The sequence below is a fragment of the Myotis daubentonii genome, chromosome 1 (genome assembly GCF_963259705.1).
Source record: "Myotis daubentonii chromosome 1, mMyoDau2.1, whole genome shotgun sequence".
In the NCBI taxonomy this organism is placed as follows: Eukaryota; Metazoa; Chordata; class Mammalia; order Chiroptera; family Vespertilionidae; genus Myotis; species Myotis daubentonii.
In genome coordinates, this window is record NC_081840.1 from 147541474 (window position 1) to 147664361 (window position 122888).

At 43.0% G+C, this 122888-nt stretch overlaps 1 protein-coding gene and 1 long non-coding RNA gene across 12 annotated transcripts; one reads left to right on the plus strand and one right to left on the minus strand.

Annotated features, from left to right (window-relative positions):
* Positions 1–8811: 8811 nt before the first annotated feature.
* Positions 8812–28084, minus strand: LOC132214574 (uncharacterized). The gene is made up of 3 exons (XR_009448318.1): positions 27972–28084; positions 13535–13708; positions 8812–9122 (listed from the first exon to the last, which is right to left on the minus strand). It is a non-coding gene; the product is annotated as an uncharacterized LOC132214574 (long non-coding RNA).
* A 152-nt stretch (positions 28085–28236) lies between these two features.
* SGMS2 (sphingomyelin synthase 2) lies at positions 28237–121675 on the plus strand. 11 transcript variants are annotated; one of them, XM_059661904.1, is made up of 8 exons: positions 28237–28373; positions 59689–59799; positions 61893–61995; positions 104141–104828; positions 108922–109039; positions 114394–114547; positions 115671–115837; positions 117367–121675. In XM_059661904.1, exons 4-8 carry the CDS (start codon positions 104374–104376, stop codon positions 117568–117570), a joined length of 1098 nt encoding a protein of 365 aa, XP_059517887.1. In that variant the 5' UTR covers positions 28237–28373; positions 59689–59799; positions 61893–61995; positions 104141–104373; the 3' UTR covers positions 117571–121675. The 11 variants fall into 11 exon arrangements, with proteins under 11 accessions (XP_059517887.1, XP_059517856.1, XP_059517894.1 ...); XM_059661894.1 differs by lacking the exon at positions 28237–28373 and adding an exon at positions 28554–28760 and having other exon boundaries at positions 61893–62029; XM_059661887.1 differs by lacking the exon at positions 28237–28373 and adding an exon at positions 28554–28760.
* The last annotated feature ends 1213 nt before the right edge of the window (positions 121676–122888 follow it).

A 122888-nucleotide genomic window follows, 5' to 3' on the forward strand; every position in this document is an offset into this window, starting at 1 on the left:
AACAAATTATTACCTGGGCCACCCAGAAGCAATGGAACACAGAGGGAACCCAGATTAGATAGACTTCGCCTGTCTGCCACATTTAGGTTATACCGTGATGCTGAGTGAGGCTCCCTTCCTCTAAGCAGGTTTTTTTATTTGAATTCTTGTAGTCAGGTTAGGAGGAAGGGTCAACGATTCTTTTATATCTTTTGTTTCTTAATAACCAGCTTGAAATCAATATAGCAAATGGCATATTTTGGGGTGGAAAAACTTTGGTCCTCTTCATAGCCTTGTTTTAACTTTTGGCTAAGTCAGCAGTCACTTATATGACTATGACCAGTGAATACTCACTGTTCAACCCAAGTTGCATGTTAGGAATATTTCCTCTTCATATAACATTTTGTTTTTCTTGGAATTGGAACTGCCTTCACTTAGCTTCCCATGTGCCTACCACTAATTTTTTTCTACATGTTCCAGTAGATCTCTGGACCTTTACCAATAATTTTTCCCAACCACTTGAAGACAGCAGCTGTCTTCTGTTCCCGGTGGGAGAGGTTGGTTGCCCCCTGGAGAGGCCTGGTGTCTGGCTCTCTCAGCACTATTCTCCTTTGTCAGATCCCCTTGTGTTAATCAGGGTGGGATAACTGGGCTGTAGACAGATTCCCAAATGTATAAAAAAAGCACATTGTCGATGTTTATTTCTTGCTTACTGCTATGGATTGAATTGTGTGTCCCTCTACATTCAAATGTCGAAGCTCTAATCTCAATGTGACTATATTAGGAGATAGGGCTTTAGAAGGTAATTAAGATTAAATAAGGTCATAAGGGTGGGCCCTAATATAATATAACAGGATTGGTGGTTTTATAAGAAGAGGGAGAGGAGAGAGAGAGAGAGAGAGAGAGAGAGAGAGAGAGAGAGAGAGAGGTCTCCACCATGCAAGGACACACAGAACAACAGCTGTCTGCAAGTCAGGAGAGGGCTCTCATCTGACAGGGTACCTGTCAGCACCTGGGTCATACACTTCCCTGCCGCCCATTGTGAGAAATAGATGTCTGGTATTTTGTCTGTGGTATTTTGTTAGAGCAGCCTGAGCAGACTAAGACAGGACTTTTTTTTTATTAATATCTGTCAGTCATTATTTTTATTCATTCAACCAATATTTATTGGGTATTCCCTATGTGCCATGAAATAGTTTAGGTTCTAGGGATATATTAGTATCAAATCTCTCTCCTTCATGATACTCATTCTGTGAGAGGAGACAGAGATTAACAATTGACCTTATAAAAGAGTCATAATATAATGGAAGATGATGGAAGGAAGGAAGGAAGGAAGGAAGGAAGGAAGGAAGGAAGGAAGAAAGAAAGAAAGAAAGAAAGAAAGAAAGAAAGAAAGAAAGGAAGGAAGGAAGGAAGGAAGGAAGGAAGGAAGGAAGGAAGGAAGGAAGGAAGGAAGGAAGAGGAAGAGGAAGAGGAAGAGGAAGAAAGAATAGAGTGCTGGAGATGGAAGAGCAATTGTGATTTTAAGTAGGGCGGTCAGCCCAACCTCACAGAGATGCTGAAACTTGGGCAAAGGTTTGAGGTAGGTGAGGTCAGGAAGGCATCTAAGATATCTGTAGGAAGAGCACTCCAGGAAAAAGGTCCTGAGGTGGGAGTGTACCTGGCATGGTCAAGAGACAGCAGGGAGGCCAGGGCAGCTGGAACAGAATGAGCAAGGAGGCATGTAGAAATAAGGTGGTGCCTTTGGCTTCTACTTGAAGTGAAACGTGGAGTCATTAGATAACTTGGAGTTTCAATTTAAAGGGATCCTTTTGCTGTTACATAGTGAATAGATACTATAATGCATGGGTAAAACAAGGGAGACCAGGTGGGACCCTAGAACAGAAATTTCAATCTTAACATGTGAAAAATTGAATTTTTAAATTCTCTCTCTTTCACCTATTCTTCCCCAAAGACTTCCTTCCTTCAATAATTAGCTCTACCCAGAAACTTAGGCCAGCCATCTATGAGTTTCCTTCTTCTCTATCATCTGCTTCTCCCTAAAACCACTAACAAATCCCGACCCTAATCTGTGAGCTCCTTTCCATCTCCAAGCAATCATTTCTGATCAACAACAAAAGGTAGCAGCCAAGTCAAATAAGCTTCTGGTATTTGTGACAATTATTAGGGTCTCCTACACTAGAGCCACCAAAACTACAGGCACGTGTCTTCTGGCAACTGGGGAAGTGTCCCTCACTCACTTAGATAGAGATCCTCTTTCTTTGAATCCCCCAAGTCAATACCCCCCATCTATTCTCCAAAAAGAAAAAGAAAATCCATTAGTTATTCAAATTTCTTCTATTTTATAAAAAGAAAAAAATGCTGAGATGATCTTTTAAAATAATTCATCGTGGGAGAAACCACCAGAGCAATACGGAAATCAGAAGAAACAGCAATAAGATTTTCCATTTGGGGAAGGGAGAAAAACACAACCATGAGAGCATTCCTTTGCTTTTTTCTTTCTGCCACCCAAGCTCTATTTGTACTTGACAAAGCCAAACCAAACTTTTTGGCCTTGTTTGGAACTGCAAGGATTTTTCCATTCTTTTTCCCCCCAAACCACAGCAGTCCTCTTCTATTATAGCTGGTTTTCTTAAACTGTTCACTGTAATCCCATTGGATTTCTCCCCCCTTATTCTCTAAAGAATGTAAGTTGAGTACATATTTCAGTGCCAAAGGGAAATTTTCCTTGCATTTTTTTTTAAATCACTGATTACTACTCTGAAGTTGGAACACTCCCAGATAAAAAATGATTCAGACATCTTTTCATTTGGCGGGAGCTATGCACCCATCCTTCTGTCGTCTGTCCTGTGGAAGAGTTCGTAGGAGGCAGTCTGAAGGCAGCCTGACAAATTGCCTTATTAAATGGTGATTTCAATTTGCTTTACTTTATTGACTGTTTTACTTGCTTCCTTAACATTTCCGCAAGTTTTGCTCATGCAAGGGAAGAACGTTACAGTGATTAAGAGTGTAGCAGTTCTAAAGCCTGCTGCTTAGGTTGAAATCCCAGTCTGGCTACTTCTTAGCTGTGTGAGCATGAGCTGGTCGCTTAACCTTTATTTCTCAGTTTCCCCATTCTATTGATATAAGATTGAGATATGCCCGGCACATTCTAAGTGCAATGTAAGTGCTAGCTACATCTAAGGGCTAGGCATACAATTGTTGCCGGGTATCAAGACTGACACCATCCTGCCCTGTAGAGCCTTCTAGCTGCAGGACTGAAGCAAATCGCTCAACATAAGCCTTGGTTATTTGTAATCAAATGTCTGTCTCACAGGATCTTTGCGGGAATCACATGAGCTATGACAAGAAAATTACTTAAACTGGGTGTGGTGAATATTAAACACTCACTGTGAGCTAATGTCCAGAAAGACAGGAAGGTAAGGAAACAGCATAAGGGGTGTACCATTTCCACCGGAGAAGTTTAGGGTGCTGTAGGAGCGCCCACTAGGCTATCTAAATTGAGTCATGATAAATAAGGAGCTAGCCAGAAAAAGAAGAAGGGGGAGAGAATTCCCAGAAGAGGAAACCGAAGAGCTTCACTGGTTTAAACAAACTAGAAGTTTAACGTAGTTAAGAATGGGATCTAGCCGAAACCGGTTTGGCTCAGTGGATAGAGCGTCGGCCTGTGGACTGAAAGGTCCCAGGTTCGATTCCGGTCAAGGGCATGTACCTGGGTTGCGGGCACATCCCCAGTAGGAGATGTGCAGGAGGCGGCTGATCGATGTTTCTCTCCCATCGATGTTTCTAACTCTCTATCTCTCTCTCCCTTCCTCTCTGTAAAAAATCAATAAAATATATTTAAAAAAAAAAAAAAAAAGAATGGGATCTGGGAATGGCAAAATTGAAAAACGGAGTGGTAGGCAGACCTTTCCAGCTCTGGTTGCTCAGTGCTGTGCTTGATTGTGAGAAATGGGAGAAACGGGAAACGGTGCGATGGACTCAAGCAGGGGATGAGAAAACCAGAATGGCATTTTAGAAAGGGCCCGGTGGCTGCAGAACTTGAACCGGAAGGGAGGGGCCAAGGCTGGATGCAGGACTCCGAGGCCAGTTCCAGGTTCTAAACGAGGGCTGGAAGGCGGTGACGGAGAGAGTCATGACACTGCCATGGAGAGACCTGGCGGCCTACCTCAGTTCTGCTGCTTTGGTGAGGACTTCACGTATTCACGTTGGAGTCTCCTTTCTTCCCATTCAGATGCCAATGTGACCATTTCGTTGGCTCACCTCCTCTCACCTCCAGCAGCAAGGGGTGTTACCTGTCCTCCCGAAACTTCCCCAAACATCCTGCCACGTGGCTGGGGGAGAGTTCACCATTGTTTGCTGGTTGGAGGGCTTAATGTCTCCCACAGAGAACACAATTCTTAATCAAATATTGCTTGAGGCCTGTACCCTTTGTTTCACATGCTGCCACCTGGAGCTGCCCCCAGATATGCTTGTAATCCAGTGCCTCTGAGATGATAAGGATGACAGTTTCCAACCAGAAGTTAATGTTTACTTCACTGGGTGAGCGGACATGAGTACTTCTTCGTAAAAGAAAACAATGAGTGACAAGCCTCCTTACCACCTGGCCTTACTTGACCCAAGTATTCCTTGGAAAAGGACTTGGCTGTTGGTCAGCGGGGAGGGTGTCCATAAACGCTTTCATGGAGCCCAACCCACCCTCATCACCTAATTACCATCAGAGTTCAGTGTGACTCATAATCCAATATTGAGGTTGTGGGCTGTGATAAAATAAATGAGCAATAAATGTCTTATTCAAATAAAAAAAGAAATGCCATTTCATTGGCCTCTGTTTCTTTCCTAAGCCCTTATGGTATTTGGGGTGGAAGGAGTTTTATGGATTTTTCTATTGCCATTTTTGCTCAATAGAAGCCCTGATCAGAATAGCCTCAAACAAAAATGTAAGTAAACAAAGTGAATTTTGACAACATTTTCCACATTTCACTACTCTTTGTGTTCCCAGTCTTCAGCGCCTTCACCTGATAGTCTCTTGAACACAGGAAAATGAATAAGCTAATTCACAATAGTACTTCAGTGCGTGTGTTTTAGGGTAAGGTAAGGTGGACCTAGTCCCAGGGAAGCAAATATGATCTCAGATTCAGAGGGTCTGAGGGACTTGCTGAAAAACATGAATTTAGGATCATGAAATTAACAGGAAGAAATGCAAGCCAGAACCGGTTCAGTTGAGATCAATGTCCAATCTGAAAGCCATTAACTTCCTTCCGTCTGCCCCTCCTCCACCCTGTTCAACTTTACCATTTATCTTCAAAAACCTTCCAACATCCTGGCTTCAGATCTTTAATGCCACTACTGTAGCAAGCTTCAACCCTATGCAAAAATCCCTTTGCCAAAATTGAATTAAATCATATCACTTAAAACTGGGCCAATTCCAAAATAATCCTATCTAATAAAAGAGAAACATGGTAATTGGCATATAACCACTACCCTTCCCATTGGCTAATCAGGGAAATAAGCAAATTAACTGCCAGCCAAGATGGCGGCCGGCAGACAGGCAGCTTGAAACTAACATGAGGCTTGCTTGCTTCAGTGACGGAGGACTCCAACGTTGCCTGCCTGCCGCTGCAGGCCTCTGAGCTGCAACTCTAAGCAACTATGTAACAAATATAGAAGCTAAACCAAACCCCAGAAACCGGCTTTAGTCCCAGGCTTCAGCCAGCAGGATCACAACATTGTAAACAAAGGCCAGAAACCTACTTTCATCAGCGGAGGCCTAAGAGCTGGAGCCAAGCCTCAGAGCTAAAGCTGGCCCAGAATAAAAAAAAAAAAAAAAGGAGCAGTTGGGAGCTTCAGTCACCCGCCAGCCTGAAAACAGCCCTCAGCCCCTCACCCAGACTGGCCAGGCACCCCAGTGGGGACCCCCACCCTGAAGGGTGTGTGACCAGCTGCAAACAGCCATCATCCCCTCACCCAGGCTGGCCAGGCACTAGAGTGGGGACCCCCACCCTGATCCAGGACACCTTTCAGGGCAAACCAGCCGGCCCCCACCCATGCACCAGGCCTCTACCCTATATAGTAAAAGGGTAATATACCTCCCGGCACCGGGATCAGCGTGACAGGGGGCAGCGCCCCAACCCCCTGATCGCCCTGCGGCTCTGTGTGTGACAGGGTGCGGTGCCCCAACCCCCCAACCCCCACGGTCCCTGATCTGTGTGAGATGGGGTAGAGCCATAATCTCCCCATCGGCCCTGCCCTGAGTGTGTGAGTGGCGGTGCCCCAACCCCCTGATCGGCTGTGCTCTGTGGGTGATAGAGGGCAGCGCCCCCAACCCCCTGATGGGCCCTGCTCCGTGCGTGACAGAGTACAGAGCCCCAACCCCCCTGATGGGTCCTGCTCTGTGAGTGACAGGGGGCAGTGCCCCAACCCCCTGATTGGCCCTGCCCTGAGTGTGACAGGGGACGGTGCCTCAGCCCCCCAATCAGCCCTACCCTGAGCGTGACTGAGGGTGGCATCACAACCTCCTGATCACCCTGCTCTGTGCATGACAGGGGGCGGCACCCCAACTCCTCAATCGGCCCTGCTCTGAGCCCGACCAGGGGCTGCCCCTAGGGATTGGGCCTGCCCTCTGCCACCCAGGAGCAGGCCTAAGCCAGCAGGTCATTATCTCCCGAGGGGTCCCAGACTGCGAGAGGGCACAGGCCGGGCTGTGGGGACCCCCCCTTCCCCCCGAGTGCACAAATTTTTGTGCACTGGGCCTCTAGTCCTATCTAATAAAAGAGAAACATGGTAATTAGCGTACGACCGCTACCCTGCCCATTGGCTAATCAGGGCGATATGCAAATTAATTGCCAGCCAAGATGGCAGCCGGCAGCCAGGCAGTTTGAAACTAACATGAGGCTTGCTTGCTTCAGTGATGGAGGAACCCAACGTTCCCCGCCTGCCTTGCCGGCCTCTGAGCCTGCAGTTTGAAACATTGTAACAAATATAGAAGCTAAACAAAACCCCAGAAACCTGCTTTCAGCGAGCCAGGATCTTAGAGCTGGAGTTATACATTGTTTCGATTATAGAACCGAAACAAACCAGATACCTGCTTTCAGCAGCAGAGGCCTAAGAGCTGGAGCCTCAGAGCTAAAGCTGGCCCAGAATAAAATAAAAGAAAAAGAAAAAAAGGACAGGTTGGGAGCTTCCGTCACCCGCCAGCCTGAAAACAGCCCTCAGCCCCTCACCCAGACTGGCCAGGCACCTCAGTAGGGACCCCCACCCTGAAGGGTGTGTGACCAGCTGCAAACAGCCATCATCCCCTCACCCAGGCTGGCCAGGCACCCAAGTGGGGACCCCCACCCTGATCCAGGACACCCTTCAGGGCAAACCAGCCGGCCCCCACCCATGCACCAGGCCTCTATTCTATATAGTAAAAGGGTAATATGCCTCCCAGCACCGGAATCAGCGGAGCCGAGAGGCCTCCTGGCACTGGGATCAGCGTGACAGGAGGCAGTGCCCAAACCCCCTGATTGCCCTGCAGCTCTGTGTGTGACAGGGGGTGGGGCCACAACCTCCCTATCGGCCCTGCTCTGTTCGTGACAGGGGAAGGCGCCCCAACCCCCTGATCAGCCCTGCTCTGTGCCTGATAGGGGGGAACTCCCCAACCCCCTGATTGCCCTGTGGCTCTGTGTGTGACACACTGCGGTGCCCCAACCCCCTGATTGGCCCTGCTCTGTGTGTGACAGGGTGCGGCGCCCCAACCCCCCCCCCCCCCCCACGGGCCCTGCTCTGTGTGTGATGGGGTAGAGCCATAACCTCCCCATCGGCCCTGCCCTGAGTGTGAGAGTGGCGGTGCCCCAACTCCATGAATGGCCCTGCTCTGTGGGTGATAGAGGGCAACGCCCCACCCGCCCCAGACGGGCCCTGCTCTGTGTGTGACAGGGTAGAGCCATAACCTCCCCATCGGCCCTGCCCTGAGTGTGACAGGGTGCAGCGCCCCAACTCCCTGATCCGCCCTACTCTATGAGTGACAGGGGGAGCTCCCCAACCCCCTGATCAACCCTGCTCTGTGCGTGACAGGGTACGCAGCCCCAACCCCCATGATGGGCCCTGCTCTGTGAGTGACAGGGGGCAGCGCCCCAACCCCCTGATTGGCCCTGCTCTGTGCATGACAAGGGGTGGTGCCACAACCTCCCTATGGACCCTGCCTTGAGTGTGACAGGGGGCGATGCCCAAACCCTCCAATCAGCCCTACCCTGAGCGTGACTGAGGGTGGCATCGCAACCTCCCAATCAGCCCTGCTCTGTGCATGACAGGGGCGGCGCCCCAACTCCCCAATCGGCCCTGCTCTGAGTCTGACCAGGGGCTGCACCTAGGGATTGGGCCTGCCCTCTGCCACCCGGGAGCAGGCCTAAGCCAGCAGGTCGTTATCTCCCGAGGGGTCCCAGACTGCGAGAGGGCACAGGTGGGGCTGAGGGACCCCCCTTCCCCCCGAGTGCACAAATTTTTGTGCACCGGGCCTCTAGTAAACTCATAAGTCTCTGTCTTGGAAAACAATACAAGTACCCAAATCTCAAACCTACACTTCAAGTTCACAGAGACTTCAGTCTCTACCACTTTTCTCAATTTCAGCCATTTCTAGTTTTAGGGCCTCTCTAATCTAACCTGAATTCCATTCTCTCATTTATTGAGTAAATCTAAATTTACTAGGTTTCTACTTTATGCTATTGTTCTAGACCAGTCCTTCTCTTCCTTGGAAGTATATACAGGAATCATTCAGAGACCTTTATTTTTTATTATTGTTTAAATAATTTTTAATAATTTTATTATTTGTTAATGTTTTATTGATTTTTTGAGTGATAGAGAAAAGAAGAGGGAGAGAGAGAGAAACATGAATCAGCTGCCTCCTACACGTCCCCTACTGGAGCCCACAACCCTGGCATGTGCCCTGACTGGAAAGCAAATGGTGGTGGGTATGTGGAATGATGCTCAAAGAACTGAGCCACACTGGCCAGGGCCAGGGGCCTTTAAAAAATACTGTGCCTGGTACCCACACAGAGATTCCAATTTAATTGGTTTACAGTGCATTTTAGGCATCAGGAATTTCAGAAGCTCTCCAGGTGATTCTAATCCACAGATAAGGTTAAGGATGAATGCTCCAGACACTGGAGATACAGAAGTGAACAAGATATAGAAATGAACAAAAGCTCATATTAGAACGAATGCAAATCCTATCCCTCGTCTTATTACCAGCTCTCTCAATTCTCTTGTCAGACAATCCTTCTACTATATTTGCTCTTCCAGGTCTTGCTTCTAGGTCAGTGGTTCTCAACCTTGGCTGCCCATTAGAATCACCTGGGAATCTTTTTAAAATCCTGATTTCTGGGCCTCATCCTCCAGAAATTCTGTTTCTTTGTGATGGGGTGAGGCCACAACATTAGTAATGAAGAAACAGAATTTCCGGAGGATGAGGCCCAGAAATCAGGATTTTAAAAAGATTCCCAGGTGATTCTAATGTGCAGCCAAGGTGGAGAACCACTGTTCTAGATGAAACCATCTAACCACTGTCTCTACTCAAGCACCCAGAGGTCCTAGCACAGCTGTATTAGATAGAACTCTGCTGATTGGTTTCATTATAAATTTATGAGCTTCATTCTCAGCTTGGCTCTCATCATTGGCACAGTGTTACTTATCTTTTGCCAGCTTCCTTTCTCATTTCTGATATCAGATATTCCTGATAGCAGAGTTTTTCCCTCTCTTAATACTCTCTATCAAGATCCTGCCTCTCTCACTCTTAGCTGATAACTCAACCTCTAAGTTAACAAAGAAAATAGTAGTCACAGTAGTGAACAACCTTAGCACTCCTTCTTTCCACCTTATCATTAAATATCTATTCTCTCCCTTATATCTTTCATTTCTCTTTATGGTGAGATCCTCTTCTACTCTCTATAAATGTGCTCAAGCATCTGCCTACTAAACCTGCTTAGAATTGTCTATTTTCTGTCTCCTTTCTTTCACTGACATGTATCTTAAAACAGCAGTTCTCAACCTGTGGGTCGCGACCCTTTGGGAGTCGAACGACCCTTTCACTGGGGTCGCCTAAGACCATCGGAAAACACATATATAATTACATATTGTTTTTGTGATTAATCACTATGCTTTAATTATGTTAAATTTGTAACAATGAAATTGGGGGTCACCACAACATGAGGAACTGTATTAAAGGGTTGCAGCATTAGGAATGTTGAGAACCACTGTTTTAAAATAATTCTCTACACTTGCAGCCTCCACCTCCATTTCTCCACATAGTCCTTCTGAATTTCGATTTAACTTCCATTGCTATCACTCTACAGCTGTGCTTTCCAAATTTTCTATGCTGTGGCAACGAGAGAAAATTCTTATATTTATTTGGCAGCCTGTGGACAGCAATCAAGGTCATTCTAACCCAGCCATGGGAAACTACAAAAAAAAAAAAAAAAAAAACTAAAAAAAAAAAAAAAAGAAAGAAAAAAGACCATACCCTTTTATGTAATGACTAGAGGCCCGGTGCACAAAAATTTGTGCACTGGGGGGGGGGGGGGGCGGTCCCTCAGCCCAGCTTGCCCCCTATCACATACTGGGAGCCCTAGGGGATGTCCTACTACCTGCTCCCTGCTCCCCTTGGGGAGTGGGCCTAAGCCACAGTCTGGCCTCCCTTTGTGGGAGTCAACCAGGCTGATCAGGGAAGGCCGCAGCCCCATCACCGCACTGTTGCAGCCACTGCCAGTCAGGGCAGCCACCAAGATGTTTTCATCAACACGGACGCCAGTCCCTTTACCATGAAAAAATCCATCCATCCATCCTTCCATCTTCCTTCCTTCCTTCCTTCCTTCCTTCCTTCCTTCCTTCCTTCCTTCCTTCCTTCCTTCCTTCCTTCCTTCCTTCTTCCTTCCTTCTCCTCACCTGAGGATATGTTTCCATTGATTTTTAGAGAATGTGGAGGGGAAAGGGAAAGACAGAGAGAAACATCAAAGTGAGAGGAACACTCTGATTGCCTGCCTCCTGCATGAGCCCTGACCTGGGCCCGGGCCAGGGAGGAACCTGCAACCTAGGTACATGCCCTTGGTCAGAATTGAACCCAGAATCTGTGTTGGGCAGGCCGAGGTATTACCCACTGAGCCAAACCAGCTAGGGCAGGATATGACATTTCTTAACCCTCCAACAGCAGACCTTCCTTTTTTTCTCCAGGAGTGTGGTAAAAAACCCTAGATCACCTATTTGGACTCTCATTACCGAACTTACTAAGAATATTACCAGTGACCACAGGGAGCTTAGCCAATCAGCAGTCAGAAAAGGTGTTTCCTCTGTAGTTCACACCAATTGCCAGTATGGCCCCTGCCGGGCCTAAAGCCTCTGGAGAGTTATTAGCCCTGGGCCGGGTCACCCCCAGCTCCCCGCCGCTGCCACCATCAACGATCGCTGGCTGGCTCCTCCTTGGCCCAAGCTTAAAGCCTCAGGCTGAGGTGTTAGGCCTAGGCCGCCATCAATGATCGCTGGCTCAATGATCGCTGGCTGGCTCCTCCCTGGCCCAGGCCTAATGCCTCAGGCTGAGGTGTTAGGCCTGGACCTGGGCACCACCAGCTCCCCGCCCCCACTGATCGCTGGCTGGCTCCGCCCCGTTCCCCGCCAAAGCCGCCATAAACTATTGCTGGCTGGCTCCGCCCCAGTCCAAGCCTAAAGCCTCTGGCTGAGGTGTTAGGCCTGGGCCGGACCCTCCCTATGCTCCCCGCCATCAACAATCGCTGGCTGGCTCCTCCCTGGCCCAAGCCTAAAGCCTCTGGCCAAGGCTTTAGGCCTGGACTGGGGCACCCCCAGCTCCCCGCCCCCACCGATCCCTGGCTGGCTCCGCCCCAGTCCAAGCCTAAAGCCTCTGGCTGAGGCATTAGGCCTGGGTCGGACCCCCGTGCTCCCCACCATCAACGATCTCTGGCTGGCTCCTCCCTGACCCAGGCCTAACGCCTCAGGCTGAGGGTTTAGGCCTGGGCCGGGGCACCCCCAGCTCCCTGCAGCCGCCGCCATCAACAATCGCTGGCTGGCTCCTCCCCAGCCCAAGCCTAAAGCCTCTGGCCAAGGCTTTAGGCCTGGACTGGGGCACCCCCAGCAACCCGCCGCCACTGATTGCTGGCTGGCTCCGCCCCGGTTCCCCGCTGCAACTGCCATCAAGGATCCCTGGCTGGCTGGACCGGCCCAAGCCTAAAGCCTCTGGCGGAGGCTTTAGGCTTGGACCCGAGCACCCCCAGCTTCCTGCCGCTGCTGCCATCAAGCATAGCTGGCTGGCTCCGCCTGGTTCCCCTCCGCTGCCGCCATCAATGATTGCTGGATGGCTCAGCCCAGGCCCCAGCCTAAAGCCTCAGTCTGAGGCTTGGGGCTGACATATGCAAATTAGCCGCCATCTTGGCTGTCTACTAATTTGCATATCTCGCTGATTAGCCAATGAAAAGGGTAGCGGTCGTACGTCAATTACCATGTTTCTGTTTTATTAGATAGGATGTTTACTTTGAATTTATATTAATTCACACAAACACTCCATCCATGCTTTTGTTCCGGCCCTCCGGTCCAGTTTAAGAACCCATTGTGGCCCTCCAGTCAGAAAGTTTGCCCACCCCTGCTCCCTCCTGACATGTCAGGAACTTAAGGGGCTTATTCTTCAGCTCACCTGCAATCACTCATGGCTCACCAGGTGGGAAGCTCTGCTCCACCAAAACTGCTCTGGCTAAGGACACCAGAGACCTCAATGACAAATGCAGTGTTTACTTCTCTGTCCTCATCCGTTCTATAGCAGAGTTTATTGATCATGGGGCGTCTTTATTTAAAATAATCACAGTTTGTTCGAGGTAATGTGCCATTTGGCAGCCAGGAAGTAGGTGGAGTAAGAAAAGCAGGCTACTTTCCTTTCACTGTCTGCTTTATGAAGGCCCAATTGTTTAAGGAAACTCTGCCATCAATTGGCAATGCTTGGGATCCATGGTGAGATGAGGTGGCCAGAGAAGGTCATTTGCTACATGCAAAGGGCCCCAGAGTCTTAACTGACTAAGCAGCTGGTAAATTGTAATTCTCAAGGATCGTTTTGTGTATTTATCCCCTACAATGTTTTCATTAATTAATTCTAAATAAGATCCTAGGCTTGGATCATCTGATTTTTCTGAGGAGAGGCCATTTAGAGAGTGTTTGCATTACAAACCTTAGGGTGGTTTTTGTCCTGTGTGTGGTTTAACTTGGGACTTGTCCAGGGCAAACCTCATATCTGCTTCCCTTCCCTTCATGTTGACTTCTCTTTTTCTCATAGTGGGCACTTACTAAAAGGTGAGGTTTGGCCTGACAAAAAGAGCATTTTTTCCCACCAAAATAAGAGGGAATGAATGTTAACAACATGGCTACATTTAAGCTGTGTAGTAGTTTGGAGGGGGTTTGAGAGAGTGACTAGTTAAGCTAAATTTTGAGGTCACTGGTCTCTTCAATTTGTCTTTTTATCATTATTTCCAACCGAGCTGAAGATGCTGGAGTTCACTGCCTTAGAAATACCTTTCCATAAACCCACCTGTAATGGACTCCCAACACTCCGGGGATGGGATGGTTGTTCTCCATTTGCCATTCTAGGCCCATTCTGACCCTACTCAGCCCTGTTCTGTAGGACACTGAATCGTTACCTCCGCTATCATCTGGGCTTCCTTCCCCATCAGCTTTGAGTTAGGGTCAGTCGTCAGCAGGAAACCTGAGGGCAGGAGGAGAGAGGCCAGAATCATTGTTCTTCTCACTCTCGCCCCTCGTGCTGCATTCCTCCACCTGAGGCCAGGGCTCCTTTCTGGCAGCCTCTTTTCCACAGTGCTAGCTCCCATCTGGCCCTGGAAACATCTTTCTTTTTTCCCTTTCCCCTTTAGGCCTAGAGGTAGAAATGAGTTCCCAGTACCCCTGGGTGTTTCACCATTCGTGTGTGTGTGTGTGTCTCTGTGTGTGTCTGTGTGTGTGTCTGTGTGTGTGTGTGTTTGTGTGTGTTATTTGATAGTTATCCCATCATTGCATGCTATTCACCATTCTTGTTGTATCTTTGTACTAGCCCAGGGGTGGGCAAACTTTTTGACTCGAGGGCCACAATGGGTTCTTAAACTGGATCGGAGGGCCGGAACAAAAGCATGGATGGAGTGTTTGTGTGAACTAATATAAATTCAAAGTAAACATCATTACATAAAAGGGTACGGTCTTTTTTTCAATAGTTTTATTCATTTCAAACGGGCCGGATCCGGCCCACGGGCTGTAGTTTGCCCACGGCTGGTCTAGACTCTTTATAAATAGTCCCTTCATTAAATTCTTTTTAGTTAAACTCTGAGGGAGCATCCTTCTAGTTGTAGATGGCATGCTGTCCAATTCATGAATCGCTTAAGAAAACCAATTAGATCTTAAAAACAACAACAAAACACACACACACACACACACACACACACACACCCTGGGTTTGCCATCTTTTTCTTGCTACAACCCTATCTATATGAGTAAATGAATAGCCATATGCTTATGGTCCAGCATTTTGGTAAAAAGAATGACTATTATTATTCTACTAGTGGCCCATTGCATGAAGATTCACACAATAGGCCTTCCTTCCCCTGGCTGCTGGCACCGGTTTTCCTCTGGCACCCAGGACCCAGGCCTTTGGTCTGGCCACAGCAGTGAGGCTTGGCTTCTCCGCTCCAGCTACTCCCAGCCCCTCCTTTTTTTCCCCCAGCTCCTTGAGTGGAGCCCAGGCCCCCAACCCCTCCTGAGGGGACTCCAGGGCTGGTGGAAAGCTTGGCTTCCTCTGTTGCCGGGAACAACCCAAGCCTCCTGCTTGCTCCAGCTCCATGGCTGCTGCCATCTTCAGTCATCTTCAGTCTTCGCTCCGTGCCTGCATATGCAAATTGACCGCCATCTTTGTTGAGTTAATTTGCATAGTCGCTCTGATGGGCTGGTGGGTGTAGCAAAGTGGTGGAGTGATGGTTAATTTGCATGTTTCTATTTTATTAGTGTAGATTTTTCCTCTTAACTTGTTCCATTTATTTAGTGATCTACAACTTACATTATCTAGGTGTTTCAAAGGGTGTTATCCTAGGGATGAAGGGGCAGTGGGAAGAAGCCAGCCTGTTGACACTGATAGACACAATTAATGTGGCTTCTAAGCAGATTGGAATATTGTCCATTAGTTGGACTGAAAACCTTTGTAAATAAATGTAAAATAAGTACATTATGTTTTAAGTTAATTCTAGGCAAAATATGATCACATTATAAGAGTGTAATTATAATGCCTTTATTATATTTTTAGACTGTACTAACAATATTTTGAAGTCAGAGCTATAAGCTACATCTTTGTCTCCCTTATAAAATTCAGCACAAAATAGGTAGCACTTGAGAAAGTTTAAGGGATAGATGGACTCAATATGGGTGAAAAGGACAATTAATCAAATTCATTTAGCACCACGTTGATCAGTGGAGAAACTTAGAATGTATACAATAAACATAAGATAAATTCTTTCCTTCAACTGTAATTAGAAGAAAAGTAAATATAACAAATGAAACCATACCAGAGGAAGAGATGGTTAAAAGGACAAGATTAATCCTATATAATAAAAACCTAATATGCTAAGTGTCCTGTTGTCCAGTCGTCCATTTAACCAATCAAAGTGTAATATGCTAATGATATGCTAAGGCCACTCAACCACTCACTATGACAGACACTGATCACCAGGGGGCAGACAGTCAACTGGTCAACCAGTCGCTAAGATATGCACTGACCACCAAGGGGCAGATGCTCTGACCAGTAAGTTAGCTTGCTGCTGGGGTCGGGGCGATTGGGACTGAATGAGATGGGCCAGACATCCCAGGAGCCCTCCTGTAGCCTTTCCCCAGCTGACTAACATCCTGCATCCCTCCCCAGCCCCGATTGTGGGTGGGAGGTATTCAGCTAAAGACCATCCTATATAATAAAGAGGTAATATGCAAATTGACCATCACTACCTCACACAAGATGGCCGCCCCCATGTTGTCAAAGATGGCCGCCTCCATGTGGTCACAAGATGGCCACCACAGATGGCCAGCAGGGGTGGGCAGTTAGGTGTGACCAGGCCAGCAGGGGAGGGCAGTTGTGGGCGACCAGGCCTGCAAGGGAGGGAGGGCAGTTGGGGGGAACCAGGCCTGCAAGGGAGGGCAGCTGGGGGCAATTGGACTGGCAGGGGAGCAGTTAGGTGTCGATCAGGCTGGCAGGGGAGTGGTTAGGGGGTGATCAGGCTGGCAGGCAGAAGCGGTTAGTGGCAATCAGGAAGGCAGGCAGGCGAGCAATTGGGAGCCAGCAGTCCCAGGCCTAAACTGGCAGTCGGACATCCCCCAAGAGGTCAAAGATTGGAGAGGGTGCAGGCTGGTCTGAGGGACAATCCCCCCCAGTGCACAAATTCCATGCACTGGGCCTTTAGTCCTATATAATAAAAGGCTAGTATGCAAATTGACCAAACGGCAGAACGACCGGTCGCTATGACGTGCACTGACCACCAGGGAGCAGACACTCAATGCAGGAGCTGCCCCCTGGTGGTCAGTGCACTCCCACAGGGAGAGCACTGGTCAGCCAGAAGCCCGGTTCATGACTGGCGAGTGCAGCAGCAGTGGTAGGAGCCTCTCCCATCTCTGCAGCAGCACTAAGGATGTCTGATTGCCAACATAGACACCCCTGAGTGCACAAATTTTGTGCACCTGGCCTCTAGTCTATATATATAAAAGCCTAAGCAGCCATTACAACCAGTCACTTGATGCGCACTGACCACCAAGGGGCAGGTGCTCAACACAGAAGCTGCCCCCTGGTGGTCAGTGCACTCCCACAGCCAATGTTCCAAGGCTGGCCAATTTCCCACGGTCCTTCCCCCTGAACTCGGTGAGACAGCCCCAATCAGACCCAACCACCGGCCAGGCCGAGGGACCCCACCCATGCATGAATTCATGCATTAGGCCTCTAGTTTATTATAACTGGATAAAAAAGGTCAAGGGCAAGAGAATGAAGAATGTCAGGTTGGGTGAGTGCATGTTGGGGGGTGATATCAAGAAGTTATGTAGAAGACAATGAATTTTAAAAGCACAAAAGAAAATAGAAAATGGTTTAAAAAATTATTATAGGCAAACACTTTCTGCTGAATCTTAATACATTTGATATTAAATACTGAATGCAGACTAAGGAGTCATTTAAATTTAACTTAAGAGGAAGTTGTAAAAATATTAATGAGTTAATGATATATGAAAGTGCTCTGGATTCTTTTCAGTAACAACATTAGTATAAAAGCAAGGAGTGATTTATGTTGAATTGGTAGATTGGCTATATAATGGCCACTGGTAGATTGGCTATATAATGGCCACACCAAAGATGAGAAGGGTTAAAGAAACTGAGAAGTCAAAGGTTTTTGTCTATTATTACTTATCTCCCATGTCTCTTCATCCCTGACTATATTTAACTACCAGGAAGCTGTAGAGATGATTGCTGTAATATTTATTACATGTTTGATGCTGTTAACTGGATACTTTCATATAGAAAGCACAACACTGTACAATTATTACCTTCATTTCATTATAAAAACAGCGTGGATCACCAGGCAGACTTTGTACCTTTCTTGTTAGATGTTTTAGTTTGAACTAATGGCTAAAAAGTCAGGGCTGCATAAAGTGAGCATGTCTGCTACAATATCATCCTTCTTCACATTTTAAATGAGAAAAAATAGCCTGTTTTAATTTTCAATTCAAGCCCCATCCTTTTAAGAAGGGCCAGTTTGAGTAAGGTGATATAATCACCTACAGTGCCCTAATACATTGTGTGATGGAGGATGTGTGTGTGTGCACATTGGAATTGGAATGAACCAGAGGAAACAATTAGAGAGGAGGCCAATGAAGAAAGTGAGTACAGCCTGGGACACTAGCAGACTGAACAGATATGTCTTACGGGGAGTCACTTTCCTGGTGTAGACACCAGTCTGTGAACTCTGGCCTCTAGTTTGTTTGGTGGGCTTAACATTCAACTGCGCTAGAATGGCAAGATGACTGGCCTAGAGACCAACTCACAAGTATTACAGTCACAGAACACTTGAAACATCAGGGCATAACTCTTAAGCTCACTAGTGAATTCTATTTCTCTAGACTAAATTCCACATGAGACCAGTGACTATCAAAGAAGAAGGGAGGTTGGGAGTGAGAAGGATCCTTAGTCTCTCTGGGGAAGCTGTTTTAAGTTACCTAAGTTGCCTCTATCCTGCCTTGAAATTCTGATAGCCCCTTCCAAGATGTCATGGTCCTTGATTGAAAATTATGGCTAATACTGTATTTCTTTAGGAAGGCTGTAATTTGCTTAACTATATTTATATTTTTTAAAGTAGAGAATCATTGGCTTTTCCAAAATTTTCTCAACATAAGAATAATCTCAGTCATTTAAGTTGTATCTGGAGTTCCTCCCCTAGATTCATGTGAGCCTCACATGATGATGATTCTTACGAAACTGGCAAGTTTGGGCAATGCTGCTCCAGGCTACTCTGTATAGAAATTATATCAGTGTTGTCATGTAGGCCTCCTTTTTGCTGCTGATGAATTTTCCAAGTTGCTTGTTCCCACTGCTCTCCAGGGAACTCTCAGGACTGTATCTGCCATTTCTCATATGGACCCAACACAACCCTTTATGGTGGAAGTGAGGGTCATACAGTAAAAATAATGTCACCTAGCCAGTCAAGCATATACACCGAACCCCAGAGGTTAAAGCAGCCCTTGCTTCTGGTTCAATTATATTTCAACCCACCAGATTCCCCCGAGTGATGGATATTTGGTACTGCTCTCTCCAGCCCAGTCAGTTTACCCCCTTTCCAACTCCACTCCACCACAGCTGAGTACTATCCTATCAGGCCGTGATTTCCTCTCTTGATCAGTAGAGGTTAGTATTTTTTGGATCCTGAGGAAGGAAAGGGGGAGGAGCAGAAATCCTCATAGTTGTTTGGCTCTGAGTGGAACAGCTAATAAAAAATGAGACCATTTCCTCTAAGATTAACCTCCTCTTGACACATCTCCTGAACTTTATTACACTAAAAATGTATGTCTCCACTCCAGCCTTACACAAGACCACTTTCTATTACCCAGCTTTAGCAAAGGGTCAGGTTGTCAGATCCAGAAATGGTAAGGGGTCGGGTTAGGAAGAACCCGCCCCCGCTCCCACCACCACCACCACTCACATGCCTATTCCATCTCTATACATTTATTTCCATAATATTCTGTGATTTATTTTCCCTGATTTCCCTGACTCTACCTATTGCTCCCTAACCCTTCTCATGTATCCTCTAAAATCTCTACTTTATGATCACAAACTCTCCAATATGTTCAGTCATTTCTTGGAATATCCTCCCCATCCCCACCCCTTTTTTTGGTCTTAATTGAAATCTGGGAACATATTTTCTCTGCGGCCTCTTGAGGGTGTCTACTTATCTTCTCACACCCTGCACCTTGGAAGTAAAAGGTAAAATCTGTGTCCCTTTGATTTCTAGACTTCTGAACTGAGGTGATGCCTGGCTTTAGGGAAACGGCCCACTCCTTCGAGGCCTTCACGTCGTCTATACCATTGTCTTCCTCTCCTCATCCCAACGTATTATAGTTTGACACCTGATTTACAGTCTTCTCTCCCTCTGGTCTGGCCATCATTCTGGCAACTTCAGAATCCCTGAGAATTGCTCTTTTAATGTGCTGAACTCTGAAGTGATGTCTTTCTATTCTCTTCCTTCCTCCCACTTCACTCATCCACTCACAGCCACACTCCAAGACCCTGCCATTGGCCCAGACTGTTCAGACACATAGTTTACCACCCAATCTCTTATGCTTCCAAACTCTCCCACCTAGTATACCTCAGTCTCTAGGCCATTGGTCTTTTTACTCTTCTTTGATCCATTGGCTCCATTCTCTCTTTTCTTCTCTCTCTGACCATCTTTTATTCCCAAGTCCATTGCTTTATTGACGCTATTCCAGAGTTACTCCCTCCTTTGCCTAAGTATCCCATCCACCACCTTCATTCCCTGTGCCATGCCCAAGTGGCTGAGTGCTGCTGGAGAAAGACACTCTAGGTACCACTGTGGTCCTGAAGTCAATTAAGACTTCAATGCCATCTGTCAGATTTATGAAGTTTCTTTAGTCAGTTCATGTTCTTAATCTTCAGGTGGTGACTTCAAACAGCTTCCATTCTTTCTAAAAACTCCCACCTTTATTCTCAGTGGATAATATCCCCTTGTGGTCAGCAAAATGGGCCCCCAAAGACATCCACACCCTAATCCCTGGAACCTGTGAATACGTTACATTACAAAAGGACTTTGCAGATGAAATTAAGATTATGAACCTTAATATAGAAAGAGCGGTTCGGATTACCCAGGTGGGCCCAATTTAGTCACATGAGTGTTTGAAAACAGACACGTTTCTCCAGCTGAGGCAGATATGAGGCAGAGGAAGTCAGACAGATTTCATATGAGAAGGATTCAACACACTGTTGCTGGCTCTGGGACAGATGCCTCTCTGCTAAGGGTGGCCCACAGCTGATAGCCAGCAGGGAAATAGAGGCCTTGGATCTGCCACTGGAGGGAAGTAGATTCTGCAGAACCTGAATGAGTTTGGAAGTTTGCTAGAACCTGCTGATAAGAGCCTCACTAGGCTACACCCTGATGTCAGCCTTGTGAAACCCAAAACTAAGAAGTCTGTAGGGCTTCTGACCTGCAGAACTGTGAGGTAATGCATTTGTGTTGTTTTCAATTAGTACGTTTTTGATCATTTGTTATAGCAGCAATAGGAAAGTAACGCACTTGTAACTCACAGGCAAATGGAAGCGTCAGAAGGAATGATTCAACATTACGCCAGCAGTCTATAAACATAACTGCCTCACTGCCATGCTTCTCTTGTTCTCGTCTTCCCTCTTGTTTTTTTGGAGGAGCTGTTCCTTCTCCTCTCTCTGGCCATTTTTTCCCCCCATCTGTGTTCTGGGTACCATCTCCTCCTGACTTCTCCTGAACCATGACTATTCTTTATCCTCCCCATTGTCTCTCTCTTCATCTTCTTTAGTGATTCCTTCCCATCAGCGTTCAATCAGTTGTAGAACAATTTTATCACTACAGTACCCTGTGCCCATTAGCACTCACTCCTATTTCCCACCAACCCAAATTGTATTTTGTGAACTTATTCTGGTATTACTTTAGCACCCCTTATAGGTCTGCACTTCCAGAAGCCAATTCACTGGCCCCCTGCTGAGCTCTCCCATGGCCCATTCCATCAGGATTCTGCTCCACCATAGCATAGCCAAACACCCTCTGGTTAAGGTCAATGAAGGCCTCCGTGTCACCAAATCCAATGGACTTTTTCAGTCATTATTTTACTTGCTCTCTCAGGAGGATTTGATAGAAATGGCCATTCCATTTTTCTAACTCCCTTTTCTTGGTTTCCTTGACACTACGTTCTCCTGATTTTCTTCCTCTCTCTCTAGTTATGTATTTTCATATCTTCAGCATTCTTCTTTACCAAACCTATGATGTTGGGCTCTCTCTTGGACCTCTCCTCTTCTCTCTCTGTAGCCTTCTCATTTTTTTATGGCTTCCTTGTCACCTACATATTGATTATTCTCAAATGTATAACACTAGTTCATGCCTCTTTTCTGAGTTCCAGGCTAATACCATCAGCTGTCCACTTGGCATCTCCATTTATTCATCACATGTGTCAAACACATCATGTTTAAAACTCATCATCTTCCTCCACAAACCTATTTCTATCTTGGCATTCCCTGTATTGCTTGGTAAAAGGCACCACCATCCACCCAAGTGCTCAAGTAAGAAACAAGAAAAGTAGGAATTATTGTGGCTTTATCCCCATATCCAATTGATCTTCAAATGCTGTCCATTATACTTGAAATCCATCCACTCTGCTTCTTACATTCCCATCACCACTCTCCTAACCTAGGCCACTGCCATCTTGGACTGCTGCAAAGCTACCTGTTACTCTCCCCGCACCCTCCCATCTTGCTCTAGTCCAGAAGTATGGGCAATAATAATAATAAAATGTGTCATATAGTGCCTTTTGTTTACTTTCCTGAATACCCCCAACACTTTTTATTTAATTAGAACATCTGTATACATAGTATAGTAGTACTAACTATGAAAAAGATTGTCCAAGAGTTTTCATTAATAAAATGTAAAAATATTATACTAAACTGCTCCCAAGTTAATAATTGGGCTACCAGATTTCAGATTATGTTCAATTACACACAGATGCACAAGCACATACTTTTTTTGGCACACCATAATAATAATAATATAGCCACTGATATAATAATGGTGAGGAAAGAGCACATGCTATTCTGTTAATTTTTTAAAAAAATTAGAAGCCCTGGATGGGTAGCTCAGTTGGTTAGAGTGTCATCCCAATATACCAAGGTTGTAGGTTCAATCCCCAGTCAGGGCATGCATAAGAAGCAACCAATGCATGCACAAATAAGTGAAACAACAAATCAATGTCTCTCTGTTTCTATCTCTCCCCTCCCCCATAAATAAATCAATAAAAGAATTTTAAAAATCAGAATAAGAATCATATGTATGATATTGAAATTGTGTTAACCAGTAGAAATCTAAAGAATGCAGATCAGACAACAAAATGTTAACAGTGGTTCCCCCCTCCTTATTTTCCAATTGCTCTACAACATGGTACTATTACCTTATCTTTTTAATAAATAGTAAAAGTTTTTTAAACTGAAAAAGTAATATTATTATTACATCAGTGTAGGTGATACAATTTAGGGAATGATGGTCAAAAGTATGAACTCTGGGACCAGAAAGTCCTGATTATATGCCCTGACGATGCCACTTACTTGAGTGTGATCTCAGGAAATTGGCAATCTCTTATCTTTGGTTATCTCATGTGTAGAGGAGGGCATTATGAGTACCTACCTCAGAAGGTCACTGAAAGGATTAAATGAGATAATATAGTGGAAATCAATTGGCATAGTCCCTGGCATACACTAAGTACTCACTAAATGGTATATCTTGGCTCATCGGATGGGCCTGGCACAGGGTGAATATCTGAAGCCCAAACCCACAAGGTGAGCAGCCTTAATCTCTAGTTGTTCTGGGTTTTGTCTCTCCAACTAGACAGTAAGCGCACCTATGGCATGTACTCATAGTTTTGCTACCTTCTAAGTTCCATTATAGCTTGGGTGGTTGTTTTTAATTACTGTGCAGGCTCATTGAAAAATAGTCACGAAATATAGGTTTCCCCCTCACACTCTGGCCTTCTATATTTCATGCCAAGATGTACTATATAGTTTGGGTATGTATTTTTCAGAGGGGAGTGGTGTTTGTGTCACAAAAATGGTATGTGTGAGTGTGTGTGTGTGTGTTTTCTTTCTGCTTATATTTTTCATTTAACAAAGACAGTTTTCTAAGTCAGAGTTTATGGAACTATTTTATTCTTTTCTTTAAATTGCCTACAGAGAGTCCTATAACATGGAGTTACTTCACCATTGGTTTGTTCTTTAAGGCTTGATCATGTGTTTATTTCACTCAGTAATTACATGCCAGGCATCATGCTGAACCCTGGGAAAGTTATAAATAATGCTGCAATAAAATCCTTATGCAAAATTTTTTAAAAAGTAAAACTTTCCCATTGCTGAGACATATGTTTAGAATATGTACATAGCGATTCTTAGATAAACAATGTGGGCACAATATTTGTTAGTTGAGTGAACGACTTAGGTACATCCAGAATAGGAGTTATTATAAAAGGAGATAGAGACCATATATATATATATATAATATATATTTACATATATATATATAATATATATTTACATATGTATACTTATTATATATGTATACATATATATATTTCCTACCTTAGTATGTTTTATTAAACTAAATGAATATCCATAAAACTTGATTTACAGTATGCAATAATTTGGGGGGAAAAATGACAAGAACACACCTGATAGTCCTTTCTCTCCCTTAGAGCATTCAGCATTATTATTATTTTTGGAAGGTGACTAATCAGGGACTTAGTAAACTCTGATGCATTTTAAGGACAAAAAGGTGCAGTTAAAAGGAAAGGAAAGAAATTAACTCTCTCTGTGCAATGGAAAAGTCACTATTTTTCAAAATAGAAATTAAGATGAATAAATTACTTTCTCATGTGTTGATAATGAGTAAAATGGAAAAACTTCACACAACACAATCACAATTATAGTCTTGCTAGTGACCCGCTACACAGATTCGTGCACATTGAAAGGAAATTAATTAGAAGGTGGCTGGCGGGTAGGGACTGGACGAGATGGCTGGACATGCCTGGAGCCCACCTCCCGCAGTCCCTCCCTGGTGTCTGTGGAGTAAGCATGGTCCCTCTCGCAGGTGAGGTCCCTTGGCCTGGCCTGCGGGGATCAGGCCGAAACCGACTCTCCAACATCCCCTGAAGGGTCCTGGAGTGAGAGAGGGCACTCTGAAAAGTTGCTGTCCTACAGGGTGTGGAACGCAAACACAAGTGTGCAGTAAACCAGGTTCGGGGCTGACAGTGCCCCAGCAACAACATAACCCATGGCCAAAGGTGGAATCACGGGGCCCTGCGAGGAATCAGGCTCCCTCCTCTCTGGTTTCAGGGTGCATCACCTGAGACCCACTGCTGCCAAGTCACTAAAGCTCGGCAGCTCTTGCATTAAGCATCTGCCCCCTGGTGGTCAGTGTGCATCATAGAGACCGGTCGAATGATCTGACACTTAGCATAGTAGCCTTTTATATATATAGGCTAGAGGCCTGGTGCACAAAAATTTGTGCACTCGGGGGGGGGGAAGGGGGGGCCCCTCAGCCCAGCCTGTGCCCTCTCGCAGTCTGGGACCCCTCGGGAGATAATGACCTGCTGGCTTAGGCCTGCTCCCAGGTGGCAGAGGGCAGGCCCAATCCCTAGGTGCAGCCGCTGGTAGGGCTCAAAGCAGGGCCGATTGGGGAGTTGGGGCACCGCCCCTTGTCATGCACAGAGCAGGGCGGATCGGGAGGTTTCGATGCCACCCCTAGTCACGCTCAGGGTAGGGCCGATTGGGGGGGTGGGGCACCGCCCCCTGTCACACTCAAGGCAGGGTCGATGGGGAGGTTGCGGCGCCACTCCGTCATGCACAGAGCAGGGCCAATCAGGGGGTTGGGGCACTGCCCCCTGTCATGCACAGAGCAGGGCAGATCAGGGGGTTGAGGAGCTCCCCCCAGTCACGCACAGAGCAGGGCAGATCAGGGGGTTGAGGAGCTCCCCTCTGTCATACACAGAGCAGGACCGATCAGGGGGTTGGGGTACCGCCACTGTCACACTCAGGGCAGGGCTGATGGGGAAGTTATGGCTCTACCCCATCACACACAGAGCAGGGCCCGTGGGGGGGGTGGTGCCGCGCCCTGTCACACACAGAGCAGGGCCGATCAGGGGGTTGGGGCGCCTTCCCCTGTCACGAACAGAGCAGTGCCGATAGGGAGGTTGTGGCCCCACCCCCTGTCACACACAGAGCTGCAGGGCGATCAGGGGGTTGGGGCACTGCCCCCTGTCACGCTGATCCCAGTGCCAGGAGGCCTTGCGGCTCCACTGATCCCGGTGCTGGGAGGCATATTACCCTTTTACTATATAGGGTAGAGGCCTGGTGCACGGGTGGGGGCCGGCTGGTTTGCCCTGAAGGGTGTCCTGGATCAGGGTGGGGGTCCCCACTGGGGTGCCTGGCCAGCCGGGTGAGGGGATGATGGCTGTTTACAGCTGGTCACACACCCTTCAGGGTGGGGGTCCCCACTGGGGTGCCTGGCCAGTCTGGGTGAGGGGCTGAGGGCTGTTTTCATGCTGGTGGGTGACTGAAGCTCCCAACCTATCCTTTTTCTCTTTTTTTTAATTCTGGGCCAGCTTTAGCTCTGAGGCTTGGCTCCAGCTGTGAGGCCTCGGCTGCCGAAAGCAGGTATCTGGTTTGTTTGGGTTCTATAATTGTAACACTGTTGCGGTCCTGCTCACTCCTGCTCTGAGATCCCGGCTGGCTGAAAGCAGGGATCTGTGTTTGTTCTATAATTGAAACAATGTTGCGGTCCTGCTGGCTGAAGCCCGGCTGGCTGAAAGCAGGTTTCTGGGGTTTTGTTTAGCTTCTATATTTGTAACAATGTTTCTTAACACATTGTTTGCGGGTAGTTTTTATCACGCGCTAACAGGTGGCGCAGGCCATTTTTGCTAATTTTTTGCGCAAATGGCAATGTTCAGTAAAATTACGATAACTTTAGTTTACGTATTTATACGTTACCCGCATTCTACCGCTAGTCTATAAAAAACATATTAGAACGTATAAATACGTAAAACGTGTAAACACGTTTCCCACATACAATGTGTTAAACTGCAAGCTCAGAGGCTGGCAGCGGCAGGCGGGGAACGTCACTGGCTTCCTCCATCACTGAAGCAAGCAAGCCTCCTGTTTGCTTCAAGCTGCCTGGCTGCCGGCCGCCATCTTGGTTGGCAGTTAATTTGCATATCGCCCTGATTAGCCAATGGGAAGTGTAGCGGAGGTATGGCTAATTACCATGTTTATTATTAGATAGGATATTTATTGGAGGATATTTAAGTGGTATAATAAAATGACCTAATTATTTATTTTACAATATGTAAACTGAGGCCCAAAAGTAACCACAAAATCAAAACTACCCCCAAAGCCTTCCAAACAAACAGTGACCTTCCTATGAGAGCTGCAGGATTTATAGAATGCAATAATGCAGACAGGACGGCAGGTTTGGCTTTGACCTTTTTTTAAACTCCATCCATGTACTTAGGCCCAAAGCCCACAACATCATTTTTAAAGATCTGTAGAAAATCTTATTCAGACATATTTCCATAATGTCCAAATTTTGGGCCAGAAAGTAGGAAGTATGTGGGATGTTCACCCACAATTTTCTGTGGCTGCACATTCGAATCTAGTTCCTCGGTGGTATAGACAGGACACCCAAGCTTCTGGTTACATCTATGATTGTCTGTAAGAATTGTTGGTTCAAATTTCCATTTATTTTGACTGCCTCCTAGCAAACCAATCTATTTGCTATTGCCTTCTGGGCAAAATGCCTGGGCTTTGTAAAATTAAAAACAAACTCCTATTGAAAAGAAAAAATAGACCCAAGGAAAATACATATCAGTTGTTGGTGTTCTTCACTGAGTGCATTTTCCACAGCAATGATGTGGAACCTCTGGTTAATTTCAGGAGCATTTTCATTTGGGGGAGACTGCTCTAGTAACAGCTCACAGTTGTCTGTTTCAGGACTGCCCCGAATGTTTTTATTCTGCTACCATTGTGTTCAATTGCCATGGACAAATGATTGCCCCCATTACTTCTGCACGAGGCATCCAGGGATGCCTCGGGATTGTTTTTGTGGATGCTACGGAATCACCCATAAGCCAGTGTAAATCCTAAACATAATTACCCTGTCCCCAGGTAGACATGAACTGAAGACATTTCTGTCAATTAAATTCAATAAAGATTTGGCCAAAATGCCCTCTGATTCGTCGTAGTTAGAATTTCTGAGGCTGCCTTTACTTTGAAAACTGCCCAGCAGGTGTATGAAGAGCAACAACCAAGAAACGTAGAGCCTTAAGAAGGCAACACGCCTTTTTAAAAAACATAATTGCTGAGCTCATCAAAGAAACCACACAGGATGGCCTTGTGCCCCCAAAGCTGCGGGGGGGGGGGGGGGGGGGAGGTGGGGAAGTGCAGTGTCCCGTTGAGCAAAGAAAGACTCTTTCACTGTTTGTTTTGGTTACGGTTTCTTATCCTTAACGAGAAGTGAATCAATTAGCAGGACAAATGACAGGGCGGTTAGTCACGGAAGGGAAAGTATTATTAGCTTCATTAACTCGGAGCACCCTTCCAGCTCGCACCTAGAGTTGCCACCGGACGAACTGATGACTAATCCTGCCAGGCAACGCTGCGAGGTCTGGACACTCACCTCTGAGACTCAGGCCCGGGCAACACCCTTTGAATGACCGCCGGTGCCCCCGAGCCCACTCGCCTCCACGTCAGGAAGCAGCTCCTGCATGAGGCGAGGTGCGGGGGTGGGGGATCCCTTCCCAGCCGCACCCTTCAAAGTTACCGGGAGTGGCACCTAAACAAACAACTTTCCCGGGTGGATCTCAGCGGCTGGTCGCGGAGGTCCGCGCGGGGCGCTCAGCCTCTGCGCGCAGAGCCAATGGGCTCCTCCAGCCAAGCCCCTCCTCCCTGCACCTTTCCCGGCTGGGAGAGGGGCGGGTCGGCCTGGGTTCCCTTCTTAAGAAGTCGCACCGGTTTGTCGAGCTGTGATCGGCGCGTCCAGCCGCCTCTGCCGGAGCGGGCACTGCCGCCCGCGGCCGCGGTGAGTCACTGTTGGGGAACGAGGGGGCGGGCGCGGGTGTGAGAGAATGAATGATGTCAGGAGCGCGCAAGGCGGCGGGCGGGGAGAGCGGGCCGCGGCCGCGGTAAACAGCCAGCGCCGCGCCGGGCCCAGCGGGGCGGGGATTCCCCGCCCTCCGCGCACGGAGCCGCCCGAGCCCCGCCGCCGCTGCAGCGCTGCCGGGAGCGGCCTGGGGGCGGCGGCCGTGGGAGGGACCCGGAGAGCAGCTTCCCTCGCGGGACCGCGGCGCGAGAGGGCGAGACGCGGAGCAAACTTTCTAGCGGCTTCGGCTTGTGGGTGGCTGCGGCCGCGGGGTCCGTCCGCCAGCAGATCCTCCGCGGGGCGCCGGAGCCTGTGGCCGGGGAGCAGGTAAGGAGCGCCCGGAGGGGCCGGGGAGGAGGGTGGGGTGGGGAGCCCCGCGCCCTGCGAAGCGCGAGGAGTGGGGAGGCGGACGAACCACAGAGACGTGGTTCCAGTCCGGCCCCCACGCGCGCCACCCCAGGGCATCCTTTCTTGATTTTGCCGGATTGAGGATGGACGCGGGGCTGGTTTCTTTGCTTTGAGCATCAGCTCATTCATTTGCAACCATTTCGGGTAACTCGGTCCTGGCGTTGGAAGGACGCTTAGACCATAGGTGGCCCAGAGACACTCCGGAGAGGTCAAGGCTGAATTCAGGTGGCGAAGGAGGAGGGACTGACTCTTTTTCCTTTTGGGAGGCACTTGCTGATGATACGTGGACAGTAATGACCCGGCTCTGGGCAGCCCACGCTGAAACCTTTCAACGCTTGGCCGTCCCCTTAAGGAAAGACTTGGTTTCTCAGCGCAAATAGGTGGGAGGGAACTGTCTGTCTTTCTGAGAGATGGATAATTGTTACTAACCCGCGGCTACGTCTTGAAATAACTGGTGTCAAGTCCTGTAATCTTTTATTGGTCAATCTTCGTCATTCTTCTATTTTATCTTGCCTGCTCCGATATGACCTTAAAACCATTTTGACAGGCATTTTAAATTGGCCAAGAGATCTGTTTAGTGTCTCTTAGGCTGAATCTCATAGGTTAGGTGTGCATTTTGAATTTAAACTTAACTTTTCAAATCCTTGGTTCACCCCTCCTCCCATCTGTTAATCGTGGGTTCTCAGTTACTTGAACACTCTGATCTAGTAAAATGGGACTGTATATAAGGACTTCAGAGGACTGGAGGACGATAGTGCAAAGGAGCTATAATGTCTGGCACAAAGGAGACCTCAGCAAATTACTGTTTATGTATAAATAAGAGGATGTTCCAGGGGGCTCAGGTAATAACCAGTTAATTTCCACAAAACTTTCTACTTATAAAGCTGTGCCAGAGGTTCTCAACCTGTGGGTCGCGACCCCTTTGGCGGTGGAAGGACCCTTTCACAGGGGTCTCCTAAGACCATCCTGCATATCAGATATTTACATTACGATTCATAACAGTAGCAACATTATAGTTATGAAGTAGCAACGAAAATAATTTGATGGTTGGGTCACAACATGAGAAACTGTATTTAAAGGGCCAGAAGGTTGAGAACCACTGTCTGAAGTTTTGTATGTGCAATCCTTTGGCAGGTTTGTAGGAGCAAGAAGTGATGTCTACATTCTGAGTGTGTATACCAGGATGGGAAACACTTCAATGTAAACACCTGAAAGGTGTTAAGGGAACTGCCATTTAGTGTTTAAACAAGGTCAGAGCAGTGGCTGGAAGTGAACACCTGGCATTTGGAGGAAAGCTGCATGTGTGGAAAACGCTCAGACTTTATCCTTCACCTTTAAAAAAGTATAAGCTGTACAGACTTTCCTTTTTACAGCCCTTCCCTTGGTTTGATGATAGCCTTGCTTCCCAATAGTCTTCTGGTTTTTTTCATGAGTTAATGTTTAATTTGATTTCCTTCGTTTCGTTTTTAAGTGAAGCTGGTTGACGTAGGAACCTGGAAGGAAACACTTGGGCACCTTTGCATTGCTGTCTCTTGGTCTTTGTTTCTCTTCTTGCAGAATCTCATAAAAGCCCTAGGAAGTATTTGGAAGAAGCTTAAGCACTTGCTCAGGTTATTGAAAACACTTGTTGTTCTGATAGCTACAACTTTTAGGGTCAAAGGTCACAGGTGCCCCTGTAGAGGGATCTTGAGCAGTGGCATCCAGAAACCTGACATTAACTAGGTGGTAACTTATTGGCTGAATTACTTTGAATGAGTTACTCAAACTCTCTGGGATTCTTGGGGGACTTTGAAAAAATGGTATAGGGAAAAATGGAAATAATCTTATATCCATTAACATAGACAATGGAATACAAGTAAGAACTTTTTCTTTTTAAAGAAGTGATACTTTGAAGTGAGATGTTTTCCCTGTGTGTGTGTGTGTGTGTGTGTGTGTGTGTGTGTGTTTTAAAGAACAATTACTAGGAATTCTAGACAGTTTCAAACTAAAGATAGTCTACCTATCCTTTTTAAAAAATATGTTTTTATTTATTTTGGAGAGGGATAAAGAGATAGAAACATCAGTGATGAGAGAGAATCATTGATAAGTTGCCTCCTGTACTCCCCACATTGGGGATCGAACCCACAAGGAGGGCATGTGCCCTGACCAGGATCAAACTGTGACCTCCTGGTTCATAGGTTGACACTCAATCACTGAGCCACACCGGCTGGTCAAGTCTACCTATCTTTATCCAATTCTCATATGGGGGAATTGAAGTCTCTGTTCCGAACTGCCACTATCAGACATTTAGTCAATTCATCCAGTTGGTGAACATTTAGTGAGCAGCTACCATTCCAGTCACTGTGCTAGGTACTATGGATGCTCAGCGCACTTACTGTCCTTGGGGGTTACAGTCTCCTAGAGAGAACCCTTAGGCTTTGCTTATGGGAAGGAAAAGAAAGTGTCAAGAAGGAGGAGAGGGGTGGAGTTGGGAGGAAACTAGAAGTGATTACCTCATCTTAGGCTTTCCCCCACTTGATAATGAAAGTTCTAGTGGCATTCTAATGGGTCTTGAAGTGGGGCTCTTAAATTATGGGGCTGAACAATGTAACTATGCCTTGCTTTACCTAGTTTATTATAAGCAAGTTTAGCCTTCAGTTATATAATTTTAAATGTTCTAGGGCAAACTTGTTTAAATGAATTCTGAAGGGTAAATTCAATTCAACCAAGATTTATTTATTGTGAGCAAAGCACTATGGTAGATTTTTGAAAGTGAAAGGGCGAGACCTCAACCTAGAGGCCCTGATGCCCAGCGCTCCCCGCGGGTCGGTCCGGGCGTTCCCCGCAGTGGGCTCCCGCCAGCCGGTCCCCGCCCGTCTCCGGCACTGGCGCTGGGTTGGCTGCCCCCGGTCTAGTTTCCTGCCCGGGAAGGCCGAGGGCTGCGGAGAGGGGGCAGGCCCGGGACTCTGGGGGAGCAGGGGCGGCCCGAGCCCCCTCCAACAGGGGAACGGCGCCCCGGGCTCCTGGGTGCTGGGGAGCGGCCCTTGGGGAAAGACGCCTATCGAGGGGCGAGGACTGCGCCCTCCATCTTGCCCTGGGTCCTCCATTTGTGGGCAGAGCCATGTGCTCGGAGAGGCTCCTTCCAGGAGGCCCAGGCCTCTGCTGGCCACGCCCAGGATTTCTCTGGACTAACCAATGATAATCAAGGGAAGGGCACGCCATCACTATGACCACATCCTGTGTAATGAGACACCGAATAGCGCCTGGCCACAGTCCCCTCCCCTGCCCTCACTCCACCCCCCTATAAAACCCCCGTCCCATCAGGCCTCGCTCTTGCCACTGGGCTTACGGTTGCATCGGTGAGTGTGGTCGGGGAGCCGAACTAGTTAGAAATGAAGGACTCTTTGCTTTTGCATCGGACTGGCTGGCTCCCTGGTGGGGTCTTGGGAATCTTGAAATCTGGGCATAACAAAAGAATAATCTCTCTATGTGAATATTCCAATTCATTAGTATTTCCCCATATTATAAGTAGTATGATACTTACAGAAGTTTAAAATTACAAGTTAAACAAATTAGCTACCACCCAGGAAACCACTTACCACTATAACCTCAAATTCTTTTTTTACCCAATGAGCATATAACACAAAGAGCTAGCATGTATTTAGCTTACTATTAGCCAGCCAATGTGCCAGTTGCTCTATACACCAGAATCTCCTGTAATCCTCACTCTAGCCCTATGAGGTAGATACTATGATTTTCTCCTTTTTATTGAAGAGAAAACTGATTTAGAGAAATTAAGTAACTTTACTGAAGTTACACAACTAGAAAGTTATTCTCTACAAAACTGGGTTCATACTACTTTATAACTTACTTTTTCCCCCCCACCCAAATATGGACATCTTTATATTACCAAAATACTCCTACAACATCATTTATAGTTTTCTATTATATATCTAAATCTCAACAGTTCTTTTGTTTCCAGTTTTCACTAAGTCATTTTTTAAAATTTTAGTTAATTTTTAGAGAGAGAAAGGGAGGGAGGGAGGGAAGGAAGGAGAGAGAAAGGTGGGGGCAGAGACAGAGAGGGAGAGAAACATCGATTTGTTGTCCCACTTATTTAGGCAGTCATTGGCTCATTCTTGTGTGCCTTGACTGGGATCCACCTGCATCTAACCAAGTGAGCTACCTGGCCAGGGCAGTTTTCACTATATTTAGCAACTCTGTATTCGATATCTTCCTACCTATATCTCTGGGCACATCCATGATTATTTTAGTCATTTTGCATTTCAAAAAGTGATTTATAATGTTTAATTTAGCTGCCCTTTTAAAAACCATATTCAGAATTAGAAAGCTTTCTCCTTTTTAAAATTTGAGAGTTTTGCTTTCTCTGTCCCTTTAGTGTTTCTCATAAGATGTCAGCAATAGGATCAGCATTCTCTGTGGAGCTGCACAATAGGTCAGTAGCTCATTACACAAGGGGTTTATCTGATGGAAACGGAGCACACAGGCTTTCTGGAAGGACTGTTTGGGTTTCTGTTATTGTTATTAGCCCCATGGAGCAGCGCTCACCGTGCCAAGCAGCTCTCTAACATAAAGACTACTTCTTCCGTTTGCTTCCTTCGGTACCCAGTAAGGGAGACAGGTTACGTTTTTCAGATATTGCGTTTAGCAGATTTATCGCCAGGTTTAAAATGAAGTCCATGAATTTTAAGTAGGTCACCTTTTTTCTTTAAAAAGAAAAAACTTTACACATTTGTCGGTTGATCTCTTGAAAGGTAGACCATTAGTAAGACATTTGGGGTTGATTTAATGAAACCATTAGCTAATTTTCATTTTGTTCTGTGGCTAGAGCGTCCTGGGTTCAATTCCGGTCCAATCAGTGTGTTGCTCTCACATTGCTGTTTCTCTCTGTCTTTCCCTCTCTCTTCCACTCTCTCAAAAAAATCAATGGAAAAATGTCCTCGGGTGAGGATTAAAAGATAATAATAAAATAAATATTCTCAAGTTTTACTCTAATATCATGCCCTCTTTGCTACTCCGAGCCAAAAATTTTAATGGTGCTTTGGGTTTATTTTTCCATTTTCAGTGCTAGTTACTTTATCCTGATGGTTTTGATAAAGGATGCTGGAATATGAGTGGTGTCCAGTTCAGCCTCTTCATACAGAAACCATGATCAGTTCAATTTATTAATTTCTAACAATGACTTGTAATTGGAAGTAGAATTTAGAGAAATAGTTAATAGAATTATATGTACATAGGATAATCCCTTGTTTGCTGAGTGGTTTTTCCCTACTGTCAAACACCAATTCAATTACTTGCTTACAATTCAAAATTCAGCCTTACAGTTTTGTGTCTTAGTTTGATAGTTGCTTAAAAACTTTCAAGCCAACTTGTGCACATTCTTAGATTTTTTTTGAAAAAGAAGCAGCAGCATTAACTGGATTGAGGCCCTTGTATTTGCATCTTTTTAAAAAAATATATATTTTTATTAATTTCAAAGAGGAAGGGAGAGGGAGAGAGAGATAGAAGCATCAGTGATGAGAGAGAATCATCGATGGGCTGCCTCCTATACACCCCCCTATTGGGGGATTGAGTCCACAACTCGGCATGTGCCCTGACTGGAATCTAACCATGACTTCCTGGTTCATAGGTTGGTTAATGCTCAACCACTGAGCCACGCCAACCGAGCGTTTGTGCATCTTTTCTTTCATTATACCCCTTTGTATTGTTTTAAAAATTTAAATAAAATCACATAGTAAAATTGTTAAATGGGAGGGGAATGAAAGGTAATAAATTCAAGGCCCAAGAGGCAGAAAAGACAGCCAACTACTAAAAGTCACGTTGGGTGAAACTACAGAAGAGCCCTTCATGTATGTGCCACTTCTCGGCCTGGTAGGCCTGGGCTGAGGATGGGTAGTGATACATTTCAGCTCTGGAAAGGGAGATGCCTAGATGTCAGGGCCAACCTCAGGCAACATTGAACAGGAGCTGAAATACCGACCTTAAGCATCCTCAACTCTAAGTTTGCCCAGCATACTTGCCCACCCCCAGAAAGTGCTCCGTGATGATCTGAATAAAGGCAAATTACTGTTCAATTGAAGCTGTGGAACTGGAGGTATCATATTTATGGAAAATTGAGGAATAAGCATCCATCCCTGCACTTTAATTCACCTCTTCGAATTAAGATGATTAGCAATGCAAAATACATGATAAGAAATAAACTTTTCAAAAGCTCTTCTACAAATTGGGAGGGACTGAAGGGAGGCGTGGCCCAGAGGTGGGAAAAGAACTGCAGAGAGGAAGATGGGGCGAAGCCAGATGCACATTCCTCGAGGGGTGCGTGTCCTCTCAAGGCCTGGGAACTGGCTCCTCCTGTTGGAAGCGGAGCCATGTGGTATGATGCTCGAGGGCCTGGCAGGGGTGTCGGCTGTCTCTCGGCTGCTCTGCCCATGACAATCCTGGGAAGCCACCTCTTGACATGCACCCCGCCTACGTGGGTTAAGGATACTTCTCCTTATCTGGGAACTGTTTTCATTAGGTAGTCTGATCTACACCTGGATACGCTGTGAAGGAATGAGCTGTTTTATTTAAGGGTAGGGAAGAGGATCATAGAGTAAGTGGTTTTGGGTCATGGACTGCTTAACTCATGGGGGTGCCATGGAGGGGGGATACCTTTAGATAGCACCCCATCTCCAAAGAGTTGTGGAGACCTTTCAGAAAAAGACTGGCAGCAGTAGTTGGAAGTGAAGGTAAGCCTTTGAAACAGTGGCCACAGAGAGAGGCCAAGCACTCAAGTTGGTTCTCCAAGCTTCCTCAAACACAGAGCTGGAGGCAGGGAAGTAAAATGGCGAGGGTTAAATAATGGTGTAGGGCCCCTGAGATAGGAGCGAGTGGAGAGCCAGTGAAATGCTGTCTTCATCTTCAGACAGGCCTGCAAGACAGAAATTGTGTTATCTCCACTGTGGAGGTAGCAACCTGTAGAAAGGTTAGTGTACTCAAGGCTGCAGAGCCGGTAGGAGGTGGAGCAGGGATTTGAAGCCAGAGCCAGCGGATTCTAATGCCCAAGATCCTTCATGGCTTTCGGTAAGGTCTCCACTGGTTTCTGAGGTGTGGCCAGTTTGTTGGGATATATTTTTTGCACGGGATTGTATGTCTGCCACCCCATTTCCTGGAATGTTTCTCTGGTCTGTGCTGCCTAAAGATCATTAAGTAATGCCACAAAGATGAATGCCTGTCTGCTTCCTTAGGCCAGCATGGACCTGAGTCCTAACACCACCACTACTTACCGCTAGGTGACTGGGGGCAACTTTCCCAGATGAATCTCCATTTCCTGGCTGTAAAATGGAAATAAAATAGTATTTACTTCATAAGATGAATGTATGAGTGATATGACTTTCTATGGCTAAAACATTGAGAATAATGCCTAATTCGTATTAATATGGAGTTGCTTAGCTATTGTTATTTTATTTTTTGCACAATAAGCTGCACCTCTAACTTTGAAAACAAAGGGCTCAATCTTATTACCTAAAGAAATCAGATTATTACAGTATTTCTCATTAAAGTGGCTTCCATATTTTAGGATTAGAGTATCTATTTGTCACATCTTGCCTTGTACTGGTAAGGTCCGGATCCTACTCCACGCTCCCCTCCTCCTTTCCTTCCGGGTTAAAAAGAAAATATTGAAGTTGATTGTACACTGCCATTGAATTCAAGAACTTTTATAAGAAGTTTATGACATCACTGTGAATGCTGAAAAGCTTTCAGAGCTGCAATCACAATATGCCGGGCCTCTCAGCGGATGCTTGTTAGTGTAGCACAAATGCTACTATCCTTGCAGAGCTCAGCCTTCTGAGGAGTATTGTACCATGAACACCACTGTCCCAGAAAATGCCGGGGCCATTAAGAATCACAGACCCTACTGTCCTCCCCAATGCTCTGCGTCTTTCTTTAGGAGGCCCTGAGACAGTGTATGTAACACAGCTGCAGCTGCTACTGTTTTCTGAGATTTGCATTTGTTCAGCGGGTTGCTTAATCATCCAGTTATTGCTTCCCGAACTTTAATACCAACAAAGGGCATTGTTTATGTTAAATTATATCTATATATCTATATATCTATATATCTATATATCTATATATCTATATATCTATATATCTATATATCTATATATCTATATATAGATATATAGATATATATATATCTGTGTGTATGTGTGTGTGTGTGTGTGTGTGTATTAGCCCCATGGAGCAGTGCGTATATGCTCTATGATACATTAGTTAGTGCTGAGAAATACATTCCCTTGGAATATAGCTTGATTGGCAAGTTTTGAGCAGCAAACAGAAACATTTAAAAGTTTACTTTGAACAAATACTTACAGAGCTTACTATATGTGAGGATTTGTTTTGAGCACTTAGAGCTCTTAGTTGTTTACTCCTCCTAAATCACTGTGCAGCAGATATTATGCCCATTTTAGGGTCCCTACTTGAAACGGAGGTTAAATCACTTGCCTGTGGTCACACAGAAGAATTAGGTTCTGAAGCAGACTGTTTGGTTTCAGAGTTACTAACCACTACACTGCTGACCGTGGAATCTAGTGTGTATCTCACAGTTTGGGCCCTTTCAAGGTGTAGCTTTATCAAAGGAAAAGTCACACCTGTTCAAACTCCTTATGATTGTCGAACTCCTTATGATTTACTGTGTGGAGGATTACAACGAGGTCATAGATTTTTCGCTCTTGTTATTGAAAGATATCAACGCTATATTTTCAATATGGTATGACCAAACATTTCTGTCTAAAAGCTTCTGAGTGTGCTGTCAGGCCTGGTGGTGGTCTGGGAAGGGGGCGATGTATTCTCCCCTTCCCCTGTTCGGCACACTCAGCTCAGTGAGAAGAGCTGCAGATCACACCGACTATTCTAGCAGTATTTAATTTTGTTTTTAGCTTCAGGGCTTTCACCTATTATCAATTAAAGTAGTTAAATATCCTTATTTGAGGAGAGTAGCTTGTACAGGTGAAGTTATTTGGCTGTTTTCTCATTACGATTGAAGACAAGACAGAATAATGGTCCCCCAGAGATGGTCACATCTTAATCTCCAGAACATGGCAAGGGGGAAGTAGATGGGCCAATGGAATTAGGTTGCTAATCAGATGATGCTACGAATTGGAGACTTCCCTGGGTTTTCTGGGTGGACCCAGTGAAATCACGAGGATCCTTGGAAGTGGAAAAAGGAAGCAGAAGAGTCAGAACCAGAGAGTTGGCATCATTAGAAAAACTCAAACAGCCATTGCTGGCTTTGTAGATGGAAGGGGCCACGCGCCAAGGATTACACACAGTCTCTAGAGCAGTGATGGCGAACCTTTTGAGCTCGGCATGTCAGCATTTTGAAAAACCCTAACTTAACTCTGGCGCCGTGTCACATATAGGAATTTTTTGATATTTGCAACCATAGTAAAACAAAGACTTATATTTTTGATATTTATTTTATATATTTAAATGCCATTTAACAAAGAAAAATCAACCAAAAAAATGAGTTCGCGTGTCACCTCTGACACACGTGTCATAGGTTCGCCATCACTGGTCTAGGTTTTGATTTGTTCCTTAAGCCAGGCCTGGGAAAGGGCTGCCTAATCTCATGATGTAGTTTCTAGTCCCTTACCTCTCTCGTCTAGGAAGTTCTCAAGACATGGCTTTGTAGGTGTAATGCCCTTCATGACTGACTCATTTGCTTGCATTTTATCCTCCTCAAGCAATTATTGGTTAATAACTTATTTTTCCCTGTCAATATTCCATAGCAGAATGAAGGTGTCTTGGCTATGTACATGATCAAGCAAGTCACTTCCTTCACCAGTAATCTCCCAGCAATCTTGATAAATTAATATATTCATGTTTTCTGTTGCATCCTTGTTAGTACAATCAGATATCCAGAGCTTATCTCTCCTGGGTGAACTGATAAAATAGTTTCTGAGCTTACAAAGACCCGACCCTGGACAGCTGCTGGCCTGCCCCCAGGGTGTAACCATCCTCTAAGAACCCATAGCAGTGGATTTCATACCAAGAAAATGTCCTTGGCCCCTGGGCAAGCCACTGTTCTCACAAACTTCTCAAGATAGTGCCTTGGATTTCACAAATGGATTGACTTTTTAAAATACCTGCACTGCACAGATGGCTAAAACAGGGTCCAGGCCATCCTTAATCCTTTCTGAAACTGATTAATGTATCCATCACAGTTTTTTGAGCACTTGCTTTATGCTAGGCATTATTTTTGATTCTAGGGATTCAGTCAAGGTTTCTTCCTTAATGGAGATTGAGTTTATGTGTTGAGAGAGAGAAGAGTGTTGAAAAGGGAGGTTGAGCAGATGTTAAGTGAGTAAAACCAGTAAACACAAGATAAGTGCAGATTTGGGCTTCTTCAAAGGAAATGGTGAAAACAGTAGAGAGTGGGAAACCTGTGATAGCGTCCTCAGGAAAGGTTTGTTGGAAGAGGTCAGACTTGCATTAAGATGAGAAGGATAAGTAGACCCAGTAGAGGGAAGAGCATGCGTATCTGCCTGGGGAGGGAAAGCGCTTGGTCACACAGGGAGAGGGAGGGAGGCCAGTCTGGCGGCAGGGTCTGGGCAGGAAAGGGGTGAGAGAGGAGGTGGTGAGGCAGGCAGGACCAAGTTGGGGAGGGCTTGCAGACCTCGTAAGGAGTGTGAGTCTCATTCCAGATGGAATGAGCGGGCATTTGTGAAGTGATCCAAGAAGGAGAGGGACATGATCTGAGTTACATTTGTAACATCTAGTTTAGCTGCTGCTGGGGGGAGTAGGAAGGGCTAAGAGTAAGGAGACCAGTTATGAAGTTCTCGGCAGCATTCTACACGAGAAGTGGTGTGGCCTGATGTAGAGGGGTGGTATTGGAAGTGGGGAGCAGTGGATGGATTTGAGAGATTTGGAGATAGAATCAAATAGACTTACGGAGATAGGTTTGGATGGGTGACACGAGAGAATAGGAGAAATCAAGCAGAACTCCTTGTGTTTTGGTGGGTGACGGGGTTGTAGGGAATAGAGTCCTGTTTTGGCCAGTGGTTAGTTGAGTTGCCTGTTAGTCATCTTAATGGGGGTGGATGTCCAATGGCCAGTGGTGATTGAGAGACCTACATTCAGGGACAAGATCAGGGCCAGAGTTGTGCCAGCCTAGAAGTGGTATATAAGGTTATGGGAAATCTAGAATCACCTAGGGAGATTTTGTAGGCAGAGCAGAGAGATAGAGATCAGGCCCCGGAGGAATAACAGAGTTATAGATGAAGTCGGAGACCATGGAGTAACCAGTGAGTAGGAGGGAGACCAAAAGAGCCGTGTTACAGACGCCAACATTATCACGTGTTTAAAGCAAGGTGGAGTAATCGTTTCTGTTGTAAGATCTTGAGGAGTTGAGTAAGATGAGAACACAGTGTCCGTTGGGTTTTGCAATGTGGAGAATTTCTCTAAATGGTGATCTTGTCAGGCCATACTTAGAGGAGTGATTTAAAGCACAGACGAAGGGACCTCCAGCATCCCCTGTGGGGAACTTTCCTCACTCCCTTCTCCACTTCACCTGTGTGGGGAGGTGTCCCCTCTTTGTTCCAGAGTCCTTAGGCCTTTCTCTGTCACTAGAGTCTATACTATAATATGATTTTTCTGTTGAAATTATGTTCCTTCTAGAATTTTTTTTGGTATTTCCTAGCGTGATGCAGACATGTTTCTGAATTAATGAGGTGAGTACTCTCAAATACTACTTTTTGGCTTGTATTAGTTACACCTGTGTTGTATCAGGCAGAGGCCAATGAAGAGCCGGTTTTCCTGATTCCCAGTCTGCTCCCTCTGCCTTCTGTAGCTGAGGATGTCTTTGGCCCAGGATCGTGCCCCTCCCTCCTCCTTTCACCCCTCCTCCCGCCTTCACCTCACCAGTTGTCAGTGCTTGACTTGGAAGGTTTGCTTAGCTCAGTGGTCAGCAAACTCATTAGTCAACAGAGCCAAATAGCAACAGTACAACGACTGAAATTTCGTTTGAGAGCCAAATTTTTTAAACTTAAACTATATAGGTAGGTATATCCCTATTAACTTAATTAGGGTACTCCTAAGGCTTAGGAAGAGCCACACTCAAGGGTCCAAAGAGCCGCATGTGGCTCGAGAGCCACAGTTTGCCGACCACAGGCTTAGCTCTATTCCTCTCAGACCCCGTATCTTCTCGGAGTCACATGTGAAAACTTATGAAAATCACTTTCGTGCTTTAGAAACCTCATCTCTTCCCACCCCTGTGTTTTTTTTGGTGAAGTCACTGCAGTTACTTCATACATTTCACCATTTTCAAAACTGGATTTGCTCCATTGCATACTTAAATGTCTTAAAGGCCTGGTAGCAACTGCCCTTAGCAACCTCAGAAGGGTTCTTTTTATCAAGTTCTCCTTTTCTGCCCCCCATTCGTAGGTGTTTTCCCAGCAAGGCTGTGTGGACGTGTTTTTTTCTTCTACACGAATATCGCTTTGTTTTCCACTTCGTTATCCTCCTGTTGCGACACCCCAATTATACCAGTTGCTGTGGAGCTATTAAGTGTATTGCTAACAATGGAGCTTATTCCTTTAGGTGGAAGAATAGAAGCAAGAGGAGGACTTTAATTTTGTTTTTGTGCAAATGTTTCCTAGTAGCAAAAATAACTAAGTGATACTAGAGACCGTGGTGCAGAAATGTATATATGGGATCGACTGATGTTTTTAGAAAGGATTGCTTTTCTTAATTAAAGAAAATATTTACTTAAGCTTCTGGTCCTATTAGAGATTAATTTCATATTTTAATCATGGACTGTCTTTTAATATCCTTTGTTTAATAGGATGTTGCCTCATCGGGACAAAATGTTTTGTAGATTTCATCTTTTAAAATTTATTTCTTAAAACCTTTTTAAAAAAGCTTTACTGCCCTGGCTGGTGTGGTTCAGTTGGTTGAGCATCATCAGGTGCACCTAAATTGCCAGTTTGATTCTTGGTCAGGGCACATGCTCAGGTTGCAAGCTGGATTCCCATCGATGTTTCTCTCTCTCCCTCTCCCCCTTCCTCTCTTTCTCCCCCTACCCCCTCTCTCTAAAATGAATAAAAAAATAAGATCTAACTTACATTTTTTTTAAAAAGCCACATTTAATAGAGTACTGAGGGAATGAAGTATTTTTTTGTTTTAATCCACATAACTTTTATATCTAGACAAGGATATTAGCGAATTATATACTTATATGCATACATATACACACGTATGTGTATATATTTGTGTATATATTTTTTCCAACTAAGCATAGTTTAGAACTTGCCAAATATCTTGATGCTGTAGAACAGTGGTTCTCAACCTTCCTATTGCCACCACCCTTTAATACAGTTCCTCATGTTGTGGTGACCCCCAACCATAAAATTTTTTTCGCTGCTACTTCATAACTGTAATTTTGCTACTGTTATGAATCGTAATGTAAATATCTGATATGCAGGCTGTATTTAGGCGACCCCTGTGAAAGGGTCGTTCGGCCCCCAAAGGGGTCGCGACCCACAGGTTGAGAACCGCTGCTGTAGAAAGACACATAGTTGTTGTAGGCAAGTCAGAAGAATTGTCATCTTCCCATCTCCTCATGTTACATTTTCACTAAGATGTGTTTCACTGTAATGATGCCTGACCCGGCTCCTCCTAAGTGGGCAGAAGCTATTTCCAGGGCGGCAAAAAGGTTTGCTATTTGACTTGAAATACCTCGCCCTGTCTCTAGTTTGATTTCCCTCTGCCCAGTGTACTTGCTCAGCTCTCATTCACATTCATTTTCCCCCTGCCTGTGGATGGTGTACAACCTAGACCAGTGATGGCGAACCTTTTGAGCTCGGCATGTCAGCATTTTGAAAAACCCTAACTTAACTCTGGTGCTGTGTCACATATAGACATTTTTTGATATTTGCAACCATAGTAAAACAAAGACTTATATTTTTGATATTTATTTTATATATTTAAATGCCATTTAACAAAGAAAAATCAACCAAAAAAATGAGTTCGCGTGTCAGAGGTTCATCATCACTGACCTAGACTGTTCCATGGCCTCTTCTCTTGATTAGCAGCTCAATTTTTGACCCACCTGAAAGGAGGAACAGCAGCCACTGGAATTAAGAAAGGAAAGGTCTTTCAAACTCTTGGACTTCTTGAGTAAAAAAATGTCATTTTGATATTCAATCTTACATGTAAAAAATATTCTTTCCCCATCCCATCCCCCTTAATATCAAGGTTATTATTGTAAAAACTCTAAAAATCCTACTAAAATTTTTATTGTTGACCATAGATTTTGGAGAAAATTCTGACAGGTTATGCTCTGGGACCAGGGGACCTTGAAGTGGTTTTAAATGAAAGTAAGAGTTAATGAATTGCCGGGATTGGAGACCATCTCTTGGGGTTAATCTCTAGAAAAGGGTCCCGGCCCACCCTTTGGTATATCAAGAGAATAAAAGTTGGTAAGAGGAAGGGCTTGGCAAGAACCAGCGAGCACCTGTTCTGTGCCAGGCTGGGTGTATTCGTGTACACAAACAGACACAGCCCTCCCCTTCGTGGAGCCCACGGCCCCGGGTGGGGCACCACCAGTGAAAAAAGGAAACAGGCCTATAACCACAGCTTGAGAAAGTGGATCAGATCTGAGAGAGCAAAAGATGGGGGAGACCTATGTGAGACAGTGGTCAGGAAAGGACCTCTTTGAGGAAGGAACATTAAACTTGAGAAGAGAAGGGTGAGAAGATGTAGTTGGAATCCAAGCAAAAAATCCATGCTGTTGGTCGTGGATCAGGTGAGACTAGGTTAGGTCATTTGTTCCGGGTAATTTAGCCAATTAGTAGCAAATATCAAGTGCACTCTGTCAGTGTTTCTCCACATTTTGTTTTCATTGTTGTCTTTGTAGACAGGTTTTCCTATCCCCTCCGGCTCTGTCCCTGCCCCCCCTAAATTATAATGTCTTTTGGAAGATCACAAACCATTTTTTTTTTTCACCCTTAGAGCACCAATTTTCCTCATGGAGAATGCACACTCTACCACTTATTGTCTGTGGGGCTTGTTTGGGGGACAATCAGAAATAGACTTTTGTTGTGTTTAATGTAGTGTCCTTGGATCTTCAACTGGATTTTAAGTTCCTTGAGATGGAGACCATCTCTAGTAGGGACGGCAGTAGTAATAGATGATGCCACTTACATGGCACTTTTTTTTTTTTTTTAAATCAGCCATGAGGTTGGGAGGGGTAGAATAAAAGTAAAGCATGAAAAATCCTTAAATAGTGTAGTTAGTCTAATTTTATATTTAAATATATTTTTATTGATTTCAAAGAGAAAGGGAGAGGGGGAGAGAGATAGAAACATCAATGATGAGAATCATTGATCTGCTGCCTTCTGCACGCCCCTACTGGACAGGTGGCGATCCATCAGTGTCTTTAATCCAGTTTGGTGCCATTTCCAGGACACTCCGGAAAGGACCAGATTCAGGAAGGTGGTGATTGTCAGGGGGAGGAGTTCAAGGTGTATTGGATGTCGAAAAGTTGCAAACTTAGGAAGATTAATTTGGCAGACTCATTCCATACATTTCTGAAGTGCAGTGACAATTGTGACAAGGGATAAAAAGGAAAAACCTGACTCATAATGGTTTCTTTATTTCGGAAGCGGCATAACATTTATTTGCAAAAATAACTTTGTAGGCACCAAGAAGAAAAGTAAACTAAAGATACAGAGTACTAGTAACTTTTTGGAGAAGGAAATTAGGGGAATGATAATGGTTCTTTATCACTGAGATTCTTCTGTCATTAAGGTGGAGATTATACACGTCTAAAAGACATGGGTTTGTTAAGGATAATTCATGTTATATATTTTATGTTGGGAGGAATGCAGGAATATATTTGAAGGAAGCTATATTCTGGACCTTTTTCTCTGTATCTCTCTCTCTGTGTTAATATGTGTGTGAGAGAGAATTTAGATGAAGCTAGTTCTAGTTATTTGGCAAACAGTGATGGAAACTGGGGTAAAGAGTACTTATCTTGCCCTGACCAGTTTGGCTCAGTGGATAGAACATCGGCCTGTGAACTTAAGGGTCCCTGGTTCGATTCCAGTCAAGGGCATGTACCTTGGTTGCAGGCACATCCCCAGTGGGGGGTGTGCAGGAGGCAGCTGATTGATGCTTCTAACTCTCTATCCCTCACCCTTCCTCTCTGTAAAAAATCAATAAATTATATTTTTTTAAAAAGAGTACTTATCTTAATGAACTGTCTTTTAATTTTCAGTTGTGCAGTCAATGAATTTTAGAGGTAGGCCCAGTCTGTCAAACAGACCTAATAAATTTTACAGTGATTGCTTCCTTTTATTGTTTCTCCATCGACCATTAGTCATATACCCAGTGGTGTAATGTAAACTACCTTTCCCCCTTCTTTTAATCTTTCTTTTTTTGTTGTATTGTTTTCCTTCTTAACAAATCAATTGCCTTTAGTAGGCAAGCATGGAGCAGAAAAATTATAAAACAGCAGCCAGAAGGGTAAAATTTATAAAAGTCCTTTCTAAATGGTTTAATAGAAAAGACAAAATAAAGGTAATATATGATGTCAGTCCCTAAATTTCATTTCTGTTCCTTTTTTTTTTTTTAAAGAGGGAGGGAAGAAGTGGGGGAGAGAGAGATGGACTCCCACACTCGCCCCCACTAGACCAGGAATCGAACCCACAGCCTTTTGGTCCATGGGGCAATGTTCCAGCCAACTGAGCCACGCTGGCCAGAGCTCATTTGTGCTCATTTTTTACCCCATTTGCACAAGCAGTTGAGCCCCTGCCCTACTCTGCCATCATCAGTAAGGAAATGAGGCTGGTTTTTGTTTGTTTGTTTGTTTTTAATGATGTACTTGAAACATTTCTAAAACGCTATTTGTAAAACTTAGGGTTGCTTACATACTTTTTTATAGAAGTAATTAACTGTGTATTTTTGAATTCTAAGACTCCTTTGACATCTTCTGACAAAACTGAAAAAGAAGGAAAGATTGACAAAATGCTTTTTTAAAAATACATATTTTTATTGATTGCAGAGGGGGGAGAGAGAGAAACATCAATGATGGGAGAGAATCGTTGATCGGCTGCCTCCTGCAAGGCCCCTACTGGGGATCAAGCCCACAACCGAGGCATGTGCCCTTGACCGGAATCGAACCTGGGACCCCTCAGTCCACAGGCCAGTGCTCTATTCACTGAGCCACACAAGCTGGGGCGACAAAATGCTTTTTTAAAAAATATATTTTTATTGATTTCAGAGAGAAAGGGAGAGGGGGGAGAGAGAGAGAAACATCAATGATGAGAGAATCGCTGATCTGCTGCATTCTGCATGCCCCTACTGGGATCAAGTCCACAACCTGGGCATGTGCCCTGACCTGGAATCAAACTGTGACCTCCTGGTTCATAGGTCAATGCTCAACCACTGAGCCACACTGGCCAGGTGACAAAATGCTTTTTTTGAATCACTTGTCCTCAAAAAATATTTTTATTTATTTAAATCAGATTAGATTATATTCTAAAGAGAATTTGGGTTGACTCTTTAAACATAACCAGAATTTAATAACTAAAGCTCTCTGATGAGCCGGCTTCATTATTAACTATTTGTTTATAAGCGATGAGTATTACTAGCAGTTTCTAAATATTGTTTCTGGAAATGGAAGTTGTGGAAGTAGTGTAGTGTCAGCGGTGAATCGCCATGGACGCACTTGTCAGTGAGATGCAGAATAAGCTGAGGGTGTGACTACAAGGGAAAACGAGGTGGAGCTCTGAGATCTAGTCCTTGGTCCGCATCCTTTCTAAGGCTGCGTTCACAGGAAAACGCTCAAACACCTTATACCCTTTGGGTTGGGGCTGAAGAGTAAGATTACTGTGCAGTGGAGAGCTACTTTACAGAAGGTGTTTGGGTGACCAGCCAGTTTCCCCGTGTAGTTATGAACTACAGATAGAATCCGCAGGAGCCCTCAGAAGGCTGTTTGAAATTGAGATGTTTTCATTTAACATCACATGGAACTTTGCAAATGGCAGAAAAATATCTTTTGGGACCCGGCCATTATTTCTGTAGTCAGATTTCTGTCTTATTGGCAGATACATTTCATGTTAGCTTCATCTTCTTAGCTGATAGCAAGGCTGTTGGTTCCTTGAGGCACAGGCTTGGGAACCTGTCACTTAGGGAGCTCCATGAAAGGGAGCCTTTGGCCGTGAGAATACTCTGAAGGGATGTTGTAAAGATGTCATCTTGGAAGCAAAGCAGATCTTACGTGTATTTTCATCAGCGTACAGTTTTGCAGATGGCACATAATAGATTGGTGCTAAGCCCCTCCCTATATGTGCTTGTGCTGCATGCTGAATAAAGCCTTTAATGTCAGCAGGCATAGGATGTGCCCTGCCATCTGGTATACAAAGCATTGCCTTCATGTCTGCTGGGATGAATATGTACATAGAACATGAAAATCTGTGGGGGCAACGATGGAATTACAGATCTGAACATGTCACAGCACAAATAGGAGTGTTGCCTTGACCACAGATGTTGTTTCATCAGCATTAAGCAGTGTTTAGAATGTTCTCTACATTTAGAAGCCTTAAGTGCTTTTGAATTATAAGGCGAATTTAGATCAGTGGTTGTGCTTGAGCAAATTGTCATTTGTGTGTGTGTGTGTGTGTGTTTTAATCCTCACCTATAGAGTGAGGCTATTTTTATTTTTCCATTGATTTTTAGAGAGAGTGGAAGGGGGGAGGAGGGAGAGAGAGAGAGAGAAACATTAATGTGAGAGAGACATTGATTGGTTGCCTCCCACATGCGCCGGTAAGGGTTTGGATCGAACCTGAAATCCTCTAGTGCACAGGCCAATGCTCTAACCACTTACCACGCTGGCCAAGGCCATTGTCATTTGTTCTTAAAGGACATAACTGAACGCTGTTTTGCCATTAATGTTTGAGTGTTGCTTTACAGCTTAAATCACAATACTTGGAGTATTTCTCATATTTATTTTTGAAAAAATGATTGCAATCTTAAATATGAATGTGTTTCTCGGTAATTATGAGAAGTACTTTTTTGTACATTAAGAGGCCTTATTTTTTGGATCAGTATTAGGTTTATAGAAAATTGAGCAGAAAGTACAGACAGTGTTTTTATGCCATTGGCTGTCTCATTTTTCGTTTCCACCAGCAGTGAATTTCCACCAGAGTTCCTGTTGTTCTGTAGCCTCACCAGCATTTGGTGGTGTCAGTTTTCCAGATTTTGGCCATTGTAATAGGTGGACTGATTTCTCATTGTTCTTTTAATTTGCGTTTCCCTGTGACATATGATGTCGAGCCTGTTTTCGTAAGCTTATCTGCCATCTGTCTATCTTTGGTGAGCTTCTCAACATTATGTCTGATAATAGCTGTAGGTTATTTTGTAGATTTTTTTTTTTTATCAAGTTGAGGCAATCCCCACCTTTTTTCTAGTTTACCAATAGTTTTTATCATGAGTGGATGCTGAATTTTATCAAATGCTTTTTCTGCATCTGTTGATATCATCATGTGAGTTTTCTCCCTTAGACTATTGAAGTGATAGATTATAAAAATGGGGTTTTAAGTGTTGAATCATCCTTGCATATCTGGTATAAATCTCACTTAGTCATGGTGTATAATTATTTTCATACACCTTTGGATTCAGTTTGTTAATATTTTGTTGCGAATTTTTGTATCTGTTCATGAGAGATATTGGTCTGTAGTTTTCTTGTAATTTTTTTTTTTTTCTGGTTTAGTATTAGGGTAAGGCTGGCCTCACTGAGTGAATTAGGAAGTAGTCTCCCAGTTTCTATCTTTTGAAAGATGTTGTAGAGAACTGGTATCATTTCTTCCTTAAATGTTTGGGAGCATTCACCAGTGAACCCACCTGAGCCTGGTGCTTTCTGTTTTGGAAGCTTATTAATTATTGATTCAATTTCTTTAATAGCTATAGGCCTATTCAGATGGTTTGTTTCTTGTGTGAGTTTTGACAGATTGTGTCTTTGAAGGAATTGGTCTATTTCATCTATATTTTCAGTTTTGTGGGCATAGAGATGTTCATAGCATTCCTTTATTAGCCTTTTATCATCCATGGGATCTGTAGTGATGTCCTCCCTTTTATTTCTGATATTAGTAGTTTGTGTGTTCTTTCTTTTTTCCTTAGTTAGCTTGCCTATTGATTTCATTGATCTTTTCAAAGAACCAGCATTTGTTTTCATTGATTTTTCTCTGTTGGTTTCCTGTTTTCAATTTCAGTGATTTGTGCTCTAATTTTGTATCGTTATTTTTCTTCTACTTCCTTTGCATTTAATTTGCTTTTATTTTTTTAGTTTTCTAAGGTATATACTTAGATTATTGATTTTAGATTTTCTTTTTTAATATACGCATTCACTGCTATAAATTGCCCTCAAGCACTGCTTTTTCTACATCCATAAATTTTTGATAAGTTGCATTTTCATTTTTTATTTAGTTCAAATTGTTTTTAAATTTCTCTTGAGATTTCTTCAGTGACCAGTGTATTACTTAGGAGTGTGTAATCTCCAGGTATTTTGGACTTTTCCAGCTATCTGATTTCTAGTTTAACTGTGGTCTCAGAGGAGACACTGCATGATTTCCATTCTTTTAACTTTATTAAGGTGTGTTTTATGGCTCCAAATGTGGTCTATCATAGTGAAATTTCTTGTGAGCTTGAGAAGAATATGTATTCTGCTGTTTTTGGATGAAGTAGTTTGTAGATGTCAATTCAGTCCAGTTGATTGATTGTGTTGGTGAGTTCTCCTGTGTCCCTACTGACTTTCCGCTCGCTGGGTCTGTTAAAGTGACTGTTTAGCCCTGGCTGGGGAGCTCATTTGGTTAGTGTGGTCCTGATATGCGAAAGTTGTGGGGTTGATCTCAGGTCAGGGCACATACAAGAATCAGCCAATGAATGCTTACATAAGTGGAGCAGCAAATCGATGTCTCTCTCTCTCCTTCTCTCAACTCCCCCCCCCCAAAAAAAGTCAATAAAATAAAAAAAAACAAAGTACCATAAAAAGTGAAACATGAGTGTGTATATCCTCACTGGAGAGAGTGCACATGCTTGCCTTTCCTTTATACATTTGTGTCTGTCTGTTCAGAAGTGTGATGGGAAACTGGGATTATTTGCTATCTGTAAACCCTTCTACAAGGATGAATCAGAATTCTACCTTTAGACACTTGCAGTGCTTCTCAACCTTCCTAATGCCACGACCCTTTAATACAGTTCCTCATGTTGTGGTGACCCCCAACCATAAAATTATTTTTGTTGCTACTTCATAACTCTAATTTTGCTACTGTTATGAATCATAATGTAAATATCTGATATGCAGGATGTATTTTCATTGTTCGCAACCCACAGGTTGAGAACCGGTGCGTTGGGGGAAGACCTCAAGGGTTCTTTTTCCATTTACTGCTCAAGCTCACCCTTCTCTTAAAGGTGCCGTACTCTGAGATCATGGTATGTTAGCTATCCAAGGCCTGTGGGTTGTACTCTGAAAGCAAGAGAGTAGTATCGTTATTAATAATGGCATTCATAATGTTTACTCCTTAAACTGTTCCTTCCCGTATCCTGAGGTACAGCCTCTGACCACACATGGCTTAAAAGCGCAGAATGAAAGCATGTGGCTGCCTGTTCATTGGTCACTATCATCATCCATTTTGTGGATGGTCCATTAGACCCTGAAAGATGCCTTGGGCTCCACCAGCAGCAGAGCTCTGGTTTGAATCTTGCCGCTCACCTCTGACCCCTGTCCCTGAAATGTGCCCATCATTTCAGGCCTTTGGGCGCTTTGCTTCATCTCTCTTTGTTTCGCTCAAGGTTCAGTTGCACAAACTTCTAGTGTGCCCCTCATTTCCCTTCTTTCTTCTTCCTCTTTTCAGTTGTTCTTGGTACTTTAATGTTCCTTTATTTGGACACCAAATAGCTCTTTGGAGTCCTGAAAGTTAACTTTCTTCATTCTCATTTTGTTCTCTAAACATGATCCTTCCTCCAAGGCTTAAAAGAAGACCTCGCCGAAACCGGTTTGGCTCAGTGGATAGAGCGTCGGCCTGCGGACTGAAAGGTCCCGGGTTCGATTCCGGTCAAGGGCATGTACCTGGGTTGCGGGCACTTCCCCAGTGAGGGATGTGCAGGAGGCAGCTGATCGATGTTTCTCTCTCATCGATGTTTCTAACTCTCTATCTCTCTCCCTTCCTCTCTGTAAAAAATTAATAAAATATATTTAAAAAAAAAAAAAGAAGACCTCAATTAAAAGATGCTGCTTTGTGATAGAGAGAGTTATGCAGATAAGCCAGTATGTAATTTGTTTGAGGTTGCATAGAAGGAATGTTGGAAACCTGTTTGGTGAGGGTGTCTGATGTGGGTAATAACGGATAAGGTAAACCAAATAAAGTTTTTATAGTTAAGTACAGATTATTCCTTTTCTAAAACAAGCTTCTCATAAAATGGAAGCAAACTGCTGATAACTAGTGAGGAGGCTCGAGTAAACAGCCTCTTAGAAATCTTAAGACAACGAAAGATTAGGAGAGAGAAAAAAAAATTGAGGAAATAGATGACGGAACCAAGAGACCTGAATGGCTGGGAATCTACAGGAGACTTCTAAGCAAGAGCTGAAGAGTTAGCATAAGTTTAGCTCTAGCTCAATTACTCAGGTATAAGCTGGTCTGCTCATTCTGTTAACCTACTCTGGTGTGTACACTACAGGGTCCTTAAAGTTTTCTAATACTTATGTATATCCTGGGGAGTTACTCTGTTTCTCCCCAAATATCCCCTCTCCCTCACTGGAGGTGAACTCTCTCGGGAAGCCCTATTTCTAATAATCCCCACCTCCCAAATTTGTCTCTATCTTAATTCATATTTATTCATGTCTAGTTTCATTTTTATTTTCAAAGAGAGACTTTTATTTGAGCAAGAGTAATCATCATAGTAAACATGTACATTTTAATTTTATGAACTATATAATTATGCTACCGGTGCCACATCACCACACATGGCATCTTGCTGAAAAGAAAACTTTTAAGCTTTCAGGACAGAGTATTTTTATTTGCTCGCCCCACACATAGCGACCAAAATGAAAAAAATGAGGCTTACTATTTTTATCCTTAGTACATAATGATATTAAATAGACTGTGTACTTATTGCAATAAACTTTTTAAAGAGACTGTTAATATGGTAGTTGATACTTAACAATTTGTGTTGGGAGTTCTTAACTCATCTTTTCTCTTTTACTTGTTCGTGATAATAACAACTCATGGTCATTTCAGAAAATTTTAAACCTGGATAAGCAAAAGGAAAACTTAAGTCATCTATGTATCTATCACCTGTTAACATTTTCATTTTGCATTATCTTTCCAGCATGTTTATGCTTACACATACAACTTAAAAAAAAAACCCCACACAGAATAGCCCCTGGCTGGTGTGGCTCAGTGGTTGAGGTCGACCTATGAATCAGGAGGTCACAGTTCGATTCCTGGTCAGGGCATATGCCGGGGTTGTGGGCTCAATCCCCAGTGTGGGGTGTGCAGGAGGCAGCTGATCAATGATTCTCATCACTGATGTTTCTATCTCTCTCTCTCTTTCCCTCTCCCTTTCTCTCTGAAATTAATAAAAATATGTTTAAAGAAATTAAAAAAAAACAGAATAAATAGGATCATACATATATTGTTTTGTACATCTGACTATATCATATTCCATTGTCTCCATCCACCACCATTTATTTAAGCAGTCCCCTGTTGTGTAGGACACTTCGTCATTTCCAGTTTTTCACTGTTATTAACAGTGTCAGAGACTCAGAGCTTAACGTTTGTTCACATTCTTAGTGTACTTATAAGATATTAGAAATGTATTTTACAATAGTCCTGGAGAGCAGCTTGATGATTTGGGGGGAGCGCCGATTTACTATGCAACACATAGTAGCTCGCTTTTTTGATTTGCGTTTCTTTGTTCAACAATAAGAGTAAACACTTTTGCACTTTCAGTGTAAAGGTATAAAGGGGTTATTTCCTTTTGTGGCAGAAGGTCTGAAAGCATTTCAGTAAGTTAAATAATTACTTAAGTTTCACTGTACATGACCTTCATGTCACTCTAAGGAGTTTTAGGAGTCCAGGCGTAACAATAACAACTTTGTGTCAAGGAAGAAAGAATTAGATCGGCAGTTGTTTCTTCATGGGAGACCCAACAGAAAAACTATCGAAAGCAGAGGTTGCCAGATACAGGGCATTTTAATCTGTTGTTCAACCTTACTCTCTGGACTTAAAAAAAAAAAATCTTATTTCTGGGATGTTTTGAATGCAACCTGTATTAGGCAGAGGAAAGTACAGAGTGAACTTTCAAGATATTTTAAATTTAAGTCTATAATTAGAAAACACTGTTTGCGTTCTCATGATACTATTTTATCCTGAAATCATCCATCTGAATTAGTGGGTCATTCCTCCCGCTCCGTTCCTCCCTCCTCCTCCCTCAGACCTGCTTCTGAAAACCTTCAAGGCATCGCGTGGGCTTTGTAGTATTCATGTCCTTTGTAAGATCACTTCAGTGACATCCTCTTCCTTGCAAGGAGCTCACCTGGGACTTCTCAGGAGCACAGCCGGCTGGCTTGTAAAGAGGAAGCTAGTGCACAGGCAGCTGCGTGCCAGGAAGACAGCAGAGGAACTGACAGGTGTGGTCGCTTCCCTCATGGAATTTGCAGTCTGACCGAAGAGAGACAGGTTAAGCTTTACCAATACTTGATTAAATAATTGCAAGGAGCAAACTGCGATGGTGGAGAAAACATGTGGGACCACGTGGAGCTGATGAAGGGGCGCTAATCCAGTCTGAGAGAGAATCGAAAGTCTAGGTCAGTGATGGCGAACCTTTTGAGCTCGGCGTGTCAGCATTTTGAAAAACCCTAACTTAACTCTGGTGCCGTGTCACATATAGAAATTTTTTGATATTTGCAACCATAGTAAAACAAAGACTTATATTTTTGTTATTTATTTTATATATTTAAATGCCATTTAACAAAGAAAAATCAACCAAAAAAAAATGAGTTCGCGTGTCACCTCTGACACGCGTGTCATAGGTTCACCATCACTGGTCTAGGAGGTGGTGTTTGCCCAGGGTGCATAGGGTTCATCTTACGTGCACCTCCCACTCTCCTTCCTTGCGGAATGCTGAGGCCTGTGAACTGCAAGTGGAGATTCCTCTTTCTTCTTTCTTCAGTGGCTTTAGCGATACCCCACAAGTATTAAAATGAAAATACGTTACTACAGTTGATTAACAACTTTAAGATGAACACTATTTCATCTGAAGAAAAATTATTTAAAACATTAGCCATAAGTGCAGCATACTTTGGCCAATGGGATGAAAAAGGTGGCCACATCGCTGGGGCATCAGCTCATCCGGAGCCGTGTGGACTAGCCACGGAAGCTCAGCTGCATCGTGTCTTCCATGTGCGGTACGGGAACATCCGAAGGAACGAAGGTCCCTTTTTAGCTACGATTTGTTCTCTAATAACTAGTCTTTTAAAAAAATATTACCTGTCTTCCAGCTTACCATAGGATGTGCCTTAACCACAAGAGTTTTCGTAATTGGAAGCCCCCCCTGTAACTGTTAGGTAGAACCTGAGGTAACTGTGACAAATGGGAATCTTTTTCTGAGCTGTTTTATCCCCTGAGATGATTATGGCTGTTCCTTCACCAGACAGTGACTCCCAAGTCCTTTAGACTTAAAACACAGCCTTGTGGGGGAAATCGCTTTTCAACGCATCAGGTTCACTTGGTGTGTGGCCGTACTTTTGTCACTTCCTGACGTTAGAGAACTTGTCCCACCAATTTTGGAACTGCCGCTCCTCAGCCTATTGGAAGCGGGGCTGGGGAGATGGGCATAAGGGGTGGTTTCTGGAGCAGCTGTTTCCCTGTCATTAGAGGTGCTTATGTGAGCCCATTGCCGTGGTTCTTCCCAAAGAGACTCTAGAAACTTAGGCTTTGGAATTTACTGAGGGGCACAATGAACTACTAGCGTGTAATGTCTTATGGGAGTCTCCCTGGTCTTGCTGTTGCTCACTGTCTCTTGTGTACAGACCTGAAGGGACCATTTTAGAGCTATATGAAGAAAAGCTTGTTTTCCCTGCTTCCAACACACACAGGGGTAGACATGCACACTCTTTCTCAGAGTCTGGAACAAGGGGTTGAGAGCCAGAGTCATTTCGTAAGACTTAACTAGTACTAGTACATTCGATTACCCCTAGTCGGGTCTCTGTTTTAGCCAGCTAACACATGGATAGTGCACACTGTATGCCAGGTGTTGTTTCTAAGCTTTTTATAAGCACTAACTCCTTCAGGGCTCTCAAAGACCCTCTGAGGTTAGTGCTGTTGTTTTCCCTTCTGACAGATGAGGAAACTGAGGCGCAGGGTATTGTGCCGGGAGTCCCACAGGAGCTGAGTGTGATGCTGGGTTTCAGAATCCTTGCTCCCAGCCCCTGAGCTTTGCTGCCTCGGAGGGATTCCCTCCCAGGAGCCGGTGGGACAGCCTCCAGTCACAGAAATGCCAGCCCTCTTCCAGCTCGTCTGTGGTCAAGGACCCCTGGCCTCTGTTTCTGGCTCTCTGACTCTGCATTGTTCTTCTCACGGTCACATTTCATACGTTATATACTTTATTCTTTTCTGAAGTTATGCATGGTACATATACGTAAAATTAATATAAATCATGAGTGTCTGTGGCACTGTAAAAAATGGGTCCTTTTTAAACATGACACAACATTAGAATGTATACCAAAAGAATCTTTGGACTAGTAAGCACAAATTTGCATTCTACCACACACCCCCTTTTTTCTTTGAAAACATTTTTTCAATATATGTTTATTGATTTCAGAGAGGAAGGGAGAGGGAGAGAGAGATAGAAGCATCAATGATGAGAGAGAATCAATCAGCCGCCTCCTGCACGCCCCGTACTGGGGATCGAGCCCACAACCTGGCATGTGCCCTGAGTGGGACTCGAACCAGCGACCTCTTTGTTCATGGGACAACCTTCAACCATTGAGCCACAGCAGCCAGGCAAGGGCACACATTTTGAATATGACTGGATGAAAGTCACATTTAGCCATGTAAGTGAATAAAATCTGTGAGCTGACAACATTATTAGTGTAATTAAGACCATGTCATAAATAATTATAATCATCCACAGACTTAAGTTGTGGCCCAAGAGCTGCTGTCTGCTTGTTCATTCGGCTTGTGCTTCCTACCTAAGGAACAAAACGTTGCTCTTTTATGAGCTACTTTGACTTCAGCTTCTCCCCGTTTGACGCGCTGGGCTTGTTTCTATATATGGCCGCGTGTGTAGGTATCCGAAAAGCCTTGGCCCTTGGGGATGTGTCTCCTCGAGAAATCTCTTTGTTAGTCCAGTTCTTACTTGAGCAGGCATTTCTCTAAAGCTTGATTTTCAAGCTTTCCTTCTCCTGGCACACATTACTAGCATTCTGTGGCACACCAAAAATATTGTGTTTTTTTGCTGATCTGACAAAAAAAGATATATTTTTGACTCATTCATACCAGACAGCTATTGTCTTTTTCTTTCTTTCTTTCTTTTTTTTTTGCTTTTTATACCACTTTATTCCAACCTGAGCACCTCAATATAAAACAAAACACTGGTGAACTGTGCTGTTGTCATTTTTTAATGTGACAATCAAAAGGAAAAGAGATCAGTGCCCCTGACTAAATAGTCAGGTATTGCATGTTTTGAAAATTTGTGTGGCACACCATTTGAAAATCACTGCTCTGAACTAATTTATTTTATTTATTTAATTTTTATTGATTAAGTTATTACATATGTGTCCTTATCCCCACGTTACCCCATATCCCCCCCCCCCCACTCATGCCCTCTGAACTAATTTAACTCAACTTCCTAAATAGGTAATTAAATCGATTCTTATGATAGAGCAGCTCAAGTTGGCAGGTACAAAGCAAAACCCAGTGAGATCTTTGGTGGATGTTAACACTCCCGCAGTCACTGGAGTCAGGGACAGATGCCTTTTGGGGTGCCTGGAGGCTGCATTTGTAAGCACCTTCAATATTAAGGGCCACATGACCCCTTTGGTTCGTTTAATAGTGGTTCTCAACCTTCTGGCCCTTTAAATACAGTTCCTCATGTTGTGACCCAACCATAAAATTATTTTCGTTGCTACTTCATAACTGTAATGTTGCTACTGTTATGAATCGTAACGTAAATATCTGATATGCAGGATGGTCTTAGGCGACCCCTGTGAAAGGGTCGTTCGACCGCCAAAGGGTTGAGAACCGCTGGTTTACTAACCTGACTGAATATACATTATTTTTCCCTAATAGAATCTCAGTGCTGTAGAAATGTCTCAATTATGGGGACCTCTGAAGGGTTTAAAGTAGGAGAGTAGAATTTTAGAAAGACTGATGTGGAAATTCGGGGGTGGGGTAAGGAAGAGATTGCTGTAATCCAGGGGAAACATGACAGTGGCTGGGAGCAGGGTCAGGTGAGTGTGGATGGGAGTGAAGTCGAGAGAGAGGGGAGTCAATAGCTGGAGTAACGTTCCACGTGAAACGAGAAAAACACCGTCCAAGGGCGGGTGGGCCTTCCAGAGTGTTAGACACGTCCCACTGAGAGTGTTGTACAGGGTGTGAAATATGAAACTAAGCTGCTTACCTCTCTGGTGGGCCTTACTGGAACATGGCATTTTTGATCCGTAGACGTGTATTTCATCTCCACACTGCATTTCAGGTACACTTCTGGTCTTTTATTTTTATAACAGTTTTATTGAGATATAATCACATACCATAAAACCCGCCCTTTTAAAGAGGATAATTCGGTGGTTTTACAGAGCTGTGTAACCATCCCCACCACTAGTTTTAGAACATATGCACCCCCCCAAAAAAGAAAGCCATTCGCTTTCACTCCGTTTCCCGCTACCCCCAGTCCCTGGCAACCACTAATCTACTTTCTGTCTGTGGATTTACCTATTCTGCACCTTTCACTTAAATGTGGTCTTTTGAAACTGGCTTCTTTCATTTAGCATAATGTTGTCAGGGTTCACCTACACTGAAGCATGTATCGCCGCTTCATTCCTTTTTATTGCCAAATAGTTTTCATTTATAAGATGCACCACGTTTTGTTTACCGACTCATCAGTTGGTGCACATTTGGATTGTTTCCACTCCTTGGCTATTAGGAATTACGCTGCAGTGAACATTTTCGTACAGGTTTCATGTGGACGACTGTTTTCGTTTTCCATGGGTATATTCCTAAGAGTGACACATTCATTCTTGAGTCTCTGCCAGCAGTTGAATATTTTTGGTGAAAGTGATATCTCAATAGAAAATCAGTTTCTGGTTGCAGATAGGTAGCTATCCTGGGACTGTAAAACATGGATTTTAACAAAATTTGTAAGGTGGTTAAAAGATACATAGATCAACTGTCAGGTTGTGTGTGCGTGTGTGTGTGTGTGTGTGTGTGTGTGTGTGTGTGTGTGTTGATCTCAGGCTGTGCTCTTAGGATATTCATACTGTGCTTCTAGGAACTGTAGACCTGGACTTTGGCAGCATATGTTTACTTCCATCCACAAGCCAGACTTTAGTTACTTAAAATCCATTAAAAGAGGAGAGGGAGCAATGAATACACAAGAGCACGTAGGATTTTTAGGACAGTGAAACTGCTCTGTATGATGCCATAATGATAGGTACCTGTCATTATAAATTTGCCAAACCTTGTAGAAAGTACACACCAAGAGTGAGCCCTAATGTACAGTAAACTATGTGATACGGGTAATAATGCTGTGTCCATGTAGGTTCTTCAGTCATAACAAATATGCCGCTCTGGGGGGGATGTTGATAATGGAGGGGGCTATGCATGTGTGGGGGTAGGGGAACTATGAGAAATCTCTGTGCTTTCTGCTCAGTGTTGCTATGAATCTGAAATGGCTCTGAAAAATAAAGTCTATTCTAAAAATCCACTAAACCAGCGGTTCTCAACCTGTGGGTCGCGAACAATGAAAATACATCCTGCATATCAGATATTTACATTACGATTCATAACAGTAGCAAAATTACAGTTATGAAGTAGCAACGAAAATAATTTTATGGTTGGGGCTCACCACAACATGAGGAACTGTATTAAAGGGTCGCGGCATGAGGAAGGTTGAGAACCGCTGCCACAGCAGCTGTATGTATTTCAAAGGGAACCTTCCACCATTTGGTTTGAAGGCGACAGATTGTATACAGGTAGTCTCCTGTTTGCCCTGTATGCAGCCGGTCCCTCTGCCTCTGTGCAAAGCCCTGGGTGGCCTGGCCTCTGCCCTGAGCCTTTCTTTACTCCTTGATCATATGGCCTTTCTATTCTTTTGCACCTACCTGGCTCATTCTTGCTCAGGGCCTTTGAACCAGCTCCTCCTTAGCCTGGAGTGCTGTTCTTCCATGGACACCCCCCCCCCCAATTATCCTCTTAACATTCCCTCAGAGAGACCCCTTGACTGGTTGCTCTAAATCAGCCACATCAGCCCTGGTCTTATTTGACTGACTTCTCTAGGTGACATTTACCACAGTCTTCTTGTTTATCTGCTGGTTTGTTCCATGTGAGAAGGTGAGCCTGTGAGGGAAGGGAATGCTGCCTCTCACGCTGCACCTCCAAACAGGGTCTGTCGTGTAGTAAGGAGATGTCCATGGGATGAACGGCCAAGTTGCTTTTCTCCTTCTGAGATGCTGGTACCTGTTAGCGCCAGTGTCTTCTTGGGGACAGGGTCAGATAGCTCTTGCTTTCACTGCCACCCCCAGGAAACCAACAAAACATAACAATAAAGCATCATCGTTATTTAACCTCTCACTTTTTCCACCTTGTAGAGCTACCCTCCTCTGCCCCACACCACTCTTCGCAGAAAGGATCTGCTGCGAGACAGAGTGTAAACTGCTGTGAGGACCAGGGTGGGATTCGCTTGGCACCATCTGCAAACAGTAGGTTTGGGGCTTCCTGGCACTATATCATACATATAATTTGCATCAGTGGAAGGTTGGCTGCCTCCCAATTGTCCTGCAACTTCCCTGCTAGCTTCTGTTTTCCAGTGAAGACATTTCTTTCATAAATGCCTTAGCAATGAGAATGTCTATTTTATTCTCAGGAGAGGCTTAGATTTCAAGCTTCCTTGAGTGCTTGAAATCGGGTACATGGCTGCTTCCTTTATCATTGGATTGTTGTCCTAAATGCCAGCAAGAGAAATAGAGGTAACACCAAAATGTTCTGACCTCTTCCCATTACTGCCAAGAGGTTCTTTTATACCTACCTGGCTCATTCTTGCTCAGGGCCTTTGAACCAGCTCCTCCTTAGCCTGGAGTGCTGTTCTTCCATGGATTACCACCGCCCCCCCCCCCTTATTATCCTCTTAAGTAACATTCCCTCAGAGAGACCCCTTGACTCAGTAACTGCCTCAGCTGTGCATTAAGAAAAGTTAGTCATGCTTGGCCATGTGGTTCAGTGGTTAAGCATCAACCTATGAACCAGGGAGGTCATGGTTCGATTCCTGGTCAGGGCATATGCCCCAGTTTCAGGCTTGATTCCCAGTAACAGGTATGCAGGAGGCAGCCGATCAATGATTGTCATCATTGATGTTTCTTTCTCTCTCCCTCTCCCTTCCTCTCTGAAGTCAGTAAAAATTTATTTTTTTAAAAAAAGTTTGTGGTATTAAAGATTTTCAAAGAAGCATCAATCAGCTCTGCACTTATTCAGCAACTTTACTGCAATTATTACTAGCAAAATCGTTCTGCTTTATAGTTATTTAAACCAAGGTTAAAATGGAGTGGTAATTACATTCATTCCATGTCCATTAAGGCGGAAGGAGGGTTCCTCTTTTGTGATTGACATTTGCAAGTCAATTCACTGTCTATATCAATTTGGATTTAATTTCAATGATAATTTTATTCTTGAAAATAAAAATATCAGTTGCATTTTTAATGAAAAATATTTTCTCTCTTCTACATATATAAGCCCCTTATGATTGGGGCTCATTTGAGTCTTACGATAGCCATTCTTTTTCATCATTACTAATTAGTGTGGTGTTTGCCTAAAAAGACCAGTCCTAAGATGGACTCCAGGGCATTATAATCCCAAGTTAATGAAAAAAATTTTTATGAACATTTAAGAGTTACTGTTCAGCACAACATTCTATAGGCTTATTTGTCTTTGGTAAAATTCAAAATAAATCTAGGAATGTTGCTGGGTTTCAAATCCCTATATCTGGCAGATACTGGGAATGACAACCATTTCTAAATGTTTGACCCCAATGATGTCTCTCCCTTTGTCTGGTGGTGTCTGTCCCATTGCAGCTGGGCAAAGAAAAGAATTCATTTATCCTACAGACACGTACTGAACGATTTCTGGGCACTTTTTAGTGTTGAGAACAAGGCAGTGAACAAAGCAAACTCCCTGCTTTCATGGAGCTTAGAGAAGCTTCTGAATGTCCTAAGCAAACACATGAGAGAAGGGAGGTGCAGAGAACTTGACTCACTCCCAGGTGTCTTGGGGAACCCCCTTCAAAATGGCAGCCAGACCCAAGATGAAAACATTATTAGAACCTGGTTTGGAAAACAAGATAAATGCAACCTTATGCTCTAGATCAGCGGTTCTCAACCTGTGAGTCGCGACCCCTTTGGGGGTCGAATGACCCTTTCACAGGGGTCGCCTAAGACCATCGGAAAACACATATATAATTACATATTGTTTTTGTGATGAATCACTATGCTTTAATTATGTTCAATTTGTAACCATGAAAACACATCCTGCATATCAGATATTTACATTACGATTCATAACAGTAGCAAAATTACAGTTATGAAGTAGCAACGGAAATAATTTTATAGTTGGGGGTCACCACAACATGAGGAACTGTATTAAAGGGTCGCGGCATTAGGAAGGTTGAGAACCACTGCTCTAGATTAATCATTGCAAAAATATAGAAGCCTATTAAAACAACAAATAAATAGATGCCAGGTTGGGCTTAGGAAAGAAAGAGGAATTACTTTTCAAGTATACTATTTCAAGACATTTTTTTCAGGTTTCCAGATTCTGCCCAAATTCTGTCTCTACCATCCCCTCCCAGCTTCCATTGCCAGTGTCTAATGCATCCTGCCTGTTTCTCCATGCACAGACAAGCAAATGTGACTATGAATTCATCTTGGCTCCCTTCATAAAGTAAAAGATAACAAACTATACCTCTCTGCAATATATGTCTTCTAGTGTCTGTAGGAGCATTCATCACGTTAGTACTAAGAGAGCTTCCTCATTCTTTAATTTTGTTTTTCTCCACAGTTACAGAGTAGTCCTTTGTATGGATGTACCACAATTTAAATAGTGACCTATTGATAGGCATTTGGGTTGTGGCCAATCCTTTGCTCTTAAACAATGCTGCAGTAAATAACTTTGCACATAGGTTATTCGGCATGTATGCAATGATATCTGTGTAAAATTTCAGAGTAGAATCACAAGTCATAAGGTTTGTGTATACTTTTGATAGATATTATCAAATTGCCTCCCAGCGGGGGTTTTTCTTCTTCTCAGCACTGCTAGGAATGTGTGAGAGGAGCGGTCCAGGGTCTGGATCTTTGCCAGTCTGGTAGGTTAAATGGTGTCTCAGGAGTTTCCATATAGGAATATTATTTGTTAGAGTTTCCAGTGGTGCTTCTTTTTTTAAAGAAGAAAATGCATAGAATTTGGCTGTTTTTATTGTACAAGTGGACTACTAAAGGCCATCTTAAATCTTCTATTATGTAATTTAAAATAATGCTTGTTCATGTTAAAAATGCTCCATTTTAAGTTCTGAAAACACAGGGTAAAAATGCTTCTCAGGCTCATGATGTACCTAGGTGACCTGCTGGAGAAAGTCCTTTTCTCCTGTAGTTTGGTCCTATATGATATAGAGAATTGAAATAGGACAAAATGAAGTATCACAGTGGGCCTGAGATAGCTGTCCTTAGTTAGACAGGCCTGCTTGTAAGGTTGGCCCTTGGCTAGCCTCTGGGAATTTAGATTTGAGTAGGGTTTCCACCATAATGTCTCTGGGTCTGAACTGCTTTTGCAGACAGTAATATTTATGTTGAATATCTGCTTGCCTTCCGGGAGGAATTGGGGTAAATGCCTGGCAGGTGCCTATGTGGCCAGCCCAGTAAAAACCCCAGGCACTGAGTCACTAATGAGCATCCCTGGCAGATAGCATTTCACAGGTGTTGTCACAGCTGTTGGGGAATTGAGTTTGACCTGTGAGATTCCGCTGAAAAGGCCCTTGGAAGTTCACTGCTGGTCTGCCCCGGACTTTGCTCCATGCGCCTTTTTTCTTTGCTGATGTTGCTTTGTGTCCTTGTGCTATAACAAATAGCCGTGAATACAACCAAATGCTGGTCCTCTGAGTCTTCCCAGTGAATCACTGAACTGAAAGTGGTCTTGGGAACCCTGACACAGTTAGTGTTGCAAAGACTTTAATATTCTGTCTGCAGTGTTAGTGGTGAGTGACACAAAAAATTTAAGCATGCAGTTAACTGACCTTTGGCATTATATCTTGACTTGCAGTCTGTGTTCTGTTGTAAAATGTGTAATCCCTCAGGTTTCTGAGCAGTGATTTAGCATTTTCATCTACAAATGGAGGCAACAAGAAGGCTGTTGGGTATTGAACAGTTTTATGTTTAGTGCCCAATCCACAACTGGTCCTTTGATCCTCCCAATGTTCATATTCAGGCTTAAAAGTTTCTTGCTTTAATTTTCTATAATTTGATGATTGGGTAAATACATTTACTCAAATTCCTTTGGATTTATAGCCACAGGATTTTAGTTAGGCAGTCTGATTTCTAATCCTGCTCTCATTCTAAAACTTACCTACAAATAAATAACCCTAGAGACTTCACTCAGGACAGCAGATCTTTATGTATAAATTAGTGACCCGGTGCATGGATTCATGCACATTGAAAGGAAATTAATTAGAAGAAATACTTTAATATCGCTATTCGCCCTTTCTCTATAATAGAAGTGTCAGCCAAGTTCACGATCAACAATGACAGATTGAAACACACACTTGCGATTGGCACCAGTGAGAGCGTTGTATGTATCACACATGTGAAAGTCAACTTAGCCTTTTATATAGAGAATAAACTTGCTTAATTAGACCAGCTTTCTGATTTAGCTAAACTTTTTCCAGCCCAGTGAAGCACCCCAACTTCTCTTTCAGGTAATTGTCAGCAACACAGTAGTAAATATCAACATGAAGCAGGTTATTATTGTAGATCACTCAGGGAGAACAAAGTGTGAAATATTTAACTGCAGCATTATTTGACTGTATTCTGCACAGTGAGAAAAGCTGAAGTCATTTTCAAGGACCACCATTTCTTCTTTTCAGTCAGGTCAGTTTCTTTTTTAATCTCCATTTTCCGGCTAATGAAAAGAAAATAGGATTCCACCAAGTCTCCTATCTACCTACTCCAGCACTTCTGTGAGGGTCAAATGAGATGAGGCAGGGAAAAATGCTTCACAGACATTTGGTTACAGTGTGAAATGTTTGCACCTGGCTATAAAGCAGGTCATGTTCCTGGGCTGAAGGAACTGTAAGGAGGCTAGTCGCTAGGGAGAGGAAGCCAGATGTTGCTACGTGATGTTATTACCCAGACAGACACTTAGCATATTAGCCTTTTATATGTATAAATTATATATATAGATAGGACATAGGCCCAAAGATTTTGAAACAGTTTTATTTTGTATCATTGTGTATTAATACCTCATTTAAATTTTTAAATGCTCAAATGGAAAACTGACAAACGTGTTAAACATAAAGATTTATTCATTTAAGCTGCTTTCCCTAAAGAAATTAGATGGCATCTAAAGAGAAGTGTTTCTATTTAGGCTGTTTAAAATGCTCATTGTGATCCAGAACACTGGTTCTTCATGCTCTCAGGTTTTTCTTTGTGTTACTACTATTTCCCCAACTAGACTTCCATCTCTGCGAAGGCAAGGGCAAGGTCTGTCTGGTTCACCTGGCCATAGCAGACGTTCAGATATCTAAATGAAGGTTAAATAAGGTTTCAAAAGATGAGACAGAATTCCTGGTAATTCAGCTCTCAGAGTACACGAATGCAGGAAACTGTGCTGGCTACCACAGAGGAGGCGTTACTTCTGTGTAATTGTCAGAAAGCTTTAATAGAGCAGGGGAGCAAATGTTCTCTTGTTACTGACACTTGCATTATGCAGGTAGCCAGCAACAGATTCATGAACCTAATAACTAAGCTTTCTGCTGGCAGTTTCATTCCCCAAGGCTAAACTCTATTTTGAAAATCTGAAAAGCAAAGTTTTCTATCCCCAGTTACCTGCACAAGCCCAAACATTTCACAAGATTGAATGAAGCAGATGCACTTATCAGCCATGAACCCCAAATTGGGAGAACCATCTTTAGACACGGTGAAAGACTTTAAAATATTTTGGAGAACAATTGATCCCATATTACTTGCCAATTCTAATGGTAACCAATAATAAGCCAGTTCTAAAAATCAGAATACCCCTTTCTTAAAGCTATTATAGAATTTGGTGTATTTCAGGATTTTTATTTATTTTTTGATTTCAGAGAGGAAGGGAGAGGGAGAAAGAGATAGAAACATCAATGATGAAAGAGAATCATTGATTGGCTGCTTCCTGCACGCCCCCTACTGGGGATCAAGCCCGAAACCCAGTCATATGCCCTTGACCAGAATCGAACCTGCAACCCTCAGTTCCCAGGCAGGTGCTCTATTCACTGAGCCACGCCGGCTAAGGCTGGATTTCAGGATTTTTATAGACATGGAAATATTTCCCCCACCCCCCATGACATGCCTTTCAAAAAGAAAACATTTTGAAGACAGTAAAGCTTTAACATATTAGTTGAAGATGAAAATCTTTGCTAGGTAAACTTATATACATACCCTTTTTGTAGCTGTCACGGACAAAGTAAAATTATATAATCTATTAGAGCAGGGGTCCTCAAACTACGGCCCGCGGGCCACATGCAAATACAAATATTGTATTTGTTCCCGTTTTGTATTTTACTTCAAAATAAGATATGTGCAGTGTGCATAGGAATTTGTTCATAGTTTTTTGTTAAACTATAGTCCGGCCCTCCAACAGTCTGAGGGACAGTGAACTGGCCCCCTGTTTAAAAAGTTTGAGGACGCCTGTATTAGAGCATTAGCCTAAACAACAAAGGGTCACGGGTTCGTTTCCTGGTCAAGGGCATGCATTTGGATTGCCAGTTCACTCCCCACCCCCAGTCATGGCATGTATGGGAAGCAACTAATCTATGTGTCTCTCTCAAATTGATGTTTCTCCCTCTTTCTCCCTCCCTCCCTCCCTCTCTCCCTTTCTCCCTCTCTCCCTCTCCCCCTCTCCCTTCCTTCCTCCCTCCCTCCTTTCTTCTTTTCCACTCTCTCCGAAAGAGCAATGGAAAAAAATCCTTAGGTGAGGATTAACGACAACAAAATAAATAAAAAATAATTTTTATTTTTTTCAATTACAGTTGACATATAATATTTTATTAGTTTCAGGTGTACAACATAGTGATTAAACATTTACATAACTTACAAATTGATCACCCTGGTAAATCTAGTACCCGTCTGACACTAAACATTGTTATTAAATATCATTGAATGTTTTCCCTATGTTGTACATAACATCCCCATGACTATTTTGTAACTACCAATTTGTACCTCATAATCCCTTCCCCTTTTCACCCATCCTCCCAACACCATGCTATCCGGCAACCATCAGTTTGTTCTCTGTATCTCTGAGCCTGTTTCAGTTTTGTTCATTCGTTTATTTTGTTCCTTAGATTCCACAAATAAGTAAATTCATATGTTATGTCTTTGACTTATTTCACTTAGGTCCATTCATGTTGTTGCAGATGACAAGATTTCATTCTTTTTTAAGGCTAAGTCATATTCCATTGTATATATGTACCAGTTCTTCTTTACCCATTCATCTATTGATGGATACTTAGGTTGCTTCCATATCTTAGCTACCTATATATATAAAATAGAGGAATATGCAAATTAGCCAGGACACCGTAATGCCATGACCAAATAGCAGGGACCTGATGCTGCATGACGCCTGGCCTGGGTAAGGGACCTCAGGCCACACTCCCCTCCCGGCAGGGCTTGATGGGGGACCTCAGGTCGCACTCCCTGTCCCGGCACCAGGCTGGGGGACCTTAGGCCATGCCCCCTGCCCTGGCGCTGGGCCAGGGGACCTCAGGCCGCACCCCCTGCCCGATGGGGCTTGACAGGGGCCCTCAGGCTGCACCCCCTGCCCAGTGGGGCTTGACAGGGACCTCAGGCCACGCCCCTTGCCCCAGTGTCTGGCTGGGAGACCTCAGGCCATGCCTCCACCCCAGCGCCGGGCCAGGGGGCCTCAGGCCGTGCTTTTTCTAGTCTGGGAAGACTTGTTCTGTCCTTTGATTCTAAATGATAGCTTTTCTGGGTAGAGTAATCTTGATTGTAGGTCCTTGCTTTTCATCACTTTGAGTATTTCTTGCCAGTCCTTTCTCACCTGCAAAGTTTCTGTTGATAAATCAGCTGACAGTCTTATGGGAGCTTTCTAGTAGGTAACTAACTGCTTTTCTCTTGCTGTTTTTAAGATCCTATCTTTTTCTTTAACTTTTGGCTTTTTAATTATGATGTGGGGCTCTTGATGTGTGCCTCTATGGATTCCTCTCAGTTTGGATTCTCTGTTCTTCCTGGACTTGCATGCCTATTTCCTCTACCAGCTTTGGTAATTTTCCATCATTATTTTTTTCAGGTTGTTTTTCAATTTCTTGCTCTATGTCTTCTCCTTCCTGCAACTCCATGATGCACATGTTGGTTCACTTATAGTTGTCCCTGAGGCTCCTTAAGCTATCCTTATTTTTTTGGATTTTTTTCTTTCTGTTGTTCATATTGGATGTATTCTGCTTCCTTTTCTTCCAAACTGCTGATTTGATCCTCTGTTTCAGCTGTTCTACTATTGATTCCCTGTCATGTGTTCTTCATTTCAATTATTATATTCTTCATTTCTGGTTGGTTCTTTTTTATGTTTCCTAATGAACCAAGACTGGTCATTGATATGGAAAAGCCACTGGAAAAACTTTGTGTAGGCCCACAACTTGGATGGGGCTGGGATCTCAGGGAATCAGCATGGTGGGGTGAACAGTATTAGTCGGGTCGATAGAGACTCAGATATGTTGCCTGCTAACTCAGTGGGGAGAGGACTGAGCAAAGGAACAAGGGCCTGTGCCAGCACTTCTGTCTGGGAGAAAGCTGCCCCGCCGGCCTTTGCCCTGATGCCGGACAATTCAGCTCCTTTTCGTATGTCCCTGGAGCCTTTCAAGCTGCTGCCCCAGCGCTGGAGCTCAGAGGGAGTGAGTCTCTCAGCGAGTTAGTCCGTGCACGGGCCCTTTAAGAGGAACACCTGGGACTCCATCAGCCCTTTGTCTCACTAAACCTTTGTCCGCAAACTGCGGCTCGTGAGCCACATGTGGCTCTTTGGCCCCTTGAGTGTGGCTCTTCCTAAGCCTTAGGAGTACCCTAATTAAGTTAATAACAATGTACCTACCTATATAGTTTAAGTTTAAAAATTTTGGCTCTCAAAAGAAATTTCAATCGTTGTACTGTTGATATTTGGCTCTGTTGACTAATGAGTTTGCCAACCACTGCACTAAACCACAATCTCCACTGGGGACTTCTCTTCCTGGCACTGAAACCCTGGGCTGAAGAGCCTGGTATGGGTCTGGGACTCCTTGCTCCTTTGAGAAGGATCTCTGCAGCCCCCCTCCCGATTTTTAACCACCACACGCTGGTGTGAGACTAGCCTGTTCCATGTCGCCGCCCATCCTACCAGTGCCCCTCCTACAAGTCTCAATGCTGCTGCTTCTATATATTTTTAGTTACAGAACTTCTATAACAGAACTTCAGGCGACTCTCTGATGGTTGTTCCGTAGTTTAGTTATAATTTTGATGTGGTCATGGGAAGAGGTGAGTACGGCATTGACCTACTCCACCATCTTGACTGGAAGTGTCCATCTATTAGACTTTTAATAGTATTTAATACAGGCATACTGGAACCCTTGTGTTAGGATGGATAGTGTTTGGTGAGGGGAAGAAAAACGTGTTCTAAATTACTTTGTATCCTTCAGTCTGTAAGTATTACATAAATTTGGGATATAGTACTTTCCCACCAAGATAAGGTATCATTTAGGCAGACCCTTAGTTCTTACTTTTTTGTCTTTAGCAGACATGGGTGAGAAGGAGGACAAAGAGAAAACTCCAGTATCTGCTATGTGTGTATGTGCTCGCTTTTGTTTAAACCACTTTTCCTTCTTTGAATATTTAATGCATAGAAATGACTAAGAAAAATAGTGGAGCCCCAAAATGTTAGGGGAGCAGCAGTAACTGGTGGAGAATTTATATGGAATGCGAGCCATTTTTTTTTTTTATTATTCTAGAGTGTTTTATTTTAGATTTTTTGGCTTCTAGAGTGACTTAGGTGTGCATGCTAACTTAAGTTTTAAAATAAAAGTTGGTAAATGACCTTTGACCAACTGCAATATGTTTATATATATTATGGTATTTGATTGTGAAACCCCTCCATTCTGAAGCTACTTAGATGTGGTCATCAATTACTTCTTGTTATTCCCCACCCTCAAATAAAAAAGAGAAAGAGAGAGACATGTTGAGTGTTTCCTTATTAGGGCTCAGTATCTGAAAGAGGAGCCGCACACAAATGAGAGAAAAATGATACGAGATAATTTTGAAATATTGGGGGGCCAGGCGGGCAAGTCCAGAAGGACTTCCACCGATGCTCAGGCCGCTCCAGTCTTTTATTGAGCTTGGAGTAGCCTTAGGTAAGGAGATTTCAGTGACACACAGATCAGCAGACAATTTCCAGGAGTAGACAGAGTATCTGATTAGCTCATCAGTAGACAATTTCCAGGAATAGGCAGAGTATCTGATCAACAATAATCAACAAGGATCTACACAAGTATCTAAGGAATTAAGTGAACTAAGGTGGGGATGATGCTTCAACTACCATTACCTAAATTAACTGGGTGGTTCCTAGATTCACTGGGTGGTGCACAGTCCTGACCTTTGCTAGGACTTCAAAGGTTACTAGCTTTTGGGGGGTCTCTGTCTAAACTCAGCTAGTGAAGACAATGAATGGACTCCGGCAGAGACAGGTATAACAGTTTTTCTGGCCTGAATGTGGCCTGCCACATGAGTCAGCCCTCTAGTTGCCTGAAAACATTTTTTCTTGACTTGAGGTCAAAAGTAGTGACTCAGTGCTGTTTGAGAATGTAGTATATTAACCCTTTGTGGTCGTTTGTCTACTCTCAGTCACCACAGCAAGGAACTGTATGAATCTTAACTCTATTCATTCATGTATCAGTTCATAATTTCTCTGAAAGCTCTTAAGTGTCTAAGCGACCTAGTCACGAACCAAAACATTGCCCCGACAAATCGGAGATATCGAAACTCAATATAAACAAACGCGGTCGTTCCACACTCGCCATGCAAAACACCATGGCGAGTCAGTCGCCTTTTGAGAGTGAAGAAATTGACAAGCTTCGGAGATACGTCGCAGAATTTCAAATAAAGCTTTACAAATTATGTTTAAATTAGGCATTCTCGCTTGTTAAGATATTTCAAAATAATATTCCAAAATGGCAAAAAGAAAGTTACCGAAAGAAGTGTACTGCGAATCTGAAAGTAACGATGAAGAGTTTTATTTTGGCAGGAAGACCATCGGCCTCAGATAAAGATGAAAGGCTTAATGGGAAACTGCATATATTGCAGCACTGTGAAGGTGTGAAAAGTAAAGATTGCTCTGTATGTTCGAACAGAAAGATTAGGGGCGGAAGACGCCAAACTAATTATTTTTGTGATACATGTAGTCTTTCGAAAACCAGGACTGCATATTGGAGACTGCTTTCAAAGATACCACACAATGGAGAAATATAAAATATAATTTTTACATAAAAACATGTTATTGAAACACATTATTGTCTAAACATACATCTAATGTTCAAAAAAGAATTAATAAATCTTGTCTATCCTTCATAATCTTGCATGTTATGTATCACTGCTCTTTCAATGGAAATTAATTCCGACCAGTACGACACCCATGTCCAAATTTAATACGACCGCAAAGGGTTAACTGAATTTATGAGAGAGAACCAAATTTTATAGGGATGGCAGGTTACTTCTATGACACCACATAATTTTAGTTCTCTTCATATGTAAGAGTCAAGTAATGATCTTTTGTCTTAAAGCTTTTCTTCAGAATTCAGTCAGTACAACAATATAGCATATATTTCAGCTATAGTGCCTTTTGAATTTCCCTGTCTTGAAAAGAAAGGAAGGAGTCTCTCTTAACAGTGAGTGATATGGGAAGCAACAGTGTCAAGGTTAAGCATGAAGTCAACAGTCAAGGGCTGGGAGCAGGTCATGCTTAATAAGTATCTGCTTTAGGTCTGACTGTACCTGTGCCTTATTCACCTTCCTCCTGCCAAACACAAACAGGTTTCTAGGCAACAGGATTGATTCAGACACTAAACATCTCATTACAGTGAAATGTACACCTGCAGCATTTCCAGGAAATGCCCCTCTTATAAGTCAATGGAAAGTGGGATCAACATCCTCTCAGCCACTGAAGGCATCAGATGAGCCAGAACTGGTAACCATGTGTTAGAAGGTGGGGCTGGCTAATGTTTGGAAGGAAGGGCGAACTGGGACTATATAACCTGCGTGGTAGCTGTGGGGAGGAAGGTTGGAGGGAGGGGGCAGGCTGGAATCTCTCCCCAGAAGGACTCATGGGGAAGAGAAATTCATCGCTCTTAGTAGGAAAAAAATTAGTACATTTCTAATTGTAAAGTAGACCAGAATCTTGGAAAATCAATCATAGCATAGTAGCTAAGAACGTGAACTCTGGACTTGAATTTCTAAGTTTCACTTCCTCATAACTCAAATGGTGGTGATAAGGGTACCTACCCCATAAAGGGGTTGTGCGTATTAACATGTTAGTATTAACATATCGGTATTTAGGACGACCAGTCTCTTATCAGAAGTGCTGGGGCAGTGGCCTCATATCCTCTTCCCTCTAGATAACTCCCTAAGTGGTGGGGGCAGAACTGTGAGGGAATGAAGGAAAACCCAAAGATAGGTAAGAACTTTTAAATGATTTGTCTATTCTTTTATGACTTTGAGAACTGTAATTTAGAAATTATCATTATAGCATCATTTAAGAAACCTCTCCAAAGGTTTTCATCATTGTGTACTACAGTTAATTTCAAAATGATTAAAAGCCCTGGTCAGTGGTAAAAACTAAGTACCTGATACCATCTTATTCAGTAACTACTGAGATTTCTTTATTGCCAAAATAATAGCCTCATGACCTAGGTTAACTTTTGGATCTCTGTAAAATTAAGAAAAAAACTTGAACTGTAAAATTTTCTGACATTCCTTGAAGCCACAATACATAGTGCTTCACTGAATTTGGCATTGAAGGTAGAATCCGTGCTTTATATGCAGTCTTATACTTTGAATAACTTTCTATGAGTTTAGAATGTCACTTTAGGAGAAATGCTTTCAAGTTTGGTTTGTTTTATAGAGAACCTAGAATTTTCTATTAATTTAGATTCTCAGTTTTTCATTGGAAATCTTTATTGTACTTGATGAAAAGCTGTATTAATCATTAGTCATAATGAACAGACAACTTCTGTTCACAAATGGAAGAAACCATAAATAATGCTTCAGAGTTCTAACATATGACCAGCTGCTTTTCAGGAGTTATTTAGCTCAGGAGTGTGTGTCATGTCTGGGATTAAACCTGGAATAGCCTGTTACACAGAAAAAATAAATAAATTTAAATGTAGGCTTGCTGATCCATTACCAGAGACATCTAGTCTTGTTCAATAGTGTAAATTGTCTGCCTTGAAACATTAACGCTAGCAGAACAGATGAACTCTAAATCAAGACACAAAATTTCAGATCATTTGGGAAATTTTTTTCAATGTTAAATATTTCAGGAAAGACCTTTTTAAACACCAAGTATTTTAAATATAGCTTATGTTTAAACTAATCTGTATCATATTATTATCTAATTTTGAATCTGCATTATATAATGGTCAATTGGTATAATAAAACATAATACTTTATTCTTTTATAGCCTTTGGTATTGGCCTCTGAGCTCACCCAGTAACTTTCCATCAGTTACCTTGCATCTAATTAGCTATCTCTTATTCTAGGAGATATGACCTTTCACCTTCCACCTTATTAAATTTTTTTTTTTTTTTTAGTTTTAATCTTTCTCTCTCTATCTCTTTCTTTCTCTCTTTGTTTTAAGCCTGAGATCAGGAGCTATTCATTATAATGTTATTTAATTGACTCAGTCCTGGTGGAAAGGAGGTTCTGAATCAGATTCCATGTAATAGTCTACTCCATTCAGATGCCTAACTAGTGAATGGAACCTAATGGATGATTCTCCCATGAATTTATTTCCCTTTTCATGTGACCTATTCCACAAAGTCATTTCTGACCATGAGAAATAAAGGTATAAGATAAACCATGTTTTCTTATTATAATATGCAAATGAACAATCATTTAACATAGTCCCTTATTTGAGAATTGTGAGAAAGGCGGAAGAAACTGAGGTCAAAGGAGATTGTTTTACTTTTTTCCCCCTTTTTAAAAAAATTAAATTTATTGGGGTGACAGTGGTTAATAAGATTATATAGGTTTCACGTGTGCGATTCTATGATAGATGTATGGTGATGGAAGAAGGTTTGACTTTGGGTAGTGGCTCACAATACAATGTACAGATTGCTTTAATTTACATCAAGTGATAAAGTCAGGGTTAGAGCCTGTGTCTTAATAAACCCATATGGAGCTGTTACCCATCAATTATCTACATCAGGCTAAATTAAAATACCCCAAATTTTTAAATCTTTGAGGGAATCGATTTCTCACATCCTAGGACCAATCACATGGTAGTATTTCGAGCACTAAGAGGAAATACCTAGAACTTCTGATGGTTCTTGTACACTCATCAATAAGCTACCTCACCCTAATTCTTTTATTTCTGTGAGAAATGGGATTTTTATTTGCTTTCTTTAACTGTCTTTGGTGAGATCACTAACATATCTTTGCTTTCTTTCTATAGAATTATATGCATGTACAGGGTGGGGCACATGTAGGTTTACAGTTGTTCATATGGAAAATAACACAATAATTAATAAATAAGAATAAACTCTGTGTTTCCTGGACTCACAACTGTAAACCTACTTGGCCCTACCCTGTATATATTTGAATATGGCAAAATGTATTAGAAAACCGAAACCTGAGGTTGCTAAATGACCCACCCAGGGTTAGTCATGGCTTCTCTGTGGCCAAATATAGATAAGGATGGTGGCCTGTTAACTTCCGCTCCAGGGCCTTGCATTGACATCATTTGTTTTTAAACTTTTTGGCCATGGAACCCAGATTTCAACTGAGATTTTGGGTAAAAATAGAAAGCAAAGTAGAGCTCTTCTAGTTGAAGCAAGATGGGGCCTGGAGACATGTCCACGTGGTTGGTTTTCACTGTAATGGATTTCTTATCACAACACAGGGAAAGACAAACCCCTCAGGTCAAACATACCCTGGTCTTGTTCTTGTTCTATTTCTCTTGAGCATTCCTCCCGCCACCCCACCCCCCCATCTGAAAGTGAACATAAATGGAAAAGCTGGGGGAGGTGAGTTGACACAGACGGGGAGTCACAGCTATAAAGGAAATGCCAACAGATATATGCAAGAAAATGAAACTAGACCACCAACTTACACCATATACAAAAATAAACTCAAAATGGATAAAGGACTTAAATGTACGACAGGATACCATAAAAATTCTAGAAGAATCCAAAGGCAAGAAAATTTCAGACATATGCCGAAGCAATTTCTTCACTGATGCAGCTCCTAGGGCACTTGAAACTAAAGAAAAAATGAACAAATGGGACTACATCAAAATAAAAAGCTTCTGCACAGCAAAAGAAACCATCAACAAAACAACGAGAAAACCCACTGTGTGGGAAAACATATTTGCCAATGACATATCTGATAAGGGCCTAATCTCCAAAATTTATAGGGAACTCATACAACTTAACAAAAGGAAGATAAACAATCCAATCAAAAAATGGGCAAAGGACCTAAATAGACACCTTTCAAAAGAGGACATTCAGAAAGCCAAGAGACATATGAAAACATGCTCAAAGTCACTAATCATCCGAGAGATGCAAATCAAAACAGCAATGAGGTACCATCTCACACCTGTCAGACTGGCTATCATCAACAAATCAACAAACGACAAGTGCTGGAGAGGTTGTGGAGAAAAAGGAACACTTGTGCACTGCTGGTGGGAATGCAGACTGGTGCAGCCACTATGGAAGACAGTATGGAGTTTCCTTAAAAAACTGAAAATGGAACTCCCATTTGACCCTGTGATCCCACTTCTAGGAATATATCCCAAGAAACCAGAAACACCAATCAGAAAGGATATATGCACCCCTATGTTCATAGCAGCACAATTCACCATAGCTAAGATCTGGAAACAGCCTAAGTGCCCATCAGTAGATGAATGGATTAGAAAACTGTGGTACATCTACACGATGGAATACTATGCTGCTGTAAAAAGGAAGGAACTCTTACCATTTGCAACTTCATGTATGGAACTGGAGAGCATTATGCTAAGTGAAATAAGCCAGTCAATAAAGGAAAAATACCACATGATCTCACTCATTCATGGACAATAGAGACCATTATAAACTTTTGAACAATAATAGATACAGAGGCAGAGCTGCCTCAAACAGATTGTCAAACTGCAGCGGGAAGGCCGGGGAGGGTTGGGGGGCAGGAGGTAGTGGGGTAAGAGATCAACTAAAGGACTTGTATGCATGCATATAAGCATAACCAATGGACATAAGACACTGGGTGATAGGGGAGGCTAGGGGACTGTCTAGGGCGGGGGGATAAAATGGATACATATGTAATACCCTTTGTAATACTTTAAGCAATAAAAAAAAAAAAAAAAAAAAAAAAAAAAAAGCCCGATTTGCGAGGAGAACCAAGATGGCGGCATAGGTTAACGCCGGAGTTTGCTGCTTTGAACAACTACTTCAAAAGTGAAACTAAAACACGGAACGGACATCACCCAGAACCACAGGAACGCTGGCTGAGTGGAAGTCCTACAACTAGGAGGAAAGAGAAACGCATACCGACACTCAGAGGAGGCGCACTGCTGAAGTCAAATTCTGAGGTGCGGAGTGCGCGGAGCGGGCTGGCGGCGGAGGGCGCGGTTGTTGTTTTCAATCGGGAGGGAGTCGCAGACTCTGAGCTCCAGATACAGGCGAGTCTTTAGGGACCCAGGCTCAAACGGGAGAAGCGGACTGTCTGGCTTCGGTCAGAGCGAGTGCAGCTTTCTCTCCGAGCCTTGCAGCGGGTGCTGGGACTCAGAGAGGCAGAGCCCCTGGGGACAGGACTGAGAGCTGCCATAACTGCTCTCTTCGGCCCACCCTGTTGATCCTGTGCGACCCGCCCCACCCAAGCCCTGCACAGAGGCATTTGCCGGATAGCCTCAGGCAAAGGCTAGATTAGCACCTCCCTAGAGGACAGAAGTTCTCTCACTGCTGACACAGCTGATTCTCATAGCCACCTGGCCTGGAGGTCAAACCCTCCCTGGAATTAGCTACAACAATCAAGATTTATCTATAAGACTGCGAACAAAGACCACTAGGGGGTGCACCAAAGAAGCATAACAAAATGCGGAGACAAAGAAACAGGACAAAATTGTCAATGGAAGAAATAGAGTTCAGAACCACACTTTTAAGGTCTCTCAAGAACTGTTTAGAAGCTGCCGATAGACTTAATGAGATCTACACGAAAACTAATAAGACCCTCGATCTTATATTGGGGAACCAACTAGAAATTAAGCACACACGGTCTGAAATAATGAATATTAAACAGACGCCCGACAGCAGACCAGAGGAGCGCAAGAATCAAGTCAATGATTTGAATTGCGAGGAAGCAAAAAACATCCAACGGGAAAAGCAAAATGAAAAAAGAATCCAAAAATGCGAGGATAGTGTAAGGAGCCTCTGGGACAGCTTCAAGCCTACCAACATCAGAATTATAGGGGTGCCAGAAGATGAGAGAGAGCAAGATATTGAAAACCTATTTGAAGAAATAATGACAGAAAACTTCCCCCACCTGGTGAAAGAAATGGACTTACAGGTCCAAGAAGCGTGGAGAACCCCAAACAAAAGGAATCCAAAGAGGACCACACCAAGACACATCATAATTAAAATGCCAAGAGCAAAAGATAAAGAGAGAATCTTAAAAACAGCAAGAGAAAGAAACTCAGTTACCTACAAGGGAATACCCATACGACTGTCAGCGGATTTCTCAACAGAAACTTTGCAGGCCAGAAGGGAGTGGCAAGAAATATTCAAAGTGATGAATACCAAGAAACTACAACCAAGATTACTTTATCCAGCAAAGCTATCATTCAGAATTGAAGGTCAGATAAAGAGCTTCACAGATAAGGAAAAGCTAAAGGAGTTCATCACCACCAAACCAGGATTATATGAAATGCTGAAAGGTATCCTTTAAGAAGAGGAAGAGGAAGAAAAAGGTAAAGATACAAATTATGAACAACAAATATGCATCTATCAACAAGTGAATCTAAGAATCAAGTGAATAAATAATCTGATGAACAGAATGAACTGTTGATTATAATAGAATCAGGGACATAGAAAGGGAATGGACTGACTATTCTTGGGGGGGAAAGGGGTGTGGGAGATGTGGGAAGAGACTGGACAAAAATCGTGCACCTATGGATGAGGACAGTGGGTGGGGAGTGAGGGCGGAGGGTGGGGCGGGAACTGGGAGGAGGGGAGTTATGGGGGGAAAAAAAAAAGGAACAAATGTAATAATCTGAACAATAAAGATTTAATTAAAAAAAAAAGAATCAAAAAAAAAAAAAAAAAAAAAAAAGGAAATGCCAGGTGTTCCCAGGTGGCTCAGAATGTTTTTACTGTGTGTCCGGAGGAAGCGGCAGGGGCACTCTGGCTGTGCGAATCTACTGGTCCCCAAGGTTGGTTCTTTTTAAAAAATTTATCTTTCTTGTTGAAAGTATTACAGATGTCCGCTTTGGGTTTTGTTGTTGTTGTTTTTCCCCATTTACCCCCTCTTCCCTGCAGCCGCCCCTCCCAAGCCTTCGCCACACTGTTGTCTGTGTCCATGGGCTATACATATAAGTTCCCTGGTAGTCACCCCTACCTTCTCTCTGAGATTCATCAACCTGTTCATGGTTCTATGTCTCTGGATCTATTTTGTTCATCAGTTTATTTTGTTCAGTAGATTCCGTATATGAGTGAGATCATATGATACTTACCTTTCTCTGACTGGCTTATTTCACTGAGTGTAATACTCTCCAGGTCCATCCATGCTGTTGCAAATAGTAAGAATTCCTTCTTTTTTACTGCTGTGTAGTATTCCATTGTGTAATGTACCACAGTTTTTTTAATCCACTCATCTGCTGATGGGCACTTAGACTGTTTCCAAATCTTAGCTATTGTAAATTGTGCTATTGTGAACATAGGGGTGCATATATTCTTTCTGTTTGGTGTTTCAGGTTTCTTGGGATATATTCCTAGAAGTGGGATTACTGGGTCACATGGGAGTTCCATTTTTTATTTTTTGAGGAAACTCCATACTGTTTTCCACAGTGGCTGCACCAGTCTGCATTCCCACCCTTTTTTCCACATCCGCACCAACACTTGTCTTTTGTTGAATTTTTGATGATAGCCATTCTGACAGGTGCAAGATGATACCTCATTGTCATTTTAATTTACATCCCTTGAGTGATTAGTAACTTAGAGCATTTTTTTCATATATCTCTCAATCTTCTGTATATCCACTTTGGAGAAGTGTCTATTTAGGTCTTTTGCCCATTTTTAAATTGGATTGTTTGTCTTTCTTTTGTTAAATTGTATGAGTACCTTATATATTTTTGGAAATTAACCCCTTATCGGATGTATCATTGGCCAATATATTCTCCCATGCAGTGGGCTCTCTTTTCACTTTGTTGATGGTTTCTTTTGCTCTGCATAAGCTTGTTATTTTGATGTAGTCCCATTTGTTTATTTTCTCTTTAGTTTCCTCTGCCCTAGGAGATGTATCAGTAAACATATTGCTATGAGAGATGTCTGAGATGGTTTCTTCTAAGATGTTTATGGTTTCACAACTTATATTTAGGTCTTTTTACCCATTTTGAGTTTATTCTTGTGTATGATGTAGATTTATGGTCTAGTTTAATTTTTTTGCATGTACCTGTCCAGTTTTCCCAACAGCATTTATTGACAAGACTGCCTTGACTCCATTGTATGCTCTTGTCTTTGTCAATATTAATTGAACATAATGGCTTGTGTTAATTTCTGGGGTCTCTGTTCTCTCCCATTGATCTATATGCTTGTTCTTGTGCCAGTACCAGGCTGTTTTGATACAGTTGCTTTGTAGTATAACTTGTTACCTGGTATGGTGATCCCTCCAACTTTGTTCTTCTTTCTCAAGATTGCCGCAGCTATTAGGTATCTTTTTGGTTCCATATAAATTTTTGGAGTGTTTGTTCTAGATCTGTGAAATATGACATTAGGATTACATTGAATGTATAGATTGCTTTGGAGAGTATGGACATTTTAATGATGTTGATTCTACCAATCTGTGGACACATTAGTTTCTTCCACTTGTTTATATCTTTCTTTATCTCTTTGAAGAAATAGAGAGAAAGAGAAGTACACAGGCATAAAGAGTAAGAATGCCAACAAATAAGTACCTATAAATAATAACCTTAAGTGTAAATGGATTAAATACTCCAATTAAAAGGCATAGAGTAGTTGAATTAATAAGAAAACATGACCCATATATATGATGTCTACAAGAAACTTACCTTAGAACAAACGACTCACACAGAATGAAAATGAAGGGATGAAAAAAATTTTCCAGGCATATGGAAATGAAAAAAAAAAAAAAAAAGCTGGGGTAGCAATACTCATATCTGACAAAATAGACTTCACAGTGAAGGCCATAACAAGAGACAATGAAATTTACTTCATAATACTAAAGGGATCGATACAATAAGAGGCTAATAACTCTGGTAAACATATATGCACTTAATACAGGAGCATCCAAAATATGTATAAAAAAAAAACTTCTGTAGGACTTTAAAGGAGAGATGAACAGTAATGCAATCATAGTAGGGGACTTCACCACCCACTAACATCACTGGATAGATCTTCTAGACAAAAAACCAACAAAGAAACAGAAATCCTAAATGACACACTAGATGAGATGGATTAATTGACATTTACAGAACATTTCATCCCAAAGATACAGAGTATACATTCTTCTCAAGTGCATATGGGATATTTTCAAAGATAGACCACATGTTAGGATACAAATTAAGTTTCTGAAAGTTCAAGAAGGTTGAAATTATATCAGGCATCTTCTCGAATCACACTGGCATGAAATTAGAAATCAACTATAATAAAAACACTTAAGAACATTCAAATATATGGAAGATAAATAGCATGTTATTAAACAATGAATGGGTTACCAAAGAGATCAAGAAAGAAAGAAAAAAATTTCCTGGAAACAAAAGAAAATGAACACACAACAACTCAAAATCTGTGGGACACAGTGGAAGTACTCCTGAGAGCAAAGTTCATAGCACTACTGGCCTACTTCAAAAGATAAGAAAAATTAATAATAAACTATTTAACCCTACAATTTAAAGAATTAGATAGAGAACAAGAAAAGCCCAGGGTAAGTAGAAGTAGGGAGATAAAGATCAGAGCAGAAATAAATGGTATAGAGACTTAAAAAAATATGTAAAAGATAAACAAAATTGATGAACCTTTAGCCAGAATCATTAAGAAACAAAGAGTGAGGACCCAAATAAACAAAATCAGAAACAAGAGGTGAAGTAACACTGACCCCACAGAAATACAAGGGATTGTAAAAAATAAAATAAAAATACTATGAACGATTACATTTCAACAAGCTGGGCAATCTGGATGAAATGGACATATTCCTAGAAAAATAGTCTTCCAAAACTCAATCAGGAAGGATCAGAAAACTTGAATACTACTGATGAAACTGAAACAGTAATTTAAAAAAAACACCAACAACTCCAGCAAAAAAAAGCCTCTGGTCCAGATGGCATCATAGGGGAGTTTTACCAAATATGAAAAGAACTAACACTTATCCTCCTCAAACTATTCCAGAAAATCCAAAAGGAAGGAACACTTCCAAGCTCTTTCTACAAGACTAGCTTAGCCTAATTCCAAAACCAGATAAAGGCACTACAGAGAAAGGCAATTACAGGCCAATATTCCTGATGAACATAGATGCTAAAATCCTCAACAAAACCTTAGCAAATTGCATCCAGCAATACATTAAAAGCTCATACACCATGGGCAAGTGGGCTTTATTCCAGGCATGCAAGGCTGGTACAATATTCACAAATCAATAAATGTGATGCAATATAAACAAATTGGAAGACAAAAATCACATTGAGCGTATCAGTTGACGCAGAAAAAGCATCTGACAAAATCCAACATCCTTTTTTGATGAAAACTCTCAGCAAACTGGGAGGGGTCATACCTCAACATAATAAAGGCCATAGATGACAAGCCTACAGTCAGCATCATACTCAGTGGGCACAAACTAAAACCATTTCCCTTAAGCACAGGAACAAGACAGAGATGTCCGCTTTTACCACTATTATTCAATATAGTACTGGAAGTACTAGCTTCAGTGATCAGATAAGAAAAAAATAAAAGGCATCCAAATTGGAAAGGAGGAGGTAAAACGCCTTTCAATATCATGTCATCATTATTCACAGATGACATGCTGTTGTACATAGAAAACCTAAAAGACTCCACCAAAACACTACTAAATTGAATAAATGAATTTGGCAACATAGCAGGATACAAGATTAACACCCAGAATGTATGGCATTTTTATACACCAATAATGAACTCTCAGAAAGAGACTAAAAAAATAATCCCATTTACCATTGCAACAAAAAAATTAAGATACTTAGGAATAAACTTAACCAAGGAGGTAAAAGACCTGCACTCAGAAAACTACAGGAGGTTGGTTCTTCTGACTTAGGAGGGCTGCCCTACTCCTTTTCCTTGTGTTTACTGTAAGAATTTGCCCTGAAACTGTGTGCTTATTTGTAGATGCTTTCCCTAAAAAGTGGTAGAAGGACATTCAGAGTCAAAAATGACCAGAGTACTGACTGCTGGCCCTACTACTTAGTAGCTGGTGATCGTGGGCAATTCACTCAACCTCTCTAATGTGGGTAACAATGATCTCTACCTCATAGAGTTGTGGTGAAGATTAAATAAGATAAAAAGTATTTAGAATAGTGTTTGGGCAATAATAAATGCTGTGTCAGTGTTAACTATAGCTCTTATTTGTAAGTTTAGACCATATAAATATAAGTCATTAATGGGATACAAAGTCAACATTTTTTAAACGCTTAAGTATTCTAATGTAGTATTTAAAGTGTATGTGTTTGTAAGTACTTTTTCAAACAAAAGCTTTCTTAGAGTAATTACAAAGCCAGAAAGATAATAATCAATTAGCTTCACAATATAAATTAGACTTCTTAGGCCCCAGAGAAATTTTTACTTTTACCTGGTTATTATTTATGACCTTATGTTATAGATAAGGCAAGTTACACAAAGTAGTCCACCAACATTTTCTAAAAAATTATATGGTAGTTGATCTTCAAATATAGGTGTCTGATTGTACTTGAGTGAAGATCTCCAGAGAGAAAGTCTATTAAGCTAGTCAGTTATCTGTTGAAAAACAGTAACATCCTCGATGGGTACATTTTTATGTTTAGGAGTTGGTGCCACTTTCAGAATAAGGTGAAGCGGTTTTCTGTTCCCGTAACAACAGGATTCCAGAGCCTGCTTTAGAGTTCCGGTTAGCTCTGTTGTTCCCGTCTGTATCACACCCACATATTATCCAAATATCTCATGCAAATTCGAAAGGCTTTATGATTCCTAAATGTAATGTTTACGTAATTCGGTGGATTTGCTTACTCTTGACAACCTCTGAACTGATGTCTGATTTGCGCTTATAGAACACCATCTGTAAGGGGTGTGTATAATTATTGTGCATGAATATAAAGCACGGCAAACATGAAGCACCCCAGAGGGGAAGGTTCGTTTCTAAGAAGCTGGAAGTTATAAATGGGCATTTGTATTTAAAGGGGACTTGAGGAGAGGGGATGGTGGGTTTTGTAACCTCCCTGGGCAGTGAGTGCTGTACAGTTCGTTTCATGGCCCAGGAGCTGTAGCAGGGACGGTTTCTTGGGTAAAGTAGCATCTAAGCTGAGACCTGAAGCAAGAGGGTAGGGCTGAAAAGAGGTTAGGCTGCTAAAAAGTTATATGTAAAGACCTAATAAAAGGAAACAGAAATTAAGTAAATATGGCTGGACGCACAAAACTGAGCCTGAAAGGCAGGCAGAGGCCAGACCATGAAGGTCCTTGTAAGTAATGCCAGGAGGACACACCACCACGAAGCGGTCTGGAGAAAAAATGGTGTTTGTTACTGTGACATTTTAGGTTAATTTTGTCTGGATGTAACAGTGGCATTAAGGTGGGGTATTTTTGTGTGTTTTTTTTTTAAAGAGAGCCTTTATCTTAAAGAGGCATGCTGAAATATTTCCAGATGAAATATGATCTCTGGGATTGCTTCAAAAGGAAATCCAGGGTAGAAGAGAAATTAAAAAGATTTTCTATGATAATTGTACCTGAAGAGGTTGTTCACTGCCCTATTCTCTCTACTTTCAAGATAATATGTTTGAAGTTTTCTATTATAAGTTTTTTTAAGTCAAAATAAGCAATGAATTTTTGACCATGGGGAGATATTTAAGGGCTTTAAGTAAGTCAGTAAAGCAGGAAATGGACCGGGAACAAACCCGGAGAGGGAAGGAGGAAGGGCTGGTTAAATACCTAAGCAGTCCGTCCTTTCCCCACAGGTTGTGGGGTTTCAGTTTCTCTTGTGCAGGAATGAATGCTCATGGCTTTGTCTTCTTAGTAGACTGTTTGCTATTATCCATTTTCTCTTTGTACCCTAGCAGTGCAACATACTAGCAGTGCCTGATATTCCTAGGACTACGTGGGCTTTCTTTTTGTTGAATAAATAATGTTAATGTGTCTTCTTTGGTGGATGGATTTGATTTGTTGTGGCTATTGATATGTGTTCGGGTGAATTCCTGTCCTCTGCGGGTATGAGGTGTTTGTGAACTGAACAAGCTCAAGGGAGCAAGAAGTCATAGATGGACGGTTAAAATGGGCAGGACCTGGGGTGATTGTCCGGGGAGCAGACACGGGAGAGTGAAGCTGGGATGATAGCTGGGATTTTATTTACCCTGCGCAGCTGGGTGGATGGTGGGACAGTTTGCAGAGATAAGGAGCCAAAGAGGAGGCACTCACCTGGTGGAGGGAAGGGACGGTTGCAGTTGGGGATGTGCGTTGTAAGCATCTGCTTTCTCTGTAATTAGGGCCTTGAGTCCTTCTCAAGCATAAACTCATGGAGGACGGGGCGAGTGCGAGTTTGACATGCTTGCGATGGAATTTACTCTTTTCCTTTAAAGATACACCTCCCCCCACCCCCCCCCCATCAACCCATAGTCCTTGACATTCTTAAGATGTGCCCCTAAAGTGCAGATACATGTTAATCAGAATATGACTTTTGATCTTGTTCAGTACAAGCTTTGGGCCCCAATCTACTAATACAGATATTTTAGAAGCAAAAACAAGCGCCCCCCCCCCCCCCCAAAAAAAACACAGAAAATAACCTCTCATTTTCTAGGCTGTTACTTTGTTTTAGTTTTTTAAACTATGGGTTTGTTTTTTTAATAACATGTTTATGTTTACAAACCCATTTCAAGTGATTATTTATAATCAAATACTTTTATTTGTGTAGGGCCATCAATGAAAATTAGATTGAGTGGAAATAAGATTAAGTATGGAATTACATCTTTTAGCTTCCTGGTACTAATTGGACATTGAGTTTCAAGTGTTTCCCGACTCCCTCCTGACAGTGCTTTTAATCATCCTGTGCTGTTGTTCTGAGTCTGCTTCACTCCATAGAAAAAGCTCCGACTGTAGGTGGCTCCCAAGGACAGACCAGTGCTAACCTGAATAGATAACTACTTCACTGCTTTTCTGTTCACTACTGAGTTTTGGAGCTTGGCGTTTTTTAAAGGCTCTTTAAAAAATAAAGGCTACTCTTAGTTGTTGTTTTTTTTTTAATTGTTTAAAGTATTACATATATCTTCTTTTTCCCCAATTGACTCCTCCCCGGCCATTCCCACCCCCCAGGACAAGCCCCCACCGCCCCAGTGTCTGTGTCCATTGGTTATGCTAATATGCATGCATACAAGTCCTTCGGTTGATCTCTTAACCGCCCCCCCCCCCCCAACACACACACACACACACACACACACCCTTCCCTGCCTTCCCTCTGAGGTTGGATGGTCTGTTCGGTGTTTCTTTGTCTCTGGATCTATTTTGGCTCATCAGTTTATGTTGATCATTATATTCCACAAATCAGTGAGATCATGTGATATTTATCTTTCTCCAACTGGCTCATTTCGTTTAGCATAATGCTCTCCAGGTCCATCTATGCTGTTGCAAATGGTAAAAGTTTCTTCTTTTATATACCTCAACATAATAAAAGCCTTATATGACAAACTGCAGCCAACATCATACTCAATGGGCAAAAGCTAAAGGAATGCCCACTCTCACCACTCCTGCTCGACATAGTGCTGGAAGTGCTAGCCACAGCGATCAGACAAGAAGAAATGAAAGGCATCCAAATTGGAAAAGAAGAAGTAAAACTGCCATTATTCGCAGATGACATGATACTGTACATAGAAAACCCTAAAGACGCCATCAAAAAACTACTAGACTTAATAAATGAATACTCTTTGTTTTAAAAATTTTTTTTTCCAAACTGTAAATTGCCCCAAGTTTTATTTGCAGTCCATACAAAAGGGAAAAAAAATTAAGTTTTTCTAACACCACCTACTTGGGGAGATAGGGGAGTGGGACTGTGCGGCTCAGCATCAGCTAAAATATCAGGAGCCGGTAGGAATTTGGCTATACACCAACTGACTATCGCAGCAGGAACTCAGTCTCAACACAGTCTGAGGGACAGGCAGTGCCCCCTGGACTGTTGGCACAGCGTGGAGTATAGGAAATGGTTAAGCTAACCCTTTCCTGGCCTCCCTCATATCTAAAAAGAAAAAGGCGCCGCGACCTCAGCTGCAGGTTGATTCCCCATCCAGACAACCTTAAATATCGCGCACAAAAATAAAAGGGAGCTAGGAAAAAATAAAAACATAAAAGAAACTCCCATCCTGGGGAGATGGGAGGCAGGGGAACCGCAGATCTAGAGCCAGTAGCAAGATTTGCTGCTGAGGCGAAGGTACAAAGTAGGTTACTACCAAACACTCAAACTGTCATTATTCGCAGATGACATGATACTGTACATAGAAAACCCTAAGACTCCATCAAAAACTACTAGACTTAATAAATGAATACTCTTTGTTTTAAAATTTTTAAAAAAATATATATTTTAATTGATTTTTTACAGAGAGGAAGGGAGAGGGATAGAGAGTTAGGAACATCGATGAGAGAGAAACATCGATCAGCTGCCTCCTGCACACTCCCCACTGGGGATGTGCCCGCAACTAAGGTACATGCCCTTGACCGGAATTGAACCTGGGACCCTTGAGTCTGCAGGCCGATGCTCTATCCACTGAGCCAAACCGGTTAGGGCTTAGTTTTAAATTTTTATTCTCATCCCTGGCCAGGTGGCTAAGTTGGTTGGAGCATTGTCCTGTGCACCAAAAGGTTTGTTCAAATCCTGGTCAGGACACAGGCCTCAGTTGCAGGTTCGGTCCCCATTTGGGGCGTGTACAGGAGGCTACTGATCCATGTTTCTCTGTCACATTAATGTTTCTGTTTCCCTTTCTCTCTCTAAAAATAAAAAAAAAAATTTTTTTTCATCTATATACCCTAGATTTATAAACTTCCTAAATGATACATAACCAGGCTTTTCTCCCCCATTTTATATTCATTATTTGAGTTTTCTTTTTACTTTTACTTCTACCTGGTGTATGGTTTTACGAAACTTCAAATATTTTTTCAGGTACTTCTCTAAAAGTTGTTACAAAAGTTGTTTTCATTGCGCATAGTTTTTTTTTGTTTTTAAGTGACTTCTGGTTGGAAAATGGCAAAGTTACTTAGTCGAAAATCCCTTGAGGATAGGAGCCAGCCTTTGTTTCTGTTCCCTTCCTTGCTTAGCACTCAAGCACACTCTGCCCAGGACGGAAGCCTGAAAAGGTTTCTTCCACGTGGCTGTGCATGCATCTGCCTTCCCACCCAGGCTTTCCCGGGGTAGCACAGTAGCTATATACTTGCCCTCAAGGACTGCTTACATTGAGTTTAGTCGTTTCATTAACCTCGGTGTGGTTTTTTAAAGTTTTCTATATTGCTAGCTTCTATCCCACCTATCCTAATATATAAAAGCCCAGGGTTGTAACGACCAATCATGACTGGAGGCTGAGCAACCCGGAAGTCCTTCAATCAGCACTGGGTTGCTGTGGTGACCCAGCACTGACTGCCCCGCTGCAGCCTGGTGACCCAGCACTGACTGCCCAGTGGGCTGAGACCCAGAGAGAGGCAGGGTCTGATCCTCAGCCTCAGTGGCAGCTGTTGATCAGTACTTGCCTCTCTCTTTCTCTCCCTCTTTCTTTCTGAGCTTCGCCACAGCTGGGCCTTTCTTTCTCTCCTGGCCTCAGTGGGAGCTGCTGTTCAGCCCCACCTCTTTGACCAGGCCCAGAGATAGGCCCGGAGATGCTGACTGACATAGGAACCGACCAATCAGAACCAAATATGGGTGCTGTGGGGAGCCAGTGGCTGCCTAGGAGGTGGAGCTTTTGATGCTGGCATAGAAACCGACCAGTCAGAACCAAATTGGCCAGCAGGGGAGGGCAGTTGGGGGCAAGATCAGGCCTGCAGGGGAGGGCATTTGGGGGACGAGATCAGGCTGGCAGGAGAGGGCAATTGGGGGCAACCAGGCTGAGAGGGGAGGGCAGTTGGGGGCAACCAGGCCAGCAGGGGAGGGCAGTTAGGGGTGATCAGGCTAGCAGGCAGAGGCAATTTGGGCAATCAGGCAGGCAGGCAGGTGAGCAGTTAGGAGCTAGAGGTTCCAGATTGCAGTTGGACATCCCCCAAGGGGTCCCCAATTGGAGAGGGTGCAGGCTGGGCTGAGGGAACCCCCCCACCCGTGCACAAATTTCGTGCACCGGGCCTCTAGTTTAAGATAAAATGATAAAATTTCTGCATTGAAAGTGAAATTGAATCCTGACACCTCATTAGATATTTGATAGCTGCAGCTTTTCTCTCCTTAAGTAATGTCTTTGTTTTTATTCTTCCTGTCTTCATAATATTGCATCTTTAACCTTTTCTTAAAAGCCTCATGTGGGTTAAACATCCCTTAGAAGACAGCACTGGGGTGAACAATGAAATAAAAGTCCATTATGACCAATATAATTAGAATGTTATACACAGACATACATTATTTTGATCTATTAGAAATGGAAAAGAACTGAAGACAAAAATCTATAATTGAGTAAGTATGGGAGCATTTTCATTGGAATCCCTTTTTAGTTTTAGAAAGCTATATTTATACAGGTTTAGAAGCTGTTTACTGTACTTGGGTCTCAGCAGGTTGGAACACAGATGTTCTCGATAGTCCTTTGACTTGATGGTACTTTGATTTTCCCCAGGATAATGAGTATTCCTTTAAAATGTTTATATTGAATGTTACCTCATAAAGCTAGTTTGAAGAGCCCTCCTGTTTTTTGTTGCCCCACCCGGCTTTATTTTTCTTCATGGCACTTAATCTTTTCATTATTATTGCTCCTGTTATATGCTAACAGAATGTACGCATGAGGGAAGTGACTTTTTAAAAACAGTTGTACCCTTACAACAGTGACCAGTACAGAATAGGCACTTACTAAATATTGTTGAGTGAATAATTGTCTGACTTTTTAGGCAGTTAAAATCAAAGTGTGCTGCTATTCCAACATTGTGTGATATTATTTTATTGTACAAATAAAGCATATTTATAATGTGACAAACAAAAAAAATGAGCAATGAAAACAACTTTTGTAACAACTTTTAGAGAAGTGCCTGAAAAAATATTTGAAGTTTAGTAAAACCATACACCAGGTAGAAGTAAAAGTAAAGAAGGAAACTCAAGTCCCATCATGATGGACAGTATGGTTTTGGTCTTAATAGGTCCAGAATCATTTATCTGTAGTTTCAAAATCTAAACTCTAAGGACAAAAGGCTCCTCCTCCCTTGCTTCCCTCCCTCCCTCCTCCCCCCCCCCCAACCCCTCCCTTCCCTCCTTACTTCTATCTTCCCTTCCTTCTCTCCTTCCTTTGATAACCTTTGGTGTCAACACCCTTCTTGAACTGACCAAAATTTCTTTATAGTCTTTATTCATCCAACTTAGTGTGAATATATCCGTATGTCTCATTCAGATATATTAATGTTTGATTATCTGGTGTTTCCCAAATCCAGTATGAGCTATGTGACCCACTATATCTAATATATGGTATATGTACCTACAATCTTTCTGAAATCCAAAGTTCTGAATTTTTAAATGCATCTTTCCCAAAAAATTCTGATTAGTGAATTTGGAAAACAATCTTTTCATGCTTATGCAGTATCTTTAAGATACATTCCTAGAAGTGATCCAAAGTAGGCAACAGATAGCTTTTGAAATTAGGGGGAACAATGCTAGTTTTTAAGTTTATTTATTTTTTTATTGATTTCAGAGAGGAATGGAGAGGGAGAGAGAGATAGAAACATCAATGATGAGAGAGAATCATTGATTGCCTCATGCATACTAGCGATTGAGCTCGCAACTAGGGCATGTGCCCTTGACCTGAATCGAACCTGGGTCCCTTCAGCCCACAGGCTGACTCTCTATTCACTGAGCCAAACCAGCTAGGGCAACAATACTAATTTTTTTAAAAAGATACGAAATTAGAATTTTGGAATACTTGGGATTGTAATTCAGTAATATTCTAATGGATTTTTGTAAACTGGATTCAGTTATATTTCCAGTCGTTCTTTAAATTTGTTAAAATGATTTCTATAAATAGGGTACATACTCTTGGACGCTGTACTTGATTTAACTAATCATTTGGTAATTTTAGCTTATATCCAAAGTTTTGTTATCACAGAGAGTAGAGGAAACTGTTAGCTGATAATGAATGAGTACAATAAGGCAAGAATCCACCAAGTATCAGGAAAAATGTTTTTAAAAATGCTCAAATGCACAAGCTTATTAAAACACCCTTGGTGCACAAAGATGACCAATATTTATAAAAGCCAGCTTAGGGATTTGTGTTTCTGACTGAATCCTCTTTTCCATCAAATCCAGTTCAGCCTGACTCTCTATTTGGCAGCTGATTTTCTTCAGGAGAACACCACCAAATAAGTGACTGGTTTTGGTTTGTGACGTACTGAGTGGCATCCATTATATGAAAATGATTCACTATAAAGCAGTGCTCACTCCTTTCTTGCTCATGAACCCTGCAGAAAAGACATCATTCTTTTGCACAATTAAGTCTCTTCTTGAAAGTTGGCACTAAATAAAGACTTAATTGAATACATGTACTTCAGATTAGGGCTGATACATCCAAATAGTTATTAGTTTATCAGGCTTCCTCAAGCAGCAGCAACAATGCAGACTTTCCCAAAAACACAACAATCAAAACATACATTTTTTTTTATTGTAGTTAATTGAGGCTGAGTTGAAAACATGAAATAGAGATTTCAGTTAATAAATACATCTGTGGAAGCACAGTAACAACTACACCTGGTTTCTGATACTTTTAGCTATAAATTCCACATTTATATGAATATTTCAAAAATAGGGACCATACACAAATGTAGGAAGGAAAAAAATCTCACCCTCCTACCACTTCGACAGCCATTCTTAATATTTTTGTGTACTTGTCCTGACTTTTCTGTACGTGCATTTTTTTACACACTTCAACTTGTACAAAACACAATACCTTTTTAAAACCAAAGCACATTCTCCCCGCGAACTTCGTCAGTACTTGTATAGTTAAGGTAGCCATTAGTATTTTCCTGATTATAAGAATGTTTAATGTGGAAAATTAGCAAATGCAATTGAGAATAAATAAAAAATAAAACCTCCCATAAATTCATCAAGTAGTGTTAATATTTGGTATATTTTTTCAAATTCTTTTCTATATATGTAATATACATCTTTGCATCACTGAAATTATCACTGCAGTTTCCTTGTCATTAAATCTTAAGCATACTTTTTAGAAACTATTTTAAAATGCTTTTATAAGCATATGCAAGAATGAATACTTTTATCACAGAAAATTTGGAGAAAATAGGAAAGTACAAAAGAAAATAAAAATAACTGCTAAACCCTACTACCAGCATTAACATCTGATATTCTTTTGGTATTTTATTAACTTGGTCTTTTTTTTTTTAGTGCATATTTTTACATTTTTATGAAAAAAAGAATACAGGGCTATTTTTAAAACAATAAATTTAGTGTGTTGTATGGATACTTTAGTCTCCTACTTGGATTTAGATTGTTTCACTGAGTACATTTTTCGGTAATTTTTTTTTTCTGTATTTAAGACATGTTCCAAAATTCTCAGCCATAAAGTTACTATGTCAAGAGACATTAGCTTAAAAAAAAAAAAAACCCACAAAAATAAAAACCTCAGCATATGTTTAAAGAGAGAGAGAGACATATCTTCAAAAGAATTATACCAATTTATGATCCCACCAGCAATTCATTTCAGTTTTCAGGCTGTTTTCCGATTATAGCTTAAATGGCCTTTAATGGGCTTTGTGTCAAGGTCACCTTCCAGTATTCCTAGTCATGGGTTATTATGGGTAGAAGCTTGTGTGTTAATTTGTCAGTGTGACATTCTGGAGGAAGTTTTTGTTATAAATATTGGGAGATACTTAGTCATAGGCGCTTTGTGGCCTAGGATTGTCAGCAGAGGATTAGGGGAAATCAACCCCAAACAGAAAGCAAGGAAATGAGTTCTGGCTCTGAGACTGGGCCCTGGCAACGTTATCCCCTTCTTCTGCCTTCTTGCCCACACATCCCCCGCTCACTGCACGGATATCTCAGCAGACGTCATTCTCTCTGCCGCCGTCTCTTTCCAGGTTCTCGCAGTGGTGTGTGAGGGTGGCTTCCAGGTTAGGTTCCTGAAGTCACTGACCTTTACTGCAACGAGTGTGAGAATGAAAAGCTGACTTAATGTGCCAAGAAAGGTGAGAGCCAAGGCCCCAAGGGAAAGTCTTGAATAAATAAATAGTCATAGTTGTAATATATTTTTGTATATTGTTTGTGTAAAATTTACTTATATTCATGTTTTAATTATGTCTATTTGGTTATTTATGTATGATAACTAACAGTTTCTGCTAAATAGACTGACTCTTGTGACATGCAAACTTAATTTCAATTGTAGTTGTGTTTACAATTGCTAAGGTAGAAACAGCAGTGTAGGTTGTCCCAGATTTTCAAGACTGTGTTGCTGCGCCTACCTCTAACTCCTACCCCAGTTTGGTTTTTCGTCCAAATATTCAGGGCTGTCCTGCTTTTTTTGTTTTCTTTTTCTTTTTTCTTTTTTTTAATTGACTTTAGAGAAAGAGGAAGGGAGAGGGATAGAGAGAGAAAGAAACAGCAATGAAAGATCGGCTGCCTCCTGCATTCCCCCTACTGGGGATGAGGCCCGTAATCCGGCGTGTGCCCAGACCAGGAGTTGAACCTGCCCAGACCAGGACTCTTGGTGCATGAGTGGGTGCTCAGCCACGGAGCCACACCGGCAGGGCAGGGCTGTCCTGGTCTTGATGACAGAGACTGATGCTCGGTTCCATTGCCTCTGCGCTTCCCAGGCTGAAAGCTGGCCTTTTACACCGCGTCTTACTTTGGGCCCCTGAGAGCCAACAATCATGCCTATTTTTACTTTTCTATATTTTCTTTCTCTTTCAAGGCTTCACTGTAAAAACTCCTACTTGTTCTTCTCCTTTCTTTTCTAAACTCTTTATCTTCTTTTTCTAATTATCTCCTGGAGGGATGGCTTGCGTATACTGGAACTAAATTTCTCATTGTATGGTGTTCCTAAAAGAAATACAAAACAGTAACTGTATCCTGTTCTAGATTTTTTTTGCTTAAGGGCAATGGGCAGTTGGCTAAGAATCACTACATAATCAATGGTATGCAAACATTTTCCACAATCTTTATACCAACAGCTGCCTATACTTTGGAGTAGAGTGTTCAAGTTCCAGGCAGGGGAAGTTGAAAAGAGTAGGCAACGAAAGACATTTATTTAATTAATAGAGGCCTGGTACACCGGTGGGGTCCCTCAGCCTGGCCTGCCCAGATAGGGCCCAAACCGGCCCTCCGACATCCCCAGAAGAGTCCTGGATTGTGAGAGGGTGCAGGCCAGGCTGAGGGACCTCATCTCGAGGGACGCCACTGATGTATGATCAGGGACGGGGAGGGACCACGGGAGAGCTCCAGGGTGTGTCGGCCCATCTTGCCAAGTCCTAATCAGGCAGACCCCAGCAGCAAGCTAACCTACTGGTCACAGCATCTGCTCCCTGGTGCTCAGTGTGCATCATAGCGACTGGTCGAACAGTTGGACACTTAGCATATTAGACTTTTGTTATATAGGATTAGAAACTTTGCTTTGCAACTTGTGAACCAGCACAGTTGGACATAGGAAAAAGTCTTGAGTGAGCTGTTCTTCCTGTTTTAAGAGACAAATGCATGAAAACACCTTGACACAGCCAAAGGTTCCTGGATCATTTGTTCTTGGTAAAGACATCAAGACTGACTTCTACAAAATGTCTGTTAGCAGATATTGCTAAAGTGGCATCCTGTTAGACTCAGGAGTTTAACCTTTTAAGGTATTTTGCTGCTTTCCCAAGGGTATTGTTCCTCGTGTTGGATTGTGTTGCGGAGCTGGGGTCCCCATTCATAGACCCAAACTTAGGAAACACAACTCACCATTATTGAGTTATTTGCAGAAACCAAAGCCCAGGTTGGAAGCATTGGTCAAATAAGTGCTTTTGAGAGAAATAATTTATTTAAATACAACATGGCAGTTTAAATTCCGGGAGAAACTAGAGGCAAATACACTCAAATATTCTGGAGTTGCTTTTTGTAGTCTCATCAGAGGCCTGGTGCACGGATCCATGCACTGGTGGGAGGCGTGGCCTGCGGGGATCGGCCGTGTAGGAGCGCCACTCATCCCGGTCAGCTGAATGGCTGTGGACCTGCCCTCTGAGTGGCTGCTGAATGAGGAAATTAGTCTGAGCTGATATTTCAGGGTAATGTCTTGGGTAAAGATGTGTTCTGTGTCCTAGAGGAACCTGGCTGAGTGCTTTGCACCGCAAAGCCAATGGGTATATGTCCTTGATGTGTGATGCCAGGTTGGTGACACCATCAGGGATGTCCAGGGCAGCTGTGCTCCAGGATCCTCATCCATCAGGACAGCCTCCCTGGGGGTCCACAGTCACGTCCCCTCTCGCCATCCGCCTGTGCCAGCTCCCCGCACTCTTTCTAGAACACACCTTAGAGGGCCTGGTGGGGTCAGGCCAGAGTCTAGATTGTCTCGGGTATTTGATAGGTGCAGAGACTCAGCCTCACCCTGGGCCTGCTAGCGGCTGCTCCTGCTGCGGGAGCAGCTGCTCATCCCCGTCAGCCATGACTACCAGGGGGCAGCTCCTGCATTGAGCATCTGCCTCCTGGTGGTCAGTGTGCGTCATAGCGAGGGTCAACCAGTCTTTCTGGTCGTTCTGTTTGATCGCTGGGCTTTTATGTATATAGATACCATTTGAGAGCAATGGCTCATTCTGCGAGTCATGCGAAAGCAACTCTAGGAAATACACAGTCCTGTGTTTTTGATGGAAGCTGAAAATAGCCTATACCGTCTGTGAGTAGAATACATTCTCTGTTACTTTATTTGTAGAACATTTTTGTGGTTGGCGTACGTGAATGAGAAATGTAGGCTTTTACAGAGCTTTCTGGGTCTACCGTGGTCCCTTTCCTTTCGTGTTTTTTCTTGTCCTGGAGACCCAGGTGGACTGAAACAGGACTTGCAGAATCACAGGGCCATCTAGCCTTCCTTTGCCCCCTACTCGCCTCTGCCCTCTACCAGGGCCTGTGGAAGCACGCCAAAACGGCCACAAGCAGATGGGGCTAACCTGCCTAAGGTGTACATTCTAGAACCTTCCTTCTCCTTAATTTTTCAGTGTTAATTCTGGGGATCAGGAAGTGCTCCCCTAAATCTCTTAGGCTGCATTAAGATACTTCTTGCATTTGTGTTGTTGGCACAGAGCACTAAGCAGAAATATGATAACCAATAACCCGTTGATGTCTAATTCTAGACTTTAAAACACTACAAGGAAATTGTGTACTTGTGTCATTTGTACACAGCCCTGGGACTGAGTAAGTGTCCTGTTCTGAGACAGCTGCTCTCTGTCGTAACCATGACATGTACTGCCCACAGGCACCTGGTTAAATGTTTCTCCTAAAGTCTCTGCTTTTGCCTCCACACTAGAGCAGGATTATTTAACTCCTTGCTCTGGATTCTTGCTTAAAGATAATTTCACTTCAGTCTCACTCTAATGCACTAGTAAACAGCAAGCAATGTTTCAAGATGCTGTTTTAAAATATCCATTTAAATAGCCCCTTTATATTATTCAATGCAAACTTTTTTTTGAAATCATATAAAATATACACACAGTTTGGTCACCCTGTGGTAGACAGAGAAACCAATAGGTATATTTCTAAGTAATCTGAAAGGCTTGGAATAAGGGAGCTTTGTCTGTAAATGTAGATAATTATAAAATTATTTTTAAGGAACTATTTTTTTCTTTCTTTTTTCTTAGCATGTTTTTCCTGTAATAAGATACTGTGCTTCCAAACTTGAGGAAACTTTTGTTGTTGTTGACAAGGAAATACACTATTGACTCTGATAGTGATCTGTTTATTTACTTAGGATGAGATCTCTAACACCATTTGGAAAAAGTGTAGTTAGGGGAGTATGATGTTAAACTGTTAGATACAGCTTCTGCTTCTGTCTTTCTTAGACCAGCCACTGCTCTTAGGAGAAAATATAAGCTCCAATATCAGACTTGAATCTCTTCTAAAAATAGTAAATGGAATGTTTTTTATGGTTATCAGAAACTTCTCACTTTAATAGGTAATCTGCATAGACACCTATCCCAGAGAATAAGTATTCAAACCTACAGGAACTAGTTTCTCGGTATATAAGTCTTTGGGGCATAGAAGGAAGGAGAGGAATGTAGAAGCAGGTAGTTATCACTGTTGCTCAGTGGGACTGTCAGATTTAGCCTTTCTGATAAAGCCTCCAGGGTGTTTATGCTATACAAGTGCTGGCTGCCTTTGTTTGACCATGAAACATGGAACTGTGGTCAGGCCAGTTGTGTGGAATGATTCTAGTGACACCTACCCTGCTGGTTATTCAATGTACAAATGTCTGTTTAAATTATAGAGGATGTCTTTTGCTCATCTGCTAAAGTAGGTAAGCATTTAAACTCAAAGATAAGCCTTCAACCCAGCTTATTCTCTGAGGCCACGGGTACATTAGAAATGGTGGGACATAGAGAATTCCAGCCTAGTTCTTTTTACTCAACACTGAAAGGAAGAGACCACTGGCATTCCCCCCACTCCCACCCTCCAGGCATTCTCTAAGGTCTCCTAGACAGACCAGGAATGGGGCTGGGGAAAGGGGCAGAGGCAAGCAAAGGCCAGCTTTTGGGAAAAGAGCGTGATGTGTCCCCACTATATCCTTAACTCTGAGAACTTCTGATTTACAGTGTATCCCAAAGGACATTGGAAGGATTATTTAAATATTCCCTAACCTTTGACCTCCTTTTACAGCCCTCTTCTGTCTTCAGGGCCCCAGTGAGTCTGCCTGTCTGCCTACCTTACCTACCTAATCCATCCACTCTGCAATTCTAATCTATTTATCCTGTCTTCCCTACTCCCTCATTTATTTATTCATTTGCTTATTCTTAAATTGTCTTCCCGTGTGACTCCACCGCTCTGTAAGGTCCCTGCCCCCGCACTGCAGGCCTTCCTTTCCCTCAGGCCCATGGCCGCAGTGTTGTCTCCCCGAAAATACGACGTGGTCCGATCTGATTGTGGGAATTCTCCAGCCACCAATAAAAAGCAACAGCTGGAAAATAGAAGCCACATTTTAAAACACCCTATGGAACATTTTCCAAGTCAAATTTTGGTGATGGTCCTTTATTGGCTCAAACTTAGAAACAGTTGATGTGGCTGAGGACTGCTCCGCCCCCTCAATACGTGGGGCTCCTACAAATACCCCTTCTTGGGAGATACTCCCAATCTCACGAGTCATTGTTTTCAAATTTGCACAGCTAATATTTGCTCTGTGTAAACACACACTCATTCAGCAAGTATTAAATCGTCTACCGCGCCCATTAAAGTGACCAGTTCTTTTTAGTGAGAAATAAGACAGATCATCTTTTTTTCCTTTTAATTCAACTCATAGTAAATTTTGATGAGTTCTAAGAGAAAACTCATCTGGTTTTTTAGTCACTTTATATTATTTAGTTACAAATTTATTTTTGGAGCACGGTTTACACAGATCTTGTTAAACAGTCTGCTTTTCATTGGCCTTTGTCTGGTCTGTAGAAGTGTGTGTTATTTCAGAATCACTGCTGAAGAAAATGCTCAGCTGGTAAGTACAACACTGTACAGGGATATGTGAGCCTGGACTGTAATAGAATATGGGATAGTCCTTGATTTTCTAATTCTTTAGGAACAACTTATCTCAGTGAGCTCTGTCTTTTAACAGCTTAAATGAATTATAACTTACTATAAAATTCATTTGTTTTAAAAGGGCACCATGAAATGATTTTTAGTAAATGTACAGAATTGTGCATCCATCGTCACTAATTTTACAACATTTCCTTCACCCCGAAAAGAAACTTCCAGCCTATTTGCTCTTCATTCCCACCTGCCGTCCTCGGTACCCACTATATTTTTTTTTTAAATATGTATTTTATTGATTTTTTACAGAGAGGAAGGGAGAGGGATAGACAGTTGGAAACACCAATGAGAGAGAAACATCGACCAGCTGCCTCCTGCACACTCCCCACTGGGGATGTGCCCACAACCAAGGTACATGCCCTTGACCAGAATCGAACCTGGGACCTTTCAGTCTGCAGGTTGACGCTCTATCCACTGAGCCAAACCGGTTAGGGCGGTACCCACTATTGATAGGTGTATCTTTCTCGTACAACAACTGGATACAGAACGAATATTGTTCAGTCTACCTTCCTATGGGGTATTTTTGGTCTGTTCTCTACCCAAGCATATCTCTCCCAAAGTTCAGAAAGGCAGTAACTGATTTTTCAATTCTGTTTTTGACATTAAAAAAACACACACACGTTTTCCCCAATCTATTCTCAGAATAGTGTCACCAAGCTCTACCTTACAAGCTCACCCATTTCCCTAATTTAAATCTATCAATTACCTATACAAGTGTGGGGTCTACTGGTCTTTCAAGGACTCTTTTCCATGTTACTTTTGATGGGAAAGTATTTCACACACATACTAGTATATACATAATTTTTTAGTAAGCATGGATCTTCTTTTCAGGTTTCAAAAACACTCTAGTAAAAATATTTAACAAATTTTGTGGGTGCTTCTGCAATAGAATCCCATGGCTCCTAAGGTGTCTTGGTCTCAGAAAAAAACTTCATGGGCATAAAATGTCTTAGCTAAACTGGATCCTGTTAACATGAAGTGATACACCTGTATTATAAATGTAATATGGTGGTTTACTAGTAAAAGTTACACATATGCATAACAGGGAAATACTTATCAGACTTCTTTTCCTCTCCTTCCCACAAGAGGGTTGAATTATATATTAAAATTTTTCTTGGTATATATTAATTTTTGCAAAATTACAAAGATTTAAAAATACCTGCAGTATTATCCAGAGGACTTTGCTGTGTATTTACATGTCTCTTTGGGGGAGGGGAGAAGCTTATAATCGATTGTCTCAATCTTTTCCAGGGACTCTGTTGTAGACCTCTGACATGTAATAATGGCATGGAGGTAGTGGTGTGCCATTAGAACAGGAGCCCCCCAGGTCAGATTTCTGGTTCAAGTCTGGGCTCTGCCACTTCCTACCTGTCTGACCTTGAGCATCTCACTTTATCTCAATTTCTTTTCTTTACAATATTTCCTAGGGTTGGTATGAGGATTAATTAGATAATACACAAAGCACAGTAAGTACACATAAGTTACATTTGCTAATGGCACATGAGTAAGGTACTGAAAACTATTACTTTGTGGCTGTTTTTCTCTACAACTTGACTTTTTTATGCCTTAATGGCAGACAACTGAGTTTTTTAAGGCCTAAGAAAGCTTTTGTGTCTGCTAATAAAATCACTGGTGGCTTTCATTGTTATTCAATTCAATAAATTCTGTTTCAAGACCTAGTTGTTGTTTTTTAAACCTTTAAGCTCAAGGTATATATCTCTTTTATTTTCCAGTTTGTAAATGATACAAACACATTTTCTTTGATCAGTGTTTAACTTCCATCTTCACCAGGTTACATGGAAGTAACAGATCACAATAAAACCCATTTATAAGCTTAGAGGTTTCCTGAATTTTTAAACGATATTTACACATTTAATACATTATCTTCTTAACCCCCTCAAATGTATAACTAGGCAGACATACGAACCTAGCAGCAAAGAGTTTCTAAGCCCTGCGACCGGAACTTGTGTTTGCTGTCAGAGAGCCTCGGGTCAGAACTGCTCAGGGAGCCGTGTCTCGAGTGTCACACTTGTGCCTCTTCTTAAAGCCTTGAGTATGTGTCACATGGCCCACTCCCTTGTTTTGATCCATAACCTCTGAAATGAATTAATGAGGTTCTACATCTGTTCAGATCTACATTTCTACTTAATTTGATACTGTACCCTTCTTATAGACTATTTATATACTTGTCTCACAGTTTCATAGGTACTATATCAAAACATACATTTTATAATAAGATAACCGTAATTTATTTAGCTAATACCCTGTCTTTGGATATTACGTTATTTCCAATTTTCAAGCATTACTTGTGGAAATATTTTTTGTACATGCTTGTTTCCTTTGGATAACCCACAAAATACACTAACTTGGAGCCATTACCCCAATATGCTTACGCAATATAGTCTAACATCTACCCGTGCAAACCTTCCACTGACTCTCCCATCTGCTTCCTGCTGAAGCTGAGAGTCTGTTTGTCGAATTAAGGAATTCGACATTGAGATTATTAAGAGAAAATGACTACTGATGTATATTAATATGGTAGTATCTAGCCCTCTATGGTATAATAGAGGTAACAGAAATAAAACATAGAAGCAAAATGATGTGCTTTCTTGTAATTTCACACAAAAAATGTAAGTTCTCCTAGGGATGAAAAGAGGAGCAGCTGTGGAAGCCTTCTTTCACCTGCGACTAGAACACGTATTACAGAGCTGAAAGTGTGATAGGGACATCGAAGGAGCGTAGCTATATGTACTGCTATTTCTACTACTGAAAACGTTCCCAAAAGTCACGTGGGTGTTGAATTTTATCAGATGCCTTTTGACTTCACTCAAGATGATCATATCTTTTCTTTTTTACATATATTTGTATTTTATTACAATCATTTATTCATTTGAAACCTTCCTTGCATTTCTGGAATAAATCATACCTATTTCTTAAAAAAAACAAACAAAAAAAACTAACAAAACAGTATCGTGTACTAAAAGTTTCAGAGCTTTGCATTTGCCTTCCAAAGGAAGACTAGCCTATAGCAACCTTTAGCTCTTTAATGATCTAGGTTAACTTCTAGTCTTTTGCAATGTAAGAGGCCTTGAAAGCCCTCCATCCACCTTGTGCTCAGGTACAGCTCCCTAAGCAAATGAGCTAATGGGATTGCCATCCATGGAGAGGAACTACTGTGGCCTTTGTCACTTCCCCAGATACTTACTGGTAGGGCAGGGTTACCACAGGAATGAGTATGTTGTAATCGTCATCTTGATGACCGAGAGTGCGCCCCAGGATTGGCTGACACTTGCTGATTGTGGTTTGTATATTGAATCTTCTTAATGAAATCCCAAGGAAAATAGCAATCGAGCCACTAATGCTCTTACTCCCAGGAGCACAGAGCTCTTCAAGGTTAATTATTTCAGTCATCCTCACAGTTGTCCCATGAGGTGAGTGGCAGAGCACTTCCTCTTTAAAAAAAAAAAGAAAAGAAAAAAAGGTGACTAATTGGATTTTCTTCTGTTCTGCATTCTGTGTTCTAGAACTGGGTCGCCACCTTCTAAAGACCATCTCTGTGTCCATCGGGGGACCTGGGTTTTAAAATCGCAGGCTTCTTTCACATACAAATGCCAGGCTCGCAGCATGTGGAATAGGAAAGTGGGAGGAAATCTGGATGGCGTTTGGCAAGATGCTATGAGTGGGATAGCCTAGAGTTGGTAAAAAGAGACAGGTCCTGGCTGAGTTAGTGCTTTGCTGCCTCCATTAGGAATAGTCATCCGTGGTGCTGAAGGTTTGTTTTTGACTCAGCCTCACTGAGGCACCTCTTCATTATGTTTACTCTTCCCACAACCTTGTGCCAGGTTGCCACAGAGAAACCAGGGAACCCCGTCTTACAGAGGGACACTGCTGCTTTCTCATCCGACTCTAATGTGTTAGCAGCTGGGGTTCTCACAGGGACAAGAGAGAGCGGGACGTCCGAAATGCTTAGTCCTCTCCCTTAGCGGGGATGTGTCTCCGTCCTCCCGCCATCCTCTGCGTCGGCCAGGCTAACGCTGCTCCTGCATCTGCTTCCTCCCACATGGCCTGTGCCCGTCTGTGGACACATCCCGTCAGGGGAGCAGGGACAAAGTAACGCTGCTTTGTCGAGGGCCCACCTCCTCCCTTGTACACGTGCCATTCAGTCTCCTCGCATAGCCTGCTCACGTCAGCTCTGCCTCCTCGGTCAGACTGTGAGCCCTTTGGGTGGACATTCAGGTCGGTGTCATTTGGTTGGTTTTTTGCTTTTCACTCCTTTTAATTGCCCCCTTCCCGTACCCCTCATCGCTGGGGCATTTGGGTGCACAGTAAACACTTGTGGTTGCTCTGTGTACCATCCACAACTCCCAACAAACATGGCCTGTACTTATTAACTGTGTCATTTTAACAACTTTTTTTTTTTTCCTTTCGGCAAATGAAGGCTTAGCTGTCACCACTTTGAGTTTTTCCTCCCCCTTAATTTTTCCCTGAAGTTACCCTGAAAGAGAGGCCTTTCAAATGCAAAGGATTATGCGTAAATGGTACAGTGTGCCCAAGCCCAGGACTAATTAGAAGGCCTGGAAGCCCCTTCAGGTGGCCGGGATCTGCAGTCTGGCTAAATGCTGCTTCCTAAATTGAGAACAGCTGGGGCCGTGTGGCCAGCGGGTATAAAGAGCGGGTGCCGGTGCCCTGGGCTGTGAGGACGTCTTTGCTCTGTGGAGCCGGCGGAGCCTCTGCTGAAGGCACCCTTTCCTCCCGGGGGTCGCGGTGGGTAAGTGCCCGCGCCGGTCCTCACGGTGCCTGTTTCTGTTGTTTTGCCAGAAATGGTGGTGGCTGCATCGAAATGTTACTAATTTGCCACGCCGGCTGTCGTGAGTTATTTCATCCTTCGGGAAACAGGCGGAGTTTGTTGCCTCAATGAGAGAGAGCTCAGGCTTTGTGTCTCGAAGGCTTTGTGTTATTTCGGAGGCTGTCCGCCTTCCTGGTGTATGGGGTGCATCTCTGACTATAAAAGGGTAAACCGAGGCAGTGTCATTTCGTACTCGAATATTCTGAGGAGTGGTCACTTAAAAAGATTACAGTTTTTGTTTGTGTATTTTTTTAAAATCCTCATCTGAGGGTATGTGTATTGATTTTTTAGAGCGAGGTAGAGAGAGAGAGAAAGAAAGAAACATTGATCGGTTGCCTCCCATGTAAGCCCCAACTAGGGATTGAACCTGCAAACCTGCTAGGTATGTGCCCTGACTGGGAATCGAACCCACAAACTTTTGGTGCATGGGTTGGTTCTCAGAAAGAGAACCAACTAACTGAGCCACTCGGCCAGGACAAGATTCCAGAGTTTTAATAAGAAAATAGAAAGTTGACTTTCTGACAAATGTAGAGGGTAACAATTATTCAGAGCATGTAATCATCACAGTTTTTTAAAAACATATGTGTTTTTATTTATTTCAGAGAGAACGGGAGAGGGGGAGAGAGATAGAAACATCAATGATGAGAGAGAATCATTGATTGGCTGCCTCCTGCATATCCCAACTGGGGATTGAGCCCACAACCTGGGCATGTGCCCTAATTGGGAATCAAACCATGACCTCCCGGTTCATAGGTTGATGCTTAACCACTGAGCAACACCAACCAGGTTTGGTGTTTTTAGAGAGAGAGGAAGGGAGAGGGACAGAAAGATAGAAACATTGATGAGAGAGAAACATCAATCGGCTGCCTCCTGCATGCAACCCAGGCATGTGCCCTGACTCAGAATGGAACTGGCGACCTCCTGGTTCAAGGGTCGGCGCTCCACCACTGGGCCACGCCGGCAGGGCAATCATCACAACTTTTTATCCTGTAAGGTTCCTGGAAAAGATGCAGTCTTAGGAAGGAGTGATGTGATCTAGGGAGGTTCTAGCTCATTGTGACTTCATGGTTAGCAACAGGCATCAGTGGCTGATGGAGTGGTTGCAGTGTTGGGTCCTGGCTTCTATTTAAAGAAATTTAAAAGGAATTGATTATTAAAATGTTCCTATTTATACTGACATCAGCTCAAAAAGAGAAGAATTCCAAGATAAAACAATTCAGTATTTTATAAATAAACTCGTCTCGGCAGCTATAACTATGTTCTGACGATACATTTATAAAGCAAATGGCTTTGGTATTTGTTTCCATATTTTGATCATGTTCTTTTTTGGATGGTTGACAGTTGGAGGGGCACGATATCTGAACGTAGTTTTGTTTTTTTTTTTCACAGGAGCCGCAGTGAAATCTCCGGGGGAAAGAGAATTGGCCTGCTTCCCTGACAGCGGCGGATGCATAGTGGAGAGCTGCATGGGAGGACCAGGCATCTGGTGGCTACTTTCTACGTTTTACACCAGGAAACAGAATCAGATGAAGAGCCCATGTTTATCTTGGAAATAGAAGGATTAAAAAACGTTTCTACTAAGAACACTACCATCTCCTTTTGGATCTGAAGACTGGGGGACAATGGATATCATAGAGACAGCAAAACTTGAAGAACATATGGAAAATCAAACCAACGATCCGGCAAACACATACCCAAGGCCTGCTGAACCTGCCGAAGAAGAAGAGAAAAATGGCAATGGTAAACCCAAGAGCTTATCCAATGGGCTGCGGAAGGGCTCCAAAAAGTACCCAGACTATATCCAAATCTCTATGCCCACGGACTCCAGGAGCAAATTCCCCCTGGAGTGGTGGAAAACGGGCATCGCGTTTGTGTATGCTGTTTTCAACCTCGTCCTGACGACCGTCATGATCACAGTCGTACACGAGAGGGTCCCTCCCAAGGAGCTCAGCCCTCCACTCCCAGACAAGTTTTTTGATTACATTGATCGGGTGAAGTGGGCATTTTCTGTATCAGAAATAAATGGGATTATATTAGTTGGCTTATGGATCACCCAGTGGCTTTTTCTGAGATACAAGTAAGTAGGTCTAACACATTTGGGATTTTTTGGGGGGGGATGCGGGAGGGGGGCATGTTGGGGGGAATGCGCCATTAGTTTGTACTTATGTGGATAGATGTGTGCTTGGAATTATCTTTCTTGGTTTTATGTCGTAAATTCAGTCTTATCCAGGCATTTGATGAAAGGAATCACTAGAAAAGTCTGCCACATTGGATAATCAGTCGCTATTCAGTAAGCATTGGTGGTACAGCTGTGCCTGGAAGTGACAGCTGTATAGGAAAGAACAGAGGTGCTGTGGTGGGTGACTCAGAGTTTGTGAATTTAAGGTGCAGTTCTGATTTCAAGCAACTTGGCACTGTGGCACTTGCATGATAAATCAAGAGTCGTGGGGAGTAAGAACATTCACTTCCTCACGCTTGAGTTATTTCAGGCTCTTGACAGGCGGGGTCAGCGGAGTGCTGGGAGCTTTTCTCCCCATTGCTCGCAATGCAATGACTATACATGAGACTATATAGACAAGCGGTTCTCAACCTGTGGATTGCTACCTTTTGGGGGTCGAACAACCCTTTCACAGGGGCCGCCTAAGACCATCGGAAAACACATATATAATTACATATTGTTTTGGTGATTAATCACTATGCTTTAATTATGTTCAATTTGTAACAGTGAAATTGGGGGTACCACAAAATGAGGAACTGTATTAAAGGGTCGCGGCATTAGGAAGGTTGAGAACCACTGATATAGACGGTAGCATGCTTTGAGGTTTGCTTTTGTTCAGTTCTCACATTTTGCACTTCTTTTCCTTGGGCCTGTTGGCAATCCAGTCCCAAGAATCCGTTTCAGAAACTGAATTTAGAAGTGGGCCATGCGGTTTTGGTTTTAGATTTCTAAAGTAAACGTCTGGTTTCCAGGGCACCACAAAAGAGCTTTTAGTTCCCGGTTTCGGTCTCCCTGGTTGGGAATAGCAGAATCAGGAAGTACTAAGCCAGGTACTTTTGCTTTGAAGACACTTGAAAATAGGACATAGCTCTCAAGTGGTTGTTTCTTTCCTATTAATCCCATAAAAAATAAAGCCCTTCCCTTCCCCTTCTCACTTTATTTATCATTCAGATATATGTTCTCTAATAAGATGCTAGTAATGAAACCACTAAAATAAAAGTTTGATCAAAACATTAGCCACAAACTGAGGCCTTTGAAAATGCAATGTATGCCGATTTAATCCGTACAATTCAAAAACTCAGAGTTCAGTAGGATTTCAATACTGATGCCACAAGATCATTTTTAGAAGAGGGAATTTATGCTATATTGTTCTTTCAATTGGTTGTTGCTTTGAGATTAGAAGAATTCAATCTGTCTTTGCTGAACAGTCCCCTACATGCAAGTTTGCAGTTTAAAAAACTGAGTCCACCAACAAGTCATTCCTAAGCATTTTCCTTAAAGTGTCCCCCTTAATATGTTTCCTTAATATGTGTAAGTAAAATAGCTATCAATTTTCTTTTACTTAGTAGAATTTTTTTGCTGCTAAAGTTGTCAGTTATGTCATGCTTAGGCTGGAAGTAAACAACATTTGTTGAACTTTAGTGTTTTTTTAATTTATCTTTATTGTTGAAAGTATTGCAGATGTCTCCCTTTTTTACCCCCACTGACCCTTCTACCCGGCCCCCATGCTGCCCCCCAACCCCCATAGGCCTTCACCACACTGAACGTTAGCGTTTTTCTCTTCTGTGTCTGGAATTGACCCTGAATAGAAGAGAGACTGCTTGGGCCAAAGATGTGCTTTCTCCTTTAATTTAGAGCCAAGTTTTATTCGTATATGTGTGAAAAGACATCTTCTAGCTTCCAACCTGAGGATCTTAATTTGTTTGAATCTTCACCTGATTGTTGCTACCACGTCAAAACTTGGGGTCACACAGCTGGCCACATATTTCAGTCATATCTACTGCTTTGGTCACAGCCCATCATCAGAAAGGTGCTGGGGAAATCACACTGATTTTCCTTTTCATTTTTGAGGTAGAATTGGAGCATATGTTTTAGGAACTAGTGGAGTAATTTTTATAACCTGTTTTGAGTCATCCTGGCTGGATGCGAAATCTCAATCTCTCTCTCTCTCTCTCTCTCTCTCTCTCTCTCTCTCTCTCTCTCTCTCTCTCTCTCTCTCTCTCTGTCAAACACCTTCGTAGCTATGGGAAAAGTCATTGGTTGTAGCTCTTTTCCTAAACAAGGCTGCAGAGGGCATGCTTTCCCTTCTTAGCTAATTTTCTATACAGCTGAACTCAGAACACTGGAATGAGTATAATTGACTCATGTAATTCCTGCTTATCACTTTCCTTTGTCTAACAGCCATGGGCAAACTACGGCCTGTGGTCCGGATGCGGCCTGTTTGAAATGAATAAAACTATTGAACAAAAAGACCGTACCCTTTTATGTAATGATGTTTACTTTGAATTTATATTAGTTCACACAAACACTCCATCCATGCTTTTGTTCCGGCCCTCCGGTCCAGTTTAAGAACCCATTGTGGCCCTCGAGTCAAAAAGTTTGCCCACCCCTGGTAGCACATGGAGCACAGCTCAGCCCTCTTTGAGGGCCTGGGGTTGAATCAAAACGTGAATCATCTTTCACTCAACCAAATGGAGAGACTCTGCAGTGTCTATCCCCTGTCCCTTTTCAGTGCTAAAAAAGGCAGAGCCTGAATAGCAAGCCTTTGAAAGCAGAGCCTTGCAATAAATGCATACTTTCATCAACTCCTCAAGGTGGTGTTCCTCTCTATTTTGACCCCAGAAACCCTGGAATATTCTTAAAATAGCTACTGGAAATAAGGTTCTAAAAATATATTTGTCCATGATTCTTTAAAAGAGAAACCCCAGCAGTTACCTGATATATTTCAGACCGCAGTCTTGTAGAAAACTTAAAATCACTCTCTCTCTCTCTCTCTCTCTCTCTCTCTCTCTCTCTCTCTCTCTCATCAATAAGCATGTCCTCTGGTTAGGATTAAAACACATACGTACATACATACATAAAAATATGCCACATGCCTCAGACTGCCTGTTTGTCCAGAAGTCTGACCATTACCAGCTTTGGAAGTTTGAGAGCTCTGAAAATGGGAGACCTGGAATAATGTAGTGTGTGTACTAGGGAAGTTCCAGCTAGTAACTCTAGGGATCCCAGCGGCCTCTTAATCCCCAGAGCCCAGAGTTTGTAGACCCACCCCGACCTTCACAACAGAAGAGGAGTTTCCATCTTCACCTGCAAGTGCGGCTACTCAGAACCCTTATGCCCATTTGGTCCGTTGCGGCAGTGGCACAAATAGTGTGCTCCAGGTCAGCCGCTGGGAACCACCGCCTTAGACCGAGGGCACGGATGGTGTGGGACGGGCTCATGTCGGTCAAGACAACGATCTCCACCAAAAATGATAAAGTGAAAAAGTACTTGTGGTGCTTTTGTTTATTTTTGCCTCTTTTGGTCAAGATTGAATAAGGGTAGACTAATCAGTTTATAACTTCATTATTAAATATTCTTAAATACACGAGGATACTCTGAGTATCTTCAGCATATTCTCTGAAAATCTATAGTGTAGTCATAGACAAAAGTGAATGCCCAGGCTGTCAAAATACTGTTGGATGGCCCCCAAATAATCCTTGTTTCTTATATAACAGGTTTAATGAGTCATCCCGTTTCCCTGTGTGTCCAATTATGTGGCATGACCTGAGCTCATTTGTCAATTCCTCAGTGGCCGTGGGTTGCTTATACCTTTGGTATGTTCCCGAGAGGGTTCTATAATGCACTGAGTTGACTGGAAACAGACAGGCTCATTGAATTTTCTCTCAAAGAGTGACTTCTTTCGGAGAGGTGGTTTTCTAGAACCCTCAGTCCCCACAAACTCCACTCCTTCAGGGCCCAGACCACCTAGACTGATTACAGCATGTGAAGACTGCGGAGCAGCCGCTCCGTGGAATGGTAAGGAGGGGCAGCCTAGAAATAAGCTGTGAAACTGCGGTCTGTTAATGCCATTCTGTGTTACTTTTTATTCTGCCAAGCACTCTTTTACAGAACATTAGGAACAGAAACAGCGAGTAACCTTGTTTCCCCCCCATCCCTCTTATTCCCTTAGGTCAATAGTGGGGCGCAGGTTCTTTTTTATCATCGGAACATTATACCTGTACCGCTGTGTGACCATGTATGTCACTACGCTGCCTGTGCCTGGCATGCATTTCCAGTGTGCTCCGAAGGTAAGCACCTCTGATTGAAAACACTTATTAAACATCTGCTCTCTCTTATAATCTTCAAAACACTTTCATGTGTTAACTGAAATATTACTTAGGACTAGAGGCCTGGTGCATGAATTTGTGCACCAGTGAGATCCCTTGGTCTGGCCTGCGGGATCAGACCTCGGGAAGGCTCCAGGGCATGTCTGGCCTGTCTCACTCAGCCCAATCTGCTGGACCCCAGCAGCAAGCTAACCTACTGGTCAGAGCGTCTGTCCCCCTGGTGGTCAGTCCATGTCATAGCAAGTGGTTGAGCTGCCTTAGCATATCATTAGCATATTACGCTTTGATTGGTTGAATGGACAACTGGGCACTTAGCATATTAGGCTTTTATTATATGGGATATTTTCTGTTTTTCTTTAGATTTAGGGGTAAGAAAATTGAAATGTGTTCATAAAATGTATATCTTTGTACATAAAAAATTCATTTTCTGCTACCTGAAAGTTGCTATTGGGAATTTGACTCAGCTGTTGTACCTTCACTTACTCACTTATGCATTCATTCTGCAAGTGCTCTGCTCCTGTTATGTCCCAGGCACTGTGTGACAGCAGTGACTAAAACAGTTCTTCCCCTACAGCTTACATTCTATTGAGGGATGAAAACTGATAAATGTATAACTTGTGCCCGGCCAGTGTGGCTCAGTGATTGAGCGTCACGCTAGGCACCAAGGGATTGCAGTTTGATTCCAGTCAGGGTACATGCCTGGATTTCAGGCTTGATCCCTAGTGGGGGTATGCAGGAGGCAGCAGATTCTCTCTCATCAGTGTTTCTGTCTCTCTATCCTTCTCCCTTTCTCTCTCTATAAAATCAATAAAAACATATTTTTAAAAAGAACCGTATAACTTGCCACATGGTGATAAGCCAGGGGGCTATCAGATGGGTGGTAAACCTGAGTCAGAGTGAAAGGGACTGTGAAGGTAGGTATTAGCTTGCAGAGGGGGTCAGAAAGCTTCTTTAATGAGAAAGCACCAAGGCAGCAATCACATGAGGGAGGGAGCTCTATGGATGGGGTGAGAGCCCCAGGCCAAGGAAATAGCTCAGTCACAGAGAGTCAGAGAGAGAGAGAGAGAGAGAGAGAGAGAGAGAGAGAGAGAGAGAGCGAGCGCGCAAAGAGGCCAGTGCGGCTGGTGGAACTGTGGGTCAGGGTGATGCAGCCACAGATCCTGTGGGGCCTTGTGGCCATTGTAGGAACTTGAACCACGGTCGTGGCAAATGAGTAAGAAGTGAGGAGTCTGTCGCTTTGGGACATTTTGAAGGTGGGGACGACCGGTTGTGTTAATAAGTTGGACACAGCTTTAAGAGAAAGAAGTCAAGGATGACCCCGGTTTTCAGCAATTGAAAAGGCAGAGGGGCCTTTGGCTGAGACAGCGTGAGACACTGACACTGTCTTAAGCAGGATTTACAGCTTCTCTAGGGAGAGCTGTTTCTCGAGAGAGCTTTTCATCATCCTGGACCCCAGGGCACCCTGGTTTCTAACAAAGGAGACTTACAGATCCTGTCCGTGCTCTCTGGGCAGGGGCATGAAGTCTGACGTCATATTTCACTGAACACTAAGCAGATGTCCAAGGTGGAGGGAAATAGAGTTGTTGTGAAGTAGTCAACAGTCTCCCTCCCCAAATATAGGTGTGGTTTGGAGAAGCTGTAATTTTCCAAAGCCATCAAAGCAGAAAGTGTCTGTGATTAAAACAGTGTCCATATTGAATTTAAACACTGGCTGGTTTTTTAGCGAAGCTAAATTCAGGCACAAGAGAAGTTCAGAAACATAATAAACATTTCTAAGGGGTTATTGCAACGTGTCAAATGAAGACATGGCCACAGGAAAAAAGGCAAGCATCCTCGTAATGGGTGAGGTTTGCAGGGGTGAAACGCTATGATTACGGACAGAAGGTATCCTCGGTGGAGGAGCTGCAGTTTTCAGAAGCCACATTAGTGAACAGGGCCCTGGCTAACCCAGCTACAGATACAGTGGGAGCTCTGGCGGCATCCTCGCTAACCAGCTCCCACGTTCCCGAAGCACGAGCAGGCTCTCGGTGCCCGACGTGTGACTCGGTGAGGCAAACACGGTCCCTTTGTTCGATAGACGTGATCGAGGGTTGTGTTAGAACAGGAGTCAGAATGGCGTTCTGAACGTGGCTCCCAGTGCTCCGTAGACTGAGGTTACCGGGCTATCAGGTAACCTGCCTGCCTCCTTTGTCGCTGACTCTATGGAACACCCTTCGTGACTGCAGGCAACGACAGAGCTGTGTGTACTGAAACCACTTGCTATGGGAAGATGTCAGGTCTAGCCACTGAGGCCTAACATGGCTTGCCCCTCGCCGGATGTGGCTCCCCCGCCGAGGAGCCATCGCAGCTATGGGTCCCTGGTGAAACCGTGGCGCTCTCAGTCTTCCAGCTGCCTGGCCCCATATCTACCCTCTGGTTTCCCTTAAGTCCTCTGTGTATGATTTGCTTTAAGCCGCCAACCCAAGCTTTTGTTTGCAGTCACCAAATCTTTGTTCTGAAAAGTGTGTTTAAATAAATGGCACATGAAATTATGTAGCGCTCTAAGCCCATTTGGCCACATACAAGAATGTTGGGCTGGCACAGATACAGCCCCTTCCCTGAGAAAGCTCCCGGCCACCCTGGCTGCAGATGCCGCAGGACTTCTCCTCTTCACTGAAGGGACGTGAGGACGGGAAGGTTTCCGGATTGGCAGATGCCAGGCTGGGCTCTCTTGAACCTTATTTATTTTTGTGGGAAATGGGGTGTGGTGGTCACAGTTTGAGGAGCCCTTAAGATCATTGAGCCCCGTCTGCTTCTCCGCTCAGCTTTCTACATCTTTCATTCCGTATTCAGTGACGCAGGGGTGGAGAGCGTCTGGCCAGCAGGCCGCGATCATTTGGTCTGGCCCTGCCAGGTGTTAGGGGGGAGTTCCTTAAATGTCGGACCCAGTACAGCAGGCTAATGCTTACGTTGATGATGTGGTACGGCCCGCGAAGGATGTTCTAAATCTCCACACGGTCGTTGGCAGAAAGAAAAGGTTCCCCACCCCTGCAGTGATGGCACAGAATAGTGTCTGAAAAATGAGGAAAGCAATGGGGACTGGGTGCTTATGTGGTGTGTGACAGGGTTCCAGTGAACTAGGACAGAACTAGAAAACACCCAGTCTTTCCCAGATCTGTCCCCCCACTTCCCAGTATTCTCTCTACACTCTCGTTTTAACTTTTTGTTTTGTGGTTCTGTTTATTCTGGGTGTGATCTGACACCTGGGGTAACAGTGACAACACTGAGGGATGAAGGCCTGGGAGAAGACAGCGAGGAGAGAGTGCCCCCTCCATCCGCGGAGGCATACTGGATCGGATGCTCTGGAGCACCAGTCACCAGCGTGGCTGAAAGAGGGAGGGAGGAGAGGGCAGCTGCCTGCTTTTGCTCCGGGTTTGTGTGTGCCTGGGGGCCCGTCTAGCCCGTGATGGCTCCAAGTATTGCTGCTCTTAGAAAACTAGAGTGATGAGTTGGGATGAGTGAGTAAATTAAAAAAGAAATTATTATGGTTTTGAAATAAAGAATAATGCGTCCTTTTAAACTGGGAGCAGAGCGTATGTACCTTATTTGATCTCAGCGTTGACAGTTGTTTGTACCAGCCATCCGACAAATTCCTCCAGGGCTGTGGTTCATCCGATGAGGCACGTGGCTGGACCGCATCCTCCACGTCAGCTCAGCACAGAGTTGCACGTGGCTGGCGGCCCGCCTCGGCGCGGCACCTGAACTGAGCCCTGAACCGTCAGCTGTCCTGGCCTTCCTCGGCTTGGGCGCTTTGCCGCCTCCAGCCTGTCTCTTCCAGGCAGGACCACCTCTGGCATGTTTGCTTTAAGAATTGTCAACTCTTGAGGAAAGTACACAAGTTCTCTTGGTTTCTTATTCATCTGCACTTGCCCTCAGCAAACTTTTGAGGAAGGTTAAATTTCTGCAAAGCCCCAGTCTCCAGCCTGCCCTGCGACCCTGGGTGACGTCTTTTTCTTAACTGTTAACGAGTTGCGGTTTCACAAGATTCACCGAAAACCAGAAAGCTCCCCGACCCATAAGGTTGCTATCCATTGGGAAAGGTGTAGGCACCCATTGGAGGTGTTTTAGGCCGCCACCCCTGCCCCAATTCCTGCTGTACTGGATTGGGTGGGTTTCCACGTGCCTAGAGGCTGCCTTAATTTCCCTGCTCCTACACTCTCTTCCCATCCATCTGCGCACGTCTCCCCTCCTGCACCACCACACATCCACCTGGACTAGGCTCCCCTGTCTGTACCACTACACAGCCGAACCGCCAGCGTGGCCGAGCTGGCCGTGCTGTGGGGACAGCTGCCCGGAGCGTCGGCGCTGAGTACAAAGGGCCGCCTGTCATTCAGCTATTCCCCAGGTCCCCAAAATAGTCATTAATGCTCTGTCTGTATAATTCTCTTCTGATGTGCTGTTGCTTAGTCTTATTTCTGAGTATCACCTTTATTTTTGTAAACATAGTCATTTTATTCTAGATTGATCTTAAATCCTCCCTCTGGCCGCCCCGAATGTCAGTGTTCCACTTTTCTGCACCCACCATACTGAGCGGCTCGGCCCACTCCTCCTTGTAGGCTTACGTTTTAATGGCTATAAGCTGGACGGTTGCCTCAAACTCCTGCCCGGCCCATCACTGTTTCCCATACCAGCATGATGGCCTCTGTGTCTTTGCCCAAGGGGCCCCTTTCCTGCCCGTTGCACACAGGTCTTATCGTCAGGGATATTTTGCCTGATCAGGGCTACTCATTTTTAAAGCTGTCAATACGTTGCTAATCCACTATTTCCAAACTTATTTAAAGTGTTGCAGCTTCCCTTTTTAACTGTGTCTGATCAAATATTAATACAGCCATACACACACTCGGGCTGCCCACTTAACGCAAGGTATGAACACACTGTTCAATATTAGTAAGGTGCTGTTCAGCTAAATCAAATATTAACCATCGAAACCATGACATCGCCCGGCATAGAGGGAAGAAGGTAGCTTTGGTCTTTTTTAGCACATAGCTGTGGTGAGGTCATTGTTATTAATATTTTTAAAAGCTTTGCTCAAGGATACGACATCGCCAAAATGTATTATTAGTAATGTATTGAATAATTCAAAACCTGTCACAAAAACTGGCCAATACAATGAATAAAACCCAGTTTGGGGAACTTCCCCCTGGGATTCTTTCTGACTTTCTAAGTCAAAAAGAAAAGTCACAAGCTGGTGACCTTTCTGAGTGTCACATAAATTAGGCTGAAACACGGTTTTATCCACTTGTACATTTTCCTCCTGATCTTCTTGTGTCATGCAGCTCAACGGAGACTCTCAGGCAAAAGTGCAGCGGATCCTGCGGTTGATTTCCGGTGGAGGACTGTCCATAACAGGATCGCACATCTTGTGCGGAGACTTCCTCTTCAGCGGTCACACGGTCGTGCTGACACTAACTTATCTCTTCATCAAAGAATGTAAGTAACTCATTCCCGCTTGATGGGTTCGCTCGGCCCCGAAACCGATGGGAGCCCTTATTCTATCGGAATTGATAGGGATGTGTGTGTGTGTGTGTGTGTGTGTGTGTGTGTGTGTGTGTGAGAGAGAGAGAGAGAGAGAGAGAGAGAGAGAGAGAGAGAGAGAGGTCTGTTTTTCCACTTCCACTTATTGATGCATTCATTGGTTGCTGCTTGTGTGTGCCCTGCCTGGGGATCAAACCCACATCCTTGGTGGGATGACGCTCTAACCAGCTGAGCTACCCGGCCAGGGCTGGCTTGAGGTTTTTTAAATTGTGTAAGTTTACATACAGCAAGGAAAGAATTACATTCTCCTTGTTCCAATCTTTGATGGGAAGTAAAATGGCAAATCTGTTATCTTAATACAACTCAACTTTAAAGTCAGCTCGCCACATAAACAAGGCACTCCCTGTTTATGCCCGTTTCCCGTGCAATTGGGCAAAACAGCCAGTTTCTAAATTATACATGTGCTATTGTCCTGAGTAAGCAGTGGTTCCAGTGGTCTCTCTGAACAGCCTGCTTCTGGAATTAGATGCATCATTTATATATTTTTTGCTTTCCCGCCTTTTGACCAATTTGGACTCTCTCCTCATTTGTCCCATTGTCATGAGTGGATTTGAATTCAGTCATGTGAGCAGAAAACGTGGGACCAGGACGACTTTGAGGTTAACGACAGAGGGCTTTACCCAGCTGTGCAGATACTACCACTGGGCCTGGGTTCCTATAAAATCAGCCTGGCTCCTGCTACTCTGTGTCTTGCTGGTCGAGAAAACATTGTTTTAACCTTGCTACCACACAAAGTCCGTTGTCTCTATTCATTGACAACCGGGCTAGGCTCCCACAGACAGTGGGGTTATTAATAATTGTGTCATCGACTTTTAGACTTGCTGCCTGTGGCGCCCCCTCCCCCCTTCCTTCCTACCTGAGCGAGCCCTGGGCCGTTCACAGCCCCGCGTTTTGGGTTATTAGTTTTCTCCTTCCGGAGACTTGTTGACCTCAGACGATTCTGATTAAGGCCAGGAGGACAGACTAGTCATGAAGCGCCTCTCCGGGAACCTCCTTACTCCCGTTTTCTCCCCTGCAGACTCGCCTCGTCACTTCTGGTGGTATCACTTAGTCTGCTGGCTGCTGAGCGCCGCCGGGATCATCTGCATTCTCGTGGCTCACGAGCACTACACCGTGGACGTCATCGTTGCCTACTACATCACCACACGGCTGTTCTGGTGGTACCATTCCATGGCCAATGAAAAGGTGAGAGCGGTGAAATGCCCCTTGGATAACTTCTTTACAGGCAAGGGAGCCCTTTTCGTACAGTGGGGTTTGAGTGGCTTCGTGGGAATGACTGCTGTTGCTGCCCAAGTGTGTGGTTAGCTCAGGTCAGTTCTTACCCTTATATCCATTATTGCGTTTTAAAATAAAGAACATCACACGTGTAAATAACATCTATATATATAAAAGCCTAAGCGACTGAAAGACCATATGACCGATTGACCCGTTGCTATGATGTGCACTGACCACCAGGAGCAGGCGCTCAATGCAGGAGCTGCCCCCTGGTGGTCAGTGCGCTCCCACAGCCAACCTCCCGTGGTCCCTCCCCCCAGCCAGCCAACCTCCTGCGGCCCCGATCGGCTCAATCACCTGCCAGGCTGAGGGACCCCACCCGTGCATGAATTCGTGCACCAGGCTTCTAGTTTAAGGATAAAAATGTATGATTACAGAGCACAGTGTTATACTAATCCAACTACTGTAATTTATATGAGAATTAAAGAAGTACATATGCTAAATTAAAATGCAGGCACCTTCTCTGTAGCAGCACTGAGGTGCAGCTAGGTAACACCCCTGCCTTCAGAGAACTCAAGTTTGAGAACAACTTGGCAACTATTTTTGGAAGTCAGGCAAATTAAGTGCCTTATGACTAATTGGATTTAGTACATCTTTTGGTGATGTGGTGCTCTCTGGCTTCTTTCTTATTCTGATTTCTTCTGCGTCCTGTTTCCAGATGCACTTTTTTCTTCTCCCACACGTTCTGAGAGAGCTAGCTCCAATGCCACCTCTTCTGGGAAGCCTTCCCAGACTTCATTCTCTGCCGCTAGTCCCGCGATGGAATTGTCCCTCCCCTCCCTGTGCTTTCCTAGCCTTGGTGCATATCCAACAGTTAGTCTGTGTGCCACGACCTACCCTGGGGTCATCTTGCCATTTTGTCTGTTGCATGCAGAGTGTGGAGAATTTGGGAGAGATTGAAATGTTGTCCTTTCCAAAGGCTCTAAGTTCAGTTCTCATGGAGTGGTGCCCACTAATGAGGGCCCTCTCTATGGACCTGTCTTGTAGCTCTGTTTCCTGTTTTATAGTCTCCTGTTGCCATCTTCTGTTTAGTGATCAGCTGACTCCACAGAACCAAGCTTTTCTCTTTCCTCTTAAAAGTGCTCAACCGTGTGAGCTCTCCTCTCTCTTCCCTGGTCACTTAGGCTTTTATATATAGAGATCTGACCACTCAGTTCCTGAAAATTGTTCCACCCGGGTAACTGCCACCTGCATTCCTCAGTCTCCATTGTCACTGGAGTTGCAGACAGGCAATCAGCATGAGCCACGAGAGGGAAGACGGAGGGGCTGGGAGGGGGGGGGCCAGGTGGCATCCGGTGGGGAAGAGGTGCAGACAGTATGCCTCGGGACCTGGAGGCTGCTGCTCCTCTGCCGTTACAGCAAGTGACGGTTTAATTAATGGGGAAAGTCAGGAAGCGTGAAAAATACGCCTCATTTCGCTCTTCCCTTGCCTTTTACAGAACCTGAAGGTCTCTTCACAGACTAATTTCTTATCTCGTGCGTGGTGGTTCCCCATCTTTTATTTTTTTGAGAAAAACGTACAAGGCTCGATTCCTTGCTGCTTCTCCTGGCCGCTCTCCTGGCCTCCGGGCTGCTTTAAGTCTTCATGCAAGAAGTACTCGCGGGTTCAGAAGATCGGGGAAGACAATGAGAAATCTACCTGAGGAGCAAAACAAAGGCTTCAGCTCTTATACCCAAAGCGGTATCGCTGTAACCAAAGGGGTAGTTCTGTTTTTTTATTTTAGGAGAACTGACTGGTAAGTGAAGAAGTGGACCAAATTTTGTGTAAACGATTAGAAAGATGAACAAAGTGTTACGCTTTGACTGTTTGTTTTTTTTACGCCTCCTGAGAAAGTCGTCTTCTCCGGAGGCTCTTCCTCCATGGTGACAAGCCCTCCCCCGGGATTCCCTGACGCGCTTGGAAAGAGGTGCCAAAGAACACGTCCGCCTGCCCTTCGTCTTTCTCCACTAAAGCATTTTTTCAGGATTTCTTTTCCTCCAGGGTCAGAAGGATTTGCCAGTGTTTTCAATAAACTATCTGGACAGATACAACCTAATGTTGAGGGTGGACTTGAGCACTGGGCCTCTTAGTGAGGGGGAGACGCAGGGGTTGTGAGTAAACTTCGGGTGAACTTATTCTCCCTGTCCTGGGGAACGTCAGGGTCAGGTCTGCGAATACGTACTGCTGCTACCACCCAATGTACTATGTGTCACTTTTACTTTATTTTTTTAACTGATCATTTTATTTAAAACATGAAAGAAACGTGATCTAAGTAAATATGGAAATATTTGACACACCCCACAGATTTTACTTGGGCGTAAATCCTTACTTTTAAGATCTCTCTGACAGATGCACACACAGGGAGCAGGGCCGTTTCCGCTCACGGTGGTCCTTGTTTGCACACTGGCTGAGCACAGGCTGAAAAACACGTGTGTGAACTGCTTCTCGTGCCACGTGGGGAACAAGCCTGCATTTCTCGCCCGGGTCCCCCCCGGGTGAGGTCTGTTTCAGAGCTGCTCACTGGAACTCAGAAATGCAATTGGTCACATCTCACTAAGCCCACTTCTTTCTAGTTACATTCTGCTTTATGGGAAAAGGAAGATGGAGTCCAAAGGTCGAATGAATGCATCCTTTTTGCAAGAGGCCCAGCTTCTTGAAAACGGAGTGCTTATAGGAAGGAAGGACTAAGGAGACAGACCACAATGAAGTCGATCTACTCTGACCCTGACAGGACACCACGGCGCTGCACGCTCACCTGCTGCTGGAATCCAGGCGTTAAGACAGCACAGCTGGTCGCTAAAGGGGGCTGGTCGTTTCTAAAGTTCTTTCAGGTGATGCGGAAAAAAAGGTGGATTTGACCAGATTTAATGCTGTCAGAGTTCATGCGTTGTTTCATGCTGTTGGGGCTGTGGTCAATTCTTAATTTCTTACAACTTCTAGGACCTTAGGAAAAGATCTAAAGTTACACAGTCATCAGCACAGAGAACAGAGAGGCCAACTCTGTGGGAAGGCAGTTACATTTATATTGAAGGCAACAATTTCCCACCCCTTAGAATGAAAACAAAAATGAAAAACCACCCCTAAATTTGCCATGAACCAGTCAGCCCTGAGTTGATATACAAAACTGACCTTCAAATTACTTGAGCGAAGCACAGTACACACTGACATGTGTTCAGGAAGGGTCTTTATCCTCTGGTGCTAAAATTCTCTGTGCTTCCAGTGTAGCTCCTGCTCTGTGTAATAGAAGAATCACTAAAGGAAACGTAGTTGAGTTCAACACCAGGAAGAAAGATTTTCTAATCTGGTATTTGAAACAAGAAACAAAACCCTAAACCTTCTTGGCAGGTTTTCAAATGCAGGAAGTTTTTCTGGTATTTATCATTAAACCAATAAGAAACATATCCATACCTTACCAGATGTTTAGCTAGAATTCCACATAATTTTTGCCTACGAAATATGGGCACGTGTGAAAAAACAAGGTGTTCTGTGTGAAGACACTGATGTTATTAAATTCCTGTTGTCCAATTGTGAGGAAAAACATATGACGCGGAAGCCTGGGCTTTGCTCTCCTAACACTGGTACATTGAGCCTCTGACTTAAATAAGACAACCTGGTATATCTGAGAGCCTTATTCCTACATTGTAGATAGCCCACTCTTCATCAAATTAAATTAGGGAACGTATTTAAGCTTTTAAAATCCTGGCGCGTTGATTGCTGGAGGCCCTCGAAATAGTAGACCTTGCATTTTAGTCAGGTAACTAGTTTTGTTTTTAAATAATGCCATCACCTTTTCAAGAACTTTTAGAAGGACTTCTGACTCCACCTGTGGGCACTGCTGCTCCCATGCTCTTCACAGTGTATGCCATAGCTCTGTCGTTGGCGCTGCGGGAGCATGTGGTACCAGAATAAGGGTGAAGGGGAAATACCAAGTTTCAAGGTGGGAAGGTGAGAATAGTGAATCTCATTTACATTTAGAAAAGCAAACTTGAGGTCTAACCCAACATGCCACTTTAGAGTATGAAACATGAACAATTACTAGACGTAGGGTGGTGATCACTTCACAGTCTATAGAAATAGCAAATCATTACGTTGTAAACCTGAAACTAATACGTCACTTATATCTCTGTTTTAAAAAATTTCGATCTTGCCTCTCAAACAGTAAACTTTTGGAGCTCCTTTTCCTGCTGAATCAATATATAACATCGATTGCTGTTTTTGTGAACTTGTGCTCCTCTTGGAAGCTTTTCCTATAATTTAGTCCTCTGTGCACTATCTATAACATGTAATTCCTCTAGGTTATAACACTTTTTTTCTAAATTCTTTGAAATGGGAATGAATTCCTCTCATTATAATTTTGGAGCTCCTCCACCAGCTCTGAAAATAAAGCGTTCTTCCTGAAGTCCAATGGAAGTAATTTGGAATTTTTAATTTAATTTACTGGCATCTTGGAAAACAAGTTTTGCTGTGGAAGGAAGGCTGGCTGGAGTGAGGGCGAGTCTTTAGTCTGCTTTATGGATGGATGACTTTGCATTAGGTTCTTGGCTGTATACCAGCGCCCCCTTGTGGAAATATGTTATATGACTTTGAACACAAACCTGCCACTTTTTAAAGTGTATTTTCAAGTTTTTAAAAGGCATATGTTTTTTATTTATTTTTTGCGAATAATCTTGAAAGCATAATGCAAATGGAATTATGTTAAAGGTATTTTAAACCTTTCCCAAAGGGAAAATGTACTTAGATCACAGGGAGTTGCAATTCTAATCTTTTATCCATTTGATCAAAGAAAATTTGCAGACCATTTTTACCTCTCACCATCACAATCATTAATGTCTCCCTTTATAACTACCGACACTTTGTTTACTTTGAAACACCAAGTTGGCTGCCTTTTTTATTTTACATGTTAGAGAGAACTCATGCAGTTTTTTTTTTTTTATCACATCTTGTTCCTTGGATATTTTGAACATTTTTGAATTATTTTTTATTGTTTATTTTTTTTTTGCACTGTAAAATCGATTAAAAATTTAAGCCGGTCTTAGCACACTTCTGTAGTGTCAGGAAGTGTAAGAAGGAATTTCATAATAAATGTGTTTGCATGTTTAAATCAAGCATATTAAGAGTAATATGCTATGTGTTGAAGGTTTTTCTGTTATGTATGTATAAAGATTCCTAGCATTTTTGTTTAATGTCATTGTGTTGCAATAATTTAACTCAGTTGACTTACTTGCTGAAAATATTTTGTCTATTAAGAAGTGCTCTTGACTTCAATACCTAAACACTGAAAATTGTGTCTAAGGTGCCCAAAGATAAGTTTTTATATAGATTTACACCTTATAAGTTGGGATTTGTTTTGTTATTCATTAATTTAACTATGCTGTGTTCTGAATGAATGATGAATGAGACTAGTTCTTTATTCTGAAGTTATTTAAAATTGTCCTTTAAAAGAATAAGAGGAAGCTATAAATGTAAGCTAATCTAGTGGCCAAGTTGGGATTCATTATTTAATTTAACTCCTATGCAATGATTAATGCTGCAAAATGTATGGTTATATTATGGTATATTCACAAAAGAAATATTATTATGAGGTTTGAGAGGTGTAGCCTATTGTATTCTTTCAGAAATTTACTGTACTGTTTCAATGTGTTAAGTGCCTTGTTGTAAAGTAAAATTTTAAGCCTAGAATGCATTATTTTCCTGATATATATTTTTCATTATGATATATACTGTATGTTATTGTAATAGTTTTATTAAATGCTTATGTTTTAATCAAATATGTGATTTTCAGAAGCTCTTTTCTCCTACCCACCAGTACCTTAATCATTAGTCTATCATATGGGGTTTGAATTCAGGTCCTTTTTTTTAAAGAGGAAATTATCTTTGTTTAGAAGTATGTTTTTCATGCTTGTGCTTTTATATTTGTAAAAACATTTCAGGAGGAATTTAGAAGTGTAACTATAGTTTGTACTTCAAAATGCCATTTTACATTTACATTTTAAGTGCCTAATTGTTAGTTAAAACTAATTTATGTTTTTATTCTAAAGACATATGTGTACTTGGTTTCTAATCTCTTTGGCTTTGCTTTAAAAAAAAACACACAAAAAAGCAAGAGCCTCTACTTCTATTTACCCAATAAACCACCATGACAGCAACAGTATTTTCAAAATCAGTACTACTATTTCTTTCAATTAAAAAAAATGTTGTTTTCTTTAAAGATTTAAAAAATGTGTTTAGTCTTATATGCTTATTAAAACCACTAGTGGGTTATTTTTTTCAAGTACTATTTTTAAAATGAGCGGATAACTTAAACTGAGTGTTATTTTTCCTGCCGTTGATTTAAGATGAAAAAAAATAACTCAGCCCTGGCCGGAGAGCTCAGTTAGTTGGCGTGTTGGTCCGTGCACCAAAAGGTTGTGGGGTTTGATCTCTGGTCAGGGTGTGTATGGGAGGCAGCTGGTCAATGCTTTCTCTCTCTCTCTTCTCTCTCTCTCCCTCCTTCTCTCCCCCTGTCCTTTCTTTAAAAATCAATAAACATATCAGGTGAGGATTAAAGAATAATAATTCATAACAATAATAACAACATAAGGTCATTCGTGGAGAAGAAAAGCCAGTTCCCTGCTCCATGATTCTGATTCTCATTGTTCACAAAGAGACAAAATCATGCTTCATCGAGGAGAGCAGAGTCCTTCCTGTCAGTCAGAAAGAAATGTCATCTTCATCCCTTCACACCGGGGTAATGTCCTCGACTAAACCCTGACAGCATAGTCATTGCAACAGTGGACTGATGACTTGTCCTTGGACCCTCTGATGAAAGATGAAGGCGTGACTTCCAAAGACAAGTTCAGTAGAATGAAGGGACTAGGGCAGTGGCTCTCAACCTTTTGGCCCTTTAAATACAGTTCCTCATGTTGTGACCCAACCATAAAATTATTTCCGTTGCTATTTCATAACTGTAATGTTGCTACTGTTATGAATCGTAATGTAAAT

Coding starts and splice junctions, on each gene's coding strand:
- SGMS2 (XM_059661904.1), top strand. CDS start 104,374: ATGGATATCATAGAGACAGCAAAACTTGAAGAACATATGGAAAATCAA. Junction 109,040..114,393: donor ATTTCCAGTGTGCTCCGAAG/GTAAGCACCTCT, acceptor TGTGTCATGCAG/CTCAACGGAGACTCTCAGGC. Junction 115,838..117,366: donor ATTCCATGGCCAATGAAAAG/GTGAGAGCGGTG, acceptor TGCCTTTTACAG/AACCTGAAGGTCTCTTCACA.